Raw genomic sequence first — 103,223 nt, 5'->3', positions numbered from 1 at the left:
TCATGATTTCAACCAGTAAAGTTTATGATATTGGTATATATACGTTTGATGTAGACTCTTTAAACCATAAAGTCTGTATTTTATTGTTAGGACAACTCGACTTGTTAATAAAATTACTAATAAAATTAATATTTACCAAATTACTTCTCAATTTAAACTTGAATAGATTTCAGAGTATAAGGTAAATAGACATCTGATTGAGTATATAGTAAAAATATTACGTAACTTATCTACTCGATGAGTATTATTTCATTCTTGTAAATCATAGACACATGATGGAAAACTAACTGAAAAAGAAGTTTCTTTGCTTGATTCATCATAGTCTTTATTTACTTAATAATAACATGTTGAACGCATTATTTTTACTGTCTATAAACAAAGTATCTATCAATAAAACATTAAGTGTAATCTAGCACTTAAATCAATCAAATCTGCTGTTTACAGCGGAACTATTATTTCGTTTTTTTTTATAAAAAGGAACCCTATCCGTTTTCAATCACTACCATGACTATCGTTAATACTCATCTTATTCTAACGTGATTACTAATAATGTTCTATTTTTCCATGAGTTAATGAAGAAGAAGTAAATCAATTAAATCTTTAAAGAATCTTTAAGGACACTTTTCTTGATGAAATAACAGACAGTATTCAGAAAACAGTTCATGATTCTAAGGCACTGATTGGTTGTTTTAATTTAAATTAAAACTCTTTATCAGCTCACTATCACTGGTAAAAACATGTAGCACATTAGTGTAAAGTTATTTTCAAATGATAAAGTGCCATTTAAATTTCCAACAATTCACCATTTAATATCAATCTATACAGAAAACTATATTGAACTTAAATTGATCTCTATAAATTACCCAATCTAATAACTATATAAGTGTCGTTGGAAAAAAGTTTCAGAATTTATAAAGACACACTATTTGCATAATATTTTTAGTGAAAATCCGTAGAAATCCCAATATTATTTTTCAATATTCATTTTGAAGCGTTTACTCATTGAATGATTTCCTTAGTAAACTAACTTTGTTTTTATGATACTTATCTGCTACAAACTATTGTGATTAGATGCAAAAGAGAAAAAAAACGAGGATTAGGGTTACTGGCTTTTTTTTAAATTAAATAAAGGGGTAATGATTCAAGTTTATTATTATTTAAAACTACAAACAAACCCACCAAATTTGTTGGGAAAATAGAATGAATTAAATTTCCGTAAGTTTTTGTTACCTTTTCACTCAAAATGAATCCTTTAAGGTAAATGAAGACAGTCAAAAAGAATATATTGAAAGTTCGTTAGCTCACTATAAGATAATTACCAGTCTATTGAATGAATTCAAACAAAATGTTTTAAATGGTCTGAAATAAATTTAGATGAAATGTTTGTGGAAATATAAATGGGAGAAACTTGTTGATTATGATCAAAAATGCTTCTGACTGATTATAATATCAGGATGGTCCGCTTACCAGAAGTGACTGATCAGTTACATTTCATAATGATAGCAATAGCAAAATTCAAACCTTATTAAATGAATAATAAATTATTGCCATTCTAAAAGCCAATGATAACTTGAACTCAGGAGTGCACGTCCACGATCTCATATACGGGGCTCGAACTCAAAATCTTCGTTCCCGCGCACGAAAGTTTAACCCCCAGACCGCTGAGCCGACATCCAAAGATGCTAATGTCTAACTTCAATCGATCCATGAATGGTTGCGCACCCATTCATTCATTGTCTGAGGTAGATATCTGTCTCTACTTGACTCCACTGGTCAGGGCGTCTTTCTAGATTACATCGACTCATGAATTTAACTATTAAAATTACTACAATCTCTAAAAAACTCCATTCTGATCATTTCAAAGATGCTAATTATACAAATGATAGTTCCCTATATTTTTGACATTTGAAGTAACTGACAGGTATCAGTTTATTAATTGTAGAGAAATCAATGGCCATATAGTTGGGTCTGAACAAATGATTTGTGAATCTCGGCTCTAATCAACAAAGCTTTTCAGTAGTTTGAAGAGAATAGACGTTCTCGATAATATTTAAACAAGTTCATCAATTTCCAAAGTTAGTTATATACTATGAAAAAGTGTTCTATTTGAACAAAATGCATAGATAATTACTAAGTATTCTGTGAATTGTTTTACAGGAGTAGATTCATTTACTTATTTTACTAGAGACTGCTGGTTTAAGTTATTCTACATACCAAATTACACACCGGGAGTTCTAAATAATGATTTTAGCATAATTGTTAAACGCAACCTAGTTCGCATTCATCCACTTTCTACGGTCTATGTATTGTGTGGTAATACACAATTTATTTGTTCTAGCCAACTGAGAACTTGCACATTTCATTCATTTATTAACGAGCAGCTTGGTCGATGAAATTTTGAAAGAAGCAGTATGTGAACATTTTATTTCTCAGCTTCTTGCAGTTAAGTTATCTTAATCCGATAGATAATCAACAAAATGAGCATAAAAATGTAAAAAAATTAAATAATACTATCATTCTGATGATCAGAGGCTTAAGCAATAATTGTAAATACATAAATTGATTGCAATAGGAAACGATATAATTAAGTGATTCAGATGTATCCTGTTAATCAATACCAATTGAATGAATGGTATGACTTTTATTCCTTGTGCATTTAAACTTGGTATATAGTGTATTGAAGAGGACGTGATATGTGATTCCTAATCACTGGTTAAACAAGGCATCGATATGCCTATTATTTAACAAGTGTTTGAATAACATAGTTACAGTCAAATGTGGAGGTTCATTATTTATCTCACTTTGTTAGATCTCAGAAAGAGAATTTTAGATTCCTTGAAGCATTCGATGAAATAACGCAGAGTAATTTTCTACTTAACAAACCATTACTCTACAATTAAACAGAGGAAATAAACTGCCTTACAATTATTCGAGTTTTTGTAAATCTGCTTCAATAGCGTGTAGGTTATTAACGATGGAATTTCTGCCAAAAACCAAGTCTAACATTTCATATTTAAGTTATTTATTAATTAGCATTCTACGGAAACCGCTTCTATGCTAAGTGATTCTGTGGAAGCATTTTCAAAAGTACCTATCATTTAGTCATTTCTCTTTATAATAATTACACTCACCTCTACATATTTATTAAGCTGATAAAGATGAAATAACTTACATCAGCTTGACAACATTTCAAAACTATGCCATATTTATTAGAATATAGGAGTACAGAAAAAGAAATCGATGCGTAAGAGCACTGAATAGACTTCACATTTTAGTTCAAAATGTCTCGAAAGTACTGAGGACGTTCAGGTGTAATGGTTAAAAAATACTTTCAAACTACAGAGCAATAATTCAGTAGTTCGTAATCTTAACTTATTCCCTTCAGTATAGAATCATGTTATTTGTAAAAAAATGGTTGTAATTTAAGACATTATAACTAATTAGTAATATACAAGGGAGTGTACACCATAAGAGTTTGTCAGCATTTACTGATTTCCTTAATAATGTTTTGCCGAATGATGAGATTTTTTTCTGAAATGAGCAAGAATAAACATTCATTTTATTTCGTCGGATCTCGTCAGCTGCTTACAACCTGTGATATTTAAAATCACAATTACATAATGGGTTTAAATTACTTACATGAGAGGGTTTAGTTGGAAGTTATTTTGAAGATATATTAGTATATTATAGCAAGGGTGTAAATAAATTTAAGACTGAATATTGTAAATATATACCTTGTGTAAAAGAATATTCTACAACATTGATTGTGACAACAGTTTCTGTCGAAAGTTCAACTGTTTTTACATTTAATGTTAGCAGATCAACTGATATTTTAATGGTATTCATTCGATTGACAGTTTCGAAAAGGACCGTCGGTGAATACTGGTCTTGTAACATTTTTAATTTTCCAATGACCATTACCATAACACCGTTGACGTTAGTTCGCTTATCCCTCTTCGAAGTAGTCGACAGTGGTTGAAGATTATGAGATCTAAGCCACAGCACTGTTGAGGAGTCCTACAGTAGGACGAAACATCCACGCAGTGCTTCCAGGTTTTTCATAGTGGTTTAGCTTCAACTGTCTCATGAAATCAACCATTAAATTACTATAATATCCATAAAAACCCATTCTGATGATATTTTAAAGGATTTAATTTGCTCTGCATATTGAATTTAAATGTTTACAACTTTCAATGATGTATGTAATGTTAATAATTTAACTACAATCTTATCATTCATCAAAACGACATCATCAGAAGTTAATTTTGCTTCATAAATATCATCAAGTCGCGTGACAACCTTTTTTGATTTCTTTTAAATGTTTACTTTTACCTTTTTTGGCTAAAGTAAACAAGTGAGCAGATGACTAAGATAAATTCAGTAAACTTGTTTACATTATTCATATTACATTATCAGATAAATTAAGAAGATACGATGTTTTAATAAATAGGATGTAGTAGAAGTCATGTCATTATGGTAGAGTAATAAACAAAGGATAAAGAAAAGAAAAATAAATAATCCTACTAACATATTTGAATTAACTGTAGGAAGTATTATCAATCGCTTTTTATATTATGCTAGAAACATTTCTGACTTTGAACGGCTAATCAATCCAATACCTCACTATTACAAATTGTCTAGAAAAAAAATCAACTGTTTACTTGTGCGGTATCTTATAAGGAGCCAAATTGGTTAGAATGAATATTTTGTGAAATAATTGTCTCATAGACCATACTCTAAATAAGAAAGTTGTGGTTTTAAATCTCAGTTATATTTCATTGAATATTGAGGTTATAAAAGATGTTGAATAGTATTATTATCTACATAAAATAACTGACAGTAGTACTATTAGTTTGTTGGATGAATCAGACAGATTAGTTTATGATCAAGTATAAATTTTACAAAGCGTGTTAGTAAAACGTAGATTCCAATAATGTTGGAAGTGAGGAATTTACTCAGTAATGATATGAGGCTCATGTTATGATGCATACTTGATTGGATGAAGTTGGTAATGTTTATGGATGAATCACAAACTCGTATTCAACGGTAACGGGTTTGCTTTAAGAAACTAAAACCCTAAAATTCGTTCTTTTGCTGCACTTACTTAGACTCATCTATTCAATAAGAATCTAAGATGAAAAAGTTGTCAACTGTCACCTGTTTTTTAGTGATTCTATGGTAATCGCCATTGATAATAGAGAACAATATAAACAAAAGATCAGGAGTGATCAATGGACTTTAATTCTTTCTGTCTTACTATACTATCTTTTACTGAGATACTCTCAACAGAACCATTTAGTCGTTTAAGCTATATATATAACTTAGCGTTATTCATAAACCGAAAAATGATAAGATCGTAAATAAAATATCCCAACTGCAAACGATTATCAATAAAACGCAGAATAGTTTAATTGTCAACCCATTTTGTTTTATATTTCCATATTCCATAGCTCCCAATATTTTTGTAAAACTGAAAACTTACTGTGTGATGGCATGCAAGTCGTAAAATATTTTTTGAATTCTCCAAAACAAGCAGTCAAAAACATGATTGTTATTTGATAGGAATGGTTTCTTGCAATATAAATCTATGAAATAAAAAGCTAAAACAATTCTTAAATAATACCACTATAAATATATATATAATATTTGTAATTAACCATTTAGTAGTGTGCCTTAAGGCATTGCAACAGTAATCTAATTAGAAAATATATCATCATTTACCAGTTATCTAAGAAATGTTTAATTTATAATGTGATTTACAACGTAGCGTTTTACTTTAAAGTGTCTGAACACGCATAAGTTAACCTGAAATAGCTGTGATCACTATCTAGATCCAAGAGACTTTTAAATAGTTGTGTCAAGTAATGAGTTGAAGCAGATGTGAAAGTAAAAAAAAACACTCCAGTTTCTCTAATTACTGTTTATAAAAGATATTGATTATTTTCAACCATCGTTTTTGGTCTGTATTCTATGAATAATGAAATAGTTTCCTGTAATGTATGTGTTATAATCTCTTTCTTACAGTCATGACCCAGCTATTCCTATTGCTTAGTATTCTCGGACACCGATTCACTCGACAAGTCCCCAAATCAGAACACGGTTGAACAGGAAAGAGATTATATTCCAAATAACAAGATTAAATGGAAGTAAGATGCCAGTAAGAAGCACAATAGAGAAAACGTTAGTATGTTTATAGTTTTTACATGAGAAGATTCTAGAGTATTCTCAAACTATCGACTAGTGCTGATTGGATAAGAATTAGCCAATCAGCGTGCACCAAAGCAGTCGTGCATTGAGCATGCTTTAATCCAGTCTATGTCCCGCTAACAGTATGGTAAACAATCCCACACAAGCTTACTAAATATGTTCTAGTGTATTAAAATTAGGGTATTTATTTTGAGTACCTGATTTATACTTTTGTCCTCTTGAATTCTAATCAAATATAAATGGTATTTTTAGATACAGGCTTTTAAAGCTGGTGGCCATATGATACAACTAAGTTAAGGTAATTTTTTAGACTGAAAGAATTCTTTTATAAGAATGTATCAACTAGATTACCTGATATGCATCAGATGTAGTGAGTGCAACCAATCAAAGTTGTGCAAATAAGTAATTTAAGTCCCTATCCCCGGTAATGATGTCAAAAATAAGTGAAATTGATACTACTTTGATTCCAAAGTAATAAATATTATTAATAGCGACAGTTATTTTAAGACAAGATATTCAACAACTACATAATCATTATTCAGATTATTTTCAGCTATATCTATATTTCAATTAGTTTGAATACAGAATTCAACTTATTAAAGAAATAAAACTTTACATTCATAGAAAGTCTACAAAAACAAACAAACTAAACAAAGTATCAACTATCCATTATCACTTATTTTAATTCGTAACTATTTTCAATTCAGCGCTATAACCCTAAACAGAACATTATACTTTTTATATCTATTTTCATATCATAGAAACATATTTTATCAGAAATTGTCATCACAACTTATCTTTTTGTATGATTACATAACAATTAAATTTATTATAAGAGAAAACAACATTATTTCTTCCTCTTCTTCATTCTTCTTTTTTTTTCCAAAAAGAGAAACACAGTTATAAGAAGCTAATTTGTTCACTTATCAAATTAAACAATTTTCTTATCATGAACAGTGTAACAGGAAATACAATAAACATGAATAAGAATGAGGAGAGAGATATATATGGAAAGATGAAATTACCATGTTAATAATAATTTTGTTGTTGTGAAAAATACGAGAAAAACAGACAAACTTGTAGATTTGGAAATTACCGATTTCAAGAAAAAAAATTTCTTCTTTTTACAGTGGTTGATTAGCTTGTACTTTTTTTGTTGAAAAAATAACATAATTTTTTCTAACATTCAATTCATTATTAAGATAAATTACGTGGGATTAGTCACAAAAACTTTACAGTGTATTTAATATGTATGTGAAGGGGGTATTGTGGATATTATTAGTAATTTTAATTGTTGAGATCATGAGTCAATTAAAGCTAGATCACTATGAAATACCTGGAAACATTGGGCATGAGACCAACTAGGGTATAATTAAACTACAGATACAATATAGGTACTAATGCTAAGGTTGAACTTGGTAGTTGAAAATAAATTTAGCATTTGAAACTATCAAGTCTAACATTGACATTCATACCTATAAAACTTAAGTTATATTTAAAAGTAAAGATAAATGAGTTGAAGTTATACTCTACTGCTAGACTATAAAGTATTTAGTTAGTAATTTCTAGTTGTTCTGAGTAAAAACCAACTTATAAATAGGTTTGAAGAAGATGAACACAAACGAAACTTGAAACACTTTAGATTGATATTAAACTAAATACATCATTGTTAAGTGAAAATGATATAAAATTAATATGGGAAAGTTACTGCTTGGCTATTTCTGCACATATTTTAATGGACACATAAATCGTGTTTTCTCCTTACGTTCTAGGTAAAGCCTAAACTAACTTATGTCATTAGACATTCATAACAAAAGACACTATTACGGTGTGAATGTACTTAAATAAATCAAGATTTTTGTGTTTATCGATATTCTTCTGTTTTATTAACTTTTCAAAGCGTTTACATACAACCGGTTTGAAGACTATCACATTTCACAACATTTCAGGTGAAGATTGTACGTTTTCCAGGTCAATCTAATTACTCATGATTACAAGTATAAAATATTAGTTACATTTATTAGTATTCACTGTCGATAGAACAGTATAATTTCATTATATATGATGTGATAAGGACAACCGACTTTCATAAACTAAGCAATTTCATTGATCCAATGTAGTTGGTTGGGTTATTAATCCTTTTCAGAAGACAGAAGCAAAATAACGACTGTTTTTCATACTTACTATTTTAATCTGTTGAAACATTTGAAATTTTTCATTATTTTTTTTCATCCCAAAATTAGTGATTCACTGATAACATGCAGCTATATAATTTGGAGATTATTCCTAGACATCACTGATTATCTAAATGATAATCTTTATGTATATTGGAATTGTTGCTTTATCGAAGCGTGACTGAGAAACAGAATTCTTCAGATAAAACATTGGAGATACAACGTTTTTGAATGTGAATCCCATGATAATAAATTATCAAGAAAGTCTTAAATTTTAAACTTTTCAGTTTCTGATGAAAATTAAATGCTTTCCAGAAATCTGTATGAATAATTACTTTCATATTAACATAAGTTTTATGATTGTAAATAGTGTTGATTATCCTCTAGTCTGATAGTACAAATAAGATCGATCATCATGTAACTTTTAAATACTAACGCCATTATTATAAATAAGTCGGTAAAATTATAATTGAGAACCATGTGTTGAGATACATTTCAATAGGTTTTAGAATCATTGGAGGTTTGTAAAGATAATTCTCTTTACATCGACAACTGATCTTATGTAGATTATTACTGGAAACAACTGATATTTGATATCAAATTAACGCCTCTGCAGTTGCTGATTTTGATCACTGGTGAGGTCATGGGTGCACATACTATGAAATCCTTTTCTGTCAAGAAGCAGAGGTCTAATGCTGCGGGGTCATTAATGAGCACATAGCTAATATCAGCTATTATCGCAATCTCTTCATTCACAGAAGAGTAAGTTTTAAAACATTTATCGTCTACTTTTTATGCGTAGACATAAGAACTGTACAATTATTTCAAAAAATTCATACGCTAGTAAAATCATCAATGAAATAATTTAAATGAAATCTAGACAAGTCAATTTTAGAAATATTGGGTTTAGTATGTTTCAGATAGATAGTATGATTACCTCAAATCCCCACTAACAAACTAACATCAAAACATTTGGTTCCGATGACGGTGACGCCGAGTTGAAACTACTACGTCATGCCTGTCAATATTTATAAAAATTAGTTGATTTTCTTTGGAATTAAAAAAAACAAGTCGGACTGAATGTAATCTGTATTATTCGGGTTAATAATATCTATATATATTAATGTTTTGTTCATATGGCAGTGGAAGGCTTATAATAATTCGTTGCACATAGACATTCATAAATGTATGTATTTAGCACAAAATTACAGGACTTGTTAATAAAATCTAACAATCAAATAGTAAATACGTAATTTGCAAAATGTCCATCAATGGTCTCATAACGACTCAGACTTCATTGTTCTTGCATTTTCATACAAATTGCATTCTGTTTCCATTCTTTACCTTTCGATCCTCTTGTATCTCTACTGCCAGATATTCTGTTCCTGACGAACACTATATACTACTTATGTCGATATAAGTAACACACACCACAAAACAATAAAAAAATAATTAATTTAGAATTCTGATGTTGAACTAGTGATTTTCGGCTTACGTTTATAGAACAAATATTTATTTTGAATGGCTTCATTTTCAAAACATATAGTTACTGTAAAGTTAGAAATGTCTCTTATAGCAACCGCATAGCTTTTTCAAAGCTGTAAAAAGTATATGAGACAAGTCAAGCAGCATATGTTAAACATCAACACTTCAGCTCATATGTTTATGGTGTTTGATTATTAATGGATTGAATTATTCTAATTCAAACCAAGCAGTTTCTAACAAGTTAAGGGCGTTTTCGTTTTTCATTATCAATCTTTCATAACAAATATAATAAAAACAAAGATATTTAAATAGAGTATTTAAATATACAAATGCATATCATGATAGTTTATTCGTTAAAAATGAAACTCTTTCGCCGAATTTAATATTTTTTATAATAATACTGATGATTATCCGACAACATGCTTAAACATTTCGGCTACATATTCCTCCCATCTGAATATTTCAACAAGTTATCTGTTTCCTCGTTTCTTTTAATATATCATTATGGTTATTAATCACATAACCTATTCACGTGACTTTCTCAATAATGCACAACCTTTCGTTGTACAAGTTACAAAAGGCCCAATCAGAGATATCGTGGTTGCAGACAGCATGCAGTGAAAATAATGTACATTATTTAGATGTCGATTGACTGGATTACTAATATCACACAGAAGACCACTCAACATTTATCGTCAGGATCGACCAATAATTAAGAAACGGAAACTTGTTGAAATAGATTGTGCTGAGAATTCTATATTGTGCCAATAATATAATATTGAATAAAGCGACTAATAATCATAACTGATTCATTTTATTAGGGTACTCCTGATAAGTGTATATTCAGGATTCTTGCAAAACTCAAACCTAGGGTCATTAATTCTAACACTGAGCTCTTACACCTTAGATATTCTGGTTGAGATCTAGTGGTTTTTATCTTCAGTTAACAGGGCTTGTTGTCTGACTCGAATTTAACAACATAGACGATCCTTATTTCGCTTGAAATTGAATTGTATATTTTAATTGTCAAATAATACATCACATAAACTGTAATTTATTTAAGAACTTTCGAATATAAAGAACACTAACACAAGCATAGATACTTAATATATTTTCATTTATGTTTACTGAATTTCTTTGAGGTAATTCGGAATTTGGTTGCTGTCATGTACAAGACCACATACCTATGATAAGCTCCACACCAAAACATATTGGTTGTTCAGATTGAATATTTCAATAGTTTCTAATGATTATTTTCAAGTGAGAAATCATTGACACATAATAACCCCATTCATTTTTCACATCATTCTTTTATACGAGTGCCATCATTTTACGAACAGGAAATTTCCAGCTCGTTTATTCAACGTCTTATGAATGGAGGACACTAACATATTTTATGAGACTTATTTCTTCATGTTTTATACCACTCGGACATAGTAGGTGGTAATGAAACGCTGATATTGATAGCAAGTAATAACATTTGAACTAGTCATAATATTCTGATGCAATCGAAAGGACATGAGATTGTTTGCGATACTTACAGTTCGATGAAGAATAGCACACAAGACAATTTTGACGAGAATGGGATTTGTGGAGTTTGTGGTGAATTTGATAGTTGAGTTGATGAGTCGGTGTATACTAGAACATGATTGAAGACGTCGAAGTACTGGACGACCGTTTGGTGTTGGTATGGAGTTCGTTAGATGTGCGCATGCACGATCGTGTATGCGGTGCTAGAACCCAGAGCCTTCGGTGTCGCGCGTGAACGCTTAAACTCTAGACCAGTGAGCCGAGATCCATCTGTGTAGATGTCTAACGTCAACTGATTGATGTATTTGTGCAAGTATTTATTTATTTTCCGAGGTGGATAACTGTTTTCACCTGACACGTATTAGACTCCTTACAGTCAAAAGAATACGTCCTAAAATCTTTTGGACGTTACCAAATATGACTCAGAATAGTATTAATTGATCAAAAGTTGACGGAACTCAATTCGACTAAAGAAGTCTTTCTTAGTTATATGTATAACCGAACTACATCTCCTACCATATAGTGTCCTTGTCCACTTATTTTTTATAATGTACTTTCATTTTTTCTTTAGCTTTGTCAGAACGTTAACTCCTTGTTTGAGTGAAGCATACATTTTGACGCTCTATCGTGCAATAAATAACGAAATGCTCACTTATGGTAGTGCATCAAAAATCAGTTCGTCGCCGTCATTGTCTTTCAACATATTTTTATATTTTATCTTGTAAGCACGAATTATGGAAAAAAATTATATAAATAAACTATCATTAGTAATAGTTGTTATTTTCGTCTTAATCACGGTTGCGCCAGTATGTAAAGGTAAACCGTTATTGATGACGAATAACGGTTTGTGGTACTTGTATTCAAGTTGATACTGTTTTCTAATGTAAACACCTGTGATTTCGTAAACTAAGTTTACGTCAGAGAGTAAGCATTTACTGTAACTAAATATGATAACGGAATATGCAGAAGCCCTTGTAAATTTGAACATAGTCCAACAACATTTAAGCGACGAGTGTTTATTCGTAGGAATATAAATTTTGTAAAAATGTGAATTATTACATAATAGCAAATTGAAGAGAATACCTTAGCATTATATCTTCTAGGGATTCATTCTAACATATAAATTCTAACCAAACTCTTTCATGTAAGTATTGTAAATCCATTATTATTAATTATGATTTTTAAATATCACAAGTAGCTGACGAGAATCTACAAAATAAAAATGAATTCAGGCTATTCTTGCTCTTCTCAAAATGATAAAGCCAACTATGTGTATAAAGCATATATATATATAGGATTAAAAGTTAACAAAGGTTGCTTTTTTTAATTTTTATTATCCAGTAAGTTTATAAATATCTCATTCAACCAATCAAAACCATTTTTTTATTATGTAACCAATAGAATTACCCTCAGCTTTTAAATTTAAACTTTCGATGAATAAACTAACAATAAATCAAAATGTTTCGTTGAGTTTGTCTTTTTTTTAAAAAAAATAAAGAAAAACGAAGTATCATGTCAGACATTGTAACAAAGTTCAAAAATCCCACTAATTAAAATTAATTGAGAATAAGAATTTCAAACAAAATAGTATAGAACAAAATGGATAATAATAATTTCACATTATTAAATATGAATAAAAATATTTCATTAATTCCTTTAATTCATTATTCTTTACCATATAAATTAGTTGGTACAATTTCATTGTCAGTTATTTTAACAGTCGGTGTTATTGGAAATATTTTTGTTATGTTAGTTTTAATATTATCATCAAAATTGCATACACCAACTAATTGTTATCTTATTTCATTATCAGCTAGTGATTTACTTGTATTAATGACTAGTACAACATTAATGGTACAAGAATTTTATCAACCATATAATCATTGGAGATTAGGTAATTTTGCTTGTCAATTAAGTGTATGTTTACAATATTTAAGTGTAGATGCTTCAGCATTATCTATATGTGCATTTTCTGTTGAAAGATGGGTTGGAATTTGTTATCCAATGCGTGCACATTATATGTGTACTATTAAAAGAGCAATTAAAATTATTACTGGAATATGGATTTTCACATTAACATATAATATACCATGGATATTTATGAGTACTACAGTTAAACAATATTCAGAATATGGTTCATTTGAAACGTGTACATTTAAATTTAAGCGAACAGCTTATAAAGCTATTTATATGTGTGATTTAATTGTATTTTATGTTTTACCATTACTTATTACATCAGTAATGTATTGTCAAATAAGTTGGAGGTTATTTCGTACAGACAATAAAGGAATATCTCTTGTTGGACAACATATAAATTTTAATCAAATTATATCATCAAATAAAACAGAACGTTCTTATGCTACGATTAGTGAAACACAACACAATTTGAAATTACGTAAAGTAATTAACAGAGTAAGAGCCAGAAGACAAGTAAGTTTTATTATAATATAATCAAACTCCTAAAACCAATTTTATGTTGTTTGATACTTTTCAGTTGAAAGTTTTGTGAAAAATTAATACATAAAGAAAAAAATAGTATGCTACTTTGATGGAAAAATCGGTTCATTCTTGTCAACAGACAAAATCTATAATATAGGTATCATTACCAAGGTTTGATTTGATAATTTCGAATAAATTGAGCATTCAGTAAATTGTTATAAATAAATAAATAGTATATTTGTAATATCCCAGTGAGTAGAAAAATGAGATTTTCAAACGTTTCGTGACTTAGCGTAAGTCACTTCTTCAGAGAATAAATAGCCAAATTAAAATTAATCCAAGTTTAAATAGTACAACGGAACAGTGAGAATATGTGATCAATCAAAAACAGGTCTGAACAAGTTAATGTCATTCCATACAATAATCCCAGTGACAGGTAAAGTATTACTACAATGTAACTAATTATTTAACTAAAGTATAAAAGCAGTATTAGGGTTTAATGACATGTTTACTTGACTCCTTTATGAAATAGTGAATCTTATGGAATTGTATATTGATAAATAAGCCTTCCATGTTACATTTAATAAATAGTTCTTGCTATAAATCACTTTTAAAAGTGAATATATTTTCAAAAGTAGGGTATATATATATATCATTGTTTCATGTAAATTAATTTCATATACAACATATAACAAATTATTCTTCAAATATACTTACACTTAACACAATAGGATAAAAACATTTTTGCCCCAGAAGGAAAATCACACATGCTTCCCAGTTTAGTTATTATCTGTGAAATACTTCGTTAAAACATCATTTAAATGAATAATGTAAGGTAAAGAAAAGAGAAAAAACATGCGATAAAATAATATTGAAATGTATATACACAAGTACTATAAATTTCATTCTATGGCTAAATATGAAATGAATGATAGAATTGCAAAAACAATGTATATTATATCCTATAAACATGTAGCTAAAGTTTATAATCTGCTGACATTCCTCTCTACAATAAACCAATTTCTCTATGTTGTACTGTAGTATCTAAGCACAATATTGTAGAATTTCTTCTCATATGGATGTGTTATTCCAGTAAATAATTTTGCGAAAAGAAAAGAGATTAACGAACTCTTGTAATCCATATGTTTTGCTTAACGAAGTCTAGATAAACGTTTCTACAAATCGCAATAAATTAAACTATAAGTTTTATGCCATTTTTTAAAAAAAATATATGAAACTAACATACAGGAATAAAACGCTGATACAATCGTACTTTTTGTATGTTTGTTCTTGAAAAATGAATTTATCATCAAATTTTTAAAAAAAAACATAGCTCTTCCTATTTTGTTTCAAAAGTTTTCACCGGATACATTTTCATATTAAATCCCACTTCACTTGTCTCTAGGCCCTTTGAAGTCCCTACCGGATTGGTAACATTGACATTATACCAGTATATTCCAGTTGAACCTACATGTGTTTATAATTCGATTTCTAATGATTTTATGAGTGATCAATAATTACTATCTGGGAATTGATGTATATTCTATATCCAGCATTTTCATTACATCAGTCATGCATTTTTGAGTGAAACAATGTTACTAATTTTGTAGTTAATGAAACAAGTGCCGAATGTTTATGGATTTTATGATCATAATTCAAATATTACAAGCTTCATTATACATATCAGTTAATTGTTGCCAATCAGAGTTATTGAGTTTAGTGTTGAAGTCGCTTTTTGAGAAATGTACAATATTAACTGAATCTCAGTAGACGTAATAAAATTGTCAAGGCTCGCATTCTTTTACTGAATGTCAAGCTTCCTCAGAGGATACTCGACTATGGTTTTATTTATCACATACCTTAAAATAAAACGTTTCTCGTTTCTTGAATAAAGCTTCTCTGGTTGATATTAGGTAATCAGTATTCTACACTATCCTAAAAATACACAAAATTAGCTATAGTAAATCTTTGACGAAAAAAATTGAAAAACGTCAGAGAAGTGTTTGAAGTCTATAGAGATATTTCAGGAGATTCTGTATTTGTAAGAACACATGTAAAGAGGGCTGGTGGTTTAAGTAGAGACCGTAAAGACTGCAAGTATAATTCAATGTGAGAAAGAACTTTGACATTTGTGTTGAGGTAAGCGCTAAGTTTTTGTAGCCTCTAATACTTCCTGACCTACTATTCATTGTCCGAAAGAGCTGTGGGAATGCATCTGTGAAGAAGACCATAGCAAACCATTCGAGTTTAGGAATTACAAAGAACCTGAATACTCTTACATAGTAGAACAAACATAGACGTTCAAAACAACGAAAACGAAAATAGAGTAAATCTAATCCTACAGATGTGGAGTCTTTTGAAGAAGAGAAAACTGACATGAACAATGTCATAAACTTATGTTTTCATAATCATAATTATCCAATCATATGAATATACATATATATGGTGAGTGGGCTGCTCAATCCAAGTTGAATAACGACATCGTTTTTAGTTTCCTTTCTAGCTAGAAAAGTGAAAATCTTTTATTTTGTAGATATCTACATTATATGCTTGAATGTTTTAACGCATTTATAAAACCTTTTTAATATTAGGATGTCTACGAAAAGTTTATACTTTGTTTAAAATCAATTTATATATATGTTTTATCACAGGAACTTTTTTCTTCTTTACAAGAATACTTATGCTTAACTCTTGTTTGAATTCCACAGTTTTTTTCAAGTTATTATACATCTTCAAAGCTTCTATGAAATGTCACAATAGTGAATATCATTTGTAAGTAGATATGTTGTTAAGTAAATTTTATTATGGACTTATTAGGTTTAATGATTTGAAAATAATTATGAACGATCATTTTTTGTTAAATTTTCATTTATCATGAATTAATTTAAATACAATCATTTGTTGTCATTGAAAACTGTTCTGAAAACAATAATAATAAAGCTTGGCATTATTTCGTAACTGCTATAAGAAGCCGTGGCCCGTGAGGCTAATCCGTGTCGTGTAGAAACAGGTATCTATCTCAGTACAATGGCAAATGATCGTGCAATTTCTTGGATTGGTTGAGGATAGACATTACCACCGTTGGATGCCGACTCATTGATCTAGAGATACAGCGTTCGTGCGCAAGGCCGAAGGCCCTGGATTCGAATCCCGCGGGCGGGACCGTGAATGAGCACTGACGAGGGGTACCACAATAGGTCGAAACGGCAGCCCACTGCTCCAGGTTTTCAATGGTCGTCTAGCATCAATCGGTTCCCAATCTCAATCAAAAGCTAAATAATCCCCACAACCTTATACTGATAACTTTCAAATTTTCTTGTAATTAATAATAATAAATTGTGTTCTCTTACCGCAATAGAAAATATTTATTTGTTACGTATAATTAATGAAGTTGGTGCTAAGAAGATGATACCTTTTCAGTTGTATAAATGTGGAAAATTGTGAACTATTCCATGATCATAATGTAACAGCTTTGGTTCTCCAAGATCTGTGAAGTAAAAATTCTTTTTAAATTATGAGTGTATAAAAATTTTACTGAATGAGTATAGATACAATTACACCTATCAATGCATCATTCACGCTCGTCAGCATTTAATCTCCACTAAAACAGTTACTATTCAATAAATATGACATCTCATCACGTTTTGTAATGTTCATAGTTACTCTTTTTTATGAAACAGATTTGCAATATGCTTAGGATATTACTTTTAGTTTCTCACTTTCCTTCAAAAAGTTTATTACTTATCACCTAAGAATATTTTTTTATTCAAACAACTATTACTGTCAACTAATGCATGACATATTTTGTATTTAAAAAGAAAAAAAGCACAACACTAAACAACTTGGCATCAAAACTCCTAATTTATTACCAACTGTAATCCAACAAAACTCAGCTTTATTATCAGTCAGATGGATACTAAACAAAAGAAAGCACAATTGAGGAAATATATCTAAGAACAGATGAAATAATCCTTTTTATAAGTTATTAATCTATATTATTGTCAACTAGTTATTTATTCATTCGTTTATTAAATTCTATGATAATAATCAATGAATTAAAAGGTGTCAGATTTGGAATTCTTTTTTCTAAAAAAGAAAAAAAAGAAGAAAAGAGAACAATTTAGATTTATTCATTACCATTATAATTTGACAACATACATTAGATTTATCTCGTTTTAAAATTAACTTCATTTGATTATATTTTCTTCCACTTAGATTTGTTGATGTTTATCCAAAAAATAAAGGTTTAACAAATAATTTAAAATGTTTGCCAATAGAGTAAACAATTAATAACCGGTAATACAGTGAGAGGAATAAACCTATATATAAATATATATATATATATATATATATATATATATCAGAAAGCAATATTTTGTTTACTACTGCCACTAATCATAGCATCAATAACAATGTGAGCACCTTCTACTCATATATCACTTTTGTAAGTAATCTCTTTTTGTATTCATTATGTAGGTTAGTATAATAATAATAATAATCAAAAATAAATAAATAAATAGAGAATATGTATGTTTTTTGAAGAATTGTGTGTTTATTTGCTCCTTTAAAATCGATGAAATATGATTTTCATGCTATTTTTTATATCTATTAAGGTCCATTCATTTTTCTTCATTGGTGATTGGTTAATATATGAAACCTAGAAGAATATACGAAGTGAGATGTTTTTAATTATAAGTAGTTTAATTGTAGTCAGTGATAAAGACTTCAGTTGATAAGCTCCACACCAAAACATATTGGTTGTTCAGATTGAATATTTCAATAGTTTCTAATGATTATTTTCAAGTGAGAAATCATTGACACATAATAACCCCATTCATTTTTCACATCATTCTTTTATACGAGTGCCATCATTTTACGAACAGGAAATTTCCAGCTCGTTTATTCAACGTCTTATGAATGGAGGACACTAACATATTTTATGAGACTTATTTCTTCATGTTTTATACCACTCGGACATAGTAGGTGGTAATGAAACGCTGATATTGATAGCAAGTAATAACATTTGAACTAGTCATAATATTCTGATGCAATCGAAAGGACATGAGATTGTTTGCGATACTTACAGTTCGATGAAGAATAGCACACAAGACAATTTTGACGAGAATGGGATTTGTGGAGTTTGTGGTGAATTTGATAGTTGAGTTGATGAGTCGGTGTATACTAGAACATGATTGAAGACGTCGAAGTACTGGACGACCGTTTGGTGTTGGTATGGAGTTCGTTAGATGTGCGCATGCACGATCGTGTATGCGGTGATAGAACCCAGAGCCTTCGGTGTCGCGCGTGAACGCTTAAACTCTAGACCAGTGAGCCGAGATCCACCTGTGTAGATGTCTAACGTCAACTGATTGATGTATTTGTGCAACTGTTTTCACCTGACACGTATAAGACTTTACTGTTTCTGTATGTGGGATCGTGTTGCCAACTGCTGAGGAGTCCCACAGTAGGAAGTAACGGTCGTCCAATGCTTCCAGGTTTTCAATGGTGGTCTAGTTTAGATAGACTCATAAATTCAACTATTACAATACTATGATTTCCACAAACCTCCATTCTTACAATGAAGCTTTCAGACGAAGAGGATTTACTAACCTATGGTAGATATAATTTTCTAGGTCTGCATACTCAGCCATATATGACACTAGGACATGTCTATAGTTATTCTTTCGTGTATTTATTTTTTCAGACGTTAGTAAAAATTTTAATAGACATTTATTTATTTAACTGCTACATTGAGGTGTATATGGTTATAACCTGTATGACGTAAGAATGTACAATCGGTTAGTATAAAATAAATATAATTGATATGTCCTAAACATTTAATCAGATTTGAATTACATAATTCTGGAAGACTTAAATGATTATTGGCTGATAGATTCTAAAAATAAATAACTGCAACCTGGTGAATATTCAGCATGGTGTTGTTTATTTTCCTTAAAAATGTAGAAATTAATCAAATAATTTAAACTTCTAACGATTGGACAATACTCACAACAGTGTACCATTTGTAAACTACTAAAATTCCTTTCTTTTCCTAACTGGTGAAGTATTAAACATGTTACAATACTCGTATTCAACATACATTTCCATTCTCAAATACAGGATTTATTAGAATCACAGTCATTCAGACGTTTACGACGAGGATGCTAAGTAGTGTTACAGTAATGAGTAAATCTAACCAACTCGCAATTTCAAATTCACTTCGAATTGTTTACTTGTATCCTCCCATTGTTATTTAGGCCTTAAATTAATCAGTTTCTTGTTGGCATATGTGCATCCTATGCGAACTGCCTCGATATCGCCTTAGGTAACAAGTTTTACGATCAAAGATGGATAGTGGCCAGTAGTTGAATCCAGGAAGCGCGTTTCGTCCTATTTGGGACTCGCTAGCTGGATGTACCGGCATTTCGGAATTGGTGTTCACTCTGGGATTCGAACTCAGTACCATTCGCTTCGATCGCCATCGCGTTATCCGCTTAGCTACCGAGTCCTGATAGCCGCCTGCTTGTGCAATGCGGTGAAGTTTAAAATTTACTTGGTGTTGTTTACCTGTGTTTTCCCATTGTTATGTCAACAAGAAACTGATCAACTGCAGTCCTTAATAACCGTGGATTACTCGATGGCGTTTGAAGAAAATGGTACTGAGTTCGAGTGCCAGAGTGAATATCAATTCTGAAATGCAGGTACATCCAGCTAACGAGTCCCAAATAGGACGAAACGCGCTTCCTGTATTTCGCTGCTAGCCACTATTCATTTTGACTCACAATATCGTTATTAGGTTATTTCATGTTATTAAAATGAATATTAAAGCTACGTCGACCACACGCTAAATGTATAATTTCTAATCTAATTCTTTTCATGTGACATGATAACAAAATCTACTTTAAAGTCATATTTAAAGTAATCTGAAAATTGCTAGACAACACAATAACTTAAACAGATCTTTAGAATCTTTACATTCATTAACTTATATTTAGCGTAAAAAGCCATTTTTATTAACGGGTTTTGCATAACAAAGTGGAATAAGTACCCTCTGTTAATTCTACATTTAAGCGAACATTCATTTGTTTTAGTTGTTTGAATCTCCCAGATTATGTTTGGGATGGGATTCACTCAGTCTATTTCTGGTATGTGTTCATCCTGTGAGGACTGCCTCAAAATTGACTTAAGTCATAAGCATTATGAGCAGTAATAAATGGTGGCTAGCAGGGGAATCCAGAGCTTCTATTTCGTTCAATTTCGTCCAAATAACGCTTTCTGTATTCCGCTGCTAGCCAGTATCCATGTCAGCCTATAATTTAGGCAGATAATCCCCAAAAAAGCCGAACGAGATACATGAACTATTTTAGTGTTGTATATGTTATATTGTTTGGACAAAACTGTTCGGTTTCGTATTTTTTAAAAATAATTCTGTTACCAAATTGTAGTGAACGTTTATTCTACTTGAAAAACCGCCTGCTTATTGAGTTCGGCAGTCTAAACATGGAGTACATGAAACCGATACTTCAATATTAGGTTTCCAACTGTTAGCATCACTAAGGAGCCATAAACTAGATCAAAACGTCTATCCATAAATCCCTACTTTGCAGTTCAGTGTATTATGTAAATTTCCATAGAATTCAAAACGTTTGTGTTCAAAAGTATCATATATATATATATATATATATATATATATATATATATATATATACTGTTTAATTAAAAACATGGAATGAAGTATGTCGCCACAAAGTATTAACTATTGTAGTCAGTAGTTCGTCCACAGAATTGATTAAAACGTTAATTCTAAATAAATGAATAATTAAATAAATCAACAATCTAAAGCCCTGACTAGAAAATTGTTTGGAATTTGACAGTATTTCTTTGATAGACCAGATTACGGATATAATTTTGGCATAAATCAATCAAATCTCTTAACGTTAAACGTTTAGAAGTTTAGTAGTTGAAACAGTTTTTAATATAATTGGAATTGTTTATTGACAATATGTTTTTCAAAGGGTTTATTTTACACTGTGTTACTTTGTCACTCGTGCAGAATAAAAACGTCCAGAATTAGGTATATATATATATATATATATATATATATATATATAGAGAGAGAGAGAGAGAGAGAGAGTGAGTGAGAGAAGTAGAGAGGTGGGGAGAAAAAAGAATAAGATTCTTGCCAAAGAGCTCACCTGAAACAATGCACGTCAGAATTGCTTTTTAACTTAGTTTTAGACTCTTCGGTGGTGAATTGCAACAGCCCGCATGTGATCGAACTCAGTGTGGTATGTGTGCTACTTATATTGACATAAGTAGTATATAGTGTTCGTCAGGAACAGAATATCTGGCAGCAGAGAGACAAAAGGATCGAAAGGTAAAGAATGGAAACAGAATGCAATTTGTATGAAAATGCAAGAACAATGAAGTCTGAGTCGTTATGAGACCATTGATGGACATTTTGCAAATTACGTATTTACTATTTGATTGTTAGATTTTATTAACAAGTCCTGTAATTTGGTACTAGATACATCCGATTGTCCACACCTCTGTTCTGTTCACCACGTCAGTACTGTCATTCATTATGTGGTGAAATATTATTTTAAACGACTTATTTGTAACCCGCTAATTTATATTTCAAAATTCAAACATAATGCCGTATATGCTGAAAAAACAGCTGATAGAAGTCTCCAAGGTTTAGATGACTTTTTCTCTGGCGACAATCCTTAATCAATAATGTCTTTCACTGTCCGTCCAAATGAATAAATAATTATTCGTTCATTAACTATAAATAACTTTTCAGTCAATATTTTCAGTCTCCCCAACCTGATATCTCATTTTTTTCTGAGCTAGACATGCGAGTTTAGAAATTTGAGTTTAACAATCCATTTGGTTCTTAAAAGCACTTGATTGTTATTTTCACCGTTATTTCTTCTTCATATTTTTATAATAATAGGCAAAAACGTTCCAAATGACATTCTTATGAATTCCAAAATATTAGATGTTTTTAGGAATTCAGAATGGTATTATATCACACCGTTCATAGGGAAGGATATTTATATGCGTAATAAAGTCATTATGAAATAAAACGTATATTCACTCTCCAAACAGTTAACTTAGAATTCGCGTCTGATTATAGACAGTTTGTCTCTTGTGTTTTAAATAAAAATAATCAGATGAAATAAAAGAATTATGCTATTTTTCTTCTCAATAGTCGGCTCAGAAAACCGCTTTACATATAACCAAAATTACTCTAAACCACTCAGGTAAACTGCTCACCAATTTACAGTAATTTAAAACTGAAGTCATCTTACACAATAATAATACTTATAAATAAGTTGATAACCTTAACAATAATAATTATTATTATTATTATCTGTATTCAATATTATATTATTGGCACAATATAGAATTCTCAGCACAATCTATTTCAACAAGTTTCCGTTTCTTAATTATTGGTCGATCCTGACGATAAATGTTGAGTGGTCTTCTGTGTGATATTAGTAATCCAGTCAATCGACATCTAAATAATGTACATTATTTTCACTGCATGCTGTCTGCAACCACGATATCTCTGATTGGGCCTTTTGTAACTTGTACAACGAAAGGTTGTGCATTATTGAGAAAGTCACGTGAATAGGTTATGTAATTAATAACCATAATGATATATTAAAAGAAACGAGGAAACAGATAACTTGTTGAAGTATCCAGATGGGAGTAATAGGTAGCCGAAATGTTTAAGCAAGCTGTCGGATAATCATCAGTATTATTATAAAAAATATTAAATTCGGCGAAAGAGTTTCATTTTTAACGAATAAACTATCATGATATGTATTATAACTTGTGAACCTGTGTGCCCTGTATATTGGATAACGCAACGATACCGCCAATCGGAGAGCAGCGAAATTATCGATCGAACCAGTGACGCATAAAACACGTGCGAGCAGCCTAGAGTCCTGACTGGTCTCGCTTCCTATCTAGCACAGCCAGTTAAGTCCAGAACACCAATCTCAGCCTGTGCAAGATGAATCATTTATTTCAAACATACTGGGTTTGTATACAAACCAAACAGACCACATCGTACCATAAAATATGAAACAACATTTGTACAATATTTAGCCAAAAGTGGCTGTGAATGAGGGAGATAGTAATCAATAGACGGGCCATAACTCAAGAATGGTAAATCGTATAGTAATAGTCTATGGATCAAATGAAAGCTTATAATAAAAGCGATATGAATATGAACAGTTTAGTTACATAACAATTACACGATAAAAATATACTCATAGTATTGGTCCATAAATGGATCCCAAGAATTACCATTCATTATTCTTATCGAGATATAACAATATGCAGTTGCATATTTAAATACTCGTAAAATTAGGCACTTTATTCATTGAATATAGGTTAATATTTAGGAATAATAATAATATCTTTAATGTAAAATATAAATGGTCAATATACATAACCAATCAACAGAATATTATTTAAACAAACATTGTTGATAAAGCGTTTCAAACCTTTAAATTCATTCTGACTTTGAAGGTACTCCGTTAATCTATGATTCAATTAAACCAATATCGAAATTGATAAAATCAAACTCTTGAGTTCCAGCTTAAAATTAACTCTCCTATGCAAAACAAAAAAAACAAAACAAACTCGATAGATAAAAAGATACACCAGTATACATTTTATTATGCAACATTGTAATATTATTCTCAACTAAATAGATGAATGTATTTTATAACTAAGTGTAGTTAGTTATGTAATATTACGTTGAAATGTAACATACTATTTTTCAAAGAATAAAAAAACTCCACTTAGTTTCAACAAAACAAAAAAAAGAAGGAAAGAAATAGGAAAATAGAATAAAATAGAATTAGTAAAATATATTTTGTTATTTTAAGTGAAAAATTCATTGATTAGCAAACTATTGATTATCTTCGAGAATAAAATGGTTCAGTGTTTGCATAAGTGCAAAGTATGAATTTTAAAAGAAAACCAAATTGATTAATTGTTTGTTTTTTGTCTCTAAGGCAAATTGAATTTATTTTTATATTTTTGTTTACCTAAGTTCGTTGTGGATGTGTTTCTTTTTTATAAGTTCTAGTCTTAATAAATAACGAGACGTCTCTTTTCAATTAGACATTTATATCTAAATGTAACAGTTATAATTGGTTAAAATATCTTTTAATTAGGTGTTGTATCAAGCGTTTAGTGTGATGTTTTTTTTAATAAATCATACTGTATAATAATGCTTCTATACTTGAATCTTCAAATTTATTCGTTAGGTGCAAGTGAAGTATACATGTATGTGGGTTTTATACTGATTGACATGAGGAATGAATGAAAATGTTGAAATACAAGTTTAAGAAATGATGGCAATTCGGCGTTATTTTATGTTTCTAAATTGTAAGTCTAAATAAAATAAATTCACTTGGTGTTGTTTTGGCTTGTATCTTCCCATTGAGGTTTAAGACTGCAATTTATCAGTCCCAAATAGGACGAAACGCGCTTCCTCGATTCCACTGCTAGCCACTATCCATCATTGCTTATAGATAAAATAAGTTTTACAAAAACTCTTTTCTTGAAAGAGTCTCAAGAATATATCAAAATGGCAATATATTTATAAATGTAGCATTGGTTGAAAACATCAAGATTTTATAGTTATACATGTTCAGCCTCAGATTTTCATTAAATCTTTGGTTTGTTTTCAATGATTGACATTTTTAAAAGACTGGGATATTTAATAAATCCAAAGTATTAGAATGAATAGAACTTTTACCGTTTATTTATTTACGAAAAATGGATTAATGCTGAAAATTATCACCTATTTAACATACTTCAGTGTTATCCTATTTCACTTCCGGTTTCGAGTTTGCGATTAAATCTCGTTAATGATAAAACATTTCTAAACGAAATTCAGTGTTGATATAAATATCGATAGAAATTGTTAATGGTTAAACATTCATTTAATGTAGATCTTTTTCAGCTACTAGATTAGTCTTTTTATATCAGATGGACTGCTAGCGGAAATATCCAAGAAAGATTATCATGCTATATTGTGAATCGACTGAAGTTGGACAATAACACTGTTGAATGCTGGCTCAAGGGTATAAACGTTTAGCGTTTGTGAGCAAGGCCCAAGGTCCTGGGTTCGATTACTGCATGTGGAATAATGGATACGCACTACTGAGGAGTCTCACACTAGAACAAAATGATCTCCCAGTACTTCTCGGTTTTTAGTAGTGGTCTAACGTTGACTGGTTCATGATTTCAGTGAAACTCAACAACCTTCACAACTCTATGTCGATAATCAAGAAAGAATCAGTTCTCCTTCTATGCTATCACTGAATAAATTTTATTCCGTTCATATTTCTGATCATTGGGAGTCAATATATCATTTACAGAGATTCCTTTTTTATTGAGTTTCAGAATTCTGTTTTTAAATAATAGAACCAGTGACCTGTTATTTTTATCAACACTGTATTTCTCTTTTTTTAATCAGTAGTTTTATGTTAGCTTGATAACGGGAGATAAATAAATTTTCTCACTTTATATATAACTGTAATTTTTGCTTACATTGAAAGCAGCCTTAAATAAGCCAAGAAATAATTGAATTTATATTATTTTCGTTTTAGATACTTAAGTTTGTCGTATTTATGTCTATGAACAAGAAAACCTCCTAAAATAACTTGACAGTAATTTATTTTGATTAACCCAGTATAATGCTAATCAAATAGACTACGATCCTATACTAGATAAAGCGATAAAATATGTCTGAGCAGTTACATATCTTAAGCAACACAATTTACAAACCCTATTTAATAATCTTCTCTTACAATTAGCAACTTTTTTTATTCTACCATAAACAAATTCCAGAACTGAATTCAAGTATCACAAACAAGCAAGAATATATATTTAGTTGCACAAACAAATGTTCCTAACAAGTTTAATCTATTATCATCATTTGCATAAAGCGGCAGATCTTTTGAAGTATACTGTAAATTGCTGAAAGCAAAAAAACGCAATTTTTGTGTTTTCACGACCTATCATAAGATTAGTTGAGGTTCATTGAGATAATATCTTTTCTATACTGGTTACTATATCTACAGATAAATAGATGGATACATTTGGAAAATCTATTATCGAAATTGGATTCCCCGGATAACCTTTTTATTCGATGCATCAAAATTAAATTGGCAGCCTCTATATTTATCTGCGTATACATATGCTATAATATGATTAATTTCCTTAGTCACTCTGATAGATTGCGTTAGTGGATCTAACGCTTATTAGTGAACTTATCTTTAAATTTTTAGTGAATGTATTTGCAGTTTGTTTGTGTATATCACGGATGTTTGAGTATATTCCATGTGTTTTTATTGAGTAAAATATACTTCTCATACATCTTTGGTCCTCTATATTTACGACTTTGATTGTGACTAGTATCTTGAAGTTGAGCCTATGTAATATTTGTGGATAAGAATTTTGTCTTTTTCACCAAAAAGAGACAAATATTAAAAGTACCAAAATACACCCTTATTAAATCTTCTCATGACAAGCAATGCTAAACGACGGATTCATAAATTCTCAGTGCAACTAAATAGTTTTACTTATCTATACATGATTCGGGTTCTTAGTGGATTGATAGTGGTCCCTGGAGACTTCTAGATAAACAACTAGTAATAATATCGGTGTTTACTTTGTAAATGAAATTCCAGTTATACTAGAAGGATATTGCGTTTGTATCTGTATTTTGACCAAACATTTAGACCAACTTTTCTGAATCTCTTCACACGTTACAGTACATTATTCATTTAAGATTTATTTTTTTATCAATTTATTATATTTACTGCCGAGCTGACACATGCTCTCCTACAAAAAGCCTATGGGCTATCAGTGAAGCAACTTATTCCACGGTTTAAGATGAACTATCAAAATGGTTATTTTAGTTTGAATCTTATATTCCCTTTAGAGAAACACGAGATAGATACTATGGGATTCCTTTGTAAAAAATTATATTGCCGTTTAATATGTCATAGCATTAGCAGATAATACTCATGGAATAAAGCTTTATGTATTTATTCACAAAATTTACATGATAGAGGAATGTAATGACAAAACTTTGTTAAGATATTGAATAATATTGGCTTGAAATTCTTTGATAAACCAAAGATGATTGTAATAAGTGAAAATATTATTATTACAGTCATTATCATTATTACCATTGTATATCCTTAAGTATTTCTAAGTGGTCGTTAATCAAAATTTCATTCGTAAAACCAGCTACTGTTTATCAGAGGAACTAATAATGTAATGGTTATGAACAATCACGAAAATTAAAGTTTCTTTTTTGTATACATTTTTTTCTAAAATGTGAATTTGGATATTAATTAGTGAAAATAACATTGTAACCTATAGTTCATTAAGATTGGTAAATGTGAACAATCCTTGATTGTTGATTATTAATTTTCTCATCTGATAACTAACTCATAGTCAGGATATAATTTGTTATTATATACATACTTATTCAGTCAAAAAGAGAGAGAGTGGTTTGTAGCATTCAGTATTAATTTAATTGAAGTTAAGTACATAATCAATAAGCTTAATTGTGAGATTGACAACCTCCATGAGACTATAATTTATGAACGACTTTTGGGCGACGCTAAAGAGGCCTTGAATATGTCCACCTACATATTACGACTAAATGAGGGTTATAAACCAGTGTGAGAAATTATAATTAATATTTACAGTTGATATTTAGATTTAGGAATCAGATATAGGATTTTCATAACGAACTGACATCAACAATAATGCCAAGACTCTATTTAGCCAAATAAATGAATTAATTTCGCGCCAAAAATTCAATACCCGTCCTCGTAATACTGATTGGTTCGTCCATGAATTATAGTCTCGCCACAACCTCATCTATTACAGTCAATTAAACTGACTAAACAGTCATAGCAATATGATCCGGTGTTTTAAAAAACAAGAAACATTCATTATGTATTTTTCGGCGTTTGAAAATGTTACAGTTGGACAAAATGAAGTTTAAATTTTTATACAGATTTTTCAAGATTAATATGATATGTACGATGTGATATTCTTGTATATATTTACATCACTATTTTATAATTACTAGTCAAGAAAATAATTCTGACCATTAATCAAGCTTAGCAAGAACAATGCTTTTACGTTAATTAAACTATCTATGTTATCTGAGAAATTATAAATCTTAAGTTTCACTGAATCTAAGCTTAGTCTGTGTACTGACTTATCACTTAAACATTTTAGCCTAATTTATGACAAGAATATAATGTAATTTAATCGTTTCAACAGAAATTAACAGTTAATTACTTTGGAAGTCGATACTTCGAAACTTTACTGCCAAATTTATTGTTTTTAATACGATCAAATGTGTGTTTAGACAATCATTATTCATTGTTTTAAAATTTTAAAACCTCATAAACGAATCCATTTCAAGTTCAATTAAAGATCTGTCCAACTGAAGCTTTGACGTATTTATCGCTTTAAATATACTCTAACAAATGAACCATCAATAGCTATTTGTTCGTCAAATTTTATGAAACCTCTTCAAGATTATTCAAAAAGTCATCTACTAATTCTGCATGTCTACTTGGGAAAATCGACATTCATTTGTTCAATAATTTATTATTATTAGTCGCTTTATTCAATATTATATTATTGGCACAATATAGAATTCTCAGCACAATCTACTTCAACAAGTTTCCGTTTCTTAATTATTGGTCGATCCTGACGATAAATGTTGAGTGGTCTTCTGTGTGATATTAGTAATCCAGTCAATCGACATCTAAATAATGTACATTATTTTCACTGCATGCTGTCTGCAACCACGATATCTCTGATTGGGCCTTTTGTAACTTGTACAACGAAAGGTTGTGCATTATTGAGAAAGTCACGTGAATAGGTTATGTAATTAATAACCATAATGATATATTAAAAGAAACGAGGAAACAGATAACTTGTTGAAGTATCCAGATGGGAGGAATAGGTAGCCCAGATTGTCAAGCATTTTATATTTAATAAATTTTAATTGTGCAGTTATTAAATATATTATATTTTATTGGATTGTTTTCAACAGAGAACTAATTTCGAAACATGAACCTGTTTATATTAGTAGGGTAAATATTTTGAATGAGATTAAATCCAATATATTAAGTAGTAAATCAGAAATCTATAGAGATGAAGAGTGTTCTGAGTAATCAAAATAAGTTATCGGGACGTAGAGGCGTTGAAATGAATAGGCCTTAGTATAGACTTGAACGATTTCGTGTATTGAATAAAGTCACCGACTTAATATACACAATAAATCTAGATGGTGTTGATTAAGGTAAATAATTAAGTGACTAATCAAATATTTTGTCAAAATAAATAATTTGTAAAATGACGTTATTTGAATGAAACATTAAAATCAGATGCATGTTAAATATATTGTATAATTGCTTCAGAAAAAAGTTTAGTTCAAATGGATTCGCACTGCTGAGGAGTTCCATACTAGGACGAAATGGCCGTTCAGTGCTCCCAGGTTTTCCATGGTCGTCTAGCTTCAGTTGACTCATGAATTCAACTATTAAATTACTATAATATCCACAAAACCCCTCTCTAATTATAATTTTAATTAAATCAAGTAAAATTAATATCTGAAAATATGGCCGAACTAGATCCTCCGGTAAATGATATGATCTTTGCATATTTTGTCCGACCTTATATGAAGGTAAGAAGAGAAGAATAAGTGTACTGCTTTTCAACTCAGGACCTTTGGTTATGAGAAAAAAATGGAGATAGCCGCTTCCAGTACATTAGCACAAACATAGTGATTTATCATAAATGACTGATTAATCTAGGCTCTGCAGATCTTTTGGTTTAAATAAATGTTTTGATGCACTCAATTATTGTCCGTCAGTAGTACTTAGTGTTGTGACCTTTGTTTATCCATTAGTCATGCTTTTTGAGGTGAGAAATTATTTTTTTCTGAATCAATAAACGTAGTTTAGTATCCAAGGCTATTTAATCTAACGATGAAACAGAATGCATAAGTTTGATTATGAACAATTCGGAATTTTAGTTAGAAACTATTTTACTACGCAGATTCTCATTGGTTAGCAGGAGAAGAGGTGACAATAGTGCAAAAACTGTATATTTGGATTAGAAAACGTTCAGTGTTTACTGAAAGAGTACATAGACAAATAAACCAAGACTATCAATGAGATAATATACACAATATGTTCGTTCACCAAATAAATTAGAATATCAAGCTCATGATTAAATTATGGGACAGCTTAAAGATCTGACAAAGACTTGAGATTAAGGGAATAAAGAAAAAGTATAACCCAACTGTTAATAATTGGAAATAAAAATATGAGTAACAATGCTTCGAAAAATGAGTTGTTCAGTTTGTCATTTTCCTCTCTTTCCATCGTTGTAACAGTTTTCGTGCAAGCCATTAGTCATTAAGTTTCATTAATCCAAAGGGTGATTGTAAACACAACTATTCATAAGCAAATAACTAAATCGGAATTTTCACATAATGAAAACTTTCACCCATAATTTTCATCCCTTGAATCCGTTCAAAACATATAAACCATTCATATCCAAGCCCTACTAACTTCAAATACAGTTGCTCTCAAACTTCAATTCAATACTATTTAAAAATTTGCTTAAATAGGATTTTTGTGGACGATCATGAATACTTCATTAAGCAAAATATACAATAATAGTTTCAAATAAAGTATATTCCATAGACTAATATTTGTGTATAGTTTTTGAGAAACTATATTAGCTGTGTTCCCTTCACCAATATATGTACAAATTATTTTTCTTATAATACTACAAATAGTATTGTTACCTGTGTAGACCAATAACATTGTTAAATGAACGTTTTTGTTGTGACCTGAATGATTTCGGTTTCATTTTAGGGAAACCAGGATCAACAAACTCGTAATTTGCGATCCATTTTCTAACCTTGGATGGAATACTACATTTATGTTTTACTTTTTAGTAAAATCCTAACGTTCATTCCGCGAATTCGTAGATTTCTCATGAACAAATTAGCATATTTTTAGCAAAGCTTTAAAATTGCTACATAAGGAATTAATTTTTAATAATGCTGAGTTTTACTTTGTTTGCATTATTGATTGAGATGCATGGTAAGAGAGTGCATGTTATCAAACACAGAAATAAATCTCTTTCAGTTCTCAAATATGAAGAGTGGCATATTTCATTAATTAAATTAGATACGTTACTACAAGGATAACATAGTAGTAAGATTTCGCGTTGTGAAACTAGAAAACATGTGTTTGAACCTTGGCATGAACATAATTTCTCTTAAGATTGAAAATAATGTCTTGTATATGGGTAAGGGCGTTAAATCTTAGTTTTATGCTTATTATCTAGTGTCAAAAATCGTTTAATATAATATATTTCTACTCAAAGTATGCTCAGGCGATGTCGCCCAAAACGACAGAGAAAGGTAGCAGTTAAGCTTCTCATCCCCGAGAACTCAACTTAAAAAACTTGACATACTATTTCATATTATATATTTATGCTTCTTTCGGCTTAAATAACGTAAAGGTATTTAAGTTAGAAGTAATGTTTCGCTAGCTATGGTCTTGAAATTGTTTTTCTTAAATTATGATGTAACCTGATTGGGCTTATTTGTAACTGCTTTCCAATCACTTCTCGACTATTGTATTCCCAAGTAAAGTTTAGGAAACCTAACACAACAGTTAATCTATAAAAAATAACCGGATATTTTGATAAAAGTAGTCATCGTGTATTCTACATAAAACAATGCAGATCAACTTTCCATGTTATTCTGATTTTTAAACTTACCCGTAATACTATATCGTTGAATCTAACTTTGTTATATTGTTTCTGACAATCATATTCAAACACATGTGAGGCTGTAATTTCATTCAAAACATCATGAATTTTAAAAAAGTTTTAATGAATGTACATATGTGGTATTCTCACTTAAAGAAAATTGAAAATAAGGTTTTCTCCTCAATACTTTTGATCGATACAGAGGTATATATATATATATATATATATATACTGTTCTAATTAGTTGTATATTTCCATTCTGAATGAGAGTCAAGTTTTGGTTAATTAGTGAAACTTAATTTCATGTACTAAAATAAAATAGATTCATTTAAACTTTATTTAAATGACTAGTTTACATTTTTATGTACGCTTACAGTATTCTGATAACATAAATCTGTGTTAAGATAATAGAAGAGATCACCGCATTTTAACAATGTCAGAACTTGAACCCACTTAATTATTGAATATTGACTGATCCAGTTTCAGTATTATTAATCATTAAATGTGTATTTAGTTTCTGTTTAGATGATTAACAGAATTGTGCTTTTTTCAAAACTTAATTTTGTTAATCAAAAATAATATTGGAAGTTGAAAATGGTTCGTTATAAATGAAAGAATTGATGATGAATCAATGGATAATTGTTTCGCCCTAATTTACGATCCGTTGATATAATTTTACACAAGTTTAAAACTATTTTCATCAGATCTTGTCCAAAATACATTTCCTTGAACTTGATGGATCATAATTGGTTTTCAGTCAGTATGTAACAAAATGAGTGTGCAAATGTCTCACCAACAAATCGATACTATTACGATTTACATTATTCAACTTCATTCAGTTTTAGTTCGTCAAAAGGTTTGCTATTAAATTATGTTTAATGATAATAATGCAATAATAATAGTAATAAGTTAACAATATAAAAGAAAATCTTTTCTTATCATAGTTAATTTGTAAGATTCTTCTAATATAGCTGCTTATTATTACATAAACAATTTGTAAATTGTATTTTTTTTCTTAATCTATAGGTTAATCCTACATGTACACATCAATCTGTTGTTGTTGTTGTTTTATGAAATGTAATTGGTAAAATTGTAACCATCCTGATACACCTACTAGTAGTCAATAAGAAAAGTAGATAAAACTTGTTAAAATAGGTTAAAATGGAGGAGAGAAACAATTTGGTTTATAAAAAATAACAAAGACAAATAAATGGAAAAATAAAGAGGAAAAAAAGAAACATGTTTCAATTTTTGGATACTACTACATATATATGTATAGTTCTATAATAATAAAAATCATTTTCTATAAAGTTTATAATCATTAATGAATTTAGTAGTGTACAAATGTTTCATTGGTTAATACAAAAATAATAAATAAACATAGAAATTAGTCAATATCTAGTTTTTGACTAAAATATTCAGATCTGATGTTTTCCTTTTTTCTCTTTCTTTTCGTTTTTCTTTTAATTTTTTTTGTTTTTGAAGAGTAGTCACATCTCTGTTATATTGGAAATTGGGAATCAGTGTTAATTTAGTTAATTGCTTGAAAATTGATTATCAATAAAGTTAACTTTTGGGTTGTTATTTAATTTATTTATTCATAAGACGTTTAACCATGTTTACATTGGAGATTCTAAATAAAATACTTTTAAATAGTATACTATAAACCTAAACATAAATTACTTGGTATTATATTTATGAAAGCCTAATCGTCTTGAAATATATTTTTTGATTTTATGTGAATGCTGGTGGGCGGTCAATGCCCTCCCTCTCTACGAGAGGTAAAAGGTGTAAGTAAGTAAGGAATTGGAGTGAAGCCTTTTGTAATAACTAGGCCAGAAGTAATTTTTACACAAATTGAAAATCAATTATTTTTCGTGTCTATAAGAATTTAATTATTCAAATTTAAAAGATTTAACCGGGATTTAATAAGCTTATATTGGCAATACAGATTTACAAATAGATAAACTGTGGATTGGATAAAAAACATGACCTAGATTTGTTCACTTGAGTTTTCGTGAAGCTAAGTACAGTTTGAATACTTGTTTCCGCATAGATCAGCGTTAACGTTTTCATCCGAACTTGTGGCCTTTCGATACATAAAATACAAGATTAAATGAATTCTTTTTTTAACTTTTCTGTAATGACCACGGCAAAGTTGATATTATTGAGTATGAAGACAATGGTTTTCATTTACATCTTCAGTAAAGATACAGCGTGGTGATCTGTTTTCGCTTTCTGGAATGCCCGTCCCATTCATAATACGGTTGAACCTTTGCAGTTTCGTAGGGAAGATGAAGTGGCTTGATTAATCGTATTTGATTACCTCAACCAATCTGTTTTCCTCAGTAATATACAAAAGGAAAGATTCAAGAAATCGCTTTAAAATGAAAAATGTGCAATCCAATAAAACTAATCTACCCATAATGTTAGACAAATAAATTTTAGAATCTTCACGTTACATTCATTCATACATTTGATTAAATTGACCTGCTGGTAAAGCGATTGATACTACATAGTCTGATATTTATTCTTGAATTCTGATCTAAACCTTTATTGTAAGGATTTAAATAGAATAGGTCAATAATCAGGTAATAATTCAAATGATCAATAGGAGACCTACAAAAACTCTTCAGAGTTTATTGGCATTTGTTTTATATGAATTTGATCATGTTCATAATCATCTTATTTTATCATAAAGTTAATATAATTTGCCTTTCAAGCATCCTGTTTGATGTATTCTGAAGGCAATACATTGTCATATACAATAATCTTCCTCTATAACAATTGAGTATTGGTGAAGGCTTTTTAAACTATATGACTACCAATCGATGAATTGAAATCTATTCATATAGAAAATAGTTTTCATGGAATATCAACTTAAAGTAATCGGGATACTGTGATGTAATTCTCTCTTATCAGTTTACTTGTCAATTTCACCAACAATTTGTGGTCTCAGTTCACAATTCCAGTATCACGGTCAATGAGGAGGCGATAAACCAATACTTAATGGAAGAAATGATCATTTAATTATGTAGTGTATCAACATCAAACAATATAGACAATAATACAATGTTCAGAAAGTCAACATTGTTATATTAACTGATTAGTGATGTGACTCGTTATTTCATGGCTTAGTAATTGATACAACCAAGTGAAGATCAACAAACTTCAACCAAGGTGTATACCTCAGTATTTGGTACTTTAATCTATACTTAGTACTCTCTCATAATCATGTCATTATAAGACAACTAATTTCTCTGTGATTGATCTGTTTCAAATAACTTGTAGATTACATTATTTTTACTAATACATGTGCGCAAACACCATCCATTATTCATCATATTAGTTAAATAGGATGATGCAAGAAATCGTGTAGAAAGATTTTTGAGTCTTTCAACAAATATAATATGGTAGTTTGAACAAGATACACCATATTTATAAATTAATGGTATTTCAAATATTTTTAGTCATCTAGAGGTTAGATATATGCAAGCAAAACTAAAGGTTCTGCATTTGAACTCAGCGTGCAGGATCGTGTCAGTGCACTGCTGATGGGTTCAGTGACCAATCAACGCAAACTAACGCTTTACATATTTTGCTCATTTACAACAAAAATTTTCGAGTACCTCAACTATTTTGTTGATAATCGTCTTTTAGTAATTCAAATTTTTTAATGCTCGATTTATATAATTTGCAATAAATAATCATGTTCAAGGAATCTTTCTGCAAACTAAATCAAGGACGAAACGGTCGTTCGATGCTCTCAGGTTTTCAGTGATGATCTAACATTGATCGGTTCATGATCTCAATTATATACTTACTGCTTTGATATACGTATTTATGTTCGAATTGTAAACAAAAAGAAACCATCCACAAAAAAAGGATAATAAACTTAAAATTTTGAAGTAGAATAAAGAACAAAAAGGAACAAGAAATTACTTTCCCCAAGCAACAGATTTGTTATTCTTTTTTAAGCGAGATGGCGAACTATCAGAAAATTGCTCATAACGTGATGAATACAGGGATTGTGTTGTTATTTTTTCATTTACAGATTAATCTGTTCTGATGCTTTATGTAAGCAAGAGTGGAAGAAAACGGTAATATTTTAAGTAAATATGAATTTGCCGGAAAAAATGTTTTAAAATCGGATAGAAAGCTTAAGTAAAAAAGGTTATATTTATCGAATTGGGGAAGCAACATCATTTTGACCTAATGCGTTGTTACAATGGAGCTAGCTGTGTTGTGTACATTTCCTTGGTTCTTATTTGTGAACATGTTCTATTGTAGCGTAAAAGAAGAGAAAGAGAAGATCAAGAAGCTGAACATTTGTTCATTAGTCGAATGCTATACGACTTTTTCACACTTCAATACTTTTTAATTTTATGTTTTTCGGAATAATTCAGAATTCGCCCGAATAAATCTAAATGATTTGTTGGTATACTCTTTCCATGAACATTCCCATGAGAGCGTTATCTGTCAAATCAAATAACTTGTCTAATTTTGAATAATATATAAATCTATGGGCTTATTGTGCTAGAAGCTCTCAACAAAAAGTCTTGGATATAAATTCAGTGATAACTGACACTAGTCAGCAAGATGTTTCTACAACCTTGATCAAAATGATGCTATTAAGGTCAGTAGAACTTGTGTAATTAATTCTGGGCATGATTGATTTTCTGTAGGGTGACGATTATAATACCAACTAATTATTAATTGGTATCTACTCTCGAGTTTATCTAGTCCTTAATGCTTTCTGATTACCCTCTCTTCATCGAAGTGTCATTTCATTTCTTAGTTAGTTCACTGCCACATATATAAAGAATAACTTCTGATTTTAAATAATTAAACATTTTATTCAATACATTGAAAATTTTTATCATTTCGATAAAGACCCAAAGAATATTTCATTAGAACTGTAAAGTTTTATATAAAAAGAAATTATGTTTAGCCACAAACCTCTTATAGATTTTGGAATCAAAATAAACGTTTCCTCACATTTACATATAGGAATGTGATATTTACGTGTGGAGAAACTATTTTATTACCTATTAAAACAGTAAAATGGGATAAAAACAATAAGCCTACGGCTATTTTATTCACATTTCCCGATAACGAAATTTAGACATTAAAGTGATTAAATAAGCTATCTTAACTACTTTTGTTCATATAAATATAACAAACTTAACGTATAAATACAAAGAAGCGTATTGTTACATATGAGTGATTAATGTCTGCTACGTTATATTTCAAAGATTTTATGGCTAAACTGCAGTCGAAATGTTGAGTTTTAATGTTTAAAATTTCATTCAAAAGTGTTAAGTTACTAAAAGGTTGATCTCGAGCTTGTGATTACTGTTTGAAAGTTTTTTGGAAAACATAGGCTACTCATAGATAATTTTCTGTGGACGCTAGGATGATAACGACAAATTTAGACTGTGAAGACTATTGAGCTTTGATTGAGATTATGAAGTGATCAATGTTAGATCATCACCGAAAACCTGAGAGCATCGAACGACCGTTTCGTCCTTGATTTAGTTTGCAGAAAGATTCCTTGAACATGATTATTTATTGCAAATTATATAAATCGAGCATTAAAAAATTTGAATTACTAAAAGATGGTTATCAACAAAACAGTTGAGGTACTTGAAACTTTTTGTTGTAAATGAGTAAAATATATAAAGCGTTAATTTACACTGACTGACTACCGAGTATTCGGTAATCTAATTTATTGGTCTTGGTCCTGAATAAACTGGGTCGATAGAGCCCCAATGTTGACCCAACTACCTGACTTAAGGGATTGCCGCCAATTTTCTGTAACTATCTAATATAAAAACGTAAATTTTCATGTTACTACTTTTATTATTATTATCCTATTATTGAACAACATAATAACTGACCAAATGAAAAGTTTGTTCTTTTGGTGTTCTTCCTTTATCCTATTCATGTCCCGTAATTTTCATGTCATGCTTATATATGCTTTCCCTGTATTTTAAAATCAAGACATTTTACCTTTTTTTCTTTATTTTAGGTAGTAAAATTGTTAATGATTATTGTAGTGTTATTTGCATCCTTCTGGTTACCATACCGCTCAATGGTTGTATACAATAGTTTTTCACTTCATGGATATCATGATCTATGGTTTCGCATGTTTTCACGTATTATGGCATTCTTAAATTCAGCTGTCAATCCAATTTTGTACAATGCTATGTCACGTAAATTTCGTCGTGCATTAAAACGTCTATTAAAATGTCATAAAGTAATATAAATAAAAATGCAGTTTCTACTAGAAAACTCAACAATACACTACATATATAACAAATGCATATTTTTTGAATAAATAAATATGATAAAATGTTGATATTTCAGTTTTAAATTGATTATCTAGAAAATTTGAGAACATTAAACAACTTTCTAATTCAAACGAATGACAAAATTTATTGGTGTGTCCATTATTCCAGGATAATATCGTTTTATCTCTGTTCCATGAACAAAGATGTTCATATCTATGTGAACTGATGATCTTTAAACGAAAATCTGTTAAGGATACAAATGAAGTTCAAACTTCAGCTAACCGAGAGAAGTCAGTCATCATTATTGTAAAACCTGATAACAATCTGTATTAGTACACGTTGTTATTCTCCAAACTAGAACATAATGGAAGGGAATTATCAGAAATAGGAGTCATGATTCAGTTCCATTGGAGAAATTAAGATTGCAGAAGGAATTTGGGGTAGGGCTAGGTGGTTTTAAGAGATAAGTAGCACATGTCATAATCACCCATATGGATGTATACAAATAGACATTTAGTATTTTAAGCAAATAGTCTTAGGAACAATGATAATCACTACAACTAAGTATGTAGAAATGCTTTAGTGTATACCTCACACAAATCTTCTATAAATGTATTTAGCCACTATTAGTCTGTTACATTGCATAAAGACTGATAAAATTGTTCCTTGAATGTTTTAGTTTTCTGCTGACATCACCTTAACACTTGTTTGATTTCTTTGGGTAATAATTGATCTATATAAAACTAAGTATTTATATCCATTCATTTGTGCACAGGCGAGCTTTTAATTATACCACTTCATATTTAGAAACCATGATATTTTAGGTTAGCAACCCGTTCAGTACCCAACTTATGGATAAAAAATCTGATAAGAAAATTCAGGATTTAAAATATTATATCACTTTAGCCATTTTTTGTAGAATTTAATTCAATTCGGAATGACAGAGAATTGATTTGTTGATAAAAAGTTATAGGACAAACCAAAGAATTTGTCAAATACCTTCTAACGATGAAAATGATCTCTTAGTTCTCAACTCTATACATGAAAATAGATGTGACTGTCTAAGATGAAGTTAGCGAAAATACCCGTAAAGTTACTGTTTTATTAAATAACCTACAGAAACTCTTACTCTAAAGCTGTTTACATTTCAAACAGTTTTGCATCATGTTTATTATTATGTATCAATTATTTTATGTATATATAAGACCGTTATTCGCCGCTCTGTTCACATTCATTCTATCACAGTTATACTGGTCTAATTGTATAAGTAGAAATAATACGTGACAGATGCAACAAATATCAGTGGTACAATTACTATCTATAAGGTATCATAGGTGACTATACAATAAATGCATCCATGCATATAATTCGTCTGGAATTTAATTTTCAATGTAAAATTGGCTTACGGAACTATTTAATTTCTTATTTTATTATTTTGTATTTGAAAACACAAGTTTAACAAAGCCAATATCTATTTTAGTTCATTCTTCAGTATAACTTTCACTAATGGGTGGTATTTATTTAGAATCCTCCAGATCGATAATTCCTCATAGCACAGGATAATTACAATGTTTTTAATTCAATTTTGCTTCATCTTGACTACCATTTTTACAATATCCTTAAAGTAATTATGTGGCTTGAACATATTTATGAATTAATTTAATTCAACCTGTTTACCTTCTATCACCGTGATAAGATAGTCATCTCTGCCTATCAGATTTCCGTCTACTAAAACTTTCGTTGATAATGTACATGGGAAATTGTCATCGTTCTATTTATATGAATGTGTTAAGCTGCCCAAGATATTGATTTTCGGAGCCTTATTATGTCATCTTTTAACCAAGCAATTTAGAAATACTAGGTTCTAGTGAACAAATTTGATATTCTCAATAAAAATTATTCTTACCCCATATATTGTTTACCTGTTCATCTATTCATAAAATCCTTCTGGTAGCTAGAAATCTTGAAGGACCTTTACACAAACTACATACCGCATAACTAGGGGACTTACTTTGTATTGGTTATGCAAGAAACAGGAAGTGAATACACTATACATTCTATTATGCACATATTTACAAAAAATTGGTCAATATTACTTATGGGTAATCGACAAGGGCGAATATCTGTGTGACAAGATAGTTGAGATAATTTGATTAACTTGTCTCATATTTTTTAACCTCATTCATGACTTATAGGCGTACAACAGAAAGGTGTGGTTGAAATGATATGCCCAAAAATTAGAATGAGGCTCCCACCCGTTAAAAAAATATAATAATTACCATAATTAACTGACTTTAACCGAAGTTTTATCAAAAAATCAAGAGTTTCTGACTAGTTATTTTTTGCTTGTCTCAGGTTCCTCATCAAGTCTAACTCACTAATCCACACAAAGTTGAGTTCAGGAATTTGCTTTGGAAATCTGGTCCACCGGATGTTGATTGAGATGTTTGTTGGGAACGTGGTTATCATGCAGAAGCAACGACCATAAAGATGATAAATGGACAAAATTCATAAGTCCTAAAAAAGAACAAATCATTTGTAGTACTATTTGCTCATTAGGGTTCTTAAGCCAATGTCATTAAGTTGAATAAAAAACACAACCGAAATAATTACTCGATGCTTTTTTGCTTAGCAATTTATAAGCCAGTGATAATTTTCACATTTGTGATAAGTGTTCTTAAAATTAAATGGTTAGTAAATGCGAACCAATTAAATGGTTACTCAAAGGATGCACAGCGAATTTCTCGGAGAATGGGTTGAGATTTGTTTGTGTAGTTAAATGAACACCACAAATTAGAAAATCCTATTCTAGTTCCTAAAGTTAATGATTATATTCGTTATAATTTTGTGTAAAAGTATAAGTAGACTTACGGCGTTTCATCAATTATTTTTATTCTCAAGTATATAAGAGATCTGATGAACGAGAATATGGATGGAGTAAAATAGCTCTATAATTGATCGATCACTGAGTAGCGACTTAGCTAAGGTTTGGCACGTCCTTCTTAGTCCTGATCAAATCCTATCGATCAAATCACAAAGTGGTCACTAGTATAAACGACTTGACATTGCATACCTCTGGAAGAGTTATGGTCATTGTATAATGTCTTGTATTTCCATTCCTTTAACATTGCTAATTATTTTATTTTTTGCGATAAGAAACTTATGGGATAATACTTCGAAATGATTGGTATATTTATAGTATGAGTAATAAATTAATAGACAGCTGTGATTGACTCATCAACATAAACTCTCTCTTTAATAAAGTTTTGAGTAAGTGGTGCTGTATGTACTTTTTTGTTCACCCAAAACCCTCATCGTCAATAGATGTTTACTTATAGATGTGGAGTGCTAAACAACCAACTATTAGCTAACGCCGTTATTGCTAGCTTTCATGTCATGTTTTCTTCCACAACATCCCTCTTCTCTTTTTAAACATATTCATCAATTTTGCAATTTGTTGCCCTGTAATGGCTGCAAACTCTTAACTAAATTCCACACAGACACACGGGAATCACCACGTAAAATGTTGACTTCGGACCCTTATTCAGTGCTGCTGGTCCACTGCAAGAACTAGAGATCCAGGGTTTAGCCTATCTTCAAATTCTAAGTTCTCATTGCTGATTAGTCTCAAACTAGAACAAAACCATTGCGTCAACCTCCTTGCTTTTTAATTGCTGTAAAAATGACGTTACTTAATGTTAGTAATTAACTTATAATAAATTGATTGTCGATTATTTCCAGAACTTTAATAATGTTTTTTTATGAGATTAACATAAAAGTTAAAATGCATTGATGAGGACCTATACAGAGGATACATTTTGGATTTAGAGTAAACAAGTCTCGTCCAAAACATTTTTGTTTTATTACTCGAAGTTTTCAGAATACCCTGAGTTTTGTCAAACTATCCTCCAAAGAACACTTTGTCATCTTTTAACTATAAGTCAACGAGTATTTCGACAGAAAGAAGGTCATTCTTTAAAAATCAAAACGTGAAAAGTGTTGTTACTAGCAGCATATCTATGATGGAAGTAAAAAAATTTGGAAAATCCTATCATCACTTCTAATTTATCTTATAATGCTCGACGAAAGCCCCCTCAAAAAATTAACTTACATGGTTTACCTTTGAGTGATAAATATTATCGAAAGACTTGTCAGTTACCAAAGTTTGATGTCATTTTAGCGTCAAGGAATACAATTATAGTCGTTTATCAGTGAATATACCAATGCTTCAGAGTATTACCATTCACCTGAGATTTTTTGCAGCCACTAGTGGATCGGTCAATATTAACGAAAGCGTTAGATCGCTATCCTCAGAAACATCTGGAGTTAGTCCATTTATTCAAGCTGCTTAAATCCGTTATAATATTTTAAGTGTGTTGTTATTCAAGGGTTTATAGCAATCTGCCACTCCAGTTGTTTGAAGAATAATGAGTAAATGAAGAGCAGCTAAATGTCATCCGTACTGTCTTCTGAAGTGTTCTGCCTATCACTTCCGCCCCAGCCATTTGGAAGTCAACAACTTTCCTGTTCTTTCACTAACAGATGAGATTTTAGAGCACGTTTTTTGATTAGGTGAAACAACTGTGTAGTATTTGTAATCGGAGCTGTTTTCTTCTATTGCAATCCAATTATTATTAACCAAAGTATGAAATGCTCCATAAAATGGACTTATAATTGAAAATGAAAATCAATGTTTCATTATGTTGGTTATTCTAAAGTAATTATAAACAAAAGTATAAATAGGGGTAGGAATGAAAATCTAAATAAAATAATTCATTAATCTATTAACTAAGTAGTAAATGTTTAGTTGACATCAGTTTATAAGTGAAATTGACTTTGTTGATAAATATATTTCTATTTCGTTCTCCAAGGAGTTATGGAATGTTGATTTTAATTAACTTTGAAAACGAAAACGAATACACTCTTAATATAAATAATTTAATGGTTGAACTCATGAGTCAATTAAAGCTAGACCACCATGGAAAACTTGGAAGCACTGAATGGCCGTTTTGTCGTATTATGGGACTCCCCAGAAATACACATCCACGATCCATGGTGGTCTAGCTTTAATTGACTCATGAATTCAACCAATTCAACCAAATCCACAAAATCTTTTCTTATAATACCGATTTTAATTGAAAAAAATCGACCATCTCCTTTGGAAATTTACAGGAAATAAAACAATTATCTGATTGAAATTCAGTTCCTTTCTAGTCTGAAATCAAACCTTAGAGTTTTGATATTAAGTTTTATATTCCTTTTGACAAATAACAGAAAATTTAGATCATTAGTACAGATTATATTCCCCATAAAGGATCTTAATGACCATTTTAAAACTTTGCTTCAAGTTTATACATTTATATGCGCATTCATTCATTCTTATCCATTTCCCTGGTTTATCGGAATATTTTCAGCAAAACTCAGGTTGTTACAATCTCAGCATTCATCGATAAGCGGTAAGAATAGGGATTTAAGTAATCTTATTCAGCCTGTTCCTGTTATTGATCATCAACGTATACATTCGGTAATTGTCTGAAAATAAATTAGCTACCTCAGAATTTGCTTTATTCATATTAGTTGTTAAATAATCAATTTCAAGTTTATCAATTTTTCGGAAATTAAAATACATCAGTTTTAACAGCTGATTGAACAGTAAAACCAGTAGTAAAAATTGATATTAAAATTTAACTTCCATTTTTATGGTTCGGTTATTAGTTCTAAGTTTCGAGGAACTAGAAAGTGCGGTAAATGTATTATTTTTTTGTTCCTTATACTGTACTTTTGCTAGCGGCAAAGATAAGCCCCAAAATTCCTCAAATTTGGTGGCGAACATAAAATGTCTCGGCCATCAAGTCATCATTCAACATTTTACATATCGAAATTTAAATAGTTCGGATTAAATTGTGACCATCATCATAGTGTTATGAGTGATATTTTCGTCACCTCCATTATAGTTCAACTCTACAGCTACTCATTGTTTCATGTTGCGTTAGAGTCTCAAACTGTCACGAAATAGTAGTCTCACAGCTACCAAGTTATGAAGATTTTCCAGCTGAAATCATTGCACGATGAAAAGATTTTTCTAAATTCCGAATTATTTACTACTTTTCCAGCCATTTTGACGACAAAGTTTCTTGAAATAACCAAAAATGAATTTAATTAGGATTTCTAATAACAGATAAAGTTAACTTTTCATTTATAGGTTTCGCTTATATTGTTCTACTGCTAATTAAACCACTATTTTTGAGGAAAATGTTTGATTACTTAGGATATATATATATTATTCCAGAAGGAGTTAATATGGATATTATAGTAATCTTAATAGTTGAGATCATGAGTTAATGGTGGACGTGTCACCTGATTTCGTGGATCAGTTGAAGTTAGATATAAACACCGTTGGATGCCGGTTCAGTGGTCTAGAGGTTAAGCGTTCGCGCGCGAGACCTGTAGGTGCTGGGTTTGAATTTTACGAGGCGGGATCGTGGATGCTCACTGCCGAGGAGTCCCACAATAGGACGAAACGGCCATCCATTGCTTCCAGGTTTTCCATGGTGGTCTAGCTTCATTTGACTCATGATCCCAACTATTAAAATATATATAATTGCTGTATGGAAAAGATGAAGACTATTTTATTTGAGTTGTCTTTGTTTTTGTCTTAATTAGGCAAAGATTTTAACTCATTAACACCATTTCACGATAACTGAAAAATCTTGTGTCCATTAATTTAATCTAAAATCATATGATTGGCAAATGTCACTAGATACACTGAATACAAGACTAGTTTAGAAATTTACATCCGGAACTCATTCATATTTGTTGCTTTAACATGGATAGTTTAAAGGATTAAAAGGAATCTATGCAAGTCTCAACATGATGATTTTTATCTAACAATTTCTCAATTCATTAAATGCATTTTGATGCACAAAATTAACATCATTAAAATTCAAATGAGAAACCGATAGATTAGTAACAAATATTGTATTGCGTAAAAATATAGCAACGAATTTATAACTATGATTTGTTGTAGGGAAAGAAAGCCACTTACTATGTTAAATGGATAAATACTAATTAACAGTCATATATATATAACAAAATGTTACTAAAATAGTATTCCGTCGTTCAATCACTTATTTTTGAAACAAGGTGACAGAGGCTGAGTTAAATCATTTATGAACAAAATTCTATGCCTTCTCAATGAAATTTAATCAGTATTTAGAACTAGACAACGTGACACCTATCACTATGAAATATTCACTTTGTTCGATAAATCGCTGGTCAAAAAGTTCAATTTCAGTGTTTCCAGATGAGGTGATACGCGACTAAAGTTAGTATCTTCATAAAAGTATCGATTATCTGAAAGTCGGAAATAAACTCGCAATAAATAGTAACACACATGAAATGTAACTATGGAACATTCCTAGTGATTGCTACCAACAGTTTACAAGGTATATATAACCAACTATAAAACCGTTGATTAGATTAATCATTTAAAATATATAGGCAGCTATGGTCACAGATTGATATCATATAAAAAACCTCCTGAAATCAGAGATAAAAATATAGATATTTTTCCCCAATTTTGAAGATTTCACACATTATCGGTCATCTGAGAACACTATCTTTAACAAAAGCGAATATTAAAATTATTCAGGTTAATATACCAGGTAATTTATGCTCTGATTTTGTTAATGCTTTGTAGTTTCATAAACATATTAGCCATCGGTTTCAAGAAAACTATCGAATGGTGAAAATACCGGGAGATTTACTTCCAAAAACATTGGTTCAACTAAACAAAATTAAATAGTACACATACGGTTATTCATCAATTCAAATTATCGAGGCCTTGAAGAATCAGGACTGATTTTAATATTTGTCCAATCAGTTTACACAATGGCATTAATCTATTTATTTCTGGATGCAACTAGTAATTTACTAAATCCGCTGAACAGACAAAAATGATTTAAAATTGTTTTCATTTCTAGGTTCCTCATATTTTTCAAATAATTATAGATACCTTCAAAATAGAAGTTTTATAATATAAGTGCTCTGATAAAAAGAAATTCAACACTGAAAATACCATGGGTACAAATATAAGTAAACATTTCAATGGCTTTAATTACAACAAAATCGCTACTAATTTAGTTGATTGAATAGTTTATTAGATGATTGATTAAACGAAAGAAAAAAAAGATTATAACAAAATCAACAGAAATATATTAAATAAAAACAAACGTTTCTACCTGATGCATCAAAATAAACGGGAATTTATCAGAGAAATTAAGAAGGAATATTTTTTTTTAAATCAAATCATCGAAGCGCTCATTTAAACTTGTACACCAAGGTCCAATAAAATCTATATTGACAAACACAAAGAGGTCTATTATTTCCACTGAAATTTAGTAGCCAAATCATTAGGTATTGTTGCTTCAATAACAGAATAAGAAATATTTGTTTTGAAAACAAACAACAACAAAATATATGCTAATTATTTCTTTCTTACACGCTAATTAGAGTTGCTTGAAGCGGTAAATGAAATTTCTGAAAATTTGTATTGAGAAATATATATATGGAAAACCGCTTGAATTTAAACAAAACTTGATATTTATCAGAATGGGTTTTGTGGAGATTTTTAAAATGTCACTGATTGAAATCATGAGTCAATTGAAGCTAGACCACCATGGAAAACCTGGAAGCACTAGACGGCCGTTTTGTCCTAGTATGGGACTCCTCAGCAGTGTGCATCCCGGGGGCGGGATCCTGGATGCGCACTGATGAGGAGTCCCACAATAAGATGAATGGGCCGTCCAGTGCTTCCAGATTTTTCATGGTGGTCTAGCTTCAATTGACTCATGATTTCAACCAGTGAAAACTTCATAAGTCAATTTTTATAAAATAAAATTAGCCTAATATACAATTATTGTCTTATAAAGCATTAATCAACAAAGATTGATTCATAAATGAAGACAATCTATAGGAAGCATTGAACCAAGGTTTTCAAGGAAGCTGATACATATTAACAAGGTATATTTGCATTTTTAAGACGAATATTATTCTTTATGAAATCTCAATATTTGTCCTTTAGATTTAAAGTAAAACTCATTAGCAATATTCACGAAATATTGAGAAGAATGAATAACTAAATAGAGGTTCAAACAATTAAATCACACGAAATTAAATGCATCAATGTGTCGTTCGTTTATTTCATTTTTCATAATATATCTTGACAAAGATTAAATTGTTATTGAATTAGTTAAGTCAACCATTTATAATATACAGAAATACAAAAAGTAATTTTATCAACTGCTTTAACGATTGTTAAAGAAATCGTAGTTTTTAACGATAATCAAATAATCATGACAACAATATTATTTTATCAAACACATTCAGAACCTTTGATTGATATTTCTTCGACGAGTATTGAACTTATTTATGTCTAATAAGATGACAGTGGTTCTTGAATAGGAATAACTCCGCAACGTATCATGTCCCGGAAAACCAACAAGGTGATAGTGACTTAACAAAACGTTGTTGTGAGATAGTTGTAGTGCGTTTTGGAAGGTCCAGAGTTCAAAACTTCATTTGCTGGTTCGAAATTGGAAGGTTTCGTCCCCTATTATACCATATCTGTATCCTGTTTGAGATTCAACAAACGGTAATATCCGGTTGTGAACACCTGCAAGGTCATTTTAAGCTCCTGTTCAACCTACATTAAGATTATGGTGTCGTTGTCCACATCTGAATTTTTTAATCAACAAATATTTAAATAGACATGCCTTAAATTTACTGATTTTAAACCGTTCATAGTCGCGGTTTAATTTTCCAGAATATGTGACATAATCATTACATACAGATTTCGATTTTGAAAACACTGATAACAAATAGAGTGAGCAGTACTGTTCTTCGAAAATTTTGAATCATATTTGAACCGTATTATAAAGATAAATCCCGAAGATTTTGGGGAAGTACGAAATTTATGTATTACATTCCTTTATTCCAATTCTTCATAGAACGAACTTGAGTTGTATAACTCAGATTTGAGCACTCGAGACAGAAAACGTCTTCGAAACGATGAAAACAGGAATCAAATATGATCTCAAACTGTGAATCATAATTGAAGTCATATATGGAATTTGAGATGCTTTTATTCATCTCTGGCTGAGAGAGCAAAGTGGAATGAATTGAAAGCTTCTGCGTCAATACTTTCAAAATCTTCAATTGACTTAGATTGCTTTGTGCCTAGTGAATTTGTGAGACAATTTTCAAGTCGTCTGAAGAGGTAGAAATTTTCTTTTTGAATAATGAAAAACATACGTCACCACTTTTGCTACGTGATTGATATTTCCCGACTAGTCTGTGCTTAATACGCAGAGAGAGAGAGAGAAAAAAAGGAAACTACTTTGGTTTAGTTTACGGCCTTTACGCTATAGACTACTTAATAAATACCTTCAAACTTTCAACCAGTGAGTTCAAATGCGACTGAACGGCTCTAGGGTCAGAACGAAGAAAGCTATCCCACCACTGACCTAGGACCTGATTGGTTAATAAGTGAAAAGAGAAGACGATTTAGATAGAACTGTTATCTGGTTTATCACTGATTCAAACCAACTCATAAAGGCATATGAATAAATATGTGACTAACAAGACTATAACTCATAGGAATGACAAAAATACAATCACATCTAATCTAGGACATCAGAGTTAAAAGTGAAATTTAAAGATCATATCTTAATAACAATAATTTTGGAATAGGAATGAATGTTATAGTAATTTACACACTAAACGAGACATTATGATATAAAATAAATCAAACATGAAACTAGATGTAAAGACTTCACAAACTTTGGATTAAACGAGACAGTGACCCGATAAATAGCTTTCATTGTTCGTCGTTACTTTCGTATTTCGTTCTTCAATTCATAAACTTTGACAAATGAACTAAGGTATACAAATATCCAGTCTTCTTTTAAGGGCCGATATATAGTGAAATCACCGAGTGAAACTAAAACTAGATACAGGGTGCTAGGTAAATGCACCTCCATCAAAATCCAGTCCTGGTTCACGTAGGTGCAGATTGAAAAAATTCAATGTCAGACAGGTTAAACGATATTCACAATCCATGATGTGTTTCGTCAGCGAGTTGTTCCACGTCGGTAAGTGGAGGGTTCTTGGTTGTGTCTCAATGAACGTCATACCTTAAAGTCAATTGCTATAGAACAGTTGAATTCACCTCTTTCTTCACATTATGAATTAAGTGACAGTACTGCTTATTTCTCGATTTCACCTCACTAAAAATTTCATCTGTCATCTTTTGTTATCCATTCCATTTGAAATTATTTACTCTTTTCTTCTAGTCATCTTGTTAATTTAATTTCTCTGTACGATATGAAATGTATCAATTCACAGCAATAAGTATTCCTACCTCAGTGACAATAGTCATTTATTCTTACAGCTTAAAGGAACAGATTACTGGATGATTTCAAGAAAACTGTTTACTTTTATAAAGTATCAGAAGTTACGTAGGTATTTTATATACGCGTTATTCAAAATATTATGACAAACATGTTAAATGTAAGTCGCATTATTTGTTTTCAAAAGTGCTGATATTGAGTTAATGTGATTACATGCACTAAACTTATTCGTTGCATAGATTTTAATTGTGTTCAAAAAATAAATACTCTCAGTTCGTTCTTTTCTTAATTTCCTCCTCAGCTGGAAGTTGGTTTGTTATCTCCCACAATAAGCTGTTGCTAATGGTATCCGGCCAACGGACATTGAGTATCTTACATAGACAATTGTTTATAAATACTTGTACGTTTTTGATGGTTGTGATAGTTCTCCAAGTTCCGGTCCCATACAGTGGAACTGTCTTGACATTTGTATTGAAGATTGTGACTTTGATATTGGTTGACAGATATTTTGAGTTGCATATGTTATTTAACTTTAGGAATGCTGCCCTTGCATTGACAATCCTCGCCTTTACGTCTGCATAAGATGCTCCACGTTCATCGATGATGTTATCCAGATAAGTGAAACTTCCCAACACTTCCAGAGTTTCTCCGTCAAATGTGATTGAGTTGATGTTCTCTGTATTGCATTTGAGGATCTTGCTTTTTCCTTGTGTAGGTTAAGGCCTACTACTGCAGAGGCTTCTGCTACACTGGCTATCTTCACCTGCATTTGTTGGTGTATATGGGATAGAAGGATCAGGTCATCTGCAAAGTCCGAATCGTCTAATTGAATCCAATCTGTCCGCTGTATTTCGTGCTTCCCCTCATGTGAAGGTCTTCATAATCCAATCAACCACTAGAGGGAAGAATAAGAGGGAAAGCAAGCAGCCTATCATGACTCCGGTCCTCACTTGGAATGAATCTATCACTTGTCCTGCAAAAGCGTCTTTGCAGTTTACTCAGTCGTATGAATTCCGTATGATATTGACGATTTTCTCAGGTACTCCATATTGTCGAAGACGTTTTCATAGTCATACTATCTACACTGTCAAATACTTTCTCATAGTCAAGGAAGTTAATATATAGTGACGGATTCCATCCAATTGATTGCTCAACAATGGTCCGTAGTGACGTGATTCGGTCTGTGCACGACCGATCCTTACGGAGTCCACTCTGTTGATCTCGAAGCTAGACGTCTACTGAATCTTTCATCCGGCTCAGCAACACTATGTTGAAAACTTTTCCCGTTACCGATAGTAATGTGGTGTCTCCGTAGTTCTCACATTTGTTCAGATCTCTTTTCTGTGGTATCTTGATGAGGTATCCTTCCTTCCAGTTCATCGGCATTTGCCCTTCCTCTCAAAACTTCCTGAATAGAGTGTGAAGCATGTTTGCAGTTACTTCTAGGTCTGACTTTGGTGCTTCGGTTGGTATATTGTCAGGTCCTACTGCTTTCCCACTCGATTTGTCTGATGGTCATCCTAATTTCTTCCGTAGTTGGTGACATCTATAGAAAGGTCTGTGTATGCTGCCTTGATGTCCGGTGGGTTCAGTGGGGCAGGTTTATTCAAGAGTTCCTCAAAGTGTTTTACCAACCTGTTCCTCTGTCCTCGAATCTCAGTGTCTGTCTTGTCCTTGACTGGTCTCTCTGGCTCACTATATTTGCCCACCACTTTCTCCGTTGTATTATATGGTTGTTTCATGTTTCCTTCTCTTGAAGCATTTTCCGCTGTCGTTTCTAGATCTTTCATGTATTGCTGCTTGTCAGCTTTAATGCTCTTCTTCACTTACTTGTTTTCTTGTGTATTCAGTTTGTGCCTTGACTTTCTCTGCTCGTGTTCGGCTGTTGTTAAGTGCCAAGTGGTGATCTGATGCTATGTCAGCACCTCTCATGGTTTTCACGTCTCCCATTGTCCTTCTCAAATTTCAATTGATACAAATATGATCTATCTGGTTCTGTGTAATGTGATCCGGTGAAATCCACGTAACTTTCTGTGTGAGTTTGAATGGGAATATTGTACCGCCTATAACCAATTTGTTGGATGAATATAGATTTGCAAATCTCCCATCATTTTCGTTTCTCTCTCTGTCAGTCCATGTCGTCCCGTGATATCTCTAAATCCAGTGTTGTCCATTCCGACTTCGGTGATTAGGTCTCCCATCAGGATGCTGAGATCCTTTCTTGGGCACTTCTCCATAACTGATTGCAGCCTCTGGTAAAAGTAAACTTAATCGTCGTCACTGTCATCATGGGTGAGTGCATAACATTGGATTCCATCGCTCTTTATTTTGAAGGATGCTTTGATGATCCCGGATCCATGAGACGCCCATCCCATAAATGCATTTCGTGCTTCTTTGGACAGCATCAGAGCAACTCCATAAATGTGTATAGCATTTCCCTCTTCGTGACCGGAGTACAACAGCATCTCTACCGTTTTTCAGTTTAGGTCCAATGGGTTTTGCTGATTTCGAGGACCCCCAAGTTGTATCTCCTCATTTCCGTTGACTGGTACTTCTGGTCTCCCACATTATCCGTACATTCCATGTACCTATAAAAGTTCTTGCTTTGTTTGCTGGAAGAGGGATCGGTCTCGTGACTTCCGGAAAATCTCGGCTTTTATCATGATGCGTCATGATTCTTCCTTCTGAGCAATTTTATTGTGACCAAACATGTAGTAATGGATAAAACCATTACTACTGTTATTTTCATTGCCACATTGTCATTAAGGTGAAATAAGCTTTAAGAGTTTATTATATTGAAAATTATAAAAAAATAAACTCAACAGATTTATTTCATGTCTCCAATTAGTAACTAAATAAAATTTAGTTAACCTTAATACCTACATAATTTAAAAGACGTTCATGTAATGGTAAAATAATCGAAATATTGAACGATGAAATGTAAACATAAACAGTTAAGATTGATTTCATCCATTTCAAAGTACATTTTATTCAATCAGAATGTTAAAAAAAACTGTAACATATTTATTGTTGATTTGTTATTGAAGCAATCTTCGATAACCAGAGAGATGAGTAAACTCTAAAACCGCTTTCACTTAGTTGTGATAAAATCACACAGATCGCCCTCGTTATATGATGGCATAACATTACTTGTTTACTGGTCAATTTCGATAGGAAATAATTCTAGGTACAGAATTCACTACAATTTAGCACGTTAAATATTTCCATACTTAAGGGTTCAGTATTTCGACATGACATTACTGATTGAAAAGTGGCCTTTCTGTACTTAAATAAACGTTATGTGACCTTAACTGAGCTTCGATTTTACGATATAAAGGTTAAACCCTACTTATTTCATGACAAAAGTAAATCAAAACTATAAGCTCATTCGAAGTACAACGTATAAAACAACCAGCACTTCCATATTGACTAGGTAACGTATATGGTGAACTGATTCAAATATGTAACGTTTGCTAGAACACTGTAATTTGCGGGAAACGACACGTTGGACAGACAAAAAGATTGAAACTACCCAGTGAGTCATCAGACGACTGGTCTATAAAATCAATAGCAGGCTTATCGATACACATACGCAAGTATATGAATCAAATTTCGTGTCCCCTTTGTCTTCTTGGTACTCACAGACTTAGCCAATTGCATAAAGGATATAGTGTTGAATAGAAATGTGTGCGCTCTTTAATTTAGTTAACATTAACATTACTACTTTGTTGACATTTGCGGAATCCAAGTTTATGACATTTCAATATATTTTTTAATCCACAATAGGATGTAAATTATTGATTTTTCTTATATCAACAGGTTTATGAAGTTATTTAGAGTAGATTTCACCTATGAACTGATAGAACAATGATCGAAATGCCAAGATATTGAAAAACACTAGTTCAAACTTATCTTCATTCATGTACTATCAAACTAATGAGGTAAATCACGACGATCAACTTAATTTTGAAGAGTTACTTAGAAATCCTTTAATACTGGCATTGTATTCATTAAACACTATAGGAAAACGACTTTTCTACGTTGAATTCGATTTGTTTGACGGTTGATGTTTACAGTTGTATGGCTGACTTAAAAATATATAAGTATTCTAACTCTGATATGATAAATATCATGGAAATTTTGTTTAAGCTATAGACGACCAAATTCAATCAAAATCTTAAAAACAACTTATAGTGAGAAAAACATACGGTACATCTTAATAAGTAGTGCCGATAAGTAAAAAACTTTAGACTAACTCTTTATCACTAAGGTGGCTGATACATATCACGATCACAATACACAGTCCGATTGGAAAGACTTATTCACCAATATGTTATGTAGCATGTAATAACAGATTATGGATTATGTATACAACTTACGAGTAAATACATCAATAATTCATAATTTATATTCGATAGGAAACAAATTGTATGTAAGTACATGAGATGAACACTGTGAAAAACACACAAATGTAGTTAGTAGTAACCTTGCACATCCTCATGAATACGTTGAAATATTCCCAAAACAGGAACAAGAAATAATAACAAGAGTAATGTGAAATAAAGAACAAAAACACACTTAAGCCGATATAGTCAAACCAATAATTTATGTTCACTCAGATATAAAAGTATCAGCGAGAAACAAAAAACCAGTAAGGAACTAGGAAGAAATTTGATAGACCAGAATGGATAATCACCATTACGGTATAAATAAGTAGTGACAACAGTAAAAAGAATGTGACATAATAGTAATAAAAGAATAAACACTAAAAGACAGCGAAAAGTGAGCCGCACTAGATATGAGATCGATAAATCCAGTCCACAAAATACACAGATCTACCAAAATCGGGGGTTATTTCAAGAACAACAACCATGAGGATAGTAAGATACTCATATTTCAATACGATTACATTGGCTAAGTGATAAATTTGTAACTGAATGGTTCATTTGTGTGCTGCAAATGTTTGATGAAGCAGTATATACAAGGCATTGTTGATTTTCGGCATTCACTGTACAAATAACATTGTTAATATTAACATTATTATTATCATCATCATGAATATTATTATTTATATTACTCGATGTAACAACACAAGAATTAACACTAATAGTATTATTCGTGGTTAGCACAGCCGGTAGAAATGGTAAAGTTAAATTCAAACTTTTATATAACCTTTGATAATGTGGTAGAATTTCATATTCAGATGGAATTAGAGAAAACTCTAAACCTAATGCAACATCTAATTCTGTGTTGATTAAATCACGACGTGAGATACGAAAAGCTGTCTCCAATTCCTAAAAAAAAGAAACAAAGGAAAAGGAACGCTGAAAAGACCACATACAACAAAAGCGATAATGAATCTTCTACCAAAAAGATGAATATCAAAATATGATAACTAAATGAGATAAAAAAATGAAATTCCATACCAGAATGACTCAGACAAGAATAGAATAATGGTATCACTTCCGACAATAACAAACTCATATTACACATGAACAGATGAACAATCTATTGTTCAACAAAGTTTTAGAAACGTAATTAGTATCAAAATAAACAGATGCTTTGTAAAAAGTTCATAAAATAATTAGTAGTACGATTTCAAACATTCATAAATTATGTGACATTCTTTGCTTAAATGTTATCCGCGTGTTGTAAATTGTGCCTCAATAGATTAAAAAGTTTTAGATAAGAAAAGAAACACTAGAAGGCAAATAACGTCAATCATAATGGACAGCTAAACATAATTCCAAGAGAACAAACGAGATCAATAAATAAAAAGTATAAAACTGACACTGGGAAGACTTGGAAGCTAGAAAATATAGCTGCAATAACGCCACGGATTATGTCACCAAACTTCCAAAATAAAATATTGTGGCTGTTAATAAGTGTCTGACTATGAATCCTGCACCTCTTCCGTAAGGCTTAACCTTCCAGATTATTTTCAATCTATTCCTATGTAAAGTACCACTCCACATCGAAATAAGAAGTCCCAAGCATTTGTTACATGCATTCAAAATTTAAAATAAGTGGAACACATCTTGATAATTTTAGTCTATAGGATTATAACATTTTATCAAGTAACTCATTTACACAGCAAAAAAACTCCGATTCTATTACCCATTCATCAATTTCATCAACATATGCATTCAGGGGATTTACAAGACAACCTACTATAAATGTATTCTATTGACAGTACCACAATGAAATTAACAGATTTTCGTAATTAGTCTATTGATACTTTACAATATCCGTCAGTCAGTCAGTAACAACGTAGAACTTCGTACGTACGTACATCAGTTCGAGTTGCCATACCACATTAGCACAGAGATACAGTTGTCGATTCAAATCCCGTAGTGGTAGAGGTAGCAAGAGTATAAGCAGTAGTCGGAAACATCAGGGTTTGGAGATGTTATTTAAAGAGTATAATCCAGTGAAATAAATTTGGGAAGAGGAAAAAAGAAAGGGACATGAAGAATTCAGAAGATTAGAATTTGGGAGAACACAGAGAGTGGATGCACCTGCGCCATTGCAAACGATTTTGAGCCATGTCATTCAGGGTCTCTAACCATCGGTTGCTATCATCTCGTGGTCCCCAACCAGGTAGTCTACACCTACCAACATGACTCAGTCCACTTGTCAGTGACTTCATAGACTTGTGCCATGTTTTGGTTTGGCCGCCTCTAGCTTTCTTCCAACATACTCCTATACAACAAAACATCGCACATCGAGGCAGTCGGTCGTTGGGCATACGTAACACGTGTCCCAGTCATCTCAACTGATGAAGTTTCATCACTCCATCAATCGACTTGCCATCCTTACCTAGTACCCGTTTCCTAACAACTGTGTTACTTACTCGATGGTCCCAGGATATACGAGCAATGTTTCGAAGACACCTATGAACGAATACTAGTAGCCTACGGATATCCTCTACTCTTACCGGCCATGTTTCACTGCCATAAAGTAGGACGGAACGAACTCCTGCGCAGTAAACACGTCCTTTGGTTGATAGACGGATATCTCGCCTACGCCATAAATGACGCAAGTTGGCAAAAGCTAGTCGAGCCTTCTGTATCCGTGCTGAGATTTCGTCACACACCAGACCACAAGGGCTGATGAGACTTCCAAGATAAGTGAAGCGGTCGACACACTCAACTACTTCACTCCCTATCACTAGTTCGGGTGTCGATGTAACCCAATCCTGAAGCAACATTTTGCATTTCGAGGGAGAGAATCGCATCCCGAACATGCTTCCATTGTTGCTTAGAGTAGTCAGAAGACTCTGTATTTTGTCAGCGTCTTCGCCAAATAAAACTATGTCATCGGCATATTCTAAGTCAACAAGTGAATCTCCTGGTAGAAGTTCAACCCCTGGAAATTTAGATGAGGAAAGTGTTATCTCTAAAAGTACGTCAATGACAAAGTTAAACAAGAATGGAGAGAGTGGACAGCCCTGACGAACACCACTTGAGGTAATCAATTCTGATGACAGTTCGCCATAAGCTCTCACTCGACCAGTTGTGTTCGAGTAGAGAGCCTTTACAAGGTTAACGTACTTCGTTGGTACTCCTTTCAGTGACAAACACTGCCATAGAACCTCACGATCAACAGAGTCGAATGCCATATATATATCACAAAAAATGTATGGATAAACAATTATCTTGAAAATTTCATAGAATCTGAATGATTATAATGCGAAACTACGAAAAACAAAGGGCGATATGAATGGTGAAAAACGGATAATTAATAACTAGGTTGACGAATTTCGTTAATCATTTAAAAGATAGGGATAGTCGAGAAAACAAAAACAAGATATTTAATTCGAAAACAAGGGATTTTATCATCAGGATCGTGTTATGATGATCAAAATAAGCCATACATACACAAATACATAAGTAAATTCGATAATGTAACGAGTTAAAAAAGTGAACTTTACATTGATTCTAGATTATGGACGTCTAAAATGTGTCATTTACAGAGTTGAAAGGTTATTTAAAAATGATATAGCCAAATTCATTGTACGTTGTTGAGTCACAACTAGCATCGTAAAATAAATTATTCACGAATTAAGAATAGGCACGGAGGAAATAAACATACAAAGTAGATTGTGAGGTAAGAATTTACAATGTGCCTTATGTATCGTATGACTCAAATAGAGAAACTGAATAGACTTCTTTTGAATGCATAAGTTGAGTTTCCTAGAGGCGATCCAGGGTTTCTAACTGCATAAACTGATGATTTTTATTTTATTTATTTTAACACATAGATATTGGTACAAGGATGCACCAAATACATATGCGCCACACAAATCTCACTTGATATGTGTGAGGGCTGTGATACTACCCGGGTGCCCAAACCGAAACAGGTGGTTTTCTTAGAGGGCCACACCCAGATCCTTTGACCTAAAGGTTTGGCCCACAAGGCAGTGGAGCATCGTAAGTAGATGCAGTCCCATGGTTGCAGTTGACCAACGATTGGTTCATACGCTATTTGTTCCCTCAGGGTACTTGAGCCAATGTACACCATTGGTTTGGGATCCGGTTAAAGCGCCGGACATTCGCTTTTCGTCCTCTCATTTTCGTAAGTAACACCCCTGCCATGAGAAGGCAGTGAGTAGGGCTTCCCTGGCAGAGGCTGTATACACGTGGCCGTGTGAGAGCATTTCGAGAGGGAGGGCGGTCCCACCCCACTTTCGGCCATACCAGGGTATAGTTAAGACATTATTCACTTTCATAGTGTTCAAAAATATTTTTCAGTCAGAATACAGAACGACAGAGATATTTGCCGTTATTCTTTATGCTAGAAATTTAAAATCGTAGTCAAACAAAAACACCTAAAGAATTCTTTGAACATCAACCACGTATAGATACAAGAACTTACTTGAAGTAAACCGAATAATTGTGAACCTTTTACATCATTCAGTTTCGCACTGATCAAAAGTGAAGCTGAAGCACATAATCTTCTATTCAATTTTGTTAAAAACAACTATAAACCGAAGTGGAAGAGATAAAATAAAAAAATTTCGTTACTTATTGAAGCAAAAGACACAACAAGGAACCATAAAATTAACAGATAAGATAATCTGATTTTTGAAATAGTTGTTGTATAGTACAACTGATGCATAATGCAACTGTAAAACTCAATTAACAACCATCAATGATTAAATTTCATACTACCGCACTAACATTTCTCCCTCCTCATAATCAATAATTGAAGTCTCATAAACACTGAAAAATTTATATTCTATCATTAACGATCATGAGGAAACATAAATTTGTGAGTTAATCTACAAAAAGTCAAGAGTTTGAGAATTAGCCATTGAAGTGACACACTTCAAGTAGCCAGGAATGAAAATCGAGTTTAGGTGTGTGGATCTAAATCTTCAAAATAAAGATCCTATTTTCAATCGATTGTGGTTGAATTTATGAGAAATAAAGCAGTCTTCACCACCGACCCCTCCGAACAATTACTTATTAGCTGTTATTAATTAGAATAACCAAATAACATCAACTAGGTTGGTTAATATTACGAACGAATGAAAAGGCAGTCATCAATCGGTAATTTCATGAGAAGGTTAAAATTTTTCATTGTTGGAACGCATATATGCTATCTTCATTGAGTTTCCATAGACAGAATTCGATCACGATCTCACCATGTTAGACATTAATAATTATGAGGATTTCCGGTGTTCGAATAAAGCATCATTAAGTAATTTATTTTCACGTAGTTCGTACAAGCTGAGAGAGAAAACTTGTAGTTAAATTATACTATATTCCTTATTACGGACCAGAAAAATGAAGCAATCCGATTTATCGAAGAAATTAGAGGGAGTAGTGACAGATAAATAGACATATAAAATGAAGTACCTGTATACTGAATAGTTAGAAAACATATTCTTTGTTGTTGAATGCAGATTCTGACTACTAAACGTTAACTTCGAAATCGTCCTGCTAACGTGTGTTTTGCTCTCTCTTATCAGACTCTATGGCCTACCAAAAATACTATGTGGTATGACGACCCTGCCAAACAAATCATCCCTATGTAAGAGAGCAGAACACTTCTTCTAGAAAAAGTGGGGACCCTGCCCAACATGTTTGCGCAAATCTTGCAGCCCTAGTCAGAGCATCCCTACGTACACTCGATGTCTAACGAATCCGAAAAAATATGGAACGCTTTATGATTTCAGGTGAATGTACGCAAAAATCATGTGATGCATCACTAGATATATCAAATGAAAGGGATATTTAAAAGGGTTACAAATAATTAGAAAATATCGTGTGAGCAGATAGGAGAATTTCGGAAATAGACTGAAAACATATTTAGAAATAACAACCAATCTGCAAAGCATAGGAAGTTGACTCCTATATATTCAAAAAATGAGATTGCATATGACACAACATCAAAAACGATAGGGTCTCTGAAAAATAACACTTATTTCCGAGAGCTAATGAATTTACTGACAAAAGTCATTGTGAACGAAGTGGAAAGTAAACGACAACATAACCTACACTGAAAATTTCAACAGGATTGCATCACTAGAATATTTATATATTACTTTTATTCCATACTTTCTTTTTCTTATATCGCCAATCAAGAATAGTGATTCTGGTCGTGAAATTATCCCCTTTTGTTATAAGTATGAAGTTCAATTACCATTATTTGCCGTTAGCGCAAAGAAACTAGTACATGTTATAACTACTTGACTTTAATATTTCCTTATTAATTTATATTAAGCAATATAATTTTTTGTTAACTTGGCATAAATCCTTTAGTTCCCTTTGTACATTTTCATGGTGAATGAAAAGCAATCAGTGACATTAAAATGTCAATGAGATTCAAACAAAAATGAACAAAATATTACCTTGAGTACTAATTTTTCGAAAAGCACATGAGCATGTGCAACAATCCATAGGTCCATAGACAACTGAAAATTAGAATTTCATACATATATACCATATCAATTTAATGAGATATATAATATTACTAAATAGAATATAAGTAGCTCAACTTTCAAAGTATAAAATGATATCGTATGTAAATTTAGCCTTACAAGTTAGAGATTGATTAATGATTTCATTTTTAAAAAACAGTTGAACGAATTTACATAAAATATTTATTGAGGTGAAAAATTCATTTGCTATGCGCGAGACTTGTATGTTTCAGTTACTATTAATAGGAGGATAAGATCTGGTTTAATCGATCATTCGACTGATGAAAAAGGACAAGCACATAGAGACATAAGGTCAACAACAACTTTACAATAGACGTTCTATGGTTTAAATTGTCAACTTGTTAGGTGACGGTCATTGTAGATGAGAATGAGAAAATTACGAGACTATAATGAACCCAATATACTCAAAAAGAACTGAGCTGAAATCAAACTATTATTCGGCTGATTTAATAAAAATAAATTTGCTGGGATAACAAACAATGTAAGTGAAATCAGTGAAACATTATTGAGTCGCGGTTCTAAGATTATAATAATCTAAAGAAAAGAATGTTAAAATATTATTAAGTCAAATTCAAAGGATGTCAACAATCAGTTTCCTAAAAATACACAAAAAGAAAATCGGGATAAATTAGTGACTCCTAATTAACAATGCATGGTGATTTAGTACATATATTTATGTTCACTAGTGACTGGCTTCAAGATGGATTTCCTGGAGTTCTGGTGAGAAACCGTGACCAATGGAGTCCAATCCGTGTCTGTTGTGAAGCAGTTACTCACTGAAGACAATGGTGGAAAGTCGCGCAACACTGTGGATCGGTTGAATAAAGAGCATGTTTTTTTAAAAATGCAAATAACACGGGTGGTTCATGAGAAGAAGGTACGCAAAAACAATTTTTAAGGAATATCTGCCATGAAATGAAGTGATATTTAAGACAAAAGTTAGGTTTGAAATTTTTTAAATATCCTGATTTCATTTGAATGAATATAAGTATCTCGGTAAAAAATTAAACCACAAAAAATAAATTAAAAACTACACCACTCAATTAGAAACATTAAAAAAGAACAACTAACGCGTTGAGCAATTTGTACCAATACTAATTTTATGCTACGCAATTTCGTTAATGTTATTTGTATTGATGGAAATCTTTCATGGAATTGTCGATTGACTTCACGCTTACGTTCATTCGGTCGAATATATCCCAAAACACTAGTCTGTAATGGTATACGTAAATTGAAAAACAGTAGATAAATCATAATGATAGAAGTATAATTTGGTGGAACATATTGCGTTGAGTTTGATAAATCAAGAGGAACCATAAGCCACCAGAAACGACGTTTTGTGTATGAAAAGATGAATAATTCTTTACATTGGTAAAATTGACCAGGAGTGATTTCATACACTTGTTATGAAAGTTTAGTATGATGTTGATTCAATCAATGAATCAGTGTGAAGTGATTCACCGTTAAAATGAGATCAAACAAAGAACACACAAATCATCAGTTGAGATGGTTGAGACATGTATCACACATGACCACCCACTGCTTACCAAGACGTGCGATGTTTGCTGCTATAGAAGAAGACTGTAAGAAAGTTAGGGGCGGCTAAACGAAGACGTGACATCAGTCCGTGAAGTCGCTGACTATTGGCTTGAATTATGATGGTAGGTGCAGACTAAGTGTTTGGAGTTCGCGCGATAACTATGAAAGATATTGTAGACGTTGGGTGAAATGACTCATAATCGGTCTTTCACTTTTGTTCTACAAATCTTTTTTCTTATATCGTAAAGCCTATGCTAAGTGTTTTTCAGTACCACTGATATGGTTACTAATTTTACTATTTTGGCATTTATCATGATAATTTCATCTTACTGTTTTGCTTCATATGGCGTGGGAATTTGAACCGATGCATAAATGTACCGCAGGTCCTACGTTGCTTGAAACTGGCTTAATCCAAATGGAGAGCACTGTTCACCAACATAGCTGTTGACAAACAGTGAATATCTTACAAAAGTATAACTGTTCAATCATTAGAAATGAGAAACAGTTACTCCGTTCTGCTGAAAACCTAGATACAGGGTTTTCTATCGACTACATCTAACCAGTAAGAGAATGAAGAACGTTTGGTAGTGATCTCAACTAGGCTGTACTAGTTAGAATGCTTCCCATAATTCGCAGTCCAGTCAAAATTTTTGTATAAGAAAGTATAGTCCCATTAAATAAAGTAAAAAAATGTTAGGTCGGAAAAACGTGTAATTAATTATAACATTTCCTAGAGGTTTTATTTTCTCCTTGCACTTAACAAAGATGTTCCCATAAAAGTGAAAGGTAAACAGATATTTAAACCAGATTAATCAGTGTATAGAGTTGATAAACTTTGATATCAATACTGCCACAGTCCCAGATCAAATGTGAGGTTCAATCAAACATAAAGTATTGGGTAGGATCAATTGCAGCTTAAATTGGTTTATTTTTTCTAATTTAATTTACCATTTATTACTATTGAATTGCATCAATTCACTCAGTCACGTAAGCATCAGTAACAAAACAGCTACATAAAAATGATAGACGACCAATTGTACGAATAATTTAAACAACTCACCAAATAGTTCGGAAGTTTTAATACACGTTTCCCTGTTGAAACTAATAATTCCGGATCATCCAAAAGAAATGGGTTATAACTTATCAATGGATCTGGATAACCTAAAGCTATAGATGACAATAAGGATAAATTATTACCAAAAACGTTACAATTTGTACTGCTTGAACTAGGATTGCGTTGTCTATTAAATGACGTCGTAGAATGATGCCAATGTGTATTAGACGAAGGGGTTACTGTAGAATTACTCAAGAAGCTACGTCGAGAATAATTCGAGTTAAGTACAGCAGAAGCTATGAAAAAAAGAGAAAATTAAAATTTGTTTAGTCAAAATAAGCACATAGAACTGATTATTTCCACGAAAAAATGAAATAAATCAACCATGAGTTCATTTACCTTACAATTTAAACTTATAATTAACAAAAATAGTCAGTCAGTCAGTCAGTAACAACGTAGAACTTCGTACGTACGTACATCAGTTCGAGTTGCCATACCACATTAGCACAGAGATACAGTTGTCGATTCAAATCCCGTAGTGGTAGAGGTAGCAAGAGTATAAGCAGTAGTCGGAAACATCAGGGTTTGGAGATGTTATTTAAAGAGTATAATCCAGTGAAATAAATTTGGGAAGAGGAAAAAAGAAAGGGACATGAAGAATTCAGAAGATTAGAATTTGGGAGAACACAGAGAGTGGATGCACCTGCGCCATTGCAAACGATTTTGAGCCATGTCATTCAGGGTCTCTAACCATCGGTTGCTATCATCTCGTGGTCCCCAACCAGGTAGTCTACACCTACCAACATGACTCAGTCCACTTGTCAGTGACTTCATAGACATGTGCCATGTTTTGGTTTGGCCGCCTCTAGCTTTCTTCCAACATACTCCTATACAACAAAACATCGCACATCGAGGCAGTCGGTCGTTGGGCATACGTAACACGTGTCCCAGTCATCTCAACTGATGAAGTTTCACCACTCCATCAATCGATTCGCCATCCTTACTTAGTACGCGTTTCCTAACAACTGTGTTACTTACTCGATGGTCCCAGGATATACGAGCAATGTTTCGAAGACACCTATGAACGAATACTAGTAGCCTACGGATATCCTCTACTCTTACCGGCCATGTTTCACTGCCATAAAGTAGGACGGAACGAACTCCTGCGCAGTAAACACGTCCTTTGGTTGATAGACGGATATCTCGCCTACGCCATAAATGACGCAAGTTGGCAAAAGCTAGTCGAGCCTTCTGTATCCGTGCTGAGATTTCGTCACACACCAGACCACAAGGGCTGATGAGACTTCCAAGATAAATGAAGCGGTCGACACACTCAACTACTTCACTCCCTATCACTAGTTCGGGTGTCGATGTAACCCAATCCTGAAGCAACATTTTGCATTTCGAGGGAGAGAATCGCATCCCGAACATGCTTCCATTGTTGCTTAGAGTGGTCAGAAGACTCTGTATTTTGTCAGCGTCTTCGCCAAATAAAACTATGTCATCGGCATATTCTAAGTCAATAGGTGAATCTCCCAGTAAAAGTTCAACTCCTGGAAATTTAGATGAGGAAAGTGTTATTTCTAAAAGCACGTCAATGACAAAGTTAAACAAGAATGGAGAGAGTGGACAGCCCTGACGAACACCACTTGAGATAATCAATTCTGATGACAGTTCGCCATAAGCTCTCACTCGACCAGTTGTGTTCGAGTAGAGAGCCTTTATAAGGTTAATGTACTTCTTTCAGTGACAAACACTACCATAGAACCTCACGATCAACAGAGTTGAATGCTGTCTTAAGGTCGAGAAATACCACGATTGTGGGGCGTCTGAATGTGTGTCTGTGTTCTAGGACCTGACTTGGTGTGAATATCTGGTCTACACAACCTCGTCCAGGTCGAAAACCAGTCTGGTTTTCTCTAACGTGTTCTTCACCAGCTTTGGTTAGGCGTCAAAGTATTATTGAAGCTAATATTTTAGACACTATGTTAGTCAAACTGATTCCTCTATGATTGTCACAAGAGGACTTTTGACCTTTCTTGTAGACTGGCACAATCAGTGATTGAGACCAGTCAGATGGGATTACGTCCAGTTCCCAAATCCTACCTAAGACCTCGGTTAATCTCATTGCTAATACTGGACCACCATCCTTAAAAATCTCAGGAGTAAACCTGTCAGGGCCTGCTGCTCTCCCTTGCTTCAGATTTCCTATGGCTTTTTCAACTTCGTAAAGGGACGGAGGACCTACATTAACTTGCCATTCAGGTTGACTAGAGATCGTGGGAAACCAAAGTGTGACTGAAGGCCAGTTGAACTGATCCCTAAAGTGTTCTGCCCATCGATCCAATCTCCTGGATTGAGAATGAATAATATGTCCACCTTTCTTTGAGATTGTTTCGCTAACGGCCGGGTTCCTAATTCCGGTTTCCTTAACGAGTCTGAACAATTGTCTGCTATTACCTATTGCCGCTGCCTTTTCCATCTCTCTTGATTTCGCTACCCACCACTGTTCGTGATCATTGCGTAGGCTTCTTTTCAGCTTGTGCTTAAGCTGACTCCGCTCTTCATTATGTTCAGAGCCATGTGGAATGAGTTTCCGAGCATCTATCAGTGCGATAGATGCTGCTGCGATCCAGTGTTGCTCCCTAACCTTCTAGTTTACCTTACTAGCAGATATCACTGCTGTTTCCACAGCTTTTCGGATATCATTCCATGCTGCCTCAGGGTGGGCATCACATACATGGCTACTTACTGTTTTTCTAGTTGTTCCTGAAATATACTCTTAGTTTGGCTATCATTAAACAGGACCCTAAGAGGTTTCCTTGCAGCGTCTTTCCTACGTCCAGTAAGACCCAGGCAAATACGCGCTCGCACTAGAGCATGATCTGAATCTAAGCATGTGCTCCAGAATGAGCGACAGTCTTCTATCGAGTCCCTCCATCGGTGGCTGATAGCGATGTGATCTATTTGGGTCCAACGTTGGGACGAATTAGGGGGTCGCCATGTTAAAAGATGTTTTCCTTATGCTTAAAGTTAGTATTTGCACGGAACAAGCGGTTATCTGAGCATAGCTGCAACAGACAGTCGCCATTATCTGTTCTCTGAGCCACGACACCATAAGATCCACCTAGGTGTCTTTCCCTATCGCTTAGTTTACCTACTTGAGCATTAAAGTCACCGGCCACTATTACTACATCCGATCGCTTAGCTTTTCGGAGAAGGTCCGAAAGCTTTCTGTAAAACTCATCTTTTACATCATCCGAGCTGCAGTCAGTGGGAGAGTAGGCAGAGACGACGAAGAGGCAACGACGAGTGTCCCTATCTTTTCGGATTCTTACTGTTCCGTTTAGTCGGACAGCGCACAAACGACTGTCTACTGGGATCCACTCTAAGAGAGCTAGTTCTGCCCTAGGACTCAATGCTATACCTACGCCGGCGAGGCCACGGGAAGCAGAATCAAGGCTTCCAGATACACGAAGCGTAAATCGAGTCGGTTCTTTATTTTGGCATGGTGAGGTCAAATGAATGACGCTACTCGGATCCTGTATGCGCGTTTCGGAGACGCAGCACACATCGATGGCGCGAGATTCTAAAGTCCTAGCTAAGGAAGCCTGCTGTCCTATTTGGCAAAGTGTTCGTACGTTAAAAGCTCCTACGTGTAGTTTAGAGCGTGGTTTCAGGAGACCAGGAATGGCGTTCCACGTACTCGAATCGTTTGCCCTAGCGGTACGAGGTGATAAAGAGACGTGAGGAGGGTTAGTCGGGGAGATAAGAGAGGTATTAGAAGGTGTAGGAAGGATTTGAATGTGACCAGCTTGGTCTCGTGTGCTGTTACGGGTATGAGGGCTGATATCACTTCCCGGCTGCCCACACAGTGGAAGGGTATTTCTTGAGGAACCTGGAAAGGAAGTTGGATTAGTGTTGGTCTTGACGACCTGGGAGCGTGACCGCAGAGCCCAAGGGACAACTGCTTGAGGCCGGTCGCACACGGCCTTTTTGTGGAAGGTTTTTGACGTGTTAGCTCCGTTCTTCAAAGGGCCTTACCGCCGGAGACGGAAATCCGTGAGGTAAGGTGAGGTGTGACATTTTTAGGGTCGACCTTTTCTAACCCCACCCCTCCTTGTGGGAAGGCAGCATCGCTGTCATGCTGGTTATCCGAGGGAAACACCTTACTGCTGTCACACCCCTCTACAGTCAGCAGTACGACTTCGCCCTCAGACCTTGAGTTGCTGCTTTTAGTCTTACCGTTCACCAATCGACCTGCCTGGCATGGTAGAACCTGCAGGAACATATGTTCCAGCCAATATAGCTCGGTTGGGTCATCACGATAGGCAAGCTCGACCACCGCGTCAAGGTAGCAGCTTCGATCGGGAACAAAAATAGTACTTCCGTGTTTAATGAAAACATAATTGACAGATACATACGCACAAAGATTAATAAACATGAATAACAGTGTAATCTAATATGAAAAACGTTAAAGGGAAAAAAGTGGACAACTACTGAATTTCATCTCAGTGGTCCTTGATAACCCATCCGCTACAAGATCTGGAAGCCATGGATTGAATTTCTGATTGAGTAGTAAATGCGTACTTTTGAGTATTCTAAAACTAGGATAAGACAGGTCATCCAGTACTCCTGGGTTTTCATTGGTTCCCCAAACGATGTCGATCCGTGAAAAAAGAACACCTGCATAAATAGTATTATTATTTGACGACTTCAGAAAGCTTGAATCTAGACAATCACTGGTCAAGATGTATCTCTGGTGTTGAGCATACTATTGATCGGTGAATATGTCTTCAAGACACCAACTGATATGAGTCAGAGATACCGAATGATGAAGACTACATGTTGAAGTATGAAACAGAGATCCATGGAGTCCTCTGTAATATTTTACTCAACACTAAAAGAATATTCGAATAATATTAAAATACACCAGACACTGCAAACCTGATCAATAAAGTTGGATTAAAATTCAGAGATAGACATAATGCTGTTGGTTACCAGGTAGTGGTTAATGACTTCCTAAATATGTTACCTACAAGATTGTATCTTACGAGATAATCCCCACATATTAAATTTTTTAAAGAGATTTTTCATTTATATAGACAATATCTCAAACATGATTATCAAATGTTTAGCCATCTAACACGTTGCTTTTAGGATGAAAAAGTAACCCACCAAGTATAAATTAGTATACTCAACTTTGACGCCTGGTGATATTAACCGGTTACCCAAACTAAAATGGAAGGGAACTCTAGTCTGCGACATGGTAGTTGAAACTCGCTCGTCCTAATGGCTAAGCCACTGCTTCGCCGATACAAAATTATCCAAGTTCAGCTTGGTAACCAGTTATACGGTAGTTGTTAATAACTGTAAAAACAATTTGCTGAATTATACGGTCTAATGAAAATGTAAGGACCACATCGAAATTCAGAGCTTCCAGGAAGTTGAAAATGTACTTGTCAATCATTATATATAGCAGAATAACATAAATTAATGAGCATCTACCAAAATCTAACTTTAGGCAACAACTAGATGGTAATCATCTCTATTAAACTAATGATCTCACTATCTCACTAAGATGATTTTATATCATTCCGAATTTCATAATATCACTAATTTGTTGTAAACTAAAGACAAATCTCGTCAAGAACTTAGTGTGTAAACTCAGGAAACACAACTGACCTCCATCAAATGTTATATGCATAATGGTCACGAAGCAACCAAATTGACTGATATGATATGCATAAATAAATACTAAACAGTACATCGAAATAAGCGCATATATAGACAGAAAACAACATGCACATTTTAAATTGTGTTTGAGATTGTTGATGTATACACTACAAATTTTAATTCTAACTAAAATTACCAATGATGTTAAAAATTAGTAATCAAGTGAAATGCATTAATAAACGTACACATTTGATGTTAAAACAAAAGAACAGTAAACAACTAAAGTACACTACACCATAATCAAAAGATGTAATAATGAATAATAACGATTACAAAACCTGGGTTCATGAATTTCCGTTGATCACTTTAAATATCAAGGTTATAATAAATTATACTAAGGTGATGTGTTAATAGTTAGTAAATGATATAAGAATTAATCTGAAAGAAGTCAATGTTGAGATTTTATTTAATTTATTATTAAATAAATCGAATTGCAGTGATTAAAAGTTGATGAGACTCACTTAAAAATGTTGACGAGCAATAAAGTAAAAAACAAAGTGTTGACTATAGGTCACCTGTCCATTACAACTAAACATTCAACACCAGCTAACTCATGTAACATTACTACAACTGCAAAAAGTGAGGGGAAAAATCGCAAACCAAAATTCTAGAGATTTGTAATAAGATTAAAATTCAACCAGAACTAGGAAAATTCTTTTTATATAAAAAAGACAAAAAACGATGCGGAAAACGTTTATTACTATTCTTATTATGCACTGATTGTTAAATGACCTATTCTCACCTTCGTGAAAATGAGTAAACGAATCACAATTTGATCTGAAACCTGAATTTAGTAGAATATCGATTGGATGCCCAACTTTTACAGTATTCTTTGACAATTGGCAATTTGGTTGAATGAAATGAGCATATGAAATAGTCTGAGAATAAAGTAAACAAAAAAAATAACACGACAATACAGATTTTGAAGTTTTGCATTAAAATAACGACTAATGAAAGTAGCGACAATAATGTGTTAACTTATCAAAATGCACAGAACATTTGCCAAACCACAGGTATGCTAAAGGATAGGATGAATAATAAAGTGGTTTTCGAGAAAAAAATATGATAAATTAATTTTGTATTGTTTGTTTGAATCTTCCCAATGATGTTTAGGACTGTATTTGGTCAGCCTCTTATTGGCATATGTGCATTCTGTGTGGATTGCCTCGATATTGCCTTAAGTCACAAGCATTATAAGCAAAAATGAATGTAAATTTCAGCCCATTGCACAAGTTAGTGGCTATCAGGACTCAGTAACTAAGTGGATAATGTGATGCTGTTTAAAGAGAACGGTACTTGGGTTCGAGTCCCGAATTGAATATCAACTATGGGATACAAGTACATCCAGTTGACGAGTCCCAAATAGAACGAAACGCGCGTCCTGGATTCCGCCGCTAGCCGCCATCCATCTTTGCGTATAAAGAATATGATATTTAACTAAGAATTTTAGTAAGCGTGCTAGGGAATCCAAGGTAATATTATTAGATCATTAACTGATGAAAAGAATAACTTAAGCCCAATAATTTAAAATGATTCGTTCGGATAGGGTGAATAATTGTAAATATCAAACTTTCAAAACTTTTCTTTGGAGATTCAGCAATGTTAGAAGCATTTAATAAATCATTTAAAAATGTCTGTACATGACCTGAAAATGCTGAGAATACTTCGACCAAAGTGCTTTTTAAAAATTTTAAAGGGTGCTTTCATTATCCTGGTGGATAATTACCCACATTTTTATTAATTTTAGAATGTCTTCTAGAGGCTTTGAGAACCTTAAAATAACGCATAACTATGAAAACCGTTGTGTTTCTGTAAATGAACGAACCGTCGAAGTAAGGCTTCTTTTATACTTCCCCACTTTTTACTGCTCGAGGATCACGAGTAGATTTCTGGGGACTAGAAAGCGGTTAAGAAGTCAATATTTAAGTATCCAAGAGTAATATATGTCAAGTATAAATGTCTCCCATTTATTAAAAACCGGTTTATGATACGTAAGAATTTCCTAACTATGAGCTTTCGTTTAACACACTAACTGTTGCTGTGTTTTTTACTATCCCAAAAATACACAAACCTATTACTTGGTTTTTTTATCATGAATATCTTGATTATGTACGTAATGACATTTATTAAGTACAGTGTGTTGTAATCTTGTATTTTATGTATATGACTATGACAGCTTTTCAAATCTGGATAAAACAGAATAATGCAGGAAATTATAATGGTCTTTTTTGGTGCTTTGATTAGTAGATTAAGAACTGTGAGAATATTACGTGAATTACATCAATATTACAGCATATGTATAGTAACTGTGTTATCCGACTACCCATATTTAGTGGGGATACAAGCACAAAATCCATGACATTTATCCTAAATGAATTGTAAAATAAAATCTGAATAATCATTAATAATAAGTAATTTAATGGAGACTCATGATATCTGGAAAACTAATCAAATCATTAAGCACTGACAAACTGATTTTGATTTCATGTGTGTGCAATGAATGATCACTGAGAAGTGACTAAAATCGTGTTTGTTTAGTCCTCAGTGCTGGTCAAATTCGACCGACCAAGTTGCAACGTAGCTACCAGTCTGAGTAAAGTGACTAATGAATGTAAGTACCTGACTCCTACAGGAATTTAATCGCTCCATGAATAGTTTCGTGGTAACATCTCAGATTGTGAATCTGGATGGTCAGCGTTCGAACCTACCAGGGAGCATCACTTACTTTAAGACTGCAAATACTACATTTTGACGAGTGATAAGTAGCAGGAAACTTAGGTGCAAAGTTTCCTGACGACTACCTAGAACCATATAACATTCCATATATTTATGTGTAATGAAGAGAAATCCTAAACTAGTAACAAAACAGTAACCATCTAGTGTTTGCAAGTTTTCAATGATTTTCTAACTGACATCAATCCCCGACGAAAATCACAATTCAAATTCTATATCCATTAATCCAGATTAAAAAAACTGTATATACGTGTACGATAGGTATTCATTTCATTTAAAACATAAGTAAAATAGGTTATTATATAAGATCGATGTACAAGTTTTCTTATATATCTATGTATATGTAATGGTCATGAAATAACATCAATGATATTTTACACTTCACTGACAAGTACATGTGATTGTTGATCAAATCTACTTAGGAATCCCCAGTCTGTATACTGAGAGGATAATACGTAAGCTACGCTTGTTTTTTACAATCAACAACAATACACAACCCTAACATAAGGATAATTTATATCCCCATGGAAGTATAGGCAAGGTCAATGTCCATTCAAATACAAAACGCCACAGTTGAGGGATTTGCGTTCCAAAGAACTATCTATAAAGATGATATACTTTATAATTGACCTGAATTTTATTTACTTAGTAGTTTCACCACAAGAGATTGCTGCTTAATAAATAGTTACGTCTGAATGACAAAAACCTTTTGATTTGTTTACTTTCAGAGACTAAGTCTAACAGCTGTATAGTCAATCAAGTAGAACACACTATTAAGCTCTAAATTAAGAAGCAAAAATTTTGTCAATCTCACTGGTACCATACGCTAATAAGTACCAATCGAACTCCTACTATTCACTATTAGTTTGTAGGTCATCACCAGAATAGTTAGTGCAACCTATAGAGCCCAGAATTAAACCTATAAAGATAAATTACCATATATGTAGAGTTTCCTAGTTAATTAATAACGATAATATAATCTAGTATATTTTCGATCTAGATTGAGTAGAATCATATAACACATTTATACGTTTATTTCTTTACCTCACCATTAACAGGTCGAAACGAGCTAAGACTTAACACATTATGAACAAAATTGGATTGAGGGTTAAGATCTTTAACATGTGTAACACCGGTGGATATAGAAGTCTGTGGTAGGCGGGCTGAACTTGCGGGAGACTGAAACTGTTGCACACCTGAAGAAAGTTTGTGGGAACTGGGAGGAAGGATATGACGACGTCCAACTCTAAATAAAAGAACCATACATAAAGTATTTATCAAATGATTAAGTATGAAAATGTTGTCAAATGCTACCGATAGAACAAAACAATATAGAGGTGAGAACAAATATTTCCAAGAAAATCTAACCGCGCTGTAATAATTATTCTTTAAGCTTCCCTGTCACTGTTCATGGATCGATGAGAAAATTAATAATGATGCTATTTCTTTTCCAAGTTCCCCAAGAAAAGATGTGTTTATCATAATCCCAACTCATTGCATCATGGCGACACCAACAGCTGTCTCTTCATCAAAGTAAGCAAAGTAGACAAAATAATTTGAGATTATTACATAGGAAACCTATTCTCTAATCTAACTATCAATATAAACAGTTGTTTGAATGAATTTTATTTAACACCTGTTATAATCTCTCTTTCTTACGGTATGACCCAGCTATACCTATTGCTTAATATTCTTGGACACCAATCACTCGACAAGTCCCCAAATCAGAACACGGTTGAACAGGAAAGAGATTATATTCCAAATAACAAGGTTAGATGGAAGTAAGATGCAAGCAAGAAGCATAATAGGGAAAATGTCAGTATATTTATAGTTTTTACATGAGAAGATTCTAGAGTATTCTCCAACTATCGACTAGTGCTGATTGGATAAGAATTAGCCAATCAGCGTGCACTGAGGCGATCGTGCATTGAGCATGCTTTAATCCAGTCTATGTCCCGCTAACAACACCAATTGACTAAACCGTCTACTAAGATATATAATCTGTTTAAAAAACACATAGCATCAGCAAGGACTACGAAAGTTCACTGCATCTTAGGAACAACTAAGTAATAAAGTCAGACTTAAATACTGATGTAGGTTCAGATCTGTGCGAAATTACGCGTGTCCTAAGCGTTATGGGTACGCCTAGAAGCGCAGGAGATAAATTAGACACTACATGTTGAGTTTCGACGAGACATTTGATATCAGATATGTTACATTAATATCCCAAAGTGCTTAGTTTAATGGCCACACAAAGGGCTTGGTTAGGATTATAAGACTGAAGAACATAAGAGCAGCTACCTGAAACCTTGAGGTCTTCACTATCTTTCTAGACGACATCAACATATATTTTTAACAGTACTTTAAAAAGTATACATTGATGATATAGTTTAGAAAGACAATGTAAGGTTCACGATACCAAAACACAAAGCTCAGAAAGCACAATATCTTTAATATCAACCGCCTAAGCTACAAATCCTCTCTATCATCTCATTTATCAACAAATCGGTTGACTAATCGTAAAACGTTTTTAAAACTTTGTAAGAAATAACTAAAGTTAGTCAACTGAATTTAAGAAGTTTTACCTGAAGTGAGATCCCGTTGTTTTACGATGATATGGTAAAACTGAAAACAAAGTAACTGGTTTCCCACTAGCACCTAGGGGGCTTAATGCCATTCTAAAACAAAATTAAAAACAAACAAATTTGGATAACACATTCTGCTTTATCTATATAAAACAAATAACGGAGTTGCTAATTAAAATAACGATAAATAATAAGTTATGAGTGAAATTTTATGATATCGTTGGTAAATGAACGATACAACTAAAAAAAGATCAAAATAGTCAATATGTAGGTACGAAACAAGTATTTTTTATAATATTAGTATGCATACATACGTCTTCACTGTTACAACAAGACAAATTATGACAAAATAAGTTGGGACTACTAAGCAATACAAGTTCAGATGTTGCTTAAGTGTAGTATAAGTTTCTTTAAACTTTTAGATACTTTTTTCTTACCAGGCCTAAATAGTATAGAATTCTGGGAAATGATCACCTATCGATAGCATAGGATACCAAGTTCATTTATTGCTCGTAAATAATTTAACTTATTACATGTCCTTCGTACACTAAACTACTCATAATTACATTTATTGACGAATAGAAACTAAACAAAGAAAATATTCGTGATACAACTACTATGATTGTATACAGATATAATTATATTTAAAGATAGTAGTCAGAATGAATCGACCCAATAGTATCATAAGATACTAGAACGATAAACATCTGAGTATCTACTTATAAAGTCAACCATCAAAAAACAAAAATACATTTTGATTTGAACGATTCCAATTTATGTGTATAAACACGCTAAAAAGAGAAGACAAAAACCCACTATGTATATAGATATAGATTGTTGCATAAGTTACATGTGAAAAAAATAGGACAATTGGATAGACAATGGTCATTCTTTAAGCATGAAATCTTAGCTAATATACAATAATATCAAATAAATGAGTCTGTTTTTTTTCATTAAATTGTTAAAATTATTTTACTTTAAGAGAACAATATTCTGTTCAACAAGAGACGACAAAGTGATATGACATAACAACGCTAAGGCATAATACAAATGGTCCACTTGTAGTGTACGATACTTATTTCTGTCGACATAAGTAGTATGCAACACCAGTCGAAAGTTGAATAACTGACAGCAGAAGGCTAAGAAGACCGAACTGAAGAAAATAGAAAAGGAGATAGAAAAGAATCAGATAGAATGTAAAGGATAAATGATGGGAATTGGCAAATGAAGTATTCAGTGTATGGTTCTCATATTTTAGCAAGATGTCCTATAGTTTCGTATTAAACAACAAACTGGTTATCCCCACTTGAGTTATCGTTCACGAAACACTAACACGTAAAAATGAATTGCACCAATTGTATTTTTAAAAGGAATTTACTAAACCCCTATTCACTCAGCTTAAATTACGGGTCAGTCACATGAAATAAGCCTGCATGACATTAATTTTTCAAATTGATTCACGTGTGAACACACACAAAAATGTCAGGAAAAAAGGAAATTATTTTGTTCGAATAAGGATGAATTAATTGTGAACATTTAAAACGCAAACTACCGAACTACGGGAGTTTTAAAAAAGTACAGATGTATTAAAAATATTAATGAAATGAGGAATAACTAAATGAAATGAATAACACATCCAATATTGAGAAAAGTAAAATAGATTAGATCTATGAAAGAGAGACTAATTTATTTAATCATGTTAGTTATGATTAAACATTGATTTCTATCATATATAGTATGAAAAAGGATTTCGACAAAATAACATAAATCTATCTAATTTCACTACAATTTTACCAGTTTTTTACAAACTCTAGGATTTTAAGATCAAAATTATGAATAAAGTTAACAACATAGCTGAAGTTGGTTCAAAGTGGTGCGGCGTAGATTTAAATGAAATTAATAAGATTGAAAAAAATGTGTCAAATGAATACCATGTGCACGAGAGGATTCATGAATATATCCGAAAACATTAACAAAACATCATACAATGGACGAACAAGCTACTTAGGTAAATGAAATAGCTGAATACAGATTTATGGTGATTGAAAATAACATGAGTTGAGGTTACTTAGTCAAAAACAGAACTACGAATTAAAAAGAATTGGAGATGCATGTAACCTTAGAAATGAGAACCTAGCGAAACAAAAGCTATTTATGTCATTCTGCTCAAATCATTGTTTTTGTGCTCATCAAATTGTCGATCACGTTTTTCACCTTTTTCAAACTTAACACCACTAACTAGCATAAGATTAAGATAGGGATTTCTTAACCATACGTTCTTTAAAATTTACGCGTTTTCAGAAGTGCTGAGCCATAAACCTACACAGCATCGAACGCGAGACATTCACATCATGCGGTGACTGAGTCAAAATTTTCAATTTAGTTTAAATTGTAAGCAAGGATTAATCAGTGAGTGAAGACATACACATCCGGACACATTACATATACGGAACTACCTTGATGTTTTACAAGATACTTCTGTTTACTATATGTAGAAGTTATTCACAAACTTAAATATAACCAGAATTTAATAAATATGAATAATAGAATTCATACACCCTGAACAAAAAGGTTGTATGAACCTATGGTTTAGTGACCCAAGTACTTGGAATTTAAAATACTGAATTACAAGATCAAAAACTAAGTCCCTTTTCTGGTTGATAGATAGTAAACATCATATCAAACTAGTGGAGGGACTGTCGGTTTTATAACAAGTTCCTAATAGTTTGATAGGTAACCCAGGTTTATATCACCTCTATGTGGCAGAAGCCATAAAGCTCAACTTCAATAAACTTGACATTTGTACTTAGAAAGATATTTTCAGTATTTCAATTTGCACTAACTCCTAGTAAAACTTGCTGTCAACTATACATATATACCAGAAGTAAAGCTTTTTTCATGCTTCCCACTTTTTGGGTTCAAATGCAAACCTATGGAGGACTGCGAAGTAATTAGAAAGTCAGCGTCAAGCATTCAAGTACCAAATATATCAAAGATAACTCACACATTGCATGTATCGAATTCTCAAAAAACCATATAAATTAGTTAACATATGGCCTGTTTTCATTACATATAACAATGAGTACGAAAAATGTAATTGAAAAAAAAATTATCTGTACACAAGTCACATGTTATATATATTTGATTGATAGCAAACAAACTTTTTGTCGCTCTTTAGTCTTTTATTTGATCAACATCGTTTTTAGCCCGTAAATAGTCATAATTGAGATTGAAAAACATGATAAATGTGAGAAATGATATAAGCTAGGTCAAAATAACAAAAAATCCTAAAGTGTCAGTATATTTGATATATGGTTAGCAGTGGAACACATGACGTGTTTCGTCCGTTTTGGACACATTAGTTGACTATACCCGGATTCCAGTATTACTTCCAATATTAAAACTCGAATACGGTACCTCTCGCCTCAACCAGATATGGAGATGTTACTAAGTTTTTAACTTCCTGCTGTTGAAATTCGGGACTGCAATTGATCAATGTTTGTTGCCACATGTACATGCTTAGCAGGTTGCCTCAGTGGTTCATTGGATAACACGTTAGGCGTTGCAGATGAAAGGTATTTGGTTTGAGTCTCAATGTGAACTTTAATACTGTGGGTGTACATCTGTGTGAGCAGCCCAAAATATAAAAAATCCGCAATTTAGATATCACTGTTAGCAACACATTAAATTATACTAGAAATTGTGGCACAAAGCTATACCAAGACAATCCGCTCAGGATGGACATACGGCAATAACCAATCGAACCTTGAATACCAACTAAAGTATTATAACCTTAGCAATAGTGATAATAAATTTAATGAAACCACCTGTCTGCATATGACTAGATGCATGTAACTTGAGCTGTAGGTCAGCAGTTCATAACTATAAATCCTACTTCGATACAACTAAAAGTATAAGATGCTAACACGAAACTAACTTGCATCAATTCTTAGTTTAACAACATCGAATGGAGTAGCTGAATAATAGTTGATCACTTCACTCAAAAGTTTTGTCAATTCTGACGCATTATGATCTTAACATAAATAAAACCTTATTTAGAATTAATCACACACGCCACTTACATTCCTAATAATTTTTAAACTGCCTATCAAAGGGAGAGTGATACAAAGTTGCTTTTCTTTTCTTAAGTTACAGCTCTGAAATATACCTTTCAAAAGCAGACGTGCATATTGCAAGTAATTGACTATACGTGCTTTCAATCAGCTAGTCAAAAAGTCACTACTTGTACATCTGGTGATAAACTAACCGCACGCCAAGACCGCTTACAAAAAGTGTAACTGTTTAGCGAAGTGAAAACTACCCTCAAATGAGACATAACATACGATAATATTCAGTAAATTTATTACAATACACATCAATTAGATTCCCAAAGGTTTTTTAGTTATATGGATTTATGGAAGTATTTCTACACTATATATAGCTTAATAGATGAAATCCATAACACGTTAGTATAACAGGTCTGTACAAGAAATCTGATATATTCTACTTTCTATTCCATAATAATCCATGATAAAGTCACAGACGATTGTATAAGACACACCAGGGTTGTTATCAACAATTTATTATACAAAAGGGGAGAGGGAAGTGTTGGTGACGTCAAATCCTCAAATACAAGGAATAAGGAAGGAAATCAGTCTTAGAATTCTCTTATCAATTTAAGGTGATTTTCGTCTAATTAACCTTCAAAGCATTTTCGTTATATTAATTTTTTCATGGTGAATTCTGTTTATTAACTTTTACAGTGTTTTCCCCTGTAGCGAATATTCAGTATATAGTTAGTTATTCAATCCAACATGCATTTTTCCTTGTATTGATTAATTTATTGTAATTCTGTGTTTAGTGAGGATTATTCAGTTTGGCAAACCATTGAAATTAATAATCGCTTAATAGATATATCATTGAATAACTTGAATGTAAATTAATTAATCTCAAAGACTCGATCAACATAGCTCCTATACAAGCTGAACTCACTCCAGTTAGAGGGAAAGGAAGAACAGGATAGAATTAGTTTCGTTTACCGTATACAGGTCGGAGTTGAATATTATCTAGCCTAACACACGAAAGTATCAAAAAGATACTGGAAAACCATCCACACTAATCTTTGTCAAAACCAGAAAATCCAAGAACAAAAATAAATTAAAATCGATTGAACGAATCAATATACAGCACAACGAAGAACATGTTCATCACTTCATGACAAGTGAACCTTAACACAATAAATATCTGCAAAACGAAAAGCATGACCACTTCTAATGTATTCCTCGAGTTTTGTCAACTATTTATTTTCTGACTGGAATACTTAATAACTACAAAGAAAATAGTATAAACACTGAAGAATTTGAAAACCTGAAACAAAATGAGTGAAGTCGCACGAATCAAATAGAATATACTCTTATTAACATACCAGTCGTAGTTAGTATTGATTAGCACAAGAACCGAGAAGCCTGGTGGTCGAAACGTGCTAATGAGCTGGAAGTAACAGCTGCATATAGTAATTCCCGGAAGTTCTTCCAACTCATTCAAACCACTGGCAGCAAGAAGTCTGGTGTGGGTGAAACAATCTGTGAAGATGATGGGATGCCAATCATTAACATCCATCGACGTCTTGGACGATGGGCAGAATTCTTCGAAGGGCAATTCAACTGGCCTGCCGCTCCGGCAACATCGGTCACACTGTCCTGCTCTCCATGGCTGGTGACGACTGATCCACCAAATGAGGCGGAAGTTCGCAAGGAACTCCAACTCCTGAAGCGCTACAAATCACCGGGCTCAGATGGCTTACCTCCGGCTCTTTTTTAAAATGGTGGTGACTTTCTGGCTAAGGAACTGACTGTGTTGTTTACAAAGGTCTGGGAAATAGAGAGTGTACCAACGTCATGGAATAAGTCGACAGTTGTCCCTATCTTTAAAAAGGGTTCACGTCGTTCCTGTAACAACTATCGGGGGATAAGTCTACTTCCGATTGCGTCCAAGCTATTGGCTTCCGTCATACTTCGTAGGTTGTTCGAAACCCGAGAAAGATTGACTCGCGAGGAGCAGGCTGGGTTTCGTTCTGGTCGAGGATGTATTGATCATATCTTCACCCTTCGCCAAATGTTAGAACACCGCCATACTTATCAAAGGCCAACAATCGTAGTGTTTCTTGACATCAGGGCTGTCTTCGATTCGTTGGACAGGACTGTTTTCTGGGATTGTCTATCGAAGAAGGGTGTGCATGAGATGTTTATTAACATCCTAAAAAGCCCTATATACAAACACCTCAGGCAGAGTGAGGGCATTCAACCACCTTTCTCCATTGTTCTATTCGAGCAGTGGGGTTAGGCAGGGTTGCCCAATCTCACCATTCCTCTTCAATTCTGCCATCGACGACATTCTGGAAACAGCTCTGATGGATGTAAGTAATGGTGGCGTGGATCTGTTGCCTGGAGAAAGACTTCTCGACCTTGAGTATGCGGACGATATTGTCTTACTGTGAGATAATACACAAGCCATGCAATCCGCACTTAATCAGTTGGCAATCAATGTCCGTAGGTATGGTATGTGCTTTGCACCTTCGAAGTGCAAAGTACTTCTACGAGACTGGCAGGATTCTAATCCTGTACTCATTCTGGATGGTGAGCAGATAGAAGTAGCCGAGAAGTTCGTGTATCTAGGTAGCTGCATTAGTGCTGGTGGTGGGGTGAGTGACGAGATCAATGCATGTATAGTGAAAGCCAAAGCGGCTTATGCCAACCTGGGCCATCTTTGGCGCCTTCGTGATGTCAGTCTGACTGTATAAGGTAGGATCTACAACGCATCGGTGAGAGCAGTTCTGCTCTGTGCTTGTGAATCCTGGCCTCTCCGAGTTGAAGATGCTAGACGACTTTCTGTGTTTGATCATCGTTGTCTCTGAAAGATTGCTGGCATCCAGTGGCAACGCCATGTTAGTAATGCAGAGGTTCAGCATCGTATGTTCAGGCACAGCGTCGATAATTCAATTAATATCACTATATTGAAACATCAACTTCGGTGGCTTGGACATGTCCTACGAATGTCGTCCCAGAGAATTCTACATCGTGCACTATTTGCCGACGCTGGGACTGGTTGGAAAAAGCGGAGAGGTGGTCAGTGTATAACATGATGTCGTGGTATGAAAGATGTACAGGACTGGCTTCTGTTGGACCTTCACGACTCCTTGTTTGGGGTACTAGAGACGGTGCAACACAGTGGCTAGAGGAGTTATCAGACACAGTTCAGAATAGAAGCTTGTGACGATCCTACTGTAACTTTGTTTTGTTTTCTTCATAGAAGTGAACGTAACTTCTTTAACTGAAAGAATTCTTTCTGGTTGTATTTTTCCTAACTGGATTGCCTCTACCACTTTTATTATTATTATTATTATTATTATTATTATTATTATTATTATTATTATTATTATTACACGCTCATACACTAATCTCTGTCCGTTGTTCTTTTTATTATACGCACTTTACATCCTCTATCTCTTAACGACCTCATTATTATTATGTGGCGCATATGTATCTGGTGCTCCCTTATACCAATGTTTATGTGTTCAAACAAATAAATAAATATTAACATACCGTTTGGAAATTATGGATAACGCATTAGTTTGTATTGATTTTGGATTCATTTTACACAGTCCTTTTATGTCTTCCAAACTGATATTACCAGATTCATGGGATAGTTTAATTTTAAAATTAGTCTTAGGTTGCATTTCAGTGATTCGATTAGACGAATCAGTAGCTAAATAAGAATATTAAAAGAGAAATAATAAAGTTGTGAAATAGGGCTAACTCTTTTATATGAAATAACGTTAGGTCAAGTAATTTAGGAATATTGGTTTGAGAAAATTGAAAATAATGTCGTGGTTAATAAATTCCCAAAATAAAGTTTGTAAGCATTCAACACTGATGCTGATCTTATTAATTTTAATTAACGCACCTAATCCCATTTGAATATGCCGTGTTGTACATCTCTTATGGCAATTAGTCAGATTGGATCAAATACACATCGACAGCGACTCAAATATACCTTCGTTCTCTACTTCTGATTAAATTGCCTTTGTATTCTATGTTTGAGTAGAGGTTTCGGACGGTAGCGTTGAATAACATTGCGCATACGTGACACCTTCAGTGGTTTTCATTGCCAGTTAATGTTGATTACGACTGAATGAATGAACATGAGACACAGCTTTCAGGTTTTGGGATGAGTATGATACCTATGGGTATATTTCGCTAACATCACAAGTGACGCAGGTTGGCAAAAGATAATCGAGTCTTCTGAATCCGTGGCGAGATTTCGTCAGACAACAGACCATCAGCACTGACGAGACTCCCACGATAAGTGAAACGGTCGATACGTTCAACTACTTCCCTCCCTATCATCAATTTAGGCGCTAACGCGGGTCAATCCTGAAGCAATACTTGGCATTTGGTGGGATAGAGTAGCATCCTGAACATACTGGTATTCTTGCCTAAAATGGTCAGACAACTATTTCTTTGATGTCTTGATCAAATAGAACTATATCTTCTGCGTATTTTAAGTCACGTGAATCTCCTGGTAGATCAACCCCAAAATTCTTATTTATTTATTTATTTATTTGAATACATAAATATTGGTACAAGAGAGCGCCAATATATATGCGCAAATGATGAACTCTCTATATCTATGGAAACTACCCCAAAATTCAGACGATAAATGTTTTCTCTAAAAGCAAGTATATGATACAATTAGGTAAAAATGGGGAATGTGAACAGCACTGACGAACACCATTTGAAGCAACCAATTCTGACAATAGTTCGCCATAAGCTCTGACTCGACCAGTAGTGTTCGAGTAGAGAGCCTGTACAAAGTTGATGTACTTCTTCGGTACGCCTTTCAATGATAGACTGCCACACAACCTCCCAATCAAGTGTCGAACCTTATATTAACGTCGAGGAATAAAAATACTGTCAGATGTCGAAAAGTATGTTTATAATCCAGAATCTGCTGAAGCGTGAATATTTGGTCCATACATTAAAGTCCACGTCTGAAACCAGCCTGATTTTCTTGGGTTTGCTATTTATGAGCTCTATTTAGGCATCGAAGTATTATTGAAGCCAATATTTTAGACACTATTAGCTAAACTGATTCCTCTGTGATTGTCATAAGGAGATTTTCGTCCTTTCAGAGATCGAGACCAGTCAGATGAGATTATGTTCAGATTTCAGATTCTAGCTAATATTTCAGTTAATCTGACTGCTAAAACTGGACCATCATCCTCTCAGGGGTTAGTCCATAAGGCTCTGATGCCCTCCGTCACTTTAGATCTCCTGTAGCCTTTGCAACCCTACTAAGAGTTGGAAGACATATATCAATTTATCATTCCTATTGCTCGGAGATAGTGGGTAACTGAAGTATGGCTGAAGGCCAGTTGAACCATTCCCTAAAGTGTTCTGCTCATAGGTCCAATCTCCATGGTTAAGAGTGAATAATAATTCCATGTTTTTCCGAGATACTTTCACTAACAGACCGATTTTTAATATCGTTTCCTTGATAGATCTGAACAGTTGTCAACTGTTACCTTTCGTTGCTAACTTTTTCATCTCTTCTGCTTTCGCTACCCACAATATTCCGTGGGCTTTTCATCGACTTACATTCAAGCTTGTTCTGCTTATGAAAGTAATGCTATATCTGCAATGAACGAGAACACGGGTGAGGACAACCCATTTATTATTACATACGGAATTACAGGATGTCTTCGTAAAATATGAGAACCATACATTAAATGCTTTATTTGCAAATCTTCCATTAATTGTCTTTTACATTCTGTCTGATTTTTCCAATTCACAATTTCTTTCTATCTCCCTTTCTATTTTCTTCAGTTCGATCTCCTTAGCCTTCTGCTGTCAGCTATTCAACTTTTGACTGGTGTTGCATACTAATGTCGACAGACATAAGTAGCATGTACCATATATCTACACTAGCGAGGTTACAAGAAATGACAATGGGGACTCCAGGTACGTGAACTAGGTAATATCATAAACATAAATACACATTAAGATTAATGTCAACCTTCAGTTCCTCATTCAAATACCTAAAATCCGATTATATTGTACAGATAACTTTACGAGAAATTAATTAAAACAAATTGAACATATATTGAAATAAAAAAGCAGTACATAAATCTTTCTCATATAACTAGTAATACTATGTGATATTGACTAGTGTTCTGGTGATGAATTGGGTACGGAGTGATGCCACCTAGAAACCAAGATAAATTCATTAAACATTGATTATTGATTTCATTCACGTGTAAATTTAGAACACGTTTTAATACCAATATAAATGTTCTTTCGACAAGACACTATAGAGCTGAATCAATATACCAGATGAAATCGGTTATCACTTATACAATACTGACAGTCAAATTAGTATTTACGAGCTTCACAACAAAATAACAGTTTGAAAAATAGGATATTAAAAGAACATGTCCCACTCACTGACTGACAGTTTGTTCGAAGATGATTTATCGGTGAAGTTTTCTTGTCTGGAATAAAAAATTATTACTTTTTGAAAAATATGTGACACCGACTAGCGAAACTAATAAGAAATATCAGCTAGTTACGATTAACAACACATGGAATATTTACACTTCATTTTAAAGATATATTCAACCTGGGAGAAAAAATTACGTTAAACAGAAGTTGGTTGCCCATAAATGAGTTATTATCTCTATTAGTAAACAGTCGGTATTGAGTTGGGACGTTTTTATGGAGACTTAACGATTTAGTCAAATACTAAAAGATAGCTTCTTAGGATAACAGTTAGTTCTGGCACTCACATGTTTCAGTAGTATCATGGTGTTCATGTTAATAAAATGATGTGCTTAGGTACAAAAAATGTACATGAAGATAAGTGTAATTACAAGTCAACTGAAGCGTAAGAGATTAGGAGATACAGATTTTATACGTCACTCGAGTTTCAATCAAAATGATACCTGACTGTCAAGCCTAAATCTTGTCCAACATATCATACTACGAATAAGTTCATCATCTGTTGTTTCTTATGAGGAAACCCAGTGAGTCTGTGAAACTAGTACTTAATTTCAATACATCCAGACAAGAGCCGCACTGGTTAACTGGATTATTACAAACTTTTATTTGTCTTACCAATCAATTAAGTGACCGCGATCATGCCTATTTCATAAACATAGTGACACTAGTTGGAAACCTGAAAGTACAAGTTACCTAGTAATATAGGAGGATAGTTGGGGAGAGTTTGTCATAAATTAGAGAACAGGAACCGCTTTATCTGATTTTAACGCCCCATGATCTCTAAACATTAAAAGCACCAAAGGTTTGGAAACAGGTCAACTCACCTTCTAGCATACATAATTCACGACTTATGATATATTTTAGGGAAGTAATAACAATGGAACTGCAAGTGTGACTTGGCAGTTTTAATACTCAACTTCTGACTACATAAACACAGATCCATCCTCCGCTCAGTGTATTCTTATCTGGGGAACTAGACAGGATATTAATCGCTTATGTAATAGGAGTAGCTAAAAGTTAAGTACGTCAACTTATTATTGATTAATATTTTGCAAAGATTATTAGTTGCACCTACAAGTAATATAGTTCAGTGTTCAAGTACATATATGTGTATTGGTTATTGAGTCACAAGGATTATTTGGGGATTATATATACATTACACCTGTTAAAAAAGAAGCAAAAATGTACCGAAGACCGAGTGGTTGTGAACTGAGGGCCCATAATAATGAGCCACAATTCAACGTACTGACTGAACACATATGATAGCCATAAATTACAATTAATTGAATTAGATTAATGATCACATACACATACACGTGATTACATTCAGTGACAATTAGGTGAATAATTAGTACATTAACTAACAACGAATATACTATTCAGGGTGAGATTAAGGTGAAAACATAACCACATAGTTGGGAGCAGTTTAAAACATAGTTGAAAAATATGACAAAAATTAATCTGTATCGAAGAATTAAAAGATTTTATAAATAAAGAAAAGTGGCTAACATTTAACATACTTTTCACTACCCAGTTGCACATCTGTAACATATAAAGAGGAAACATTTGAAATAGAAACCTTAGAAAATGTTTGAGATCTATTGCTTTGTAGATGCGTGTCCACGAAAGTATTGCATAAAGCATAATTCTGGGCACATGTCACCGAACTTAAGATGTTTTCAGGTACTCCCGAAAACTTGGTTGGTACTGATTCTTCAGATATTTCATGAAATGTATCATTAACTTGCTGCTCATAAGAAGAGTTAACTGGAGAAGTTTTTGTGCCATTTTGTCCTAAAAACAAATAAATAAAAATTTACATACCCTTACTTACCTGTCAACATATGCAACTATTAACTATGAATTAATTAAAAGCATTTTTCATGTAAAAGACAAATACTCGCTATCCATTTAAAAAACCAGTTACAAATCAATTTAACAAGCAAATTATAAAACATCCGTCTACAAATATCTTGTTTACTATAAAACGTAAAAAACATCCGTTATTAGTTTATCCGTGACCCTGCGGAGCGTATCGCGTTTTGAGTATACAGTGTAGCCCTTTGGAAGAGTTAGGTACTTATTCAAACCAGGACGTCGGTATATACTCTGTTGGTTAGGTAATAGGTTACAGCAAAAGTTAGCTGGTTGCAAAATAAATATTTTCCAGTTATTTATCAGTCGCTGAGATCAAAGTTATGCATTTGAGGATCTTACCAATGGTGCCTGAGGAAACTAACACACCCCGTTCGAGAACCTTCAATTCTCGCACACAGAAAGACATGAACGAAATGATACTTTTAAGTCATACAACTAGCATCCATATAGTTCTATGTCTTGATACATGGTTTACGGAAAAACCAGGCAACCGTTTGGAAACTCGGTGCTGTGGCTAATCACATAGAGTGGAATCGTAACTCAGTTGATATATCTCTAAAAGAAGCTTCAAGAGTAACGTAAATACTTACCAGCACTGAAAATGTACGGGACAGAAGAGTGATAGCCAATTCCATTAGGTTTATGTTCATGTCTCCCATCAAGAGAAATATTGGATAGAAAGTTGAGAGCGGCTAATTTATGACGGCTCTTTTTGCTCCTCATACAAAAGAATGTATAAGCTGCTTATTTAACTTAAAAGTCCCAAAAGTAAAAGAATCCTTATGTCCCCACAAAACACGGAGTAGAATAATTGATGAGATGGAAGTCCCACAGTCGCCAACCATTGAGAAATAAACCGATTTACTGTATTGTTATTTCGAGACCAAATACTTCTGAAGTGAAGAGACCACTATGTGCCAGGCGATGGCTCAAGATGAACAAACAAGAAAATTCTGGGAAATAATAACAGCATGAATATCAATAGTGATAAAAATCGAATAATCATTTAAAATATTAAGCCCGTGAAAAAAAATAAAGAAGCAAATACTATCCGGATAGTATGAAAAATAAATAACTTCAACAGTATTGCTACAAGGTGAATCAGCGCAAGTTGAACCACGAGCTACAATGAAACTTGAATTTGACTAAAAAATTAGTTGTATCAAAACGTCCGTGCCCCCAAATGCCCTGGTATGGCCGAGAGTGGGGAGAGTCCGCTCTCCCTCTCGAAATGCTCTCATATGGCTACACGTATATAGCTTCTGCCAGGGAAGTTCTACTCACTGCCTTCTCGCACCATGGGTGTTGTTTACGAAATTGAGAGGACGAAAAGCGAATGTCTGGCGCTTTAACCGGGTTGGTGGACATGGAGAGTCCATCTAGGGGGATTGGAAAACCCTCATTCCAAACCAATGGTGCACATGGGCTACAGTACCCTGAGGGAGCAAATGGCGCATGAACCAGTCGTTGGTCACCTGCTACCATGGGACTGCATCTCCTCACGATGCTCCACTACCTTGTGGATCAGACCTTCAGGTCGAAGGCTCCGGGCGTGGCCCCCTAAGAAAACCACCTGTTTCGGTTTGGGCACCCGGGCAGTATCACAGCCCTCACACAAATATAATGAAAACGATGGTATTTACTGAAAACTCTATTCTCGCTTCGATCAACAATCAAACGACTCACATTATTATTTTTTACGCCATTTATTCACTCTCTTTTATTCCCACTTTGTGCCCTTATTTTTCGACTTACACAGCAGCTCGCCTACGGTGGAAACTCGGGCCCAGATGACTTACCTCCGGCTCTTTTTTAAAATGGTGGTGACTTTCTGGCTAAGGAACTGACTGTGTTGTTTACAAAGGTCTGGGAAATAGAGAGTGTACCAACGTCATGGAATAAGTCGACAGTTGTCCCTATCTTTAAAAAGGGTTCACGTCGTTCCTGTAACAACTATCGGGGGATAAGTCTACTTCCGATTGCGTCCAAGCTATTGGCTTCCGTCATACTTCGTAGGTTGTTCGAAACCCGAGTAAGATTGACTCGCGAGGAGCAGGCTGGGTTTCGTTCTGGTCGAGGATGTATTGATCATATCTTCACCCTTCGCCAAATGTTAGAACACCGCCATACTTATCAAAGGCCAACAATCGTAGTGTTTCTTGACATCAGGGCTGTCTTCGATTCGTTGGACAGGACTGTTTTCTGGGATTGTCTATCGAAGAAGGGTGTGCATGAGATGTTTATTAACATCCTAAAAAGCCCTATATACAAACACCTCAGGCAGAGTGAGGGCATACAACCACCTTTCTCCATTGTTCTATTCGAGCAGTGGGGTTAGACAGGGTTGCCCAATCTCACCATTCCTCTTCAATTCTGCCATCGATGACATTCTGGAAACAGCTCTGATGGATGTAAGTAATGGCGGTGTGGATCTGTCGCCTGGAGAAAGACTTCTCGACCTTGAGTACGCGGATTGGGCACCCGGGCAGTATCACAGCCCCCCGATCGCTTGTTAACACCCTAACCCTAACGTCTAAAATCCGTTGTAAACCGATCGCTTGTTAGCACCCTAACCCTAACCTAACCTTAACCCTAAACCCTAACCCTAGGCTACAACCCTAACCCTATGGACGAGTTTCTATACCATATGCATTATGAATTCCGAACCTCTGAACCTTTATCAGACCTTAACAGGTTTTTAAATCGTGTAAAAGAAGAATATCCACTGTAATTCATTGCTTACTTATAATATATTTTCACTTTATACTGTCTTCTGATTGGCTAATAATTGTCAAGGTCATTTAAGATTCGTTCAAAGGTCGTCCCTAAACTAGACTCTCGCCGCAAAAACTTATCGACATCAGTCGTCTCATTATACCTGATCACGAGAACTTTATTCAGGTTAAATAGTAACAGTTACGACTTTATGGGCTGAGTAGTTTTGTTTTAATTAAAATGAACCATTTTTTAGAACCCCGACCGAAGCTGCTACCTTGACGCGGTGGTCGGGCTTGCCTATCGTGATGACCCAACCGAGCTATATTGGCTGGAACATATGTTCCTGCAGGTTCTACCATGCCAGGCAGGTCGATTGGTGAACGGTAAGACTAAAAGCAGCAACTCAAGGTCTGAGGGCGAAGTCGTACTGCTGACTGTAGAGGGCTGTGACAACAGTAAGGTGTTTCCCTCGGACAACCAGCATGACAGCGATGCTGCCTTCCCACAAGGAGGGGTGGGGTTAGAAAAGGTCGACCCTAAAAATGTCACACCTCACCTTACCTCACGGATTTCCGTCTCCGGCGGTAAGGCCCTTTGAAGAACGGAGCTAACACGTCAAAAACCTTCCACAAAAAGGCCGTGTGCGACCGGCCTCAAGCAGTTGTCCCTTGGGCTCTGCGGTCACGCTCCCAGGTCGTCAAGACCAACACTAATCCAACTTCCTTTCCAGGTTCCTCAAGAAATACCCTTCCACTGTGTGGGCAGCCGGGAAGTGATATCAGCCCTCATACCCGTAACAGCACACGAGACCAAGCTGGTCACATTCAAATCCTTCCTACACCTTCTAATACCTCTCTTATCTCCCCGACTAACCCTCCTCACGTCTCTTTATCACCTCGTACCGCTAGGGCAAACGATTCGAGTACGTGGAACGCCATTCCTGGTCTCCTGAAACCACGCTCTAAACTACACGTAGGAGCTTTTAACGTACGAACACTTTGCCAAATAGGACAGCAGGCTTCCTTAGCTAGGACTTTAGAATCTCGCGCCATCGATGTGTGCTGCGTCTCCGAAACGCGCATACAGGATCCGAGTAGCGTCATTCATTTGACCTCACCATGCCAAAATAAAGAACCGACTCGATTTACGCTTCGTGTATCTGCAAGCCCTGATTCTGCTTCCCGTGGCCTCGCCGGCGTAGGTATAGCATTGAGTCCTAGGGCAGAACTAGCTCTCTTAGAGTGGATCCCAGTAGACAGTCGTTTGTGCGCTGTCCGACTAAACGGAACAGTAAGAATCCGAAAAGATAGGGACACTCGTCGTTGCCTCTTCGTCGTCTCTGCCTACTCTCCCACTGACTGCAGCTCGGATGATGTAAAAGATGAGTTTTACAGAAAGCTTTCGGACCTTCTCCGAAAAGCTAAGCGATCGGATGTAGTAATAGTGGCCGGTGACTTTAATGCTCAAGTAGGTACACTAAGCGATAGAGAAAGACACCCAGGTGGATCTTATAGCATCGTGACTCAAAGAACAGATAATGGCGACCGTCTGTTGCAGCTATGCTCAGATAACCGCCTGTTCCTTGCAAATACTAACTTTAAGCATAAGGAAAAACATCTTTTAACATGGCGACCCCTAATTCGTCCCAACGTTGGACCCAAATAGATCACATCGATATCAGCCACCGATGGAGGGGCTCGATAGAAGACTGTCGCTCATTCTGGAGCACATGCTTAGATTCAGATCATGCTCTAGTGCGAGCGCGTATTTGCCTGGGTCTTACTGGACGTAGGAAAGACGCTGCAAGGAAACCTCTTAGGGTCCTGTTTAATGATAGCCAAACTAAGAGTATATTTCAGGAACAACTAGAAAAACAGTAAGTAGCCATGTATGTGATGCCCACCCTGAGGCAGCATGGAATGATATCCGAAAAGCTGTGGAAACAGCAGTGATATCTGCTAGTAAGGTAAACTAGAAGGTTAGGGAGCAACACTGGATCGCAGCAGCATCTATCGCACTGATAGATGCTCGGAGACTCATTCCACATGGCTCTGAACATAATGAAGAGCGGAGTCAGCTTAAGCACAAGCTGAAAAGAAGCCTACGCAATGATCACGAACAGTGGTGGGTAGCGAAATCAAGAGAGGTGGAAAAGGCAGTGGTAATAGGTAATAGCAGACAATTGTTCAGACTCGTTAAGGAAACCGGAATTAGGAACCCGGCCGTTAGCGAAACAATCTCAAAGAAAGGTGGACATATTATTCATTCTCAATCCAGGAGATTGGATCGATGGGCAGAACACTTTAGGGATCAGTTCAACTGGCCTTCAGCCACACTTTGGTTTCCCACGATCTCTAGTCAACCTGAATGGCAAGTTAATGTAGGTCCTCCGTCCCTTTACGAAGTTGAAAAAGCCATAGGAAATCTGAAGCAAGGGAGAGCAGCAGGCCCTGACAGGTTTACTCCTGAGATTTTTAAGGATGGTGGTCCAGTATTAGCAATGAGATTAACCGAGGTCTTAGGTAGGATTTGGGAACTGGACGTAATCCCATCTGACTGGTCTCAATCACTGATTGTGCCAGTCTACAAGAAAGGTCAAAAGTCCTCTTGTGACAATCATAGAGGAATCAGTTTGACTAACATAGTGTCTAAAATATTAGCTTCAATAATACTTTGACGCCTAACCAAAGCTGGTGAAGAACACGTTAGAGAAAACCAGACTGGTTTTCGACCTGGACGAGGTTGTGTAGACCAGATATTCACACCAAGTCAGGTCCTAGAACACAGACACACATTCAGACGCCCCACAATCGTGGTATTTCTCGACCTTAAGACAGCATTCAACTCTGTTGATCGTGAGGTTCTATGGTAGTGTTTGTCACTGAAAGAAGTACATTAACCTTATAAAGGCTCTCTACTCGAACACAACTGGTCGAGTGAGAGCTTATGGCGAACTGTCGTCAGAATTGATTATCTCAAGTGGTGTTCGTCAGGGCTGTCCACTCTCTCCATTCTTGTTTAACTTTGTCATTGACGTGCTTTTAGAAATAACACTTTCCTCATCTAAATTTCCAGGAGTTGAACTTTTACTGGGAGATTCACCTATTGACTTAGAATATGCGGATGACATTTGGTGAAGACGCTGACGGAATGCAGAGTCTTCTGACCACTATAAACAGCAATGCAAGGATGTTTGGGGTGCGATTCTCTCCCTCGAAATGCAAAATGTTGCTTCAGGATTGGGTTACATCGACACCCGAACTAGTGATAGGGAGTGAAGTAGTTGAGTGTGTCGACCGCTTCACTTATCTTGGAAGTCTCATCAGCCCTTGTGGTCTGGTGTGTGACGAAATCTCAGCACGGATACAGAAGGCTCGACTAGCTTTTGCCAACTTGCGTCATTTATGGCGTAGGCGAGATATCCGTCTATCAACCAAAGGACGTGTTTACTGCGCAGGAGTTCGTTCCGTCCTACTTTATGGCAGTGAAACATGGCCGGTAAGAGTAGAGGATATCCGTAGGCTACTAGTATTCGTTCATAGGTGTCTTCGAAACATTGCTCGTATATCCTGGGACCATCGAGTAAGTAACACAGTTGTTAGGAAACGCGTACTAAGTAAGGATGGCGAATCGATTGATGGAGTGGTGAAACTTCATCAGTTGAGATGACTGGGACACGTGTTACGTATGCCCAACGACCGACTGCCTCGATGTGCGATGTTTTGTTGTATAGGAGTATGTTGGAAGAAAGCTAGAGGCGGCCAAACCAAAACATGGCACAAGTCTATGAAGTCACTGACAAGTGGACTGAGTCATGTTGGTAGGTGTAGACTACCTGGTTGGGGACCACGAGATGATAGCAACCGATGGTTAGAGACCCTGAATGACATGGCTCAAAATCGTTTGCAATGGCGCAGGTGCATCCACTCTCTGTGTTCTCCCAAATTCTAATCTTCTGAATTCTTCATGTCCCTTTCTTTTTTCCTCTTTCCAAATTTATTTCACTGGATTATACTCTTTAAATAACATCTCCAAACCCTAATCTTCCCGATTACTGCTTATACTCTTACTACCTCTACCACTACGGGATTTGAATCGACAACTGCATCTCTGTGCTAATGTGGTGTGGCAACTCGAACTGATGTACGTACTTACGAAGTCCTACGTTGTTACTGACTGATTTTTTAGAACAACAAAAGTAAAAGCTACAGCTAATCTCACCAGACGAGGGTGTATGACAAGATGGTGCTGATTAAATCTGGTCACTCTGAAAAGTAACGCATAAAGCTAGGTACCCACGATTCATAATTCACTTCGATACACTGAAATCTAGCTCGATAGAACTTTATAGAAGTAGTTTGAAAATAATGGGGCGGAAAGCACTGATACGAAGTTTATAACTGATAAACCACTATTGTTTAACAGTACATTCTTCGATTACATAGTCAAAGGACATTAAATTCCTGTATTTGGCTGGGCCAGTAGAATAAAATTTATCACGTATTTTGACTGAGAATTGTATTAAACTGTTTTATCGTCCCTAATAAACATTTATGTTTAATGGTACATATCACTTAACGAACTTCAATTGGATAAAGCATATGGAAGACCTTGGACAACTTTTTAGCCCGTGAGAATGTTGTCTGCTCATGAAACGATTTGTGAGAAAAGAGTAGTAATCAAAAGTCTTAACATGAAACGAGAATTTAAGTGTATGAAATGGTAGGTTTTCTTTAAGGACTGACGTCTATATACATCACTTGTGCCGAAACTCATGTAAGAAATGACCAGAATTGGGAGATAAATAGTACATTATGACAAGCTCATAGGAAGCACTTACGTTAGGGAGGGACCGACCTCAACTCCTGTTCGTCAGTTAACAGTTGAAAAACGCGCCAGGTATAATACCATATGTCAGGTATCACTTTCCTGTACAACCGATCATACCAGAGGTGCATGATAATGGCACATGTGAGGTAGTTTGTTGTATAATTAACTTTAGACACCGGTTGGTGATGATAGGAGAAATATACCGTAGTTCACGTTGTCTTAAGACAACGGATCGTTTCCCCAAGGTTTAGTGACGTGTTTATGGTAGGGATCTACGGAGGGAATAGTAAACCGGCAGAATTCAACGAATTTTTTGCTGACATAATTTCTGAAATAAAAGAAATGACTGACGTGGGTCTTTTTAGTGCTAAGCTTAATAAATACATATCTATTAAGTTGTCCGCTGTAATATGTGACGCACCTGCTCGTTCTGCTGTTAGGTACACGGTTAATCACAATGGTAAGGCAGGTTGCGACAGTTGTACTGTACTTGGGAGACGGCTTGAGGAGTAAACGACTTTTCCAAATTGTGAATATACGTTGAGAACGGACGACAGCTTTCGTCGTCAAACTCAATCTATTCACCATCAAGGCCGTTCGATTATGGAAACGCTTTCAGTTAATATGATCCTAACTTTTCCTTTAGATCCTATGCAAGTTATGTACCTGTGTGTCACCAAAAAGCTAGCTAACCTTTGGGTAGAATTCTCACATAGAAGATTGTTTAACTTGAACTCATGTGCAATTAGGGGCATAAATAATTTAATATCTGGTTGCGTGACAAGTACTCCCTCCGACTTTCAGTGTAAATCCTGTACACTGAACGTCGTATCGGTATTGAAAGCTTCTGAATGTAGGTTATTCTTTCTATATTTAGGCCCAGTGATTCTGCAAAATACATTGCCCCAACCTCTGGATCTTAATTTCCGGCGTTTAGCGTTATCCATTTATCTGCTTGCACACTCTAAATTACATGATACCGTTGTAGAATCCTTCAGGATGGACTTACGAAACTTTCTTAAGGAATACGAATGGTGTTATGGGTCTGAAAACTTAGTTTACAATGTGGATTTGTTACAGCACCTTCCTGACGACGTTCGTGCACATGAACCTTTAGATAGTTTTTCAGGCTTTCCATTCGAGTCTTACATGAGACGAATAAAAAAATCTGTGCATAGTTGGTATGCTGTTGCAAAGCAAGCAGCTCAGCGTTATGCTGAGAAGATGTCCTCCTGCGATAGGCTTCAAGTTAGCCGTTTAACTAATACTACCTCAATAGCCGCTAAGGAGGTCTCCAATAGACAAGCAATTATGTTTAAGAATAGTAGACTAACTTCGTTTGAGCCTGATAATGTTGTAGTAGTAAACGAACAGCCTGGTTTAGTCACTGATATAGGGGAGGATGGGCTACTGAAATTTAGGTCTTTCACTGACCCACGCAATTACTTCGAAGATTGTTTCCCATCCAGTGATACAGGGACATTGACTGTAAATGTATAGCCATTCATTCTATCAATTATTTAGTTATAGTCCCATTGTTGCATACTTTTATGTGAATGTATTTTGTTTCATTTCTGCTTAATTCATGATCATAAACCATTCCATTACGTCTTATTTTATGTTTAGTTCGCTAACAAACAATACGTCATTGTTGACGTCTCTAGCAGTGGATTGTTGGCAAAGAACTTTCCCTTTTTCCAACGGGGCTGGTGAAGATGACACAGGCATTCAGTGTTTGACAACGCTTTTACCAGTAACACCTAATATAATTCGTACCCACCAAGAGGAATCAAAAGACAGAGTCGAGGAGATCGGAAGCGTATATTTGGCGATAACCAAAATATCGGAATTCTCTGATCTAATCTGGCTAGCGATTGAGGTAGATGTTGAGCACAGCGTTACCACACGTGATCTGGTGCGGATGCATGACCAAGCGCCTTCAGCTAGATGAGTCCACTAAAATATATGGTCAGCATCCAATGTCGAAAACTTACAGAGCTATTTATTTTGGGGATTTATTTACCGCTACACTGGTCAATATCCACCTGCAAAACTGCGACCGACCAGATGACGATTGGTCAGTTTTGTAATGTAAAGCAATTCACGAAATCGGTGGGTAACAAACACAGAAACTATAATTTACTATAGACTCTCTCCAGTCTGCAAAGGATATGTTAGTTTCCCTCCAAATACTAGAACTTCACCGTAAAAACACTTCAACGGAAGAAAACACCTTGCCACTCAACACTGAGAAGCCCAAGAGGTCAGTGCACTAATCTTACTGACATTTTCTAGAGGTGCATTGAAGCCTAAAGAAGGATTTCTTTACAATTCAGTAGACATGGATGTTGCCGAGATGCAGGCTGGTAATAGTCACGTACAATATCAGAAATTTTGGTTGTTTTACAGAGTCGCCTCGCCAATTGCCAAGTAAGTTTCATTACTATTTAGATGCTAATGAAGTAGTTCGACACAACTAGATTCGTCACCGTCAACATTAGAATCTAAGCATGTAGGTTGTGCTTCAGCGGCCCAGTAAGTCACCTGTACGATCAAGTGAAGTTTATCGGATTTGATAGGTTGTAAACAATGATGCAGAAAATGTCGTCAGCTATTACTGACTTGAGTACAAATGTAAAACTGCTACTGGCGAAGTTCGGTGAACGCGAACATCCGCATCAATCCGATTACGGACTATCAAGCCAGCAGTTCCCTTTGTCATCAGAAGAGGAACTGCAGATTCTGGACACTGGTAAAAGCGTTGTCAAACACTGAATACCTCTGAAATCTGCACCCCAAAACTGACAAACCATTCCTCGAATTCGAGAGACTGGGTTTCCTTTTAAGATTTAGTAAAGAAAACATTGTTTGGATCCACAAATGGCTTTTTCATATAAATTATTATAAGGTTTATAGATTGATGAGTTGACTCCTATTTAGCGTAACTGGCCAGGTTTGCTTGTGATTCCTCTATACGAAGTGAGACCAATTGGTTTGAGTTCATATGCTTTCCTGTAAAATGGGTAATGTTGAGGTTTTCCCGAAGAACGTAATTGGGTTTCCATGATCTTTTAGAAAGTTATGAGTAATGTGCCCGAAATGTGAAAAACTACTAGAGTTTAGTCAAAGAACATAGATGGATTTCTTCAAGGTTCTCGAAAGTTCTGGGTAAATTTTTTGAAGATATTCGGGAAGAAAAAACGTTTTTCCAACAGTCTTGAGGATTTCACCAAAATAACCTATTAACCGAAGTTGGGTTACCGAACAGAATGCACAAATACTCATTCATATATATATATATATATATATATATCACCCTAATCTTTAGGAAATTGACCCGTTTCTTAGTCAATGAAATGCACTTATCCTTTAGGTTATTTATAATCTCCATCTATTGACCTTACCATCAGACTAAATTTGATTGTATTTCCAGGCCACTTTCATAAATATCTTGAACATTTAAGATTTTGGTCTCAAACTGCACGACAATTAAACAAGTTGAATACCAATATTGCAATAAAACTGATTTCACAGCTTGGGTAAAACAAATACAAGACCAACTAAATTCAGAACTAGCGCATTAATCGAAAAGTCAATTACTCTACAGCTGCAAATGATATACCGCTAATAATTTTGTACCTCAAACTTTTTGAATTAGTTAGAAAACATTAGACTATACCAGATCATTAGCAGAAGAATGTAAAATGACTCACTCCATTAAAGTTTATTGCTTGCCCAATTCATGGTTATTTTATTCAACAATCTGAGATGGAAGTAAAAATGTATTCTTGAGTAGAAATGAACTTTTGGACCCTTTGAGGGATTACTACCATGAAAGTTCATGCTTGTTTTGAAGGTATACAAGCAATCACGCCTCACACTAAGTCTAGTCATTGTGCCTCGTTTTTAGTGTACATATTGCACCGAGTCTGTGTCACGAATTAGAAAAGCAGTAACTAATTCTTACCTAACTCTACTTATGCGCCTTACCTCTCTTATGCCTCTTAGAACAAGTGGTTAGTAGTTGGGGTTCAGGTAGATTATCTATGTCTAATACAGCCTACCAGCTGGCATGAGGAAGTTCTAAAACGAGGGTAAGCAGCTTCTTTACCAGCTGTAGGTATAACTTATTAAATATGGACTAGATACTATGGGGCTGCTTATATGTTGAATGATCGTAGTTATATCGTGATTTTATTTTAACAGTTAACAATAGTGAGTTGAAAAGAAATCAAAAATATAATTTCGGCCACTGAAACTTTAAATGATAGAGGAATATCAATTTAACATTCGTACTATATTGTCGTTTAGACTCTTCATTCTTGTGTTGGGGAGTAATAAAATAACCTCAAATGAGGTTCTTTATGGTCGATTAATTATTACTTTATAGTTTATGTCCCTCGGCACTATGTTGATCAAGTGATTGCCAGCAGTTAATAGCTCTCATATTGCAGTGAAGCACAATTCCAAAGGACACTAGAAAGAATATTCACTGACATAAATTGTGGCTCACTTGTATGACGTCCGTTCACATATTCTTTTATCAGATGTGTTCCATTAATCCATCTGCGAAGGCATTATAATAGTGCACATTGCGTATACTCACTACATAACAAACTTTTGAAATTTGCTAGATAGAATTAGCAGACTATTTGTTGCGGACTATTTGACGGGGTGAGCTGGTATAGAGAATGATGTGACTCACACGTAAGATCTGATAGACTGTGTATTCACATCATTGCAAGTCCAGAATTTTCGACAAGGTTTTTTATTCTAGTAGCATGAATAAGTTCACTAATACCTACCTGGACCTTAATCTAACAAGCTTTTTTGGACTCTATAGAAGGTGTCGTTACTATCGCCTCTGGTAAGAAGTTCCATAATTTAGCGATGCCGGCCACAAGACAATTTTCCGGGCATTTGTCAAGTCTTGTTCGTCTTCTGTGCCAAATGTATGATCTCGCAGGTGTGATTTGGTAGTAAGATAAAGAACTGACACCTTAGGGTGAGGGGGAATAATGAGTGATATTATTCAGCATGAACATGTCCTTCTTATATTTTCGTACTGTACAGGCTGCACATGGCACCGGGTGCTATTTATACTACATGTCCTGAAACTGTCTTGCTTCTTGTCTGCAAGCTTAAGCCGACAAGAGAAGGCCAAAAATTAAAAAGTATTATAGATATTCGGGGTCCAACAGTGGGTATGTCCGTAACACCTTTATGGTTGAGGGATATCAACCCAGTGAAATCAGAAGTCATGGATAAATGGGTTAGAAGATGTATTTCTTAGGTTATCCGTATGTTGGGACAAAATCAAGTTTACTTAAGAGTTGGAATCGCCTGAACGCAGATTACCTTTTCTAGACTGCCTGGTTGAAAGGAAGGATAATGATTGTTTAAAAATTAATATATTCCGAAAGCCTACATATTCGGGAAAACTTTTAGATTTTAAGTCTGCGCACCCACACGCGACCAAAGTGACAGTGGCCAAAAATTTGATCACCAGAGTCAAAAAACTTGTCACTGAACCGAATGATATAAAAATGGAAATGAATCTAGTTGTATCCACTCTATTAATGAATAATTATCCGAAAGGTTTTATTAAAAAAATAATTAAGAATGAAGAACGGAATGATATTTTAAAAAAAAGTTAAGCAAGATTGGATGAACACAGTAGTGATCCCATATCGTAAAGGTATCTCAGAAGACATCAGAAGGATTTTAATTCGTCAAAATATAAGAGTATTCTTTCGAACAAACAATACTCTAAGATCAAAACTAGTAAGAATCAAAGATCCAATACACAAGGATGATCAACAGAATTGTGTTTATGAAATCAAATGTAATGATTGTAATGCAACGTATGTAGGTGAAACATCAAGGCAACTGGATGTGAGGGTGAAGGAACACAAACTGTGCTTAAAGCACATTCCTAAATCCTCAATTGATGTAAAAAAGCTTGAGAACAGATCAGCGATAGCACTACACTCGATTGGATCGGGTCATACAGTTGATTTTAATGGCACGAGAATCATTCAAAAAGGATTTAATTCCTACAAAGAACGACTGACAGCCGAAGCCCTACATATATGGGGTAATTCAAACAATATTAATAGGAGAGATGGAATACAACTAGCTGTCCCATGGCAACTAATAATTAATAAGTAAACCTGATCTCCTTTTTGCCATTTGATATATTTATGCCATAGTAAATAATTGATAGATAATACGCTCAATGATTCAAATCCGTTATCTTATCTGAATATGTTAAACAATTGACTGGAACATTAAAATAACACACACCTTCAATTACATATACATTCCTCTTTTATTTTGTTTACTTATCTTATTTATCTACATTTAATGCAGGCTTTGGCATTTTTGATTCATTTCATATATAAAAATGATCTGTTTTTCTGAATATACACAGACCGTAGTCAATATTTAGTTGAATGAAATTCTTCTCACATCACTTGCGTATAAACACATTCTGTTATCTTAACACATACCTTGACCTTATGTGAACAAAACAATTTGTCATAACCTTGAATTTACCTTGTAATCCTTAAGTCATTTCATGGCCTAGGATAACACGACAATCTCTTATTCTTTCTCTCCTCTTGATTATTTTCAAATGAACTTTTATTTGTTTGACCTTTATTAATTTTCGTATAAACATGTCTCTTACACATTAATACAACTACCCATTTTAAAAAATCCTTCAAGTTGATTGGATGACTTATTCAGTATACAGTAAACCGAAGAACCTTATACCTATTTATATTCGATAATTTTGTTGTTTGATTATATTTTCCTTGAAAAAGCTTGGACCAGATTGCCAGGCGAAACGTTGGATTTACTTAAAATTCATTCGCTCAGATTTTACAAATATATTCTTCTTTTTAATGTCTCAAATGAACTCGGCGCCCAAATATTGTGAAACTATTCGTTTAAATTTAGACGAAAGTTCTTATTTATTAGGTACAAATATGTAACTAAAGTAACAATAAATAAGCAAAAAAAGGACTTAGGACTTCATTGGTATTATTCACCAAAACACTGCGATTAATCTTAAGCTTTCAGGAACTGCAATACCATTTCAACCTGATAAGAAATTGTCCATAGTAATGCTCCCGTACATGGAGGACGAAATGTGCAAACATACGTGCGTTACAACTCCGATAGATTCTCCAATGAAACCAATACGTAGCAAGCATAAGTCGTCAACCAAATGAGAGGAATAAATTAAGTGACTTTGGTTTACGCTACACTTCGTCGACGTGACGATGTCAAATATACTAAGGATGCAATAGACATTCGGAGTTTGACATAATCTTTACAGGTAACACCTTTATGATAGAAGTGTGCCAACACAGTCGATTCGGAAGTCCGGAATTAAAAGGTTCGAATGTATAATTGAAAGGATATCGATATATCGGGAAGTGTTTAACTAAGCTGGCTAACGACCGCAAGAGATGCGTAGTACGGTGTGGCGGTAAATAAATCCCCAAAATAAATAGCTCTGTAAGTTTTCGACATTGGATGCTGACCATATATTTTAGTGGACTCACCCAGCTGAAGGCGCCCGGTCATGCATCCGTACCAGACCACGTGTGGTAACGCTGTGCTCAACATCTACCTCAATCGCTAGCCAGATTAGATCAGAGAATTCCGATATATTGGCAATCGTCAAATACAACTTCTGATCTCCTCGATTCTATCTTTTGATTTCTCTTGGTGGGTACGAGTTATATTAGGTGTTACTGGTAAAAGCGTTGTCAAACACTGATACCTGTGCCATCTTCATTGGTGAACCCGACGTGATCTAATTCGGATGTGTGACCGAGTGCCTTCAGCTAAACGTGTCCAGTAAAACTGATGAGCTCAATATCGAATGTCGAAGACTAACAAAACAATATATTTTCGGTATTTATTGAATACAAAATATATCTGTTCGATAACTCCTAGCCGTCTCCACGAGGTTTTTCACCGTTTTAGTGTATATTTTTTCGCTTAATTTATTCCACCTTCGGTGATTTTCTCTTATAATCTTGAATTTAAGAGGGTTTGTTCTTTTTTTTTTCAGATTAATATCGGAATTCTTGTTGCTCGAGTAGCGTACAAAATATTAGTTTCCTACGAATTCGAAATCTAATGCTACGGCGCGTGTATATCGGGTTGTTGTAGTTGTTGTTACTGACTTCTACTAACTGCTTCCATTCCTAAATGTAGGTGCATGC

General features: G+C 33.8%; 2 protein-coding genes across 4 annotated transcripts; one reads left to right on the top strand and one right to left on the bottom strand.

The window, feature by feature from the left end:
- Positions 1-12,788: 12,788 nt before the first annotated feature.
- MS3_00002977 (uncharacterized protein) lies at positions 12,789-38,757 on the top strand (the record flags this gene model as incomplete). Its single annotated transcript, XM_051210658.1, has 2 exons — positions 12,789-13,826; positions 38,734-38,757. Coding segments are annotated over exons 1-2 (855 nt in total), but the record flags the coding sequence as incomplete, so codon positions are not given.
- A 9,429-nt stretch (positions 38,758-48,186) lies between these two features.
- CABLES1_1 (CDK5 and ABL1 enzyme substrate 1) lies at positions 48,187-95,046 on the bottom strand. 3 transcript variants are annotated; one of them, XM_051210656.1, is made up of 15 exons: positions 94,991-95,046; positions 88,023-88,385; positions 87,075-87,348; positions 85,501-85,547; positions 82,600-82,762; positions 74,999-75,091; positions 73,458-73,659; positions 70,423-70,558; positions 64,088-64,240; positions 63,951-64,051; positions 62,423-62,563; positions 61,262-61,324; positions 59,281-59,385; positions 54,783-55,697; positions 48,187-49,346 (listed from the first exon to the last, which is right to left on the bottom strand). In XM_051210656.1, exons 2-14 carry the CDS (start codon positions 88,153-88,155, stop codon positions 55,293-55,295), a joined length of 2,016 nt encoding a protein of 671 aa, XP_051070671.1. In that variant the 5' UTR covers positions 88,156-88,385; positions 94,991-95,046; the 3' UTR covers positions 48,187-49,346; positions 54,783-55,292. The 3 variants fall into 3 exon arrangements, with proteins under 3 accessions (XP_051070671.1, XP_051070670.1, XP_051070672.1); XM_051210655.1 differs by lacking the exons at positions 48,187-49,346; positions 54,783-55,697; positions 59,281-59,385 and having other exon boundaries at positions 59,661-62,563; XM_051210657.1 differs by lacking the exons at positions 48,187-49,346; positions 54,783-55,697; positions 59,281-59,385; ... (6 more) ...; positions 74,999-75,091; positions 94,991-95,046 and having other exon boundaries at positions 76,862-87,348; positions 87,536-88,570.
- Positions 95,047-103,223: the final 8,177 nt, after the last annotated feature.

This window comes from Schistosoma haematobium, chromosome ZW (genome assembly GCF_000699445.3).
Source record: "Schistosoma haematobium chromosome ZW, whole genome shotgun sequence".
Lineage (NCBI taxonomy): Eukaryota > Metazoa > Platyhelminthes > Trematoda > Strigeidida > Schistosomatidae > Schistosoma > Schistosoma haematobium.
The sequence above is the reverse complement of the archived record's forward strand: the minus strand, read 5'-3'. Positions and strand labels throughout refer to the sequence as shown.

Coding starts and splice junctions, on each gene's coding strand:
- CABLES1_1 (XM_051210656.1), bottom strand. CDS start 88,155: ATGAGGAGCAAAAAGAGCCGTCATAAATTAGCCGCTCTCAACTTTCTA. Junction 85,548..87,074: donor GTGCAACTGGGTAGTGAAAA/GTATGTTAAATG, acceptor TTTTTATTCCAG/ACAAGAAAACTTCACCGATA. Junction 55,698..59,280: donor AATTATTCGGTTTACTTCAA/GTAAGTTCTTGT, acceptor TCTTTTTTTTAG/GAATTGGAGACAGCTTTTCG.